At 40.3% G+C, this 114,630-nt stretch overlaps 6 protein-coding genes across 9 annotated transcripts; 3 read left to right on the top strand and 3 right to left on the bottom strand.

The window, feature by feature from the left end:
• The first annotated feature begins 3,185 nt into the window (after positions 1-3,185).
• Positions 3,186-10,685, top strand: rabggta (Rab geranylgeranyltransferase subunit alpha). The gene is made up of 17 exons (XM_061078007.1): positions 3,186-3,255; positions 3,604-3,641; positions 3,759-3,869; positions 4,810-4,934; positions 5,064-5,251; positions 5,673-5,930; positions 6,070-6,153; positions 6,285-6,367; positions 7,103-7,198; positions 8,004-8,109; positions 8,220-8,271; positions 8,346-8,434; positions 8,532-8,620; positions 8,709-8,825; positions 8,906-9,019; positions 9,152-9,239; positions 9,971-10,685. Exons 2-17 carry the CDS (start codon positions 3,639-3,641, stop codon positions 10,117-10,119), a joined length of 1,752 nt encoding a protein of 583 aa, XP_060933990.1. The 5' UTR covers positions 3,186-3,255; positions 3,604-3,638; the 3' UTR covers positions 10,120-10,685.
• Positions 10,686-17,710: 7,025 nt separating this feature from the next.
• LOC133010893 (protein-glutamine gamma-glutamyltransferase K-like) lies at positions 17,711-28,543 on the top strand. Its single transcript, XM_061078546.1, has 13 exons — positions 17,711-17,993; positions 18,090-18,281; positions 23,034-23,285; positions 24,355-24,473; positions 24,568-24,675; positions 25,374-25,551; positions 25,633-25,771; positions 26,351-26,543; positions 26,840-26,993; positions 27,089-27,373; positions 27,905-28,065; positions 28,167-28,303; positions 28,405-28,543. Exons 1-13 carry the CDS (start codon positions 17,711-17,713, stop codon positions 28,541-28,543), a joined length of 2,340 nt encoding a protein of 779 aa, XP_060934529.1.
• Positions 28,544-42,253: 13,710 nt separating this feature from the next.
• On the bottom strand, positions 42,254-47,139 carry LOC133011046 (histamine H3 receptor). Its single transcript, XM_061078727.1, has 3 exons — positions 46,902-47,139; positions 46,202-46,368; positions 42,254-43,408 (listed from the first exon to the last, which is right to left on the bottom strand). The coding sequence occupies exons 1-3, from the start codon at positions 47,137-47,139 to the stop codon at positions 42,560-42,562; spliced, it is 1,254 nt and encodes a 417-aa protein (XP_060934710.1). The 3' UTR covers positions 42,254-42,559.
• A 2,665-nt stretch (positions 47,140-49,804) lies between these two features.
• On the bottom strand, positions 49,805-67,176 carry impact (impact RWD domain protein). Its single transcript, XM_061077809.1, has 11 exons — positions 67,017-67,176; positions 64,672-64,800; positions 64,528-64,580; positions 64,345-64,407; positions 64,115-64,200; positions 59,187-59,309; positions 59,010-59,104; positions 57,083-57,156; positions 56,456-56,546; positions 52,280-52,414; positions 49,805-50,068 (listed from the first exon to the last, which is right to left on the bottom strand). The coding sequence occupies exons 1-11, from the start codon at positions 67,065-67,067 to the stop codon at positions 50,009-50,011; spliced, it is 960 nt and encodes a 319-aa protein (XP_060933792.1). The 5' UTR covers positions 67,068-67,176; the 3' UTR covers positions 49,805-50,008.
• Positions 67,177-67,494: 318 nt separating this feature from the next.
• osbpl1a (oxysterol binding protein-like 1A) lies at positions 67,495-92,685 on the top strand. 4 transcript variants are annotated; one of them, XM_061077739.1, is made up of 29 exons: positions 67,495-67,745; positions 71,534-71,663; positions 71,735-71,820; positions 71,910-71,984; positions 72,138-72,249; positions 72,405-72,490; positions 73,524-73,668; positions 74,210-74,277; positions 74,363-74,407; positions 75,878-75,951; positions 76,198-76,261; positions 76,359-76,460; positions 77,501-77,629; positions 77,781-77,862; positions 78,045-78,151; positions 81,477-81,639; positions 83,043-83,229; positions 83,995-84,070; positions 86,067-86,201; positions 86,328-86,425; positions 86,546-86,728; positions 87,113-87,220; positions 87,423-87,512; positions 88,846-88,960; positions 89,170-89,283; positions 89,592-89,715; positions 89,798-89,888; positions 91,397-91,417; positions 91,817-92,685. In XM_061077739.1, exons 1-29 carry the CDS (start codon positions 67,662-67,664, stop codon positions 91,917-91,919), a joined length of 2,997 nt encoding a protein of 998 aa, XP_060933722.1. In that variant the 5' UTR covers positions 67,495-67,661; the 3' UTR covers positions 91,920-92,685. The 4 variants fall into 4 exon arrangements, with proteins under 4 accessions (XP_060933722.1, XP_060933725.1, XP_060933723.1 ...); XM_061077742.1 differs by having other exon boundaries at positions 67,495-67,750; XM_061077740.1 differs by lacking the exon at positions 91,397-91,417.
• Positions 92,686-111,739: 19,054 nt separating this feature from the next.
• cts12 (cathepsin 12) lies at positions 111,740-114,338 on the bottom strand. Its single transcript, XM_061078212.1, has 8 exons — positions 114,308-114,338; positions 114,014-114,159; positions 113,788-113,907; positions 113,066-113,230; positions 112,762-112,983; positions 112,495-112,663; positions 111,977-112,082; positions 111,740-111,839 (listed from the first exon to the last, which is right to left on the bottom strand). The coding sequence occupies exons 1-8, from the start codon at positions 114,336-114,338 to the stop codon at positions 111,740-111,742; spliced, it is 1,059 nt and encodes a 352-aa protein (XP_060934195.1).
• Positions 114,339-114,630: the final 292 nt, after the last annotated feature.

The following is a 114,630-nucleotide window of genomic DNA, read 5'->3' as shown; positions in this document are numbered from 1 at the left end:
TTTCTTGTACTAAGACATGAGTACATATAATTCCAATGTTGAATAATCCAATGCAAACATACAGATTTTGTGAAACTAAGGAGTATAGCTTCAGATGCTCTGGTTTTGTATTGTTACAAGCATGATCATGCAGAGATATTGGCAAAGACCACAGCAAAGGGCCGTGTCAGAACCAAACCTCCATATATGGGTCGCACGCTCTACAAGGCTGATGCTTTAAGTGAATGAATGTAGTGTTGATAGTATTTTTAGAGGTAGAAGGAATATTATAAGATTTTTTGTTTATAATTAATGAGCCTATTAATTAAGAAATTAGGTAGTTGGCTGTTTTATTTATTACTGAACTATTGGTCTTTTAGTTTTCTCATGACATTTTCTGTTTCAGTTGCACGTTTTTTAATCGCACAGCACAATTGACAGGAGGTGTTCATGAGTCATTCTCAGCTGATGTTGTTTCATCTTCTTTCCCTGTCGCTTCCTTCAATCTGCCTCAAAACTAGTTTGTTGTGGTTCAGGGTCATTCTAAAAATGTTCCAGCTTGCGTCTGCTATTTTTCAGACCATGAATTGCAGATGATTAATAAAGCTTAAAAATAATTTTCCACAAAAAACACTGGAGGACATCAAAAGCACAAGTTTAGAAGTGCTCTCCTCTCATGTCAGTCATCTGAAGCACAGGAGACGTTGGCTGTGAAAACCTTTTTACTTAAGTGTACTGATCTTCTCACCTTAAAAGACAGATTGTATTTTCTGACTGTGAAAGTTTCCACAGCAATGTCGACAAAACAAAATGCGTCATCCTCAAGCCAGGCAACGTCTTTCACAAAGTTACTGAAAACATGACATTTGGGGTAGAGCTGACATTTTTCATTTCTGCAGGTCAAGTTTTCAAATGCTCTTCAGAGAAGAATGAGCTTGTCACGCTGCTGGAGGTCAGACTCATCCTGACTGGTGGAAGGTGGGCCAGCAGGAGTTAGTCTGCAAATCACCAAAAAGAGAAAGAAAAAGTTTGAGAACCAGAAAAGCTCAGTATGTGAAATAGTGGAGGGCAGGATGAAGGATAAGGATGGAGCGCATGCAGGATTTTCTCCTTGTAATGCCTTCAGATACAGTTTTCTCTCCGAGGGCAGAAGTGGAATATGAAGGAGCACGAGAAACTCCTCAGGCAGCAGGTTTGGAGCCATAACATGCTGCTGGTCACCTGTAGCCTTCTCCTCAGGGAAAAGACAATGGAGCGGCACATTGAGATCAAGGTCATGTACTCAGGTGGTTAGCAGAAAGATGCAGGAAGAGGTGATCATCCATCGTCTATAACCCGTAACCTTTCGATATGAGCTACAGCCAATCAGGTGACAATTGGCGAGAAGCGTGGTCCATTCACACCTAAAGTCAATTAAGATTCTGCAATTAACCAAACTCCATTCTTATTGTCTTTTGATTGTGGGGTAAAGCCTGAGTACCTGGAAAAAAAACACATGCTGAAAGGGGACCGGGATTTGAACCTTCTTGCTGTGAGGCAACATTGCTAACCAAGCCTCAGTATTGCTGGAGAAGACAGATGAAATGTTGTGTCACATCATAGAGAGTTAGTGTGAGGTAGATGAATGGACTTTCACCATCAATAAAGAGAAGAAAAACAAGAGGTGGCTGAAAAGGAACAATTCAACAAATAAAACATTGATTCCACTCAATCACAAGCCTCCTATATTGTGTGGTTCTGAATCATTGTCTCAAGGCTTTAGTTTGACATTTTGCCCACCTGCTCTGGATCAGAGTTGAGTCAATCAATCAAATTCAAATCAAATCCAACCCTCAGCCCTTGAACAAACTAGCTTTCTTTGGACCCGGCCTTCCTTCACCCCTTGTGAAACCGCAGACAAGGAACCTTGGAGTAATATAAGACTCTGAATTCAAATGTGAAAAACAGATAAACTCTGTTATTCCATCTTCAAGCCCTATAGCAGAAGGTCTAAACTAAAGTAATGATAAAGTAATCCATGCTTTTATTACTGCCTGTCTTGACTAATTCAACTCCTGTACATGGGAGTCAGTCAGGTTTCCCTCTCACACCTGCAGTATGTGCAGAATGCTGCTGTGAGGCTTCAAAATTGTCCAATCAGATTCATCCTGTTGTCACACACAACGGAGGTATTGAGAGAGTGTTCCTGTCAATCAAAATAATCTTCTATTTCAAATCTTAGCATCTGGTTGCTATGGTGATAGAACCACCTACTGATGAGGACGTTTTGCGATCATTTATTTCAGTAAATACTTTTTTTCTTACTAAGATATTTTGATGACTGTGTTGATTTACATTTGAAATATTAATGTTATGAATGATAACTAAATATTATCTAATGTTTTTTAATGCTATTTAATTATATTATTAAAACTCTCTAAAGCTCACTAAATGATGCAGCTGTTCTCTCCCCACTGGGAAAAGACAAATGCAGCACTCAAACAACTATAATTCAGAAACTATAACTTATATCTGTGAAATAAAGACCCCGTGAGAGTTCCAAGACTTGACGGCCGGACACACAGATCTATTTGAGATTCGTGAGAGTAAAAAAATGGGACCGTGGGAGCGAGTTATGCGAGTTGATGCTCCTTCCAGAAATGTTTCCATGAAATAACCCATGGAGAGGGATTGTTTTTTCCTTAAAGGAGCTACACACCTCATGCAATGTGCTCCTAGCATTAGCTTAAGCTACCGTCAACTGGTCCTAAACACATTAAAACTCCACATTAACCAAAAATAAATCACTAGTAAAAAAATGCATTTTTTTGAATAAATGACTGGGAAAGTTTCCTTCATCAATAACCTTGGCAACCAGACGTTTTGATTTGAATTTGAATCAGAATTTGATTGGCAGTGATGGCAGTCTTTTTTTTTTTTTTACTTTGTCTTAAATACTAAAGTTTAACACCAAGGTTAATCTTTCCAATGTTACAAAAATCACATTGTTTGGTAGAATAAGATGTGAAATGTGAAAATATCCTGGTGCTACAGGTGTTTTTTCCACAATGCCTCGTAATTATTATTTATGTCCACATTGTGTGCAACAAATTAAAAATAAAAACCTTTTTAGTTTTCCTGCTGTAGTTTGTTACCTCCACCACTAGGGGGCTACACGCCTTCGCGTTTAACAGCGGGCGACGCTCAGTGACGTAGATCTCCAGAGCCGGAAAAGGACAATTTGTAGTCGTTATGAATCAGTGTCTGAAAGCAACAACAAGCCACGAAGAGAACCAGGTGCGTGTCTCACCCGATGAGCAGTGCTCCGCTCGGTGTTTACCTGGAACCACACGCGTTGTGTATCTCATGTAATGTGTTGGTTATGTGTTTGTACCTGTTCTCTACCGCTGGTGACTGGTGTGTTTCTGAATGAGCTGTGAATGAGCCCAGCCCTTTGACGCCTGCTGACCACGGAGCTAGTTAGCGAGCTAACTACACTCAGCCTGTGTGCTGGACTGAATTCACACTCATAGGGATGCTGAGCTCATACTGACTTGCCATAACTGCGGCGGCTGTGTGTGTCTGTGTGTGTGTGTGTCATGTTAACAATCCCAGGCCTGACCTTTCATCCACCTGCTTAAACAGATCTCTAAAGAAGTAACTCTCACCAATAAGAGAAGATGGTAAGAACGTGTTTCATGTATTCATTAGCATGTTGTTACACTGTGCACATGGTGTATTGACTGATTTATTCTAGCCTCCCAGCAGCAGACTAACCTGTACCTGCTGTACCCCCCCAGCATGGACGACTGAAGATCAAATCTACAGCCCAGCAGGAGGAGGAGAAGAGAAAGGAGCGAGAGAAGAAGCTGAAGGTTTACGTGGCCGTGCGAGATGCCTGTTTTTCTAAGGTCTGTCTGAAAGATGCACTTTTTAATTCTGGTGATATTTAATCCCTCTTAACAGATTCTTCATGAGAAAATGCAGAAACTGTAGAAGAGACTCGGGTGATATTCTGTTTTTCTCACTGTCAACATTTCAAGTGAAAAGATCAGAAACAGCAGTAAAGCTGCTTTCGGACATGCACTGCACTCTGGGCTGTCTTCTGAATTTATCAGAGGGGGCTGTATATGGAAAACACAGATGTCCGGGTCACTTACACGTAGAAGACGCAGAGGAAGATCATGATGACTTGGAAAGACAATGAGATTCGAGAGCTTTTGGTGATAAGGGCTGATGCCAGTGTCGATGTGGAAAAACAAATGATTTCCACGACATGATTTATATCTCATGTCCTGTCTCCTGTGTGCTCTACCCAGAAACAACCCTGGTATAAATGTCTAATGGCATCTTCCTGTTGTGCACATCTATGAAAATATCAATCTCCTACTCTGTTCTTCTCATGTGAAAGTCCAGAAAATGTTTGGACCAAATTGTCTGAACAGTTAAAGCTTGATATATATTACCACCCTGTGAATAATGTTTGGTTCAGTCCAACAACTGACTGAAACTGAAATTACTCATAAGTTCAGCTTATCTAATCAGCTCAGCTAGGACTACTTAATGCAATATTACTCCTGTTTGAGTAATGTTTGCCAAAAACTACAGTTTTTACACAGCTGTTGCTGAAAGGTACCAAACCTTTTTAGAGTAAAAATTATAACAGTATATATTTGACATCAGAGAACAAGTGAGCTTGGAGCTGATACAGAGTGGGAAGTCATAAACACACACAAAACGAATCTTCATCTTGTAAATAACAGTCTTAAATATGATAGTCAAAGTGTAGTTTCGCAGACTAAGCAGGATCTATTTGTCGGTTTCACATTCTCACTTTCTCCTGTGTGACAGAGGAAGGAGGGGATCTGGGATGATGAAGCTCTCCAGCTGACCCAGCAGCTGCTGTCATCCAACCCAGACTTTGCAACCCTCTGGAACTACAGAAGAGAAATCCTAATGCACCTGGAGACTGTGAAGTAAAGTCAATTGCAGTTATTCCATAACTTGTAGATTTAGACTTAAACATTTGACACTTTTTGAGGGCTAAATATTAATCTCAGATTTTACAGGAGACTAATGGTTTTGTTTCTCGATGTCCTCTCCAGGGACGAGGATGAAGTGCAAAAGACTTACGTGGCGGAGCTGTCGTTTTTAGAGTCTTGTCTGAAGATTAACCCGAAGTCGTACGGCAGCTGGTACCACAGAGAGTGGGTCTCGCTCCGCTTGCCTCAACCGGATTGGGCCAGAGAGCTGAGCCTGTGTGATCGCTGCCTCAGCCTGGACGACCGCAACTGTGAGTAAACGAGAAGAAAAAGTCGGTTTATTCAGATTCAGTTACTTTCCCTTTTTTCACATTGTCAAGTTGCAGTCTTATGCTATAATAGTGTAAAGCTGATCACATGTTACCCTTAAGACTCGTAATCTGCCAAAGGCGTTCAACTAAGTACTGCGGAAAGATACTGAATATTTACATCAATGTGATTTTTCTGTTTTTCCTTTTCAAGAAATTTGCCAACATTTCCAAAACCACATTTTTGCTTTGACATTGTAGGATATTGTGTGAAGATTGATGAGGGGGAAACATGATATAAACACATTTAGTAAAAGGCTGCAACATAACTAAATGTTACACATGTTTGGATACTTAATTAATGCATTTTATGTTACATCCTTTAAATGTTCTCTGTTGCATCATATTCTCTATTTTGGACCAGTCCATTGTTGGGATTATCGCAGGATGGTTGTGAAGATGTCTGCCGTGCCCGTGGATCAGGAGTTGCAGTTCACCGATCGTCTCATCGGCTCTAACTTTTCCAACTACTCCAGCTGGCACTACCGCAGCACCTTGCTGCCGCTCCTCCACCCGGTGTCTCCTGAGCCCTCGTCACCGTGCAGCAAGCCCCCTCACACCTCCCCTCCACCTTCTCCGCAAACCCACTCCCATCGCGTCTGTGAGGAGCAGCTACTCAAAGGTAAGTGTGACCACAATGGCACAAGACGTGGGCAGATTGAGGATTTACAATGACTGTAGATAGCAGCACTTTGTATGTGAGGTCCGATGTGTAATCAAACACATTCAGCATCTAACTGCTTTTAATAAAACAATTTCAGAATATGAACTTGTACAGAACGCTTTCTTCACCGACCCCAATGACCAGAGTGCTTGGTTCTACTATCGGTGGCTGCTAGGCAGAGGTATGTCTGTCTGAGGTCGTGTCTGGTTGTACAAATATGGATTAAAGTACAAACCAGTCTCCCTGTACATACAGTTATGTGCTCTACTTGATCAGGAACCTTTATCAAACAGGTCTCTGTCTCTTTAACAGCCGAACGTGAGGAGATGATAAGCTGCGTGTACGTCAGTCGGGATGAGGAGAGAGTGGCTGTTGCCTTCTCCAGGCCTATTAATGTGAGTCTGTTTATTCATGCAATCGTTATATTTGTTTATGAATGTAAATTGAAGACTTATGTTTTCATTTCATGGGTAGACTTATAGTGAGAGTCATGAAATGATACAAACCTAATGTAGAAATAACTTTCTGAACTGACAGTTTTTTAAGATTTTTTACCTTCGCCAAGGAGGTTGTTTTCACTTATATTACGTTGTGGTATTTTTACTTCAGAGTAGCAGATCTAGTAGGGTATCGTTTTCACACCTGTCTGCAGGAATATTACTTGGAATATATAAAGATATGACTGAAAGCACATATAGATCCGAAAGTAATTAAAGAACATAGATGTGAAATTATCATGACATCACTATAAAATCTGAAAATTACTTTTATTTTTGTAATGCATTCACTTTTTTTCCTGATAATGTTATGAAATGGCTTTATTACAAGGTCACAAAGTCATTATGTCTGATTGAGGTATATATAACACATGGAAAGGGTATGTAGAGGCCCCTTATAGTTTGCGATTGTAATGGTCTCAGGATCACACCTCAGGAACATTTTTTAAAGAATAAAAGTTAAGGGTAAGAAAATGAAAACATCCCTACATGAGGCCTGATATTTGCTGCTGTGCCCTGGGTGCAGAGTTTCTAAAAACACAAACCTGTATTGAGGAGAAATAAACTGGTGTGAAGTGCATGTGGTGCCTCGCGGTGAGTCAGAAACCTTTCTCTCTGCCTTTTGTCTGTCAGGCGCTGTCGGTGGGTCTGCTGCTGGTCCTTGACGGAAAGCCCCAGAGAGTGGAGTGGAGGAGTGTGCACCCCCGCTTTAAACACAGCCCTGTCTGGGTATCCTTTTCTTGTTTGACTCCGAGTTGACAGGTTATCCCCACAGGTGTGACTGCTGACTGTCACTGTGTGCCACTTATTTAACATTCAGTTCTTCTCATTCTACAAATACCATAAACTGAAAACGTGCTGTGTAGGTGCACCACAAGTTTCCTCCTAAAACTTTGATAAAGTGTACAGGTGTGGAATTTGTTGTTGCCTCGAAAGGAGCTCTGGGATTTTTGTTGTGTCTTGTCAGGACACCGTGACACAGACAACACAGTTTATTCAGTGTATACAAACATATTTCTAAAGTTAATATAGGACAGTGGGTTGTAAGTTTAACTGAATCACATCACAGATTGCTAAGTTTTGATGGAAATGGATCTGTGTACATGTGAGCTCAATAGCTGTGATTTCATCCGTTCATTAAGATTTCCTTTCTTTCATAGTTCCACATTAATGTCGGTTTTTCTTCACATTAGACTGTGCCCACACCCTTCAGTCCACCTTAAACTGTTCATACCTTTGCTTCTCTCTGAGGCAAAATCTGATCATGTAATCGAAACATTTGTAATTCTAATAAAACAAAAAAAAGGTTAATTCAGTAGTTTTTCCAAATAGAATAGAAAATGCTTATTGTTCAATTCTGATGCTACTGGTTAAAGGCTACTATTCTGTTTAAGTTTAAATGAATATTTAGCCACTCCATTTACAATGTGATATTATAAATATATTTTTTGACGGTGTAATTTGTTTGGGAATGAAACTCCTTCTATTAACTTCTGCAACAATCGGTTTGTTTTTAACCTTAACACTGGCACAGATTTGTGATTTTCCTCCTGGAACGATGAGTGACATCACTTACGAACATAATCTGACCGTGCACTGGACTGAAAAACCCACTCACAGGGACTGTGCTCTCTACACAGGTCAGACCTATCATTTAAACCTAATGTCTTCCTCCACCAGTGCCTGGATAATACATATATACTGTATTTCCCAAAGCTTTCTTGAAGTCTCCTTATTTTATCTTCCTCAGGACGAACTGAGAGTTATTGTCGGGACTCTGCTACGGATCAGGAACTCTTTAGGTAAAGTCTTAGCAGCTCATTGTGTTTATTTATTTTTTGTAAGAGTAAGAACTGAGTGAGTTGTTTCTTCATAGGAGTGAGCTGTCAGTAGAGAAAACCTCAGTGTTACAGTCAGAGCTAGACTCATGCAAGCAGCTACAAGAACTGGAGCCGCTTAATAAGTGTAAGTGCTTTCAAAACCATTACATCCTCTAGGCTAAATACAAAATTATGTAATTTGCTGTTTTCACGTTGCAATTGAACCGCTCTCTCGCACACAGGGTGCTTACTGACCATTATCCTCCTGATGAGGGCGCTAGACCCTCTGGGATACGAGAAGGAGACGCTTGATCATTTCCAAACACTGAGAGTGAGCACCACCCTTGCACAGCCTGTGGTACTGAGCTGAAAAAAGGTGTAGAGTGACTTATGAATAATGTTTTTGTTTTCTCCTGCAGGACGTTGATACCATGCGCTCTGAGTATTACAGTGACCTGTGCAGCAAGTTCATGATCGAAAACACCATCATGAAAATGGAGTATGCTGAAGTGCGCGTCTTCAGCATCTCGGACAAGGTTGAGAGTAATGACAACAAGTCTAAATCCTGACATGGAGTAATGTTATCCTGACCCTCCTGTATTTTTTATTTGAACAGAGACTGACCACTTTGTGCCATCTGGACCAGTTGTTATTGGTCACCCATATCAATCTGTCCTCGAATCAGCTGCAGCGCTTGCCTCTTGAGTTCGCTATGTTGCAGTGTCTCGAGGTAATAATCCAATTGTCTCTCCTACATGGACAGTGTTTCTTCTTTTGTGTGTCCTACACTTGTAAGATAACAGCAGGAAAGATTCATATTGATTTTTGTTTCTGTAATGACATGACTTCTTCACGCTTGCAGGTCTTAGAGGCTGATAACAACTCTTTAGAAAACCTGGAGGGCCTGTATCACCTTCCTAAACTGGAGGAAGTCTCCTTGAAGAATAACAGTATCCTTTCAAATCCAAGATTCAGATTCTCGAGTCTTTTAGTTGGAGAACGTCCTGTTCTGGATCTGTGTCGATCCTGCAGCACAAGACTCATACGCACAACCTTCAATTGCATGTCTATGCTCCCCTCACAGTGAACTAGTGACTCAAGAAATGTGTGAATCAGCTGCAAAACACCCCCGGTGGACTGCAAGCTCATGACAGCGTAAGGAACACACACTATACACAAGGATGGTGTTTACTGAGATTAGAAAATTGCTGCACCAACCAGCTCAATGCACAAATAATTAGTTTTTAACATGAAACTTTACCTATGGATCGAGTAAAAAAAAAAAAAAAAATCAGCACTGCAATCTCACAAAGCAAACTGCTTAATTAAGACAGGAAGAGACACTTAACAACACATCATCGATGCACAATTCTTCCCCTTCATGCTTCACTTCCCCTAACACACACGAGGAATTAATGAAGCCAGCAGGTTTTGAAACCGACGCTGTTTTTTCTTACTTCTAATGACAGTTCAATCAGTTTCAGTACATTCCTGTCTAAATTTAGGCTTCCATTTTTTGTATTGAGAAAGATTAATTAATATCCCGGTGTCACATTTGACATGTGGCTCTTACTTTTACACATGTTTGAAATATATGACTCATAGTTCCTTCTATTCATTGCTACTGACATTATTCACCCCCAGCACGCAGGAAATCTTTTTCATTAACCCAAATACACAGAAATCTCGACACTGGCAGATCTTCAGCCGCTGGCCTCCTGCCCCAAGCTGAAGTGCCTCGATCTCCGTGGCAACCCTGTCACTCAGATCGCCAACCTCGAGTCAGAGTTGGCCGAGCTGCTGCCTTCAGTCACAGACCTGCTGCTCTGATCAGGCAGAGAGCGGGAATCACTGCCACCGTCGTCCTGTCTTTCAACTGTCCTTCACTTTATCAAGTGTTTGTTTGTGAAAGAGCAAGTGGGTGTTTGTTTTTATTTTTTTCAAGTGTCTCGTGGCTCTGTGTGTTCCTGGTGTTTGGGAGAACGTCAATCACAGTGACCTCGAGGGTCTGAGAGCCTGAAGCTTCACAGCGTGTGTCACAAACACCTGAACTGAATTGTCTAGAATAATGTGTGTGAGTGCTTGATAACCAATGTTGCTTTCTTCAATTGTGTGTGCGTACAGATGTCTCTAACTTAAACAACCCACCTAGATGCATGCAGAAACAGTAATAATGAAACGGCCTGTATGGATTGGCATGCAGCGATGCTGGCTTATTGCTTGATAAGCTTTAAAACTGTTGAGTTAGTGAAAAAAAAGCTATTAACTGATCACCAGAGCACTGCATAGTTGTCAAGCCAATTTGTTTTTGGTTATGTAAAGCATTAATTTATGACAATATACTGTTGCACAGTATGTCACAAATCCACTAATAAAAAAGCACACATTGTGTCACTGCCTTCCATAAGTTTCCTTTGTGGTTTTTATGCCTCAGTGTTTGGCAGCTGTGGATTGAGGCATTTTACTTTTAGGTTGTCGTCCGTTCCTCCTTTGCTCTGGCCGTCCATATCATTCTCAAAAAAAACAGATGCGTCATGGGAAACTGTTTAGATCTTGCACAAATGTTCACTGGGACCTAAAGAACTGATGTTAGTCAAAGGTGGAGGTCGCTGTGACCTTTTTTGTTTAACATTTTTCAAAACATCTGAGGTTTTGCCAGAAATGTTCACATGAAATCAAAGATGAACTGACCAGATTTCAGTGGCCAAAGGTCAATGTCATGTTTATTTATTATGAATCAACTGGAGGTAATTTCATTGTATCCGTCACTTTTGAGATTCTGGTGGTCGAGGTAATACTGATGTTTAAAAACACAATTTTGGCCATAACTAAAGACTGATGGCACTATTTATGACAAAATACCTAATAGTATATAACGATGACGTGATGACATTTTATGCCATAATATATCCCAGAAGTCGCCTTCATCGTGACAATGTTCTACTGAGAAACGTCTCTGGTCGTGATTTAACCCTGAATCTGTTGAACAGAAGGAGAGATTGTGACCAAATCCCCTGCAGCTTGACTGGTTGACAGAGGCAAACAACTGTGAGACGGCAATTCTTGTTCTGTTGTGAAAGAAAAATGAATGATGGATGTAAGAAGGTGTGCCGCCCTACAAGGAGTGTGTCGCCTCAGTAGGCTTTTAGTTACAACACTGTCTTTGTTGAATAGATCTACATAGATTTATATGTGTGTGTTTGAGAGCTATGTATGAATCAGGTGGCTGTTTGATATACCCTGTTGTCATGGCGTAACAAACTCAAAGGAAAAACAAATAAAATGGAATTTGGAAAAATGTCACACCACACAACATTGCACAAAAAGAAAAACATTAATTGAGTTCATTAGAAAAAACTAATTTGCAATTGACAGAACAGCCTGCGATATCAGCAGAGTTTTACTATCACTGACATGTCACGTTGGAGACTGTGTAATTTGGGCTCCGTTTTCCATTTACAATGGCATCACAAAAAAATGTATCTAATTTTCTATTTGTGACATGACACAGGTTTTTTACGCACTGAATTTCTGTATAATTAGTCAGCATTGGTTCAGAACTGACCTGTCACACAGTTGAGAAACTCGGTGACAACCCACTCAACCTGTCTGTGTGGAATGAAATGATTCAGTGATGCAGCTCTTCTCGTATGTATCGATGAGATTTTAGAGAAAGACGGGTTGAAACCCACTCCCTCACAGAGACTCAGACCTTCCCAGGAACAAGGTGTGGATCCTCCCACACACACACACACACACATTGGGTGAAACAACCTGTGACCAAATCTCCACACTCCATTGTCTATAGGCCTTCAAATATTCAACTAACAAAACATTTGGACATGTCACATAAGGAAACGCACAGGGCGTGAACGATAGTTAATTCGTCATGGCAGGATTTCATCTAGCAGTGTCAATGTCCTGATATGTGTGCCTGTTGTCACGCTGCCATGTTTTACTGGGACACTTGAATAGAAAAGATGAAAAAATACATTAATTATTGAACTAGAAGGCACTCAGTAGAGCAAATACCTCTGAAAAGACCAAATGATCCTTCAAACTTATAAAAATGTGTATTATCCTCTAAACATTTAACAACAATTTTGAAAAAATGCCAGATGTTGCAATCTTGAAGAAAGTTAAAACAAAATTCCTGGATCTTTCTCTTTCCCCCTCTGTGGCCCCATCCCTCCACCAAATTTGGAGGAAATTGGTTTAGTAATCCTGCTAAAAATATAAAGCAACAAATACACAAGTAGACACAAGTCAAACTGAGGTCACTCCTCCACTAAGGCCCCACAGTCCCCTTACATACCACATTTGAATTCACTGGATCCAGATTTCTATTTGGATCTGCAGCAACTTGCACTCTCTTAAAAAACAGCCTAGTACACCTGCTTGATGCATGAATTCCTCTGTGGGGAAAAATAATCCTGGATCCACACCCAAATTTAAGAGGTTCTCTCCTAAGTATTACTACACCTTTCCAGCAGGTTTCACGACAATCCATCAAGTGGTTTCTGCACCCGACAAACAAAGACAGACAAAAAGCTCCTTGTCGGGACCTAACTGAAATGGCCCACAGTAGAGCGCATACACACAAATGTTCCCGATTTTTTGCTATCATTCATTATCTGTGAAAATGTTAAAAAACTATCTTACAAAATCTCTGGCTCCATCCCTGGATCTGGATGGGCTCTTCTTTGGCCCATTACCCCCCCCTCCCCTTCCAGCATGTTTCAATAAAATCCGTTCAATAGTTTTTGTGTAATCCTACAAACAGACAGACAATGACAACATAAAATCATTGCTGGAGGGAATCAAGGAGAAGCCTTGATTACAACCTTGGACTTGGACTACAATAATAAAAGTATTAATGATAGTAATTGCTATCATTAAACATTTTACAACTAGTAATCAGACAACTCATGAGAAATAGTTCAGCGATAAAACCTTGATTGACTGGAGCTGGTATCCCAAATATGAGATTTAATATGCACTAGCTGCACTAAAATAAGGTACAGCATACAATACATAGGGAGGAAGTTTGCGTGTGCCCTACCCTTCGATGACTTAAGTTGACCTGCCTTGTGTCTGTGCAGCAGGAAGGCGTGTCCTCTCCGTCTTAGCTCACAAGTATTTAAAGGAGGCCTGAACTTGCAGCAGCGAACAGAAGAATAATTCCTCCAGTCTGCATTGTCGCATTCCGTCTGCCATTCAACCAAGTGAGTTGGAATTAGTTGTTTCACATCTTGTCTATATATTACGATCGTTAAGCATTCGATCAATGTGACTTTAAGTTGTTATATAGAATATCTAGTGACACTATACTGATGTTTGTTTTTTGCGAAAGTAATTTCCTTGATTGATAGGATCAACAAGACTCTCTGTAGCTGTAGCTCTGCAACTATGTCTTACTACAAAGCCAGGATGATGCATTCAATAGTGTTGAGGTCTAACTGTCAATTCCTGCACAATTAAATCGGACTTTGTTTTTAATCGGTTTGAATAGATTTTCAGTCTTCACTCACAAATGCACGACAAAGCGGTACAGTATGCAATCTGTTAGAAATCCCCTGATTTGAGTGGAGGGGATTCCTGAGGGCTTATAAATATCCTATGGGATAACATAACAAAGTCAGCAAATCATAAATGGGACCATGTGAACGCTTTCATTCTGATGTAAACTAGACGTCTGTGAGGGTCCTTTTGTTTCTGTCTTAGTGGAGCAGCCTCAGCGGCCCTGAGGAAAACAGGTCATGAGTGTATCTGTGAGATGTTTACCAGATCATCACCCTGCAGGAGGAAATAACCAACTGTGGTCGACAGCACTTGTGTATATGTGCTGCGGAAGTCATGCAGGCAAACTTAGAATCTGCTTCATCTGACCTCGGACCAAATTCCCTCGGCCTATATTCACATGTATGTAGGATTTAATTGTCCACTGTATATGTGGGCTCACGCTGTGTGTTGGAAGCAATCCCTCAGACTGTGGCACACAGGCCGCGGGGAGTCAGAGAAAGTGTTAGAATGTAACACAGCAGATGATGGAGTGATGAGAGTCTAGTGTCATAGCGGGTTCAGCTGTCAGAAGTCATATCATCTGCAATGTGTCAGAGTCTCACTCTCGCTGCTGTGCACACTTGGTGAGGGTTGTAACTCCTCATATAGTTTACAACGCTTTGCACACTGTTTATGTTTGGAACAGATTATTGGGAGGAGGATTGTTGATCTGTGTGGGCGGCTCGCTTTTGAGATATCCTGCAATCACACTGTAACCTCAACCTTATGGAGAGAAATTCCACGCTTTCTTTCTCTTCAGCCGTTCCTGTCTTTTTGGCACCGGGGCAGGTGTGATGATGGATTTTCATTTTCACTTTAATGTTTTGGGAGGGTCCCACCCTGCAGTCACAGCCCACTGAGGATTCCCAGTTATAATAGTTGTGATGAAGGCTAAAGCAGAAACACATGTTGTCAAACCATTTTATTTGGTGGTGGAGTGGTTTTAAGGACAAATGTTTATCAGTTGGTCCAAACCTTCCTCCCATTGTAAAAAGACATGCAGATTTGGCTTATTGGCCATAGGTATATGAATGTGAGTTTGATTGGTTATTTGGATGTATAATATAAAATAATATGTTGGTCCTGTGATACGCTGGTGATGGTTTCAGGCTGGAACTTGCCTCCAGCCCAATCTCAGCTGGGATAGGCTCCAGCTCCCCCCACGGCCCTCAAAGAATAAGTGCTATAGATAATGAATGGATTACTCACAAAACTATGACATTAAATCAGTCTCAGTTGCAATAACTTGTAATGATGGGTTGATCCACTTGTTTTTTTCTTAACCCTCAACCTAAATCAAAACTATTATTTGTTGTTCGTTTTTCTGACAAACTGTTAAAAGATATTCAGGTTTACATTTTCTTTTAAAACAGACCTAAGTGGAAACTATTTGTATCTATCATATCACCTAACTCATAACTAGAAAAGGGACTTAAGAATGTTTGCTAAAAAATAGCCTTAAACGATCAATCGATTTTTAAGATAGTGTTACAAGTAAATTCATTCACAAAGTCATTGTAGCTGCCAACATTAACATTGCTAAACTCAGAAGTGAACCAGGTGCACCTGCCAAAAACTATTAGCATTTTTACTGGGACCATGTAAGGATGCTAATGTTGTAGGACTCAGCTAACATGCAGCTGCCTCTTTATTTTAGTCAAATCTATACTGTAGACTAGATTATTATTATAAACCCAGTCTTAGCTGCTAAGACACTGAGACAAACTTTAGCACATTGAACTACTCTGTCAGGTCAAAGAAGACCGAAAGAAAGTATATAGAAAACTAAACGATTTGAAGTTAGTGTTTAGTTCACACACAGTAGAGGTTTGCATGTTTATCAGGTTGTTATCTACATATTTTCATTGCACCTGTTTCTGTTCAGCTCTTGTCTGTCAGCAGTCATTACGCACAATCCTGAACTGGGAGGAGGCGCTTCCTCACGACAGTGTCGCACATTGACATTGGCACTTTATGAATAAGTGGTGACCGCACTGGCCCTGTTCAGACACGGCGTTTTCACCCATCATTGTGATCCGATCACGGGTGGATAGCTCACAGTGCAGGCGTGGATGCAGCCAAGAAACACTCCGTCATGGGATCGCTGTTGCTTCATTTAACAGTCACTGGTACTGAGGAATCTGGGAGGGTGCTGACAGTGGTTTGTTAGCATTCCTGAAAGGTGGAAGTGATCGTAGAAAGATTCAAACCAAAGCAAGGATGAATTTGAAGAAACTTGTCGTGCGGCTTTTGCGGAAATCACATGAGAAATGAGACTCTAGCCTCTGGGGTCAAGAGGGGACGAAGCATGGAGCTTTGAGCTTCTACGTAAAGAAATTATAGTTTTATTCATAGCACAGTTGTAAATCAGAGCATGTGTTGACTTCCTGGATGCTCTCAATGACTCATAAATCAGACTAGTAATTCAGCATCGGTGAATCAGCTCCAGATGAGTCCTGATGATATCATAGAGGCGAAGCATCCTTCCTGCTTCCTGCCACCAGGGTTAGCTCTGAATGTGTACAGGATGAGGATGACCAATTCAGAATACATGCAGGACTTGTTCTGTGAAGGATAAAATTTGTATTGATAAATATTCCTGATGCAAGAGAACTCTGCAAGTCATGTGAGGAATATTAATGCAGCACTATACAACCAATTTTCTCTCGTCTTGTCTCTTCATATAAATCAGTGAGGGGTACCTGAGAGTAATTCTAAAATTGTCAGTTTTCATTAACCAACAACATGACAAAATTAGAAATTAGAATTAGAATAAAAAAAGTATATATATATATACATATATCTGTTGCTTGTATAACCAGTCAACATCAGTTGCACTTACAAATTCAGGCTTCTCTTCACTGGCTATTTTTTTCTTTTAGAGTCGTTTCTAAGATTTCTAAGGCTACCTTGTAGATTTGTTGTTGCCTGATGTCCTTCCCTGCTACCTCAGAAGACTCCTGGTTGTCGCTGGACTGATAAACTAAGGGGACAGAGTCTCTGTCAGGGCCCTTATAGACTTTAAAATGACCTGTCTGAGGAGATCACAACTGCAAACTCTATCTCATCTTTTAAAACCCTGTGGAAAACCCTATTTAAATAGCAACTATTGCTATTAAGTAATTTAACCCTGACATTTTAAGTCACTTTGCTTTCACTTTGTTTTATTCTCTATGCTTTTAATCTGATAAAACTGTTTTTTATTATAAAGAACTTTGAAAAGGGCTCTATAAATAAAGTATATTATTATTAGTATTGATGATTAATTATAATTTAGTAAATGATAAATTACAGTTTTAAGTAGCTAAAATGGATATAGTGGAAATAGCTAAATTGATAAGTGTTTGAAATAGAAAAGAAGAAATGGAGGTAAAATAGATTTAGCAGTAGTAAGAAATTCTTTCAGTTTCGCGGATAAAGACGGAATAAAATACTTGTGCTTCTTTTGTGATTTTCATTTTAGCTGATTTGTCAACATATGAAGGACTCACATATAAATTGTCTCACTCTAAATCTAATTCTCAAAAATAAAAATACGATGTTTATGGTCATCTCTGTCTTGTCAGACCACATTTTGAGCATGACTTGATAGGACAGATTTAAAGGGTTGCTACAGTCAGCTCCAACATTTACACAAAGCTTGTATCAAGGGATTGAATTTAGAGATTAGTTTACTGCTTTAGTTTAATAACATGTGACACATATCCAGCCATCAGATGTGTTAAATATTTTAATTAATTTTACAGGCAGCTTGGTCTGCAGCTGCATGTATAAAAATTGTGATAATCTTTTCGGATAACAGTGAATAATCTATGACGAAAACTTTCCATTTCCTAACTGTGACCGTCTGCTTCTCAGGATGCCTGTTGAAACACGCTCAATCCGAGACAGTGGTGTGGTGGGTCGCTTTCCATCTGTCACCCTCGGCTTAGATGACGATAAAGAGGAAGAACAACCCGAGGAAAACAACGTCCAGACAGAGAACGCATGTCGGCAGTGGCTGCGGAAGGTCTGTCCATGCTGCTGTCCAAAACGAAAGGACGATGACATCACTGACACTGTGGTCACAGGGATTGATGAGCCGGACAAGGAGGACGGGGGGGATGACGAGAAGCCCGTGACAGGCGACAGTGAGCTTGATGGTAACTGGCATCTCGGAGGGCTCACAATCATGTTATCACCAGAATAAATGCCAGGCCTACGATAACACTTCCCTCCCCATATCTTTGTTTTCGCAGAACTCCTCCTCGAAGTGCAAGCGATAGAGCTGATGAGAAGCAAATCAGGAGTGATCCGCACAGAGCATCACACAAATCTCTACCAGAGTGATAACTTTATTATCCGCAGAGGGCAGACTTTCCAGATGTGGATTACCCTGTCTCGACCGTTTGACTCCAGCACTGACAAACTTCACCTTGAGCTTAAAACAGGTTAGTTCCTGGCAGAAACTGGGCACTGCCACACCTCACCTCCTCAGTCAGTATCACATCATCATGGACATTAGGATAACATTATAAAGACAGATACTTTCAGAATGTAACAGGTCCAACAGGCCCCTTAAATTCAATCAAGCTGCACCAAATGTCACATACTCATAAGTAGGGTTGCAAAATTCCGGGAATATTCAAAGTTGGAAACTTTCCATGGGAATTAACGGGAATTAACGGGAATATACGGGAATATACGGGAATTAACAGGAATTAACGGGAATAACCGGGAATAAACTGGAAATGTTGTGGGTAATTTATACTAACTGTATTTACCTTGTCATATACAGACATAAATATAAACATTTTGTTTTGTCATAGGCTGATTTGAGCCCTGAGGAAACTTTGGGCACTTGACTATATGCTTCTGCATTGTTGTGTCATTCTTAACATAGGTCTTTGCACAGTATTTGCAAATGTACACAGCCTCTCCTTCTACATTGGATGGGCTGAAATGCCTCCACACATGAGATAGTGCACAGGGCATTGTTCTGTAGAATAAGATAAAAAAAAAGTTTGTAAAAAAACACTAATGCAATGCCAGAGATATAAATAGTTAGCCAAACAATTGGAATAGTCTGTAAAAATATTTTACAATTGATGGATAAATTAATGGAAATAGGCTAGATGAACAGATGAACAATCCTCAATAAGCATGCTAATTTTCCCGAGTAATATCATGGAAACTTACCTGACTAGTCCTGCACTCTACAGCAGGCCTCAATAGCCCTGCTGTAGAGTGAAGGATGCTGGGAATTATCTGTGCATGTGATGGAAGAATGCACAGTGGAGGGTTGAAATTCAACGTGCAGCGTGTGCTGCATTCCATACATCTTCAAAATAGAGTTTTGAATTATGTTTTTATTGCTCAGGGTTTAATTTGCATAGTTTTATTTTTTTCAAAATTCCCAAAATTCCCAAGCTTAATATTCCCGTGGAAAGTCCACCCCTTTGGAACCCTACTCATAAGTATCGTTTCACTTAATGGGCCTGATTTGAGTTTGACCGCATCACGCCACCAAGTGTCTCAGAAAAAAACCTGAACAAAACATAAAATATATAGATATAGATAAACAGCTTGGAGCGAAGAACAAAATAGATGAAGATTATATGGGAAACAGCCATATATTTGAATAATCATACAGTGTATGAACTTCCCACATGACTAGCATCTAATCGTGAGGCCTTGTGTGAAACTGAATGGGCACGATCAAGAGTGACAACAGCACATTCACATGCTTCCCTGACCCTTTAAGAAATCCTCTGCATAGCTGCACATGATAAGTGAGGGCTCCTCTGTCTGGGCAGTGATGGAGGAGGAATAGGTTCAGAGTTGGAACAAACGTTATGTGCCACCAATAAGTTTTTACTCTAATGCTCATGCCGCAAGCTGTTTAGAGGAGACAGATTGATTCAGTGAAATTGGGCAAGAGGTTTCGATGCAATTGCTATGGTAACCCGCTCTGGTTGCTATGCTCCAGGTAGAGTGTTTTATAGATGCCTCTGTCCTGAGCTAACTAAAAAAAAGTCAAATCTATACAGACAATTCACCGTCAACGCCGCCACCACCAACTGTCTGAGCCTCAGTCTGCCAGCTGTTCACTCTCTCTTCAATTCTGCCTCTTCTCCTCCCCTCCGTCCTTTTGTGTCGAGCGCTGTGAGGCAGAGGACCGGGCGATATAGATCCAACAATTACCGCCGTGTGCGATAAAAAGTCAAGCTTTTGGAGGATAATTACAATGTCTATTTGACATAAAAGCTAGACATTACATTATTTATAGGAATGAAAGTGTTACCCTATCTTTATTGCCTACTACTGAGGGGGGAAATGCATAGTTTAATATATGATTCTCAAAGTCGCAAAGATAAACCCTGCCTCCCTTTGCCTCTTTATGGTTTACTTTAGAGAGAAAGAAATGTTGTTTCAGATTGTGACGTGCACAATGTTATGTAATTACAAAAATAAGACCAATCATGAATAATCTTCAGCCATCTGTCATACCAGCAATTAGCAGAAGGACAATAGCAGCTGCAGATAATGAAAGCTTTTATGCTATTGAAAATCACGCCGCTGCTCTGTATGGTGAGTAAATCCTTTCAAAACAAACTGTCAAATAGGAAAGTGCTGTTTTTCTCCTCTCATGTCTCAGTTCAGACCTTGTTTTTCATTTGTACCGACATGGCTCTGAACTCAGTCCAAACAATGCTTTCTGAGAAGTAAGCCCCATGACATGAAACTAATCACAGCTTGATCAGTTTAACTGTTGCAGAGCGACTAATGTTAGGTTGCTTTAGGCGAAAGACCCTGATGTTGAGAGAAACAAAAACCTGACTCAAACACTCCGTTGACATTTGGGCTTTAAGGTGTTCAAGGAGAGTAGTCAAACATCTAGGAGCTAGGCTTGGCTAGGCAATGTGTCAAATTAAGATATTGATATCATACTTACATTTGTGGGCTAAATACACAGATAATTATACAGCCAGCAGCTAGCTTAGCATAACATAACTGGACACAGCTAGCCTTGCTCTGTACAAAGTAACCTACACTGTTAAAGCTCATGCAACATGTTTGTTTGATACGTATGAACACCAAAGGTAAAAAAAAGATACATTCAAACATGCATTGAACTCCAGATAATATCCTGAAATTATCCGGAGGGGCTGTATGTTAGAACGAAAATATCTGAGTTTGATGGTCCAGATAATTGCGGAGTTCCTCCTGCCGGTAAAAACTCCAGGTAATGTCCGAGTGAGCCCATGTGAGAACACAGCAGGAGAGTATCCGGGTGATTCCTTACGAGCTAGTTGGCATGTTAATGACGTTTCAAACAAGTGACAGACTTTTCCAAGGATCATGTCTGAAGGTGCTTGGTTTTATTGGAGGTTGTTTATTTCAGATTTCTTGGCCCGTACTAGGATGCGTCCTGGATGCAGCTAATATTTATCTTCTCATCTAAATCTCAGAAAGCATCATCCTCTGGGGACCATGAATACCTTCAGAAAATATTTAAGAATTAATATTATAAACAAATGCAGTAACAACACAGCTGCTTCACCCTCACCAGATGTCTCAGCCTGCTGCCCTTGAGTCTCCGGTGGATTTTTGTTTTTTTGGTCAGTGTAATCCAATGGCTTATTTGTTTCTCTTCACAATGGCCTTTTCTCTAAATTAAGGAGGGCAGGCTCTGGTTCAACTTGTCACACAAAATCAGCAGTCCGTCTATCAGAATGCATGGTGAAATTGTGACTTCTGTTATTTCTAAACACAACAACAAATAAAGACAAGGTCATACCCACAGAGGATAAATGCCAGGGTGGGTTGCAGTTATCCACATTCACTTAAAGGGCGACAAACGATTTGCCATTGTCTTCTGTCTCCTGGACAGGAGACAATGGCAATTTGTTTGAGACTTTTCTGACACAAATTGCTCAAAACAAAAGGTCTTTAACTTGCAGCCCTGACACTCGGCCTACAAGCTTATTGAAGAAATGTTTTCACTGTGTAGCATCTGAATATTCCACAGTAAATAGTTCTCTTGCGTTGCAATAACCCTGAAGACCATGGTTATGAAACATCTTTTAAATCTAGTTTCAATGGATCATTGGAGACCAGTGAAAAGGTTGTATTTCATTCAATTATTTGTGTGGTGCATCAACAATTTCACTCAGCTCTGCATTCTACATAGTTGACCAAAAGATAAATTTCAAGAAAAACATTGGTGTGATTATAAACTAAATTAAGGATAGGATAGATTTTAAAATCCCTTTACTTTCCTATAAAGCGTTAATGGGTCTCGACTCAGACCAAAGTAAATTTCTGATTTACTTGCATCAAAACCCCTCGGGTCATCTGGTCCATGTCCCAGAATCAAACAAGAGCAGGGTGAAGCCACTTTACATTTTTTAAAGATTCCTGAATATCTGAGATATGTAAACACTGTCAAGCTAATTTAGATCAAGACTTCAAAACACTCTGGTTTGCTGCGACTTAACAAAAATTGCATATTTGTCCTCTTGTCAAATTTTCCGGATTTTTTCTGTTTTATTGTGCTTTAATATAAGTTTAATGTCTTCTTATTGATTTATTTTAAATGTATTTCCATGCCTTTGTGAAACGCTTTGAATAGCTTCATCTCTAAAGGCTCATCTATTAAGAAACTTGTTTTACCTTGCCTTAGAGGGGAATGTTCAGTCGTTTAGCTGCTAAGCAACATTCTCATAATTTTGATACGTTTTGGAAAATTGTGAGTTTCATGAGTATAGAGTGTTTGGTAGTTTCTTTCACACATCCGGATTGTTCACGGCACACAGTGCAGGAACACTGAGGCTGAACTGCTGCCAAAGCAAAGATTCCATTTATAGTATGAGATCAGATGCTGTCATGACCTGTTTTGTGTGTGTGTGTGTGTGTGTGTGTGTGTGTGTGTGTGTGTGTGTGTGTGTGTGTGTGTGTGTTTGAACAGCTTGTCAGGACAGTACCCTCTGGATTCTTTGTATTTGGTTTCTGGTTCTTCAGACTTACATGACAGTGAAGGAGTGCAGCATGGCTTTAATGGAGGGGCTCTGAACTGTTGTGGAATATCAAAATACAGTGATTGAACTGTGAGGTGCTCTGCTTCTATTTGGGAAAATATTTCCACATGCTGCCTATTCTCGTGTGCTGTGTGTCATTAGTGTCTCCTCTCTCCTCCACAGGGCCACTGCCAACAGTGTCAAAGGGAACCCATGTCATCATCCCTTTGGTGGAAGGGTTAGAGGACGGTCGTTGGGAAGCAGCCATTGTAGAACAGGATGACAAGAGGATAAAACTGTCAGTAAATTCTCCACCCACAGCGGTCATTGGCCGGTATCAACTCACAGTGGAAACAACCAATTCACATGGCCAGGCCTTTTCCACACACAACCCTGCTAATGACATTTACATGTTGTTCAACCCCTGGTGTGAAGGTAAACAAATAAAAGAAGATATTTTTGAGCTTCAGATGGATCACTGAAAATCACTTAACAAAATTATATAATACACTTTATATGATCTACTAGGTATGATATACTAAATACTTAAAACAGAAAACATTAAAGGATAAAACATAAAAAACTTAGACATAAAATCATGTTGTATCGTGTTTATTTGATTCATACAAAAACAGAAGTAACTTAGTCGCCGCTATAGTTGACTCGAAACTGCCCAGAACAAAGGAATGGTCCAGTGAAATGTTGTTTTCACTCTTTAATTTAACATTCCAACAAAATATAACATGTTATTCAATTAGCTTAAGAGATGGTTGTAGGTAGATATGTTATTGCTGAATGCCAAGTTAATTGTTTCCTGCAGTTTTTTGTTTTTGTGCTAAGCTGAGATAACAAGCCTTATAATAAATGAGCATGAGCAGGACATGATATCAATCTTTCTAATTGTCTTAAAGATGGACTTGGTAAGTTGTTTCTGAAACATTTTTCTTATTGGTTGAAATCCTCTTCATGTCCTGATAGCCATCAATAGATTAATATGTCTGTGGCCCTCCTATGACTGTAATAAACACGACCAATCAGTTCATTCGGTCTGAATGAATGATGACCAACTCTAGCTTTAATCATTTCCTTTAATAAAATAAACCATTAAAAGGATTATGATATATAGTATATATAAAAAGCTTCATACTCAAGCAACATACTTGTCACTTTCACGTTCTTAACATTGACAATACTAGAACAGTTTTCACAATCACGTGTAGGAGGCAAATACAAGATGAAACAGCATAATAAGACATTAGCCTAATATCTACTTCATAACAATTTAATTACAGTACTCATAGCCACAGACAGACTAAAACAGTTACTTTGCATTGTGACCTGTATTATTTTACCTGGATTTATCACTGTGAAACTACAGGGACATAGTACTGGTAAAAGTTTTGCATCTGACAAAAAGTTCAGAATTTAGACATTTCCCCGACTGCTCAGAATGATATCCTGTTATTTCCATTTTAAAGCTGTTCTTGCTCTCTCTCTCTGTCAGATGACCCAGTGTTCATGGATTCTGAGAAGGAGAAACAGGAGTATGTCCTGAACCAAGACGGACATATCTACTATGGCACAGAGAATCAAATTGGAATGAGGACCTGGAACTATGGGCAGGTGAGTGAGCTGTGTTGTCTCCACAACTGAAGAGCAGGGACTGACTTCCTTTACTCACCTATGCCATGTGTTTGTCTCTCTGTTTTGGGTTCAGTTTGACGATGGGATCCTTGCTGCCTGCCTTTACGTCCTGGAAAAGAGTGGAACGCCTCCATCTGGCTGGGGAGACCCGGTTAATGTTGTGCGGATTATATCAGCCATGGTGAGACTGCGCCGATTCCTTATTCATATACACTTGATCTGTAAAAACCGTAGCAAATAAGCAAAGTAGATCCACAACTAAAAGTCCCTACATGCAAACAGCTCAATGTGGTCAGACCATAGACTGTATATGAAGATGGACGACATGACTGGTCTCCCAAAAATGATCCAAAGCATCCTGATTGCCCCTAAGTGGCTGGCTGCAGTCTAGATCATAAACCCGTGGGTCATGGGTATGTTGGTACAGATTGAAATATCTCAATAACTATGGGATGGATTGGCAAGAACAGACCTTCATGACTCATGGAGTATGAAACCCCATTCATTTTGCTCTTCTTAGTTTCCTCTATTTCCGCAGAAAGGTCCACCTTTCTCTCTGTGCAATGTCTCTGTATCACTGTAGAGGATGAATTTTGAATTGAATTGATCCTCAGACCTTTTCTAGTAACACCAGCTTTCACTAATCCTGTTAAATATCTCAACATCACACACTAAACTTCTGTTACTTTTTTCGTGTTCCTATCAGAAAATAACTTATAGTATTTTGTTGGCGTCTGTTTGCAGACACTGAAGCCCGTTGTTTGTGTAAATAGAGAGTTGCTGAGTATCTACACAAATGGAGCTGTTGTTTATTGATCCATTCTGAGCACTAGACTTGGATATAAGATTTAAAAAAAACTAAAATCTTTATTTATCCAGATTAACTCCCTTGATGACCGTGGTGTCTTGGAGGGAAACTGGTCAGGAGACTATACAGGTGGGAACAGTCCGACGGTGTGGAGTGGAAGTGTGGAGATCCTGAAGGAATACCAGACCAGCAGCGGAACTCCCGTTAAGTTTGGCCAGTGCTGGGTGTTTGCTGGCGTATTCACTACAGGTGAGCTCATTGTCTGGACTTTGATTTTCTTATCATGGGTTAGTCTGACACGTGTTTGACCCTTGTTGTCTTATCACTTAGTGTTACGGTGTTTGGGCATCCCCAGTCGAACTGTGACCAACTACAACTCAGCTCACGACACAGACGTCTCCTTGACGACAGACGTATACTTGGATGAGAACCTGGACCCTTTAGCTCACCTGAATGCCGACTCCATCTGGTGTGTTCTGCCATTGCTACACATGACGAACGTTTACTCAGCATGACACACACAACACTCTGCAAGGTTTCTGCAGGTTTAACATTGTAGATTTTACTTCACTCTTTTAAGAGTTTTTTACTATGAAGAGTGAAATTGAAGGCGATAGTTATGAAGTAATATCCCTCCAATCCTAGGATTACTTACACTTCACCTAATGCAAAGATAAAGTAGCCCTTTGAAATGCTTCATTTTCTCACACACTACAGACATAGCCAGAAAGGATTCCCTAGTCTTTCTCACAGCCAAACTGAGAAATATCCTATCAGTCATCAGGTCCACATTAGTCTTGTTTGTAGTTTTGTTACTGCATGCTAATATCTGTATCATTGAGAAAAAACTACACACACACAGACATTACAAACGGCAAAACATTTCTATTACATGAATTTTAAAGCACAACGAAATTAGTGTTAAATGAAAGATAATTAAGCCTAAAAGAGGCCTAAAAAGTCTGATTATGATATTTTAGACAATTTAGGACTCTGCAGAAACCCTGCTCTGGTTTATCTAGACTTACCTTCAGTTATTTTCCTAAAGGAACTTCCATGTGTGGAACGACTGCTGGATGGCTCGTCCAGACTTGCCTCTGGGCAACGGAGGCTGGCAAGCTGTCGACTCCACGCCTCAGGAGACCAGCCAAGGCACCTTCCGCTGCGGCCCCGCTTCTCTCACTGCTGTGCGCAATGGTCAGGTCTACCTCAAACATGACTGTCCGTTTGTGTTTGCTGAGGTTTGTGGAATATAAAATGTATCTTTAACCAGCACTTCAGAAATTCTGTACTACACTTTCATTAAAAATGAATGCAAAAGAATCAAATATTTTAAAACAGAGTTATTCGTCAGATACAAGACCTGTAATGAGCCACTAGACATGAGGTCTACTAATGTTACTAATATTCTTGATTTGTACACTCTGCGTGTACCGTCTACTAATAATGAGCCATATGGTAGACATCAGAAGATGCCTGACAGTTTTCCATCTGTTATCTAATTATCTCTGTGTTGCTCCCCTCTGTGCACCTTCAGGTAAACAGTGATAAGATCTACTGGCAAAGGAACATCGATGGGACCTTCACTCAAATCTACAGTGAGAAAAAGGCTGTGGGCCACAAGATCAGCACCAAGGCCGTTGGTTCTGATGAACGCAGTGACATCACACACCTTTACAAGCATCCAGAGGGTATCATCCAACACAAATGCACACATTCAAATGTTGTAGTAGCTTGACATGTTCATACTTCATTGCTTTTTGAATCAACTTTTGGTCATTCTCAGGCACAGAGGCGGAACGCATTGCTGTGGAAACTGCCAGTCGCTACGGCTCCAAGGCCCTGGCCTACTCCTCTCCCACAGCAGAGGACGTCTCTATAGAAGTCACCATGGATGGTGAAGGCCCTAAAATGGGGGGAGATGCAGAGCTTAGCATCACGTTGCGAAACAATAGCTCAGAGCAGCGGACGATCCTCCTGCACGGCCAGGTGGCAGTCATGTACTACACCGGCGTCCACAAGGCCACGATCAGGAAGGACGTTACAGAAATAGATGTGCTGCCCAATGAGGGTGAGTGGACGGGTTTCGGTGGCTTTCAGGAAGAACATGGATGTTGTGGCATTAAAGGCTAAAGAGTTCTAAAAACTGTTAATATGTGATTGTATTTACACAGTAGAATTCTTCAAATGTAAAAAACATTGAATCCCTCCATACTGCTCCTGTGATGTCATCCAAGTGTCTGGAAGCCCAGATATTCAAATGTGACTCAAAATAAGGTCATTTACAGCATGTTATAGTCGAAATGTCAGTTGTGATCCACACGTGAACGCAGCTCAAAGAGCATATCAGAGGACATTTAGGCTTAAAACACGATGTAAATGACGCTATCTCGAGTCGAATGTGAATGTTGGGGCTTGCAGACATTTGGATGACACCACCGGAGCAGTATGGAGGCATTTTATATATATTTTCTGTTGTTTTTATACGTTTGATGAAGTGGAAGAGGAAAAATACATTTTGAAAATTCAGAAAAGTACATATACATGTATCATTGCAACATCACTTCAACAATCAACACAATTATTTCCTTCCTGTTTACAGTGAATGTTTTGGAGTGGTCCCTGGAGTACAAAGACTACAAGGACCAGCTGATAGACCAGGCCGCCCTGATGCTGACGCTGTCTGGCCGAGTCAAAGAAACACAGCAGGTCCTGGCCACTCAGTTCAGTTTTCGGCTCAGGACTCCAAACCTCATCATAAAGGTCGGCAAATCAGCTGAACAGGAACCAATTTCCGGTAAAATGACCAAAAATGTCATTTCAAGCCTGACAGTGTTTTCTCTCTGTGTTTTGTTTCCCCTCAGCCGGTAGGGAAGGCTGTGGTAGGGGAGAAGATGGCAGTGACCATTTCATTTACAAACCCACTGCCACAGGTGCTGAAAGCAGTGAAATTCCACCTCGAAGGACAGGGCCTCCTAACTGCTCGGAAGGTTATTTACGGGTGAGGATAAAAATGCACCTTACATTGTTGCTCATTCCCCCAATACCTCGTCTGTCTTTCTTTTTTGTGACTGCCGCTGTCATTTCCTGTCCTACCCTCAGGGATATTGGCAGCCATGCCTCCGTGTCGCTCACCGAGCACTTCGTCCCCACCCTGCCCGGGCCGAGGAAATTACTGGCTTCGTTGGACTGCAGGCAGCTCACTCAGGTTCACGGTGTGACAGTTATCACCGTGGAGTAAAACAGCAATGCTGCTCTATAACGACTTAAAAATCATTGTGGCATTTGTGGGATTTTATCTCAGAAGAGACAGAAGCTCTTATATTATGTGAAGCCCAGTATTAGCCCACATCAACTTGTTTGACATTATAATGTGGACGATCCTGTGACACTGTACTACACTGTGCATGTGCATAAGGGGCACAGTTGCACAGCATGGCAGCTTAAAAGAAAGAAAAACACTGCCTTTATTTTTAGGTCAATTGTTTTATTTATATATATACCATATATTTATTTTGTTTACATTGCCATGTGTGACAGAAGGACAATTTTTTTCTAAATATCCAAATACGGCTGCGAATGTCTGTGCACTATTAAAATGCAAACAATTACAAATGGATCCTAGAGTCAGGTGACTTATTGATCTAAAAAGTTTTTTATTAATTTCCCTGCACCGTTGAATAAGTAGTTTCCAAGGAATCGACAGTGGTTGCGCTGCCATGTTAGAGGGTGAACAGTGAAATATAAGAGTGATTCCCAGTTAAATTGGCCAATTTCTGTGTGGTTGTAAGTAATACGTAGTTTGAACGTTGTAGTGAGTTCAGTCAGATACCAGGACAAAGAGACGAGCATGTTGACTATAAACCTCAGGGCAGAGTGGTTGCAGATGCAAAAGAGGAATAACTTAAAGCTAAAGCAGTACAGCAACCACATATGATCACTTTGTTAAAGGTTCTGTGTGTGAAATTGAGTGGCATCTGTGGTGAGGTTGCAGAATTTCACCAACTGAACACCCCTCTCCTCCCCTTCCCCTTGTGGTCGTCAGGTAACATAGAAATTTGAAAGGCCGTATAGAGAAAATGTCCCTTTGGCCATTCTGGGCTTCTGTAGAAACATGGCAGTGCAACGTGGAAGAGGATCTGCTCTAGATGTAGATATGAAGGGCTCATTCTTTGTTGAGAAATTTGTGATAAATCTGAAATGAGCAGGTAATATATTAAGAAAAACGAGTAATGCAAAAACAAACTAACTAAAAATTAAGGATATAACAATTAATAAAAAAGTATATTCGCTTACCTGCAACCCCTCATCGCAATACACCTCTGCAAGGACACCTCAAACTATACAAATTTGAAAAGAAAGTATGGGGAAATCTGGTCTTTGTTTTTAGCTTTTTTGTTGTTGTTTTTGTTTTTTCTCATTACATTTTTTCTTTCCTTCACGTAGGCTATTTATTTAGGATTTTATTACCTGGCTCCACACATGTGCGCACATACACACACACACACACACACACACACACACACACACACACACACACACACACACACACACACATACACAAACTCTTGTTTATTTCATGTTGCTGTCACTTTGTATATGTAATCTCATGTTTCCCCCTTAGGTTAATTGTACCAGCCAATTTTGTAAGGTCTGTCTTGGCATTTCTCTCCTGTATGTAACATTTCATCAAATGCAAAGGGAAATAAAATCCCAAACGTAAGCAGCAACAAATTGAATGAAACTAGGCAAGTAAACCAAGGTGGCATGAGATTCTGGCCTTTGTCTGAGGGAGCGCCCACAGTCTCTGCAGTAAACCATTGCTTTTTAAAGAGGAAAAACAGTCAGACACAAATTAACGACTGTCCTGGAGTTGTCTCATTCATCCAAAATGGGAGAAAGGGTTGTTTCTTTTGCCCCCAGCCATTCTGCCTCTGCTGCCACCAATAGGTCACTGACAGGTCAAAAGAACTAGTATTTTCATGAAGCCTCCATTCAGTCATTACATGTTTTATTTAAGACTGCTGCATTGCAAGTAGCGGCAAAGAGCCAAAGACATTTGTTTAGACACAGTGATGCTGTTGGAGTTTCAGTCACACAATGTTTCTGTTTCATCTGGTTTAAAACACAGACATACAGACACATGATTGTGTTGGTGTATATTCGTGCGAAAGTGAGATGGTAATCAGTCCATCTAACCACATGACTTGCATAGATGTTCACAACATCGGCCACTCCACCTCCAGTACAGTGTGCTACTGTGTACATTAATTGCAGTGAGATGATGTCAACATTTGAATTCAGAGTAAATTACAAAAGTTTTAATGAAATGCAATGTGCTTTATGGATCCACACCAGAAACTGCTGTGTTGAGCAGTAGTTGAGTAGTTTCTGACACTCCTGAGCGGAGGTGTCACACACTGCTCATGTGGTCGTGTTAAATGATGTGAAGAGTTTGACTTTGGGGTTTTCCATAATGAAGCTCCATTTGAACTGTTGTTTCTGAAACTTAAAGCAGCCCAGTTTTGATGTAATACAAAAAGCTGATGAGAGATGGCTCCCACTGAGCTCAGATGAAGAGTGCTTGCTCTGATTGAATCAGTTTTATGGGGGGGGATCACATTAGCTCCACAGTTAGATGTCAAAGCTCCTAATGATTTTTTTGAAAATAGTTTCTAACCATTTTTTTAATGAAAATATATCAAACCAATATCCAGAGCTTCTTTCAATTACTTTGTTATGTTGCTTCATCTGTTTGTCATCTGTTTTCATCTTTTTGTCTTTGTCCATCAAATCTACATGAAGTGCTCCTGTCCTGCTTATAGTCTTTTTTTTTATAAAAACAAGACAATTATTAACAATACTATCATTGATGATGTCTGGCTTTGAATCAAAGTTAAATAGCTAACAGTATTCAATGAATGACTTAATTGTGCACCTGACGTGTGTGCATGGATGTTGGACAAATAATTGGACCCTATGTAATAATTTGGGTTTCCTGATTTAGAAAAATCATCGATTCGCCAGTGGCACAATGAGATGTATACACAACCCAAAGATATTCAATTTACGACATAAAACAAAGACAATAAATCCAGGAACTTAGGTCATTACTAAAGAGACTATATACATATATATATATATATTAAGGTGCTCTGCAAAAACATCATGCATGCATCTATTAGTGTGTCCCAGATTGTGTGCAGATCTCCTGGGACGGGACGACACAGACTGCATATGAAAAGAAAGATTGCTTGTACTTTGATCAGGTCTGATTTTCATCTTGCCCACTGGCTTATCTTTATGTGTGATGTTTTTCAGGAGTAATACATCAATTTAGTCATGACATTGTTATTTGTTCTGAGTCTATCAGTGGCACTTTGTTTGGCAAATTCCCTCCAAATTATCTTCTTTATTGAACTTCAGCAAAGACTGTTAAACTTGAACCTCTGTGGTGTCTGTACTGTGGTGTCTGTACATCACTGACTGCACAGGGGATTTCAAGTGAAGCTGGAGTCAGAGTCATATGCATTAGATTAAATAGATTGGGTCAGTGTTTTTAAGGAGCCTGATGTCTTTCCTGTGGCTCTGTATCCAACACCCATGGAGTCACTGAAAGGTTTTATCGTTTGGGCTGTAGATATAATTTTTTGTCAAGCCTGTTATTTTGTCATATCAAGCCAGTGTTGCTTTTCTACAACTGTTCACACCCTCAGGCATCATATTTACAAGATCACATGAAAGAAGAGATATTTATCTCACCTCAGTGACTCTTACATAGACAAGCAGAGTAGCAGGCAGTAACCATAGGTTTTGTAAGTCTAATAAATATGAAATACCAAGGTGGTGTTATTATTATTGAGAGGTGGCCCAGTGCATCTGAACCCAGTGTTACTGAGGTGGATCAGTGTGTGTTGTCCTCTGGGTTGAACGATTGAAGGAGTGATTAAATGAGGGAATTACACGGAAACCTATCATCCTGTTGTCATAGGGTTACGGTTATTATTGATAATTGAGAGCAGTTGTTGATGATGGACCAGAATGTGTGAGAGTGATTTAAACCTAAATAACAGAGAACACACAATCCTAAAACATGATTGAAGTGAAACAATGCAGACATTAAACCAAATTTTGTCACCTCCTAACATAACTTGATTTCTGAGCTGTAGTGTGGACATCAACTTTTTATATTTTGTGGACTTTAACCTTTTATATTTTGTTGACTTTAACCTTTTATATTTTGAGGCGTTGACACCTCTAAAGGCCACCGGAAACAAAATAATATGTATAATGCACCAGCAACCTAGGAGAGTCTTCCAGACTCATTTGTTTGTCGTCACAACAAATACATTTGCATTGACTGACACATCAGCAACTTCTAAGGAAAGTAGACCAAGAAGACTTCAAAGACCAAACTGAGTTAGAGCGTCACCAGCCTGTCTCGCTCTTACTGTTGCATCATTTCCTACTTCCAGCTTCTGCACTTACTGCAGTTTATTCACCCATACAGCTTGCACGTTAGCTTCATCACTGGCCCGCAATGAATCCTGGGATAGGTAGAACAGAGAGGGATCCGCCCGTTGGATCCTTCATTGTTTAGGAATGGAAGCATAGGATTTGTCAGCCGTGTTTGAAGTAGCCTTTAAAATGGTACAAGCTAATCCGCTCTGACACCATTGATCTACAAATGCAGCGGAAGGAGGATGTGACCCCTAAATTGGGACACAGCTACGGTGCCGCTCGTAGACAACATGGTTATAAGACACTGATGCACACTCAAGATGCACAGTACGATCTGCAAGTGTCTTACACTTTATATAAATATGTACATAAGCTGGTTTGAGTCTGAATTTTCAATATGTGTTTCAAAATAAAAAAATCATGCCTCTAAAGTATAATACATTTATGCACATTTAAACGCCACTTAAATAAATGACAAGTTTAGCTTCCCCATCCTCTGCATATATAACATGAAATATTTGCATTAGAGGCAGTGACTGCAATTTGCATGAGCCTTTGTAATTTGTCTCTTTCTTCTAGTGATGGATACATCCAGTGACACTTTGTGGTTTAATACCACACTATGATGCCTCAGTCAGTCTCGGAGCACTGACTACAGTGACATTTTCACAACAGAATATGCCGGGAAAAAAAGGTCAAACTGATATTGTAATAGTTTCCTGGGCTCATACAAGAAGTCTGATTCAATTCAGGTTCAGGCCAACATAAATCTGGAGACACATATTGTTTTTGTCCTCAGCCTGATGTTGTTTGTGCCAGAACTCGGCAGTTGAACCCCTGTCAATAATGCAATATGTTCTTCACTGATAAAATTAAATGTTAGCACACACAGCCAAACAGCAACAGTTATGCTTCGATTAGCTGGCTCAGGAATCAATACAGCCCATTCAAGGATGGTGGTTTTCTTCTTCACGCTATTCTAAACAGGTGTTTATTAACAGTGTTGTCCTTGGAAGACCACCTGCTCCGGGAACCAAAGCTTGTGGCGGATGTTGTATTAAAATTCATGTTTGCTCAGCACGCTTAGCTGGTTCCTTCATTTCAATTAGAGCTCATCTCGGAGCAGAGATTTTCTCTCCACAGGCCGAGCCGTGCACTTGACGTACTGTGCTCGCCCTGTCACCTCATACTAAGCAACGAGAAGCTGCAGTGGGTTGTGTTGTAGCGAAGCAGGGGTGTTCTGTATTAATTATGTTTTCTGTTGCACTCCTTCAGGTGTTGCTCCTGCTTCGCGGACAGGAGGCACTTTTTTCTGCAGCGGTTACACGATGACAGCACAGGATATGTTTTTAGGGGTCAAGGCTGTCAGAGCTGCAATACAAAGATGCCCCAAGCTACTGTTTGGCTGTGTGATACATGTTAGAATTCTGCCCGATATGAGGTCCCTGCAGATAACATGTGAAAAGACTGGATCCAGGGTGCACATGTATCAAAGCACTGTTCAGCTGTTTCATCTCAGGAAGACGTGATCTCTGCAGGCTGATGTAAACTTTGCAGACATAAAATGGCTCTGTCAGCATGTCACATCTCACATCATCCTGTAAAATAAAGATAAAAAACTTACTGAATAACTGTGCCCTTGAAGATCAGAATAGTCGCATTGGGAGATCTAAATATTTAATTCCCTGACTGGTGTACAGTGAAGAAAGAGACTGCAGCCTCGAATCATGCCACTAGTAGAGAAAAGAACACACACACACACACACACAAACATAAAACACATACATACACACACACACACATACATACACAAATCAGATATTACAATGAATTAGAGACTTATTCTAACTTTAACGATTGAGTAATAACTGAACCACACAAACACAGGTTTGCGCAAATCATCTTATTGGGACATTGCATTGAATTTCATTCATTTAGGAAAGCCTAAATAAACTCCTTAATCTTAACCTTAACTATGACCAATTCACATCTTACCTCTTACATTATCCAGGAGCTCAGAAATTATGTTTTGTCTCATTAGGACTAAGCTTTGGTCCCTCTGAGATCTACAGGTCCTGACAAGGTCAGTATTTATGCTGGAAAAGGTCCCACAGAGAAAATAAAAATGAGTATGAGAACTCTCTTTCTCACACACAAACACAGACTGCAGACAGCTGCCAATGTGGTCTGAGCACAGATGTCAGTTTATAATGATTCTGAACAAGCTGTGAAACAACACTTCAGGCTCAGAGTTTCTCATCTGACTGAAAAACAACAAACATGAGGAATGCTTCAATATGTCGGAGGTTAAGAGCACTTAAGTATAAAATACAATGCTTCCCTCCTGGTACTTTATTTATAGAAAAAATTACTTTAATAATAATAATGATAATCTTTATTTATAGAGCACATCAAAACATAGTAACAAAGTGCTTCATAAATCAAAGCAATCACATAAAACACAAAGATGAAAGAAACAATAAAATTGAGTAAGAAACAGTAATAGTCAGTTCATGTAGTGCCTTGTAGGTAACTAAAAGCATCTTAAAATCATTTTTAAAACATACTAGTAGCCAGTGTAAAGAGGCTTAAACCAGGGTGATATGTTCAAACCTGTTAGTTCTGGTTAAAAGCCTAGCAGCTGAGTTCTGTAAAGTAGCAGCTATTGTTTTGGTATTCAAGCTTGTAAAAAGACTGTTGCTGTAAACCAGGCATGATGACATAAAAGAGTGTAAAATCATTTCAGTAATGTTTAATGTTATTAAATGTTATGCATCAAGTAATAGTGTCTCATAATGCAAAGTCGTTGGAAGTGATGAAACCACAGACATTTATTGTGGAAATCTGAGGTTGCCCTCGGCTTTACAGAGCTTTATGGTGAGCAGATCACTATTAAGGTGTCCAACTCGCAACATTAAAGTCTTGGTTTCCTCTACCTGCTCAGCACCAAACAGCACGTAGACACAATTAGTGACAACCTGGTGAACATGGAGCAATTCCCAGCTGAGGAGCCGGATCTATTACAAGGAGTTTGAGACCAATAACCGAGTGAACACTGGACTGAACCTGCACCAGATGGTACATGGCTCTAAATGAATGTTGCTCTGTAACTTCTGGATGTGTAAATCAAACTGTTTGCCAACAAACACAGGTCCTTTTAATTTACTAGAGAGCAGAGGAAACAAGCTGTAAACACAACACTGACATAAGTTGAATGTGTTGGCAAACAGTCAGATACATCCAGCAGTCACGTAGCAGTGAGTTTAAAGGTTCAGTGTGTAAACTTTAGGTGAAGGGGATCTATGGACAGAAATTTAAATATATAATAATCATAGTGATGTTTTCAAGTTTGTGTTTTATCTAAATTGTAAGAACTGTTGTTTTCTTTACCCTAGAATGAGCCCTTTATATTTCATTTCATTTAGTTTAGCTGATGCTTTTATCCAAAGCGACTTACAATAGGTGCATTCATCCATGAGGGTACAAACCCAGAACAACAACAATAAGCTATTGAAATTGAAACTTTATATTTATATTTGGAGAGGGTCCTCTCTACAAAGGCCGCCATGTATTTTTACAGTAGCCCAGTCAGGACAAAGTAAACACCCTTTGAGTTTTAACGACAACTGAAGGCACAGGTTCTGTGTCATGTTTGGAAGGGGAGGGTGAAGTGAGGGGTGCTCAGCTGCAATATGCAACCTCACCACTAGATATCACTAAATTCTACCCACTGAACCTTTAAGTAAACTGCAAAGCATCATTGAGCTGAAGTTGAACTTGTGGATAATTCTCTGTGGATTCATCACTATGATCAAACCTTTCGAAAAAAGTGATCATGTAATCAGTTGTTAATTGGTTGACACTATAAAATAATCTTTTCTTCATGTCATCAGTGCATTACTCTTTGCTGCACTAAAAATAACAACACAAATAAACTGTGTGCCATTTTATTTTCATTTGATGATGTATTCATGCAGATGCTTCATTCATCAGTCAACGTAAATGCAGATTTAAAAAACACTTATAAGGCCACTGAGAAAATACATCAATGCTTCGTGCTCAGATGAAACGTGACAATCAGAAGGCTGCATGGGTCGTGATTTTGATCCTGTTGTGTTTGCAGGCGGAGCAGGTGTGTCCTCCTCCTCAGTGTCTGTCTCCTCAGAACAGATGCCAGGTAGTGGGAAGAGAAGTGCCTCAACAACCTTAATGGCATCAGCGTATTCATGCCAGCCAGATTACTTTTCTGTCCACTCAACATGGGTGAGCCGTCTATTTGTTTTGTTTTTTCTGTCACTGCTCAATTCTGTTTGGTGAATTAGCATATACAACAAGGTCAAATGTAATCAGGCTAAATGGAAAAGTTTGTCTTGACAGCGTCTCGGCGAGTGAGAAGTGACAGATGAGTGAAACAAGTGAATGTAGGGCACAGACACATCCTTCTGAGTTCTGAGTCCTGAGCTCACCTCTGGATTGGGAACATCAGAGAGAATGATGCAGTTACTGGCATGACTTTTTGTAATACATTTTCACGATCTTCATATCATTATTATTTTTTGTTGTTGTGGTCTCAAAATGTCTTGGGGTAAGAGACCTTGGACACTCTTGTGTCCACACTCATATCATGTTTACGAGTGAGCGCTGCAGTAGTGGTTTTATATTATTACACAGAGTTAGTTGCTTATACAACATAATCACATGTCAATGTCCAACTTTAGTAGTTCATCAAAACCCCGGCTGTGATACTGTGACGTTTGCTAAAGCTTCAGAATGACCTAGTTTTACTCTTTCAGGTGAACTTTGAATTTAATTATTGAGGACAAAGGTTGTCAGACACAGAACTATGGAACAAACAAAATCATTATATACCTGGATACTAATCAAAATAAGCAAACATTTAAGGTGATCTATTTTTGAATCCAGGCATTTTAAAATTGCTGTCCTCTATGTTTCTCCTAGTTGAGAGATCAGCACTGACTACAAACTGACTAGTACTGGTCTCTACACAGTGTAAAGCTGGGACACAGGAGAGAGCAGCAGGCAGTAATGAGGTGGAACCGGAGGCTCACCCTGCACCAACAGGTTATCAAATCAACATGTCAGATCTCCATGTTCTCTGTCTGAGTAAAAGAAACACAAATGGCAAATCAATAGAACATCAGTTTGTTCTGCAGATGCCAGTTTCACAAAGTCTTATTTGTTCTTGAATGAGCAGGCTCTGGGAAAATGAAATATTAATGCCACACACATCAGCAGTTTATGTTATAGCTTTGGCTTTGTTTAGTCACTGCTTGGCTGATCACACTCATTACTTTACTGTTTGTGTATCCGTGCCCACGGGCAGTTAAGTCCAAATTTAGAAACAGGATCCCTCTGAAACACAGAGCAGGGAGCATTAGGAGCACTACATTAATGGATCACATTGCTTGAGCTCTCAAATCAAAACTCCCGTTGAACCTGATCCATCGTAAATTGTGCTCCATTCAGGAAAAATTACTTTCAGTGAAGAGCGGAGCCAGGTGTCGCACCTGGTTGGGAGATAAAAGTGGCAGAACTCATTTTGTAAGTACTTAGTATGATGGTTCTGCTGATGGTAATGTCTTGGTGAACTTACAACCTAATGGTTCCAGAAGTAAGGGTCAGGACCCCCCGAGGGGGTTACGTGATATGGTAGGCACAGAAAGGTTTCAAAAAAACTGTTACACACTTTAAACACCTCACCCACCCCTCCATCTGCACAGTCCTGAGTAGATAATGAGTGGATCAAATATTTTTGGTGAACTATCCCTTGAAGATTCACGTGATAATTCTCTGTAACTCTGCTTCATTTTCATATAATATCATGGAAACAAGAAAAGTAACCCATCATATGTTGTGGTAATAGTATGTGAACTGAGGTCTGTGCTGGTAAACAATATTTGATGAGATTGACTTTCCACCGATGTCACAGAAAAGACAAGTGGGATGTTTCCTGTCTGTGTCCTCTCAATGGACGTCACTCAGTCTAACATCACCTCACTAATAACAGCAGAGGAAAACAAACCCTGTGCCTGGGAAACTGTCCTGACATTAAACTGTTTACTCAGAAATCTAAAAGGCAAACCTAGAGTAGAAACGCCAAGTATGAGAAATAGACAATTTTACTTCGACAAGGACAAGATGTTGTTGCCCTAATTCGAGAAAAGTGATTTTCAGCAATTTGACTAATTAGACAAAAACAAAAAATACAAAATTGCTTATATTTAAGACTGTCTAGTTGGGAAAATATTCTACAATGCATTTCAATTCTTTTGTTTTGTGTAAATGACTTTTATCACCTTGGAAACATGTGTCGTCTTGTCGAGGGAGCAGCATTTATACTCCAGTTTTTGCCTCTCTATAAAAACAATCTTCTCTTTGACACAAGGATCTCATCTGTGTTTTCTGCTCAACAGAAATTTGGGTCCGTAACAATTATTAACTGTCACTGCATCCCAGGGCAATCCAAATATGAACCAGAAGGATGTGAACTGCTTCCAATTTCCGTTTAGAAAGGCTGCGAATATTGGTTGTCAGGCGTCCCACAGCGCTCACAAACAGTGTCAATACACTGCTGAGCATTTTGTTTTCTATTTGCAAGTCCACCTGCGTCTCTGCCCAGGTCACTTACACCCGGTCTATTCATCTCATCCTCAGCTAACCTTTTCCGAAATGCCTTCAAATGGACTTTTTGGGGGGAGAGGGAGGGTGACACTTGAGCTCCTCAACTGAGAAGTCCATTTTCCATTTGTGTCTCATTTGTCTTACATTTTTTGGAACTGTTTAGGAAAATTATTTTCGGTAGTGAATCAACACCCACAATAACTGCTACATTTAAACCATCGTTATTAAATTGGGTCAGTGGCAGAGCAATACCACCAAATAGACAAAGAAATCAAATTTTTATTCTAAATTTAATCTCAAGAGTTCCTGGAGAGAGAACTGAAAGATGGCTGGAAAGAAAAAATGTCATTCTCTAGATTGTGTTTGAATAGAAGGAACTTTGTTAAAACAAAAGCCACTTAATGTGGTGTGTTATATCCACAGTCAGAAGTGGAGATGGAAAGTTGGATGATGGGAGTGTTTCCAAAGTGTTACCGAGATGCGGCTCACAGATTTCACAAAATGCTTGGAAGGTGCCGATCTTCTGCATTTGTCTCTGTGTTAAAAATGGCTTAACCCATGAACCTGCCATATAAACAATATGCATGCATGCTTTGTATTTCTCTTTCCGTACTGTATTCATCACTGTACTTGACTTTTAAGACATAAGGTTGAGTTGTTGGCAGGATGAAGTCAAAATAATCTCGTAAATATAATTCCTTTCAACACCATAACTTGAGCTTCAGCATGTGTCCCAGGGTTCAACAGTCTCTGTTTTCCCTCAAGTAAATTGTCCCACATTATTCCCACAGTGTCGTTTCCTGGCGGTCTCAAATCCCTGAGGATGCTTTTCCGGACATATTATGACTTTGCTCATCTGTGCTGTAAATATGTACCAAAGGTCAAAGCCCTACAGTTCTGACATGCCTTTCATTTATCTTGAACTAGTTATCAGATAATAAAAAGCTTGACAGTATTCTTAAAAACAAGATCTGCATCGATGAGTCTTTTGTGAAGGCTTGGCCTCTGAAGAAACATCAGCATTCTTAATTCATAAGTTTCTTCTGTGTTCAATAGTAGCAGCTGAGTGTGATACGTACAGTAAAAGATTCCTCTCCACCTACTCAGCTCACGTGAACCATCTCATGTCAATCTTATCCTGTCCGTTCGTATCACAGCAACCAGAACCAATTTACTTCATAAAAAACCCTTAGGCCTTGTTTATACCTGGTATTAAAATCTTTCTCTGGAGACCTGACTACAAGTGGACCGGTCTGAGCACGTCAGTTCACACCTGGTATTAAAGTGCATCTCCACGTGTCTCGAGTGACTACTTGATTGTGTCCTACGTCAGGACTCTATATGCAAATAAACATGCATGTCAATTCTGTTTTTGAAGTCTGAGTAAGACAGACAGGTCCGCCCGCAATGTGTGTAATGTGAGAGACAGAATCAGATAGAAAGAGAGAGAGAGAGGGGGAGAGAGAGAGAGAGAGAGAGAGAGAGAGAGAGAGAGAGAGAGAGAGAGAGAGAGAGAGAGAGAGAGAGAGAGAGAGAGAGAGAGAGCGAGAGCGAGAGCGAGAGCGAGAGCGAGAGCGAGAGAGAGAGAGAGATTTTTCTTTGTGTCTCACCAGGGTAGAGCAATCAGATGACTTGTCCTTGGCCAATATATTGACTGTGCAAACTCTTTTGCTTGTCTCTGCATTTGTTGTTTTTAGTGTCTGCATCACTTTGGGCAAATATGCATCTTATTTTAATTCAGACGCGACACAGCTCAAATGTAGCTGTGTGAACGCAGTTAGACTTTGTTACATTAAGAGAGTCAGGGGGCTGTTCCTCTGTTTCCAGTCATTTCTCTAAGGGAGGATAATGATCTCCTACTTGCAGCTTAAGTTTCAGTTCACAGACATGTTAGCATTTTCCACCTTTCTTTCTTTGGTTTATGTACCAAACTGTCAGACTATATTCAACACTCCCTGAATTCCAAACTCTACCAATAATGCACAGTTACAAAACCTGTGGGCAGTCGTTTTTATTATTTTATTGGCTGCTTACACCGACACATTCATAGCCTTCATACAAAGTAGTAAAGTAGTAGTTCAGTTGGTACAAACCAGTCAAGTCTTTGAATAAATACTAAAGAACACATCCATCTAGCTTGGCACAGACATTATTGTACAAAAGTTTGAATGCTACCCTCATGTAGTAGTGCTGTACATCTTAAACATCAACAAGAAATTAGGTGCAGATACAGTATTGGCAGAAAACAGCTGATTCACCCTTCCACTCACTTGCTTTTCAGATCAAATTATAGAAAACATCACTGTGGTAAAAGTACACTCAGTAATCTGTTCAGCTGCTCTGAACTTCGAGGCCTCCACATTTGTCAATGTATCAAGTTCTATTGCTGCATGATGAAAAACTTGATATGGCAAACAATAAGCAAAGGGCCTTCCTTTTCAAACGAATTGCAATGAATACACATCTCTAAAGTGAAAGGGTTTCATGTGCAGGGGTGTAATGAAACTTTATAAACGAATTAAAGACTATACAATTCCTCCTTCACGTCAAATGAATATGAAGTGGAGTTGAAAGATTTTCTTGCAACAGCAGCACAGTGAAAAACTGGATGTTAGCTATAGCGCTGTTGTCTCCCATTGCTGTTTAATTTCTTGAATTCAGGCAGACTGTAATTTAAGAACCTGGTATGCTCCAGTTTTTGTATAACATCTTAGACTAAATTATGGTAATAACCCTCTGTCGGGCTGTATTATATAAAGCCTTCCGCACATAAAGAGCTCAGTGGTGACAAATCCAAACCTCAACATTCCTTTGAGTCCTGTTTGCAGAGATTGTCTGCGAAGGTTGAAGATGAAAATGTTACATCTGATCATTGACGTACTTTAATCAAGGACAATTCCACTTTTAAACGTGCAACATAGGCCACTGCTTTACCCTTTATAAAGAAAATCCTATCTGCAGTTATATTTTCTCACACAACGTCTTGTCATATTGCTATCACATATTCTCTGACAGTCCTCACTCGAATGTAAACATTTGTCTTTTTTTTGAAAACTGGATTTTTTTCTGATGGAAGAACAGTACATGGATTTTTACAGTGTTTGACCCACAACAGTTAGTGCATTCATTAGACATGGAAGTGTAGTTGAGTCAACTAACAAGACTGAACCTCAATCTGAGGCTGCACTGATTGTCTCTTAGGACACAGGATCTTTGAGAAAGCCCTTCGAAAGCTGCTGTGGCACAGAGGATACAAGAACGGGTTGATGGCTGAGTTCAACCACAGGAGCCAGAATGTTATCTCGTACCAGTGCTTTGCCACACATTCGCCACTACAAGCAGCACGGATAATCATTAGTAGAGTGTAGGGAGCCCAGCAAATCCCAAATATGCAGACTATAATGGCCAAAGATTTGGCAATCTTTTTGTCTCTAGAAAGGCGAGATCCCTGTGTCCTACGACCAGGCGCCAAGCCGGAGGCTGTCTGCTGAAACATCCTGGAGTTTCTCCTGTTTGGAGAGCACTTCTCTCTCTGCGTGAATATCTGACTGGTATTTGGCTCTCCACACGAAAGGACGTCATCGTCCTCGATAACTGCAGAGATGGCAGTGGGCTCGCTGGATGACACCTTTCGAGTTTTGACAAAAAACACAGACCAGGCTCCTCCGTCGCAGGATTTCTTACTGTTCCTCTGAGTCTTGGTGTCGTCCTCGGCACAGGCGCCTCCGTTCTTGTTCCTGCGATGGATGTTTAGGTAAATGCTGAGGTTGAAAAAGGCCACCGACACGAATGGGGTGAAGAACTCGAAGGTTGAAGCACAGAGCAGAAAGTACCAAGTGTGATAAAACTCTGCGTAGCACTCGTGGGGCGAGACAATGCTCTGGCCGAAGATTGCCTCCCAGAAGATGATGGCAGGGCCGTAGATGAGGAAGGCCAACACCCACACCGCCACCATCTTGAGCACAGCCTGGCGGGTCATATTCCGCTGTGCTCTGTATTTAACCTGTGCCAAAAGAGAAGTGTGACTTAAAACGGATACAATATGAACACAATTCTTCTGCTATTTGTTTCATCTCAAAGAGCCTCAGAGGTACAGTTTTATCAATTTGACAAATGCACTTGCTTCTGCTCTGAGTGTCTTGTTCAGATGAAGCCCTGTTTGTATTTTGCTCTGAGTGGCAGGGAGACGCTGTAAGTGAAACCGACACATGAGCCTCATATATATTCGGGCTGAGAGCCACATTGATCAGGAGTGTGAAAGAGACATCTGGTTTCTCCCAATCCACTCCTCCCTCGTCATCACCCGTAGCTCATTCTGTTTTCGCTTACTCTATTTTCACTTCACCTCTCCTCAGTCTTATCTGTCATTGAGCAGGGCTCCTCTATTTTCCACTCTCCCCATTTTGTTGTTGTAGGTTTTCATCTTGCCTTTGCCAGAAACCATCAAATGTCTCTCTGCATTGGCAACAGCTGGGTATGTCAGCGTGAGACAATGAAGTTGCAAATTAGCCTTGAAACCAGACCAATCAGCAAGCTCATGTTTATTCCCGCTCACAGATGGGTCCGTACCACCCCCTTTCTATCTGTCCTGAGACAGGCCAGGCCAATCACAACCATTTATCTAGAATAGGGCGGGTTTGGTCAGTTTGACTGACAGATGAGCTCTGCTAAGGCATTTTCGTTAACATCAAGATGGCTGCTGGTGACATGGGGGGACAGTGATAAACAAAGTGTATGATATATTTTCCTCTAAAACAAGAACAAACCGATGCACTGTCAATGGCTTTTGATATGACCCACAGTAACATTTGTCTGCCATATTACGCAATAGTTCATTAATTTTTCTTTGCATCGCATTATTAATTGCTTCAATTGTTTCTAGTTTTGCTATGTGACTGAGATTTAAGTCATTAAAAATCCAATGGCGCCACTTCATAATAAAATAAAGATTCTGGCCCCAGTCTTGAGAAGTCATTCCAAAAGCACAGCCTCAATTCCATTTTCCATTTTCTTTAAATTACAGAAAGCCCGCTCACTACTGATAAAAGATTATTCCATAAATAAAAATATTTCCTACAAAGCTCCTGAGATTAAAAAGTCAATCAAAAGAGGGCAAAAGTAAAAACAAGTACAGAGATTTATATATCAAGCACTGCTTAGTAAGCAGCCAAATTAGGTTATTCTTCTGTATAAGTGAGCTCGGTCACAATTAGTAAATTAAAGATAACACAGGCTGTGAGACTATAAATATGATCCACATTAAATGAGCTCAAATGATCGTGTTGTCTGGCGGATCTTCAGATTGAATCTCAGGAACAAATTAAAAAGTCATGATCAATACTGTACATACAGTCCATTGGGTCCGATGCAAACAAATTATGATGATGGAATATTAAAGATGGTTTTACAGTAAAAGCGTCATACAAAGCAACAAATATCTAGTTGTTCTTGTTTCTGGTTAGAAAAGGAGCAAAGGAGCATTGCAGCCATTTAGTCTTCCACTTTCACCTAAAGGCAGGAGGGCTCAACAATGAATGATTGAAATCAAAGCAGCAGAGGCTGAGGTATCCCACTTAAATGTTGGTCTGCAGTGTGAGTCAAGCTCCAAAATCCCTACATCCCAAACTCTATTTCCCATAAAACAGCTCAACAGCATATTTCATTTGACAACCCAAATCTCCCACGCCTTACACCTCTTAAAAGATGATAAGGAAAGAAAGCCTCAGTCCTGAACATCACCACTGATGCTTTCAGACACGCAATGAACGCCAGAGTTTCTCCTGAAATCCTCCACAAGGGATGAGACAGTGGCTCCAGACATTCTCCAGACTTTTTCCTGTCAGACCCCAAGTAAAATGTCCAGAGAATGTCCGAGTGAACACGTGAGAATACAGCGGGAAGACGTTACGAAAATTCAAGTGACAGAGAAGATGACGTTTCCGTAACGCAACAGATGCGAAAATTAACAAAACACAGTGAACACATTTCATTGTTCATTCCTTAAAAGACTAAATTGATGTCTTAAAACGCCCTATGACGTTACCAAGGTACATTTAATACAGTTAATAGTTTAACCATCAGCTAGCAGTAAATGCTGATTTTGGAAATGTGTTAATCATCATCATTTCGGTTTATCACTTTTTCTATGACATTTTTTACACTATGCTGTGGACACACACTCAGAATTGGGACAATAAAATAACATGATGGACAGTGAAAGTAATGCACTTTTAGTAAGTGAGTGGTATTCTTACACTCAAATTTGCATGTTAATACAAAGGAGAGCCCCATTAAAATGTTAATGTCCATACGTGTGGACTACTGAGTTAAAAGCTCATGTTTGCATTGACAATATTTACCGACCAGATTAACCACACAATGAAAATTATTGATTGAAGCCACACACTCTTAAAGGGGTAATTCACCCAAAAATGAAAATTCCCTTATTATCTACTCACCACTATGCCGTTGGAAGAAGTGGTCACCATTTACTTCAATTATATTGGATTTGACTGCAACACTGTTTACCCCTACAACTCCAAAAGTGTTTTGTGGACTCAAACACTTCACCCACCCTTCCATCGGTATAGTGGGTGAGTAGATAATGAGGGAGTTTTAATTTTTGGGTGAACTATCCCTTCAGGAGGTATACATCTGGGAATGTAAATGGCAAGGAAACATTTTAGAATTGACTGTGTCAGTATGTCAGTTGCCTGTGTGTGTGTGTGTGTGTGTGTGTGTGTGTGTGTGTGTGTGTGTGTGTGTGGTAATGAGCACTTTCAAAGCCTGTACTTACAGCCCTTGTGACTGACAGGAAGCGGTCATAACTAATGAGGACAATGTTGAAGACTGATGCGGTGCAGAGCAGGTAGTCCATGACCAGCCACACCTTGCAGAGACCCTTACCCAGCATCCATCGACCCGTCAGGTTGTACGGGATGTACACCGGGATACAGAAGGCACCTGGAACACACACAGACACACACACACACACACACAGACACACACACACACACACACACACACACACACACACACAGACACACACTCTGCATGATGATCCAATGCCAGAACGAATCAAGTATGAACAGTCAAACCTCTCCAGACTGAGTGGATGTGATACCTGTGCAATTTGACAAAAAAAATGACAGTGACTGAAGACCAAAGCAGTGTGCATTGATAGTTGCCTTGAAGAGGAGGCTGTAATTCATCCAATGGTGCAGGTTGAATAGCTGCACTCTCCATAGGGGTGTGAGTGGCTGATTCTATATAAAATAGTGGCTATCTGCAAAGGCACTGTAACATAAGGGCGGTAAGGTCATCACGAACAAGCCACACTTGAACAGTGAATCACTATAATTACACGCAGGGAAATGACAATGCGTTGTGGTGGGTGTGCACAATAAGCATGTTAGTGGTGTTTCATTCACAGCCGGGAACAAAAGCAAGAAACTGAGGAGACACAAAGAGGGGAGGAAGATGCACCAAGAACTCACCCACGAGAAAATCAGATATGGCGAGGTTCAGAAAGAAGTAGTTGCTCTGAGTCCTCAGGGTTTTGTCCACGATGAAAGCCATGATGACCAGCGCGTTCCCGGCCACCACCACCACGACCAGCGTCACCATGAGCACCGCCAGCAGCACCAGCAGGTAGCCCGGGAGCGCGGCGCCCGCCTCGGTCACCGCGGGAGCCAAGTTGCCGCTGGAGTTGGACTCCGGCACGTTTGCGCTCATTGTGAATTTAACGTGAAAACCATCACAGAGCTTTTTCATCTCACACACGGAAACAAGTGACAAGTCCGAGTCCAGACCGCGCGCTCCACTTTACCACAGGGTCACTCATGCCTGAGGAGCTGCGGTTCAATGAAGACACTTTTATCCAAATGTCCATTTTCAGTCCATTGGTGAGAGATGCAGAGACACGAGCTGGAGATGAAGCGTGTTGTTTTTTCAATGAGTGATAAAAGGTGCGCTCCTGTTCTCCTCTCAGCTCAGTGCGCGTCACACAGCTGGCAGCTGGATGTGCGGGTACCACCGAGATCACACTTTATTTTGTATAACGTGTCAAGACCGTTGGAGTAGAAAATAAGAGCCATATCCGCTCACATTTTCAAAATAAAACAAATACTATAAAGTCTTTGATGAGAGTGAAGCCTGCAAATTAAAAAAAAAATGCACCAAAGAGGCAATTTATATCTTTTACACAAGGAATGATTTCTGATTCCGATTTCTTTTGAATAACATAAATCGCAGACCCAATAAAACACGTGTTGACTAGGTAAATGCTTGAGCTCGTTCTTTTTCAGCCATAATAGAGTTTCAGGTGGTCATGCATTTGCGAATGACTCAAACCGTCCTAAATCATTTAAAAAATATTTTGCATTTGTTTCCCGAGACAAAGAGATGAGACGATTTCCGGTCTTCCTAAGGTGATTTCTGCACGCTTGACAGTTTTGTGTCTGTGTGCCAGCGCAGCTGAAGTCTGCGATCAGAGCGCATGAAGTGGTCCAGACCTTTTCTATCCAGTCTATGGTCCAGACTATTTCATATACAGTCTATGGTCCAGACATTTTTATATACATGATATGGTCCAGTCCTTTTTATATCCAGCCTATGGTCCAGACATTTTTATATTCAGTCTATCGTCCAGACATTTTTATAAACATTACATGGTCCAGACCTTTTTATATCCAGTCTATGGTCCAGACCTTTTTATATTCAGACTATGGTCCAGGCATTTTTACATACAGTCTATGGTCCAGTCGCAAGAAGCAGACCGGGAGGACAGGACCTGGGCCGCAGGCTGCAGGTGTCTGCAAGCTGAAGGGCATCATCAGCACAAAGAGGTTTCAACTAAGCATCAAGGATTTAGTCAAGTGACCCCGAATTCACAGTCCTGATAAATTCACTTGACAAAACTGGGGGATTACCTTCTCCTTCTTTCTTTGTTTTATATTCCTTCAAAATTATATCAGTCCCCATCATTTAACCCAGTTGTAATGATTAAGTGTTTTCTCAAGAAAGACTTACATCATAATTGTTCCTCTTGCAATTTAAAAAAGTGGCAGTTCCGTCTGAAGATCAGGGTCTTTCAGCCACTTGTGGTTCTGTTCTCCTGTCAGAAATCTATTTTCCTCACAGGGTTGAAATAAAAACTAAAATAGATAAAAAGCATAGTAAAAATAAGATGCAATATTGAGAAAAAATACCCTATAATGAATCTGAATCCCAAAACTATGGATTCATTCTTTTCTCAGTAAAACAGCTTCGGTGAATTTAATTTTGACTTCATAATAAATATTACTTGAATTACCTTTTCTGTTGTTTCCCCTTTGTGACACTTTTCTTTAACGTTTTATTTTATAACGTATCTGTCAGTGACAGTGAAATTCCATGCTATCACAAGCTATTCCACTTAGGTCCTGAGCTGTGACCTCAGAGTCGCATTCAGACTTGTATTTGACAGAGTTCACTTTGTTTAAGTTGCTGCTGCCATTAGCAAAGAGCCTTGAGTAAGAATTTGGCTGAATGAGTTCTTCACAAGCCTGAAATAAATATGATTAAGGGTTTAGATGATTGGTTCAGTGATGACAGGTTGTCAGGGAGAAACAACTCTGCTGAGCGTATTAACTGTAATTATTCTGAATCGTTGAAATGAGCAGGCAGCTTTATATATGGACATGCAGGAAATTTAAGGACCTACTATGTTGTCATTCAGATAAATGGTCCTTCTTAAATCATGTTCTCGAAATATACTAAACGCAGATAAAAGTCAAACAGTTTTTTACATCACAACATAATACAAAACAGTCTGGCTGTGGCGGAATAAATCAAAATGCCAATTGCACGACGAACCCTGGTTATTTTTAGAGCCGTCCTCTGCTGCCTAAAGCCAACCCTGGAGTGGTTGATATGCAGATTTTGTCTTTCCAGTGACACCAATATGCAGTGCTGAGGCAAACTGTGATTTTTTTTTGTTTGCAAGCTTTAGGTTGATGTTTAAAGCTCAAGAGAAAGCGGTGTGTGTGACTCTGTGTCAATATTATTCAAAGAGGCTCATTTGGTTGAACTGCTGTGTCTGATCATATTTCTTGGAAATGCTAAATGATTGTGTTTGACTTTCATTAAGATGTACATTCAGCTGAAGGGCAGGGATGGAATCAACACCATGACCAAACACAGACTTTGAATCTGAAATGGATGTAGAAAAAATAATAATTTGTTTTCTCCTGAGCATAGTAATTCACTCAGGTGTGTGATGGTTTTATTGTTTCTAATAATCGAGTGTGAGGATAATGGATGTGAAGAAACAGCAAGATCTGCTTACATTAGTTTGTGTAGAATCCCCATGGTTTGATTGTTTTAATTAAAAAATGTACTGTAAACATTTCATTCAAGGTTTGCTTGTCAAAAAGGCTTTAATTTAAATACCACAGTTAGTGCACCTGAGATACAGTTTGACGTCTTATACCTTGAATAAATAAGTTGTATTGGCAAAGGATTGCGGTTTGTTTATCCATCAAGACGCACGTGAGCTAAATTAATGTAAAACTTTGTACAAATGTGTTTGAGTAAAAGTCTTTCTTCTTTTTTCTTTGTAAATTCATTTCGTCTTCTTGCTTTTTGGCTTTTTGGTCTTGGCTCCTGATCTGGTGGATTCATCCTGTGAAACAAGAGGAAAACATAAGCCATTGAACAGATTCATAATTATCTTAAATTAGCACCCCGTTTAAAGTCAGCAAAGCTTTTCCACGCGTAATATTTCTATGGTGTTTTAAGCCTGTGACTCAATTTTGAAGAGACACATTTTTGCATGAACTCCTGCTGTGTTTCCCAATCTTACAGAAATGACAGGGTAATGTAATTTGCTACGTACTGATTGGCAAGCACCATACTGTTTTAATGTTTTCAAAAGATTGCAGCAAACACTGCATTAAGTACTCTTGTAAATTATTCTCTTGTAATTATTACTGACAATACAGACTGCCAACTTGGAGAGCTCTCAACACATTAACAGCTGGTCTGGACAGAAAACAAGCATTAATGATAATCCTCTGACATACAGCAGGGTGACAAATATTGAATGACGTGAAAAACATTCATGCAGCCTCTTCAATAATTACATGGTTTGAATGTTTGAAGTCTTGCCACAGTTTTAGTTAATAGGAGGTATCCTTGTTACTGCATCTAACAGACAAGTAAATTAACAGACAGCAACTTTTCCTTTTGTGAGGTCCTTTGTAAAACTGGTTCAGTTAGTTTTCTCTTCCACAGAATGATTGTACTGTTTGAAAATTAACCTTTATCTTGAATTGGCTGTTTTACAGTTTAATACAACAACTGTTGTGTACAGTAATGACTGGCAGGTTGAGACAGAATAGCAGCAACTCAAATGAATACGAGTTTTATATGAAAGTTCCATGTTTCCCTCAGCAACATGTATTCATAGAAAAATATTTACATAAAATAAGATTCAATTATGGGTCCTATTTTGTTTCCCTGTATATACATCCTCTTTTCAAAAGTCTTGGATAGCGGCATTACTTTAAAGATGGCAATGTTGGTCTGTCAATTACCAAGGTCCATGAAGACAAATCTTTAGGATAGATTTTAGCACCTAGTAGCCAAGAGTTTCAGGAAGGGAGCATGAACTGCATGGACAGGTTATGTATCCAGCTGCACACTTATCATCAATAGTGACATAAAAATACCTAAAACAATTAATTCTCAAGAAGTATCGAATGGAGAATTATTTTCCCCAATGGATGACTCATGACTTTGGTGATCCCCTGAATTTACCTCTACTGCCACCAACAGGTTTTTTTTAAGACATCTAAACAAGGATTGAATGGATTGCCATGACATCCAGTTGACCTCACAATAAGATTTGATCTAAAGTTAACCTTTTAGATATCAGATCAAGTGTTTAACCTTCTTAGGAGCACAGCAGAGAGATTCAGCCTGTCATTTTAACGGAGCTGTAATTGCATGCTTTCATTAATCACATCTTTTGTATATATTTATCATGTCTGAATGATTGTACACTGTTTTTGACCTGTCAATCAAAAAGATTCAGACCATCTTTTGTCAGCTTAGGCCAAAATAAATGATCTGTTTGTTTTAGAATAACATCATACCCTCACTACTAATTTTATAGCAGTTCATGAACCTGACACAAGCCAATCTGCAGTGGATGTGAGTCCCTCCATCCACAGGCAGTGGTGTCTAATTAGCTCTCACAGAGTCCAGGCTCGACATCCAGAAAAAACCGAGCCATGGCTGTCAGGATGGGGATGAAATCAAGTGTCGGTAGGGTTTTGAAGTTGGACACTCTTAGGAGTAGCTTTGCAGTACCTTTAATCTATCTGTGGCTGCGGCTCAGAGGTCCATCATGTTATCAATGGAATAACTTTGCAGAGCACAGACACGACTTCAAAGCAGACTAGACCTAACTTCAGGCTGGTGAAAGCCAGGAGTCAGTGTTTGATCTCGAGAACATGTGGCAACCAGTCACTTCAAATGAACCAATATTCCTAATATGGCAGCTACTGGAAAGCTACTGTGAAAAAAAGTAAGACACTCTTTATTATCGTAGTAATATGTCTGTATATCCTGGAAATATGTACAGACTGACAGGGTTGAGATAACTTTTGACTTTCTCATACTGCTTAAGATGTCAGAAAAGCTGGGAAAAAACATTAATTTGCTGTCAGATATCTGGAGCAACATCCGTGTGTAATTCCATTAAATTACAAGATACCAGATGGTTTTTAGCCTCAGCTTCAGAAAATTGAGGGAAAGTCAAAATTGACTGATGATGTGTCAGAGGAAGATGACAGAGTAATATGTAAGAGAGGCCCAGAGAGTGTCTCACCATGGAGGCAGTGAATCCCTCCTCCACCAGGATGTCTCTAGCACAGTTGTTGATGTGTTTGAAGCGGTCAGGACCCAACAAAATGCCTCCATACCACCGAGACACGACCACCAAGACATTACGCACATCCAGAATCTGTGGTGAGAAACACGTGGTACATGTGAAATGAGTGTGAAATTGAGGGAGCCAGAAAAGACACACATACAATAAATTGTGACACAACACCATTCCCTGACAGTCATTTTCAAGCACCCAAATATTTCACACCAGATGCGATGTGGTGGATGAGCCTTCATTACACGTGTCTGACTCAGCTGCCAACAAGATACAGTCAAAAACGTATAAATATAATACTCCAACCAATACCAAATGTTAAAATAGGGAACCCAAAAAATACAATTCAAATAAAAGTTTAAAATATTTAAGCTTTAGCTGCAACAAAAGGAAGTTTAAGCTTGTTTAACCTGTGAACCAGTTATGGACAGGCAGTCAGAAATATTGCAAACAGACCAGGCCAAGCACTGAGCCCTGGGGGCCCCCCTGTGGGGAGGAAAATGGATAAGGATGTTAGGCCTTGCCATAACACATTGAAGGAGAGGTGAGAGATGAGACAGGATTCGAACCAAAGTCAAACAAGAGAGCATTTTGCCAGATATACCTAAAGTTGAAGAGAAGAGAGTGTAGGATGCAGTGGTTGACAATATCAAAGGCTGCTGATAGGTCCAGAATGATTAGAACTGAAGACTGAGCTGTAGCTTTTGCTGCCTCTAGGGCTTCTAGATTTGTTTAGGATTATCCTTTCTGTCGAACATGTGAAGATTAAATTTACTTCATTTCATCAAAGTCCTGGGAAACAGAAAGTAGCCTGATTCACCAGACTACTCCTTTAACATAAAAAGAAGAACTCGGTTCTGCACTGCAGCAACACACAAAAAGAGCAATCTGTCATTTTACAGGGGAACTCATCCACATCTGGCAGCTGACACTCTTAATCAGATCCTACTTTTATTCATCATCTACGAGCAGAAAGCGCAAAATCTAAATGAGGAAATGGGGAAAAAGCCTCACGGAGAAGAATAAGATTAAGGAGAAAATTGGATGTAAATTGCTCAGTATGCTGAGTGTCACAAGTACAGGATTAATCAGTGTGTTGCTCGAGGGAGGAGCAGGAAGACAGCGGACCTGATGCTATCACTCCAGTGACAGTTGATCAGTCAGCTGCAGAAAGTTACCTGATTAAACTACTGCTATATCTATATGTTTAAAAAAACGTTTGTCATAGGAAGTTGCTCAGTCTGAAGTTATCTTTCTTGGCTAATGCGTCACATTGGTTTTTCTTATTTTTTTGAGAATCACCAGTTTTCAAATGGAAAGAAATTGCTAAAATACTGATTCAAACCTGTTATTTTGAGTGTAACGCAACAAGCTATAAACACAACATTATGTGAGTTGATTCAGCTTCATTAGCAAACCGGTCGGTCAAATGTAAGTCCGATCTTTACCCTCTTTTAGCTCTGTAGTTGCGTATTCCTCTGCAAGTTTCCAAACAGAGTATGTACTTTCAAATTTTCCACATAAGTTTGTTGCCATTTTCCTCATTCATCAAAAATGTAATTTCTCAAAAATGAGTCAAGACTGTGCAGTGTTTTTTAAGTTGCTGACTGTTTTGGAAGGGGACACTGTATAAGTCAAAGACAGCTTGAGACATCTGAATTCAGTGCAGCTCATCACAGCTTCTGACATCCTCACCAAAAACTCCAAGGCTCTATTTCACACTGGTTTATTTCTCTAAAGTGGTCACACGGCTATAGATGGCCGCCGTCATCTTATGAATGAGTATGAACTTTAACTCCAGTCGCGAATCACGTCGGGAAAAGCTCTGACACGACTCCGCACTGCCGAGCTCTGATTACAGCAAGCTTTTTTTTTTTTTTGAGTCACAAACTTTCAAACAATATAAGAATGTGGACAATTGCACATTTTAGTGTGATGTGGGTGTGTGCGTGTGTATGTGTGTGAATCATAGTGCCATCTGACAGCACAAGCCAGTTACAAGTGAGTCTTTGAAATGTGAAATGAAAAGATTAGTAACTGTGTGAAATTATCATTGTGGCACAAAATTTCTCTGGAGAGGAACAGAGTGGCAGTTCACAGATTATGTTAATATTAGTGGTGTGAGCTTTACTAGTGTGGTTATTTCCCTGTGTAAAACCATAAAGAATAAATCTCTGTGTGGCTCTCTCTCTAGAGAACCTCTCTACATGAATCAATGTTTGTTTGTGGAACACGGAATAACCAAAAAATAATAAAAAATATATATAAGAGGTTTAATTATTAATCATGAAATGTGCCTTTTCATTTATGACAACATATGGAATAAAAATGAGACTGTTGTAGCCTGCTGATATGATATGATATGTCATATGTTTTACACAGCGACGGTATTTAACGATGATCCCTTCAACCTTCCAGGTTCCTCTACACCACTGCGGCTCAGCGAGTTGTTCTGACCTCTGGTTCCAGCTCTGTTTGCCTTGTTGGGATTTCATTATCATCCCCGCTTTCACACAGCAAGAATTTTTCATAAAGCTCACAAACGATTCAGAGTTGGAGCAGGGGAGGGCCACAGTACAGTTTATGATATTTTCCCTTTAAAACATTAAGTAGAAAAGTCATAACTTTTTACATTTGTGCAATGAATATACAAATGTCAATAAGAGGGTTATCTGCATGATAAGTGAAGTAAACAAGGATCTGTTTATAATAAACATGTACTTATCTATAGTGATCAATTTGTCAAATGTGATCACTGTAAGTGGTTTCCACTTAAGCACTCAGTCATGCAAAACATAATAAACAGCTATTAGCCTTATTCATTTTCCCACACATGTACTGCTGTTTTTCTGTCTGCGTTATATCAGTAGGGATTTCATTTCAAATCTGCAAAGCTAAAGGTTTTCTCATCTATCGCAGCAATTTAGTGCTAATTAGTGAATGTTAGCTTGCTATTATGTTACTCTAAGCTAGTGAACTTGGTTACAGCTGCTAAACATGAGCATGATGGTATTGCTGTTGCGTGACATTGCGAGCATTTAACTCCAGACACCAATGTATATACATATTCCTAATATTCAGAGTTTGTTGAAACGGTTGCAATCATTTTGTAGCCTGCAGTTAGTCCGCAGTTGAACTGTTATCATTCCTGATATCAGCACCTCCACTGATATAAAAGAGCTGAACAAGACTTTAGAAACACCCGACAGTACAATGCAAGAGAGTCCAACAGGAAGGATTCATTGCAGAGCTGTTGTACTGCAATATATTATAGTCATACCCAATAAACTACAGTGTTTACAGCAAATCTTTTTATCTACAGATTATTCAAGAAGTCAAGGGACATTGTCATTTTATACTGAAAATAATTAATATAATATAAAGTACAACTTCAAAAGTTTTACCACCAAAAATTGACAAAATAGTTTTTGGAAAATTATAAAATTTCCAATTAAAAAATTGCTTAATTAAAGAAAAGATCGGTTTAACTACATTTGATAATGACTTCAATATTTTCAATGTGAACAAACTATTTATATTCAAAACCTGCTTAGAATTACCATGTAGAATGGATCTGAGAAAGTAATTTCTGTTCACTTGTATTCACCCACATCTGCTGCTATTTTATAATCTAAACATTTTGAAAATGAACCAAACAGTAATGACTTGTTTAATTAATATGAAAAATAATCATTAGTGACCCATGAGATGTTATTTCATATTTTTGTTGCTTTGTCAGCAGTAGCTTTGTCATTTTTAAGACCAACATTTGATGTGTATGTGTAAAATGTACTATATATATATATATGTATGTGATTTATATATATATATTTATAAATACAAAAAATTACTTTGTGTTTCAAGAACAAGTATTAAATTGTAGATGGAACTACCCCAGACATCATGACATTTAAGTTTACTGCTGTGAAATGGTCCTTCCTCGAAACGATGAGTATGTTTAAAATGCCAAATTATACAGACTATGAAAATGAACAAGGCAGCTCGAAAACCTACAATTAAGGAGGCAGAAGCCAAAGTAAAGTTGGATGCAGGGAGGAAATTTAACATCATGGTGGTAGTATTAACTTTGGGGGAAAAGCTTTGTGAGTGACAAATGATAACCTGCAGCAAGTGGAGCAATCTCCCCCCCGCGTTTGTCTCGCCGTCGTCCTCGCAGTCCTGCAGGAAGCTGTTCTTGTCCTCGCCGAAAATCCTACAGCAAAGAGAATCACCAGGTCGGCATTAGAGGGGAGAGCACTAAAACATTCCGGTCAGACTACTGACACTACTGGCACTGTGACACCGGCAGCCTCTTCATCAGAAAAGTTTTATTTAAGTGGTGGACTAAATGTCAACATCCACCTCCTATGAGTAATGACCACCCAGACAGTGCATCTCGCCTCGACATCGACCTCATTAGACAGCACTAAGAAACCTCTCATGGGCGAGAAGGACAATACACACACGCAGCCACACACAGAAAGACATGCAGGACACACATCTGTCCACATAATACACAATACTGTCAGAAAGCCTTCATTTTCTCTAGTGCTTTTTTGACGTTTATCTGCAGTAGTAATATGGCCTTTAGAGAAGACAGCCAGGGCGGGAATCTCTACTTATCTCACTTTTTCCTCCTTTAATGAGACATGCTGTTAAACTAACCTGCAGATGTTAGCAAGATTTGCATTATAAAGCCATGGCATAAACTTCACATAAAAATATATATACATATCTGACATTACTGACCTGTATGCATGAATGTTATGAGTGGCACTAGCAATCTTCTTGTTTTCATTCAGCTTTTCCAGGACCATTTTAACCTGCAATACACAGAACAATAAATACAATCACTTAATTTCACAGTCACATGTTTCTTCATCCATAGCGTGGATAAAAAAACAGCTGATTAAACAATTTTACCCAATGATCTACCTCAACAGTGTTAAACATAAAACCATGTCTTACTGAAACCGAAACTGAACATGAGGCTTTGTCTGTGCAGATGACCTTTGAGGTCAATGTGTTGTCTGACCTCAAACATCATGAGTCAAAGGTTTTTGTGGGAATATCCCATTTCCTGGAAATAAGAAGGAGTATGAAAAGCTGAAAAAACATCTCGGTTTGTTTGTCTGTTAGTCAACAGGACTACACAAAATCGTATATTACTTCGAAACTTGATGTAAGGATATGGTATGGGTCAAAAAAGAAGCCTTTAGATTTTGGTGCCGATTCGGATCAGGGGGCAGATCCCGGAACCTTCTTTACATTCTTTGACCTTGTGAGGTATTTTTCTGTTTTTCTTGATTTCTCAGAGAATAATTCATGGATCTTGATGAAATATGTCGGGCAGGTTGAGAAGAGTGATATTTAGAATTTGAACTGTTAGGCCTTGGTAGAGGTATCACTGTGAGTCCCTTTCTCGTTTAAAAAGGTTTTGACAGTTTAAAACTCTTTCCTCATTTGCCTTTCCAATCTTTTACAGTTGACTCAGTACATTTTTGTGCCACTACAACAAGATTATTCAACTGAACATGTTGCATCTGCCACACGTAGAACCAGAGGAGCACCTAGAGAGAGCCATACCTCTGCCAAGGCCCTCGTAGATTTGTCGGTTTATTTGTATCCATTCCAAACTGAAAGAGTTATTCCTCGGTTCAATAATCTTACTAAAGAACTGGATGGTATTTTCCTCTTCAATCACCACCCATGTACACACAGATTTGAATGTCATATATACATGAAGCTCTTCCTTAAAGCTTGTTTCATTCACTCAATTAAAAGTCTCAATATGATGCAGTATATTCATGTATTTCACATTTACAGTGTTCCTTTATAGAAATACCTCACAATATTTTCCATGTTTTTGTGACCCAAATGAAGACATTATGAGTTAAGACATTTAGTTACACTGATCAACCACAAACCAGTGACTGGTCCTAATGCTTTGGTGGACTGATAGTCAAATATGTAAATCCTGGACGGGTCTCCGTTTCCTCACGGCATCTGCCCTGTTGTTGAGGACGACGATGAAAATAATGTGAACATTTTAGTGCAAATAGCACTTCACAGCAGGTGGAAGCTTTCAAGAAGAGCTGGTGTGTTAGCGGAGAGCCAGAGGGGGAATAGCGTGCAGGAAGCAGCCAGATTATGTTTCAGTTTGGAAGATTGCAGAGGAAATTAACACATACGTATATATTATATAATTCTCCTCTACGAGAGCCTAGGTTCGGCCGAGGACTTTCTCTATGGAATTTTAAGGTTAATTGGAAATTAAAATTTAACTGGAAGGGATATTTGTCAGCCCTGCAATATACGGGCCACCTGCCCAAGGTATACCCACCTGTCACCCTATGTCAGCTGGGATTTGCTCTGGGCCCCACCCCCTGCGATCCTCAAGATAAGCGTGATGGAGAAATTGATGGATGGAAGGACGGAAAGAAGGAAGGAAGGAAGGAAGGAAGGAAGGAAGGAAGGAAGGAAGGAAGGAAGGAAGGAAGGAAGGAAGGAAGGAAGGAAGGAAGGAAGGAAGGAAGGAAGGAAGGAAGGAAGGAAGGAAGGAAGGAAGGAAGGAAGGAAGGAAGGAAGGAAGGAAGGAAGGAAGGAAGGAAGGAAGGAAGGATAAATGGTTGGATGAAAAGAAGGAAGGAAGGATGGATGGATCAATGGACTTTACCTGTCTGGGAGTCACCACAGGTGCTAAGTGCGGCTGGAAGGTGCTGCGTCGGTCTGTGATGATATTTCCATGTTTGATTGGAGGAACCTCTTCATCTAAATGATCAAATTTAAAACATCATACCTGAGCTCTGTTTAATTTAGATCAATGAGTCCAAATAAACTAAATGAGTTGTACCGTTTGAATGATCTAGGAAGAGATGTGCATTTTCTGTGTTCAGTTTGAGAGTCCTGAAGTCAGGTAGGTCTTCATCCACCACGTCCTCTTCAGCCGTCACGTTCACCCGCTCTGGTTGATCCACTGGAGGAGATCAAGTAAAAATGTCAAGTTGTGTTAAAGTAGTGTTTCTTTTAAACCCCCAACCTGGTGCCTGTTTTCCCTGAGTTGTCTGCAGGCCAGACAGCTTGTCATTAAAATAACTCCTACTCTGCAAATTATTACCAAATTACCATTACATGACCTTAACACTGATAGTAAAGTGACTCTGACTGTGTGGAGAAGGATGGAAATTTAATAGCTGCAGTCGCTACACAGTTTGGTGAAACACAAAATATTCAGAATTCAGCATCATCAAGGTCTCAAGGTTTTCTTACAAAACTTAAAATGATATGGTCAACTTGTTAGGAAAAGGATATGAAAGTGTTTAAACTGTCATTTCCCTTGGCCACTAGGTGGCAATGTGATGGAGACCTAATATTATCATGTAGATGTTTTCAGACTAAGACCTCATGATAAGTTTGGTACAGATTTGACCAAGTAGCCCATTTATGGAGTACTTCCTATTTCATTAAAAAACACTGAAATTCACAGCCATGGACCTGCCAGAATGGACTTTTGTTCCAGTTTGCAATTCCTGAGGGCACTATGTAGTGAACACTTCATGTATACACGCAATATAATGGTCTTATAAATGTGATTTCAGATATCTCAAATAACAGCCGGACACTGTGCTTCTAAGCAAATGCTACTAAAACGGCAAATGCTACTAAAACGGGGTGAAATACTGATCAGTGACTCTGCTGTTTTGTGTTGTGGCAGCAGGCAGCAGGATTGTTTACAGTGTGTAAGTCAGAATACTGAGCCCACGTTTCTCTTTATACTGGATGTTACCAGGGGCAAAAGTGCGGCACATTGATTTTAGTTCTTAAAGGTTTTTGGATAACAAGGGTATAATTCTTGCTCGTGATGGAGACATGTCCTCCTCATTCTAATTGTTTTCAAATCTTAACTTTCTCTGAATATTGTTGTCTCTGTCCAATCAGCTCAGTCTAGACTAGACAAGATCTGACTGGATAAAGATTCACTCGTCGGCTGTGAATGCAGTTATTACTTTGCAGGGGAAGCAATACGATTAAGGCAAAGTGAGGAATCCATTGCAGATGTTAATTCAGCCCAAATTTTTACCTGTCAGGGGACAAAGTAATGGTTGGTCTTGTATGCAGCATAAAAGGAACAACACACAGAGCTCTATGTATGAAGGAAAATAACACATCAATATCTATTATTAATAAACAGTGTATATACCACTGCTCAATCAAATTAAGGGAACACATACTCGTCACAGTATAACACCAAGTCAGTTAAACTTCAGGGATGTCAATCTGTCCATTAAGGAAGCACAAGTAATTGTGAACCAATTGCACCTACTTTGGTGCAAATGAGAGTGACAACAGGTGCAATGGAGAGGAAAAGCAAAACAACTGCCAAAAAGGGGATGGTTTTGCATGTGGCAGCCACAGACGACTGCTCTCTCCTTATCCTTCCTGACTGATTCTTCCCCAGTTTTGTGTTCTGCTGAGTCCTTGTCACTACTGGTAGCATGAGGCAGTACCTGGTCGCAAGGAGGTTTGCTGTGTCTCCCAGCACAGTCTCAAGAATATGGAGGAGTTATCAGTTATAAGAGGACAGCTGGATAGGGCCATAAAGAGAATCAACCCAGCAGAAAGACCAGTATCTGCTCCTTTGTGCGAGGAGGAACAGGAGGAGCACTGCCAGAGCCCAACAAAATGACCTCCAGCAGGCTACTGGTGTGCTTGTTTCTAACCAAAATGTCAGAAACAGACTCCATGAGGGTGGCATCAGGGCCCGACATCCTCTAGTGAGACCTATCCTCACAGCCCAGCACCGGGCAGAGAACACTAGAATCTACCGGTCGGCCCCTGGTGTCCTGTTTTCTTTACAGATGAGAGAAGGTTCACACTGAGTTCACAAGTGACCGGCGTCAATTAGTCTAGTGGCGCTGTGGTAGACCTTACGCTGCCTTAGTAATCATCCTGCATGACTGGTTTGGTGGTGGGTCAGTAATGGTCTGGGAAGGCATATTTTTGTAGGGTCGCAGAGACCTCCATGTCCTAGCCAATGATTGTCCGACCTTAAAGCTGGTGTACCGGGCCTGGGTTCTTCCTGGTGCAGGGCAATGCCAGGCCTCATGTGGCCAGAGTGTATAGACAGTTCCTGGATGATGAAAGCATTAATGCAATTGACTGGCCCACACATTTTCCTGACCTAAATCCAATTGAGCACCTATGGGACGTTATGTATCGTGTGTCCGGCGCCGCCAAGTACCACACAGACTGTACACTGGTGCCCTGGTCAGGTCTTGGAGGAGATCCCCAAGGACACCATCTGGTCCGGACAGATGTGCATACAGGCACATGGAGGCCATACAAACTACTGGGTCACATCATGAGTTGCCGTGATGAAAGTCACACAAGTTGGAACAACCTGCGATTTCAATTGTTGACTTTGATTTTCTTTGTGGTTTTGAATCCAGCCATCAGTGGGTTGATGATATGGTTTTCCATTGACCTTTATTGTGATATTATTATCACCAGACTTATTAATACATGTTCTTCACAACAAGGTTGTGAGATTTATTTGGAAAAGATCAAGCTTATACTTAGATGACTCTTAGAATAAGAAATGACATGATCAAAGTTGAACTGCTGAGAACTCATATAAATAGATATGCTGATATTGTTTACGTAGACATGTAAAGACAAAAAAAAAGTTTTTGGGGGTGTTTCTTTCAGTTCAAATAAAAGTGACCCTTCATATTTAGTTGAATATATATTTAGCCTCGCCGATGTTTTTTGTTTACTTCGGTTTACTCCTTCCTGTTTACTCCTTTTCGTTTCTTTCTCTGTGAAATGTGCATCTTCAGCCTCATCACTTCCAACTCACCACCTCTCTTTCTCCCTCTCTCCACCATTTCCCAGTAATCTAAAAGGGAATAAGCCGTCAGACCCTCGCTGATCGAACGAGCTGCGACTCGTCATATGTATTATCACATGAATTGCAGCAAGAGAAGGATTCATATCTCACAACAATGGGGAGGATAGTTAATCATTTTCAGTCTTGTTGTTCAAACGAGACCATCTGCCTCAATAGCGGACACTGCTGGGCTTGGATACAGAAAACCCAGACAGACCACCCACCCACCAACAGATCCCAGAAGACCTGATTCACGCTGAGATTTGGGAAGAATATTTACTCTGGGTGTCTTTTACTCTTTATAAACTATAAAAGCTGCGCTACCAGAATGCATTACATAGATATCGATCTTAATTAGGACCAGTCACTCAAAGTCACAAACAGATGGGTTTTTAAAATGTCCTTGAAAGGACCTTGTGTTCATCTTTCCAGAGCTTAAAGCACATCAGACAGTTGGATCACTAATGGAGGAGTATCTTAGCAGAAGATGGAGCGCACGAGGAGGGGAAGTAGATTCATCTGGGCAAGCCTTTATCTAATAATTGACTAGACGATGAACAGTGATTTTTATCAGAACCAAGTTGTAAACATGTATTGAAGTCATTGTGTAGTCTAGCACGTTGGAACGCACGCCACTGACAAGTCGCTAAACCCCGCCCCTGACCAGAGACTGTCAAATCACAGCTTAACAACCATGACTCAATGAAGCAGGCATATCAGGATTTAGATCTCTCCAAATCCTGTGTTACCGGCTATACTTTGCATTTACAAGAAGTGTGCTACAATAAACTAAATACAACAGGAAAAAATGCATAAAGAATGCAATAAAAAGTGTGTGTGTGTGTCTGCTACGCCGCAAGCGGCAAGTGTTAGCATACATGGCTAACTAGCCACCTAACTTGAGTCCCAATGACAGTTTATTAGTTTATCAACTACTTTCAGACTTGTACTCATCAGATATTGATCATCCTAAAACACTCTCTTTAAATGGATGACATACTGTATATACCTAAAACATAAAAACAGCCACAACATTGCTATCACAATCCAACCTATTAAATTATATTTTTCAAAACAAATGTTTGTTACATTTAATTGTTTTTATTCTAATTAAATATTGATTTCTAATACCGTACTATAATACTAGGATGAGTCTTACTGCACCTTCATTTCCATGTCTAAATTGATAACTGCACATGCTTACTATGTAAGCAACAATATTTATCCCTCCAGAGTTTCATAATAGTACTGAAAGACAATATAAAGATTTCTAACTTCCATTTCCTCTAACAATGTCCTCTTCTGTGTTTTCGTTGGCTCTGCCATGATGTACATACAGACAACAGGAAACTTACATTTCTTACAGTTAGCTACATTCTGGAAGTTTGTGGAAATGGCAGTGATGCAGTTCTCCTTATAATTAGTTTGTGTCCTATCAAAAAATATTTTTGAAGCTGTTATTTTAAGGTTCAAAAACGACATTGTGGTGCTTTAAAATTAGCTCATGCTGGCTAGCTACAGCTGATAAAATTAGCTAAAGACATACTCTTGCGATTTCATGGCTGAAAAAAAATATGGCTTTTATTAACTCTCATTTGTATAGCCCTTATCTATCCAAGGTTACAAAGTGCTTCGATCAATATCTATAAATATCATCATTATGCTGAGGTGTCCTTGGGCAAGATACTGAACCCCAAATGGCCCCCTCTCATAGAGAAAAGGGCTGCACATAGATGCTCTGTATGAATATGTGTGTGAATGGGTGAGACTAGAAAAGCGCTATATAAATACAGACCATTTACATTTACCTTATCATAATACACCACATATATGTTGTGCGTTAGCAACAGTCACTAAGGGAGGCCTAAAGCATACATTTCATTTGTCATCACCTGTTTCAGAGCCCTTGGGTTTCTTCAGCAGGAATTCTCTAATGTTATCCACCCACAGGAAGAGGATGCTCTCCCCCAAATTCTCCCTGTTGAAAATTCAAACATCCATGTTCCATATTACAGAGACTGAAGAAAGACGGCACCGCAAGCAATAATGGAAAGCTTTTGTTGTGGCTAATATCACTCCACAGCACCTCCTCTTGAAGTCAGAAATTATGGGAAGCACTCACACATAGAGGTCTTCCAGGCTATTTGCCAATTTGGCCCTCTCAGGGCCTCGCAACCACGCCGCACTACAAAAGACCAGAACAAACAGACGATTATTAAACAGGACAAGGAGTGGGTTTTTGAGTGGGATGTTGTTCTGTCACTTGAGCAGATCAAGATTACATTTCAAAGGCAAATTGACTTACTTGATCTGGTAGATTGGGGGTGCTGCGCTCGGATAATCAGGTGGGAGAATTATCTGATCAATAAGAAAAGATCCATTACCTGGATTACAAATGAGCTACAAGGACTCACACTTGTGACTGTTAGGCAGGGTTTATTTACGCTACCTGCAAACATGCTGTCAGCTTTGGCTCCTCTAAGCCGTTGGATATTTTGATGCAAAATATTCTGGCCGCTTCATCTATAACACACCAATCATCACCATATATGGACGACAGAGCCTCAACCTCCTCGATCTACAAGGGAGGGAGAAAAAACACAGAACACACATCAACGTGAGTAAGTAGACTTTGAATAGGAATTAATCCATGATGTAATTTCAGCATTTGGACCAAAACGTTTTTTTTCCCCTTTTTTTAACATTGTGAGATAAGCAATAATTTTATATATGTCAATCAAATTGTATTTGTATAGCCCATACTCACAAATTACAATTTGTCTCATAGGGCTTATAAGTATATTTGTGTAAATTTCCCAAGAAATAATGCAGAGATCCTTATTAAAAACAATCAGGCCTGTGCTGAGGGTTAATATCTATGGACAGTTGAAATTGATGATGTTTGCAGAAAATGTCTGTATACATGATGGATTATATCTGATTTCAATACATGTATATAAGTGGCCAATCAGAAGTATACACTCTCTGAGTCTCCATCTACTGTATATTTTCATTACAAAATAGCATGTTGATATTATTCTTTTTTTCAAACAAAATTAGCAGAGACATTTCTAATTTCCTATAACTAAATGTATTAATATCAATCAAAGCATTGAAGGCTCCTCTACTGTGCAAAGTTATATTTTTGCATCCAAAGTGTGAGAAGAGTCTTTTCACAGTGGTAAAAAACTTTTGTCTTTTAAAGACCACAGGTTAATCACTTTTTAGGAAAATCTGATGTGGTGACCTGAATGTCATGTCAGTACATGAGAGGGACAAGCTGTCGCTAAGAACTACAACAAATACTCAGTGTAGAAACACAGGTTAATTATGTGTCTGCGTGTGATGGTGTTAATCCCTGTCGATATTATATGACCTCTGCGAACCTGCACAGCATCACATGCATATGTGATAATTAATCCAGGCAACTTGGGAGGGACCTGCAGGGTGGGTGGGGGGTGTGTGTGTGTGTGTGTGTGTGTGTGTGTGTGTGTGTGTGTGTGTGTGTGTGTGTGTGTGTGTGTGTGTGTGTGTGTGTGTGTGTGTGTGTGTGTGTGTGTGTGTGTCTAAGCGGGCGTTAGCCTTTTTGACTGTCCATGTATGCACCTTGTCAGAAGAAATCAGGGGACATTTAGGCTAAAAACATGATGTAAATGACACTGTTTTAAGTTGAATATGAATGTCGGAGATTGCGCATTTTCTGTTGTTTTATTTCATCTGAAGAAGGACTCACCTCCAGTTTTGTGGACTCAAACATCCCTCCATGGGCATAGTGATGAGTAGATAATGAGTGACATTTCCTTTTTGGATGAACTATCCCTTTAACTTTACTAAATTCACTGTATTTAAATATCTTCTCACTCTTTCTTACTTTATATTATCTATAACACTGCTCTTGCTGTCCTTCTCTTCCAACACTTGTTATCGTACCTTTGACCCTGTGTTAACTTACAATTTCAAAATAAAACTTGAAACTTGAACTAATGCAAAGCTCTTACAAAGATAGCTTTACAAATGTCTGTGTGTGTGATTGTCTTCATGATCTGTGCACAGTTGCTCGTGCATGTGCACTTTAAGTAGAACATCACTCTGACTATAATACAGATAGTGAACAGATCTATTAGTGCAGTTGATTTCTAGAGTGTTTGTCAGTGAGCTGGAACATTAAAGGTCCAGTGTGTAAGATTTAAGTGAAATGGATTTGGAAGTGACGAGCAGCCGCTCCCAGCCTCGCTCCACCTTGTGGGTCTGTGTTGTTGTTCATTGGAGTAAAGAATATTGTGTTCCTGCGCTATCGGCTGTATGTTCTGTTTGTGTGAACATTCACATCCTCCAAACTAAACAACACCTTTCTATCTGCCCTCCTGAAGCTGGGGCAGCTGCTTGAACTCTGTGTGATGTTGAATGAAGCTAAGGGAGTTATGCTTTAATATAAAAAAGTTAGAAATGAGAACAAGTTAAAGTACAGTTGTATAGTATACGACAGATTCCCAGTCTCACAACAGGCAGTGGCTCTTATCAGACCTCTTATCGAGACTGACCAGCGATGTGACGCACACACTTACTAACTAACTTCAAGATTAACATTAAGCAGCAATGGTTATTATGAGTCATTGTGTGAAAACCATATATCTGGCCCAAGCTACTCCTGCCCCCACTATCCTGCAATTGTTTAAGAGTAGGCTACAGTTCTATTGCCATCTTCAAACAAAACTAAAATTTAAAAACCCCAACACAACCTGTCAGTTTGTTTCTAATTTTATCACAGAGGTTGTCAAAGTAAAGGCAGCTTACTTGAGACTGTAGATCTGCGCCATTCTCTGGATCTATGACGTCATCAGCCATTACTTTACATTACGGGTATCAGCTGTTTAAAAATGAAGGCTCCGTTATAAACAGAGCAGATGAAACTTGGAGCACATGAGCTTCAGGCTGAGGTCCAGTCTCTCTGTGTTAAAACTGTAGACTGCTTCCAGGGCGGAAGAGGATTGGCTGCGTGTGCGTTTTGACTTCCGGGTTCTGTGGGGTTTTCATGCAACAAAGCACTTTGGCACACATTTTAACATCAAAATGAACAAATCCATCTCCAGTTTTCAGGTTTATTTTAAAAATCCAGGTAGTTCATATGAGTAAGTATGACTTGGATTCGATGAAAACCTTATTAGCGTTTGAAATATCTCTCTTGGTTTTTATTTTGAAAGGTACGGACGATCAGCCCGGGCGACTTCCGTTCCGCGGAGATCAGCTGATGTTAGTGTAAACAGACCAGAGAGAGAGTGTGTGTGTGAGTGTGTGAGACTGAGACAGCTGTAAGTGTGAGTTACACACGGTGCGTGTACATGTAGATGTGTGCGTGTGTGTGCGCGTGCGCGTAAGTGTGTGTGATGAGTCGTGTTCCAGCAGCAGGAAGCAGCTCAGAGTCACTGCGCCCATCATCACATGAGACCAGGCTCCTCTGGATTCCACCTCACACACACACACACACACAGGACTGGACGAGCTGAAGCAGTAGGGGAGAGCGGGGTAATGTGAGACACTTTTTACATTTGCTCCCCTCTGGGCGAGCTGAAATGATATATCAGTAAAATGTACACATTTCCCATTAATTCAGGATGTTTCCTAGCAATGGAAATGATCAGAATGACTTCAGGACAAAGGGCAGTGAAAATATGATTGTTTTAAAAAAAGTGGTCTTGTGTCTCACTTTACCCCAGCTAAGGGGTAAAGTGAGACAGACCAGAGAAATCAAGGGGGTAAAGTGATCCACCTACTTTTTCCACTTTAAAACTACCATAACAACACATGTTGTAATAATTAAAATCCTGACAGCTCGATTGACAACCACACATTCCAAAACTAATATCGGACTAGTAACCGAATCATGGGGATTGGTCAATTAAGCGCATCTATGATTATTATGATTCATGTGATCTCTTGCACACCCCAGCTTACCTGCACATTGTTTCTCTGTCCAATTGGCAGGGACAGGGATATTGTTTTTCTCTGCGTTCACGGCACTTAACTGGAGCGAGGCCATGGAACTGGTCAGCTAGTGGTTTTAAGTGTTTGGCAAGCTCCTCCTCCATCTCATCTGTGAATATTCTTTTTGCCTCAGCTACTGAACCCCATGCTACTGATTTTACTTCCCCTTTCTCTTTTTTCTTTATGAATCTTTTGAGGGTTGTCTTGTCAATATTTCTATCCCTTCCAGCTTTTCTTAAGGACTTCTTTCCTTGCATGACCTCAGCCGCTGCACTCTCCATCTATGCAAGAGGTGTTTGGCCCCAGGTTGTCTTCCTGGTGTAGTTTCTTGGCATGATGGCTTTTCTACAATGTTTATGACATTAAAAAGTAAAACATATGTAATGTAATATAAAACTAAAATATGTTTAAGACCAACCTTAACTTGTGCTTCATGGTGGGACACTGTCTCACTTTATCCCACAGCATTTGTCTCACTTTACCCCACAGCCACCATTTTAGTAAAAACAACATCTCTTAGCAATTCAGGGTAATCTTTAGCTAGCATCAAACACATAGTTTTATATGTTGGAAGTTCCCCAACATGTATGATATAAGTTTTTCTACCTGAATCAATTTGTTTTGACACAACAGTTGATTAAGTTCAGAGCAAGAAAATTTACTTTTACATGCAAAAAACACATTTTTGTGAAAAAATATCCTTTCCACAGCACCAGCACCAACTTCTCCTTCATGGCAAGGGGGGAATGGGAGGGGCTTGAAAACATAATGGTCAAATAACCACAAATGTGTTCCGTTTCCTCGATACAGGGGGTGTCTCACATTACCCGATGTCTGACATTACCCCGCTCTCCCCTAAGTGTGTGTGTGTCTGTGTCTGTCAATCGATCATATCAGTCTGCTTCGTGTCACCAAGTAACCGCTGCTTTATGCAAAAGCCTGTTTGTATTGAAACGCACGCAGAAGACATACTAAACAATCATAGAGAGCTCATGCACATTAACAAAGACAATACAAATGTCAAAGAGGGGGATATAACTAAACACACACGCACACACACACAAAGTCAATAGCAAATATTCATAGGTTCAGTGTGTATTGAGGTGATTCTACACCGATACAAAGACTTAAGATTATTTCAAACCAGAAACCCTGGATCTCCTAAACTAAAGGAAGGAATAAAAAATAACAACAATCTGCACATATCATTATAAAACGTCCTTGCTTTACACAATGCATTCTCTGAAGTGATGATCATTAATAAACCATTCAAAGCTTGGGATTTCTCCATGTACTGCAATAAATAGAGTATTCATCCATATGGATTATCTCAATATCCATGTCAGGAACAGTTCAATTTAGATTATCCAAATAAAAAAAGACTGAGGGGAATGTTGTTTACTTTGAGTGTTAACAAATCTCTATTATCCGGCCAAAATATGTCACAAACGGGGCATGAGTAAACAAACATGTTGATACGCCTGTCACGTTACTTCTATGCAAAAACCTGTATTTACTGCAAGATGAGTTTATATCTCTTTTGCTGTGAGGAACTATTTTAGATGAGACTGTTGTTCCTGCTCATGTCTGTTCTGCATAATCTAGAAAAGCCAATATTAAAGTCGAGGGTGGAAGAAGTATTATATTTTAGAGCCTTTGCTGAAGTGCTCAAAGTATCAGAGATAAAAATATTCAGCAAACAATGCCTGAGACTGATGTGTTATTATATCTGTTAATACAGATGTGACAGTGTATATAGCCTGTTATTGTTGCAGCTGTTTTATATATAGATTGATAGTTTATACCAGTGTTTTCCAGCCGAGAGATCGGGCCTCTCCAAATGGCTCAGTTGAAATTTGGGGGCTTTTTGATGGGAGGGGCGGAAAAAAATTCTCCATCAATTTTTAAAAAAAAATCTTTGTTTTCTTAATCTTAACTTTTTCTTGTTTGAATTGGATGCTAGGTTTACAAGAAAAACTACAAAACAATGAATTGATGAGAAAAATCTTCTCCTTTAATGGTCTGTCTGTCAGTTAATTAATTGATTGTTTCTAATACTGGCATACGAAGTTCAGCATTTGAAATATAGCATGAACAAGCATTAATGAAATAAACCCTTACATACGGTTATAAAAAGTGTGGGACATTTTGAGGCTGAAAATAAAACGATCAGAAATCAAGCAGGAGTCTAATAAGAGATGTGAGTAAACACTGTGATAAATTAATAAAAACTCATTTTAAATACTGATGATAGAAACATGAAAGAAAATGTTCCAACTTTACTGAGAGTATGGCAACTGCATGTCTCAGGATTTCTAGATTTTTACCACTAAAGTGATCAGCAGAGAGACAGGTTGGGTAACTGTTAGTGTCACATGCTTTTCTACACAACCTGTTTCTGAGTCTGTCTATGTGTTTCTTCTCACAACATAATGGCAGTTTGTGAGTTTTCATGTCTTGACATTTCCCCTCCCTAATGGCCACGTGATGAACTGACACACTGCTTAAAGACGGCTTTCTCTCTTGTCTCTGCACGCCACAGTTTTGATTGCAAATACACAGCGTCATGTTGACTCAGGGTGTATGAGGGGGAGAGGGAGGGAGGACCTGTTCCTCTAAGTCAGTTCTGGTGACTGTCATCTTTTATATGAACTCTCATTTAAACGTTTCCTCTTTTCCTCACCATGTGACAAAAGAAACCCTTGTGATTTTTCCCTCATGTGTCCTACACAACAGAGGATGATGACTTCTTAACAAGCTTCTCCAGACTGAACACCAGGGAAGGTTTTTGGAGTGGCACACCTCTGATTTGACACATCACTTCAGTTTGTTTATTGCACTAAAGCTGTGATACATTGACTGAGAGAATAACCCTGCTGACGTCATGGTGATTTGAGGTCGTCAGCATCACTTACCCTTGTGACTACACATCTTTAGCTGAAATCCTGAGTTAGATACAACTAGGGTGGGGGTTTGAATGACATAGATGTTCGCAAGACAGGGAGGGTCTGATGAAAGACGTTATACAGGTGCATTGTGTGCATTGCATAATCCTTATAGTTTTTGTAAAGTGTTTTTTCTTGTAATTGTGTAATAATAATATAAAGTGCTTAAATGTTTGAAGATTACTTTCCTGCTACTAATAAGCCCACCAGCCCTAACAGCTTTCTCACCAGTGAGCTCCCACTGATTAAGCTTAAACCTTAAATAGCTCCTGTGTTTCTTCTCAGAGACTCTGAGCGTGGGTCTTGTGCACTGGATCTTTTGGGATTATAGCTGACTCATGAATAAGAAGCATCTTGTTGTACCATTTCCTGTTTCCTCTGCAGGGGTACATGGAGGAGCTGGAGCCTGAGGAGCGGTTCCTGCGCTGTGCCCGTAATGGAGACTTGCCGGGGATTCAGAAGCTCTTCATGTCCACGATCATGGAGGAGACGCGGATCGACATCAACTGCAAAGGTACGTGTACCACTTGAAAATGATACCAGTCACAGTCTGCTGGTATGATGCAGCATGTCGTGTTTTCTCAGGTAAGAGTAAGTCCAACCTGGGATGGACGCCTCTTCACTTGGCTTGTTACTTCGGACACAAAGATGTAGTGGAGGAACTGCTTAAGGTAGAGACGTGGAGGTTTTAAATCCTATCACATCATGCTGTGGGTTTTAATCAATGCATGGCTAACAAGTGTGTTGCTACACTCTGCAGGCGGGGGCAGATGTTAACTTGCCCAATAATATCGGAGACACGCCGCTGCACAAAGCCGCCTTCACAGGAAGAAAGGTATCTCAACATGTTCCATTTGCATTCAGATTCTGAGTTACCATATAATCTTTGCATGTCTTTGTTGATAGTGTGATTTTGTGGATGCATGTCTTCATCTAATCAATTGAGAAAACAATCCATCAATCATTCAATCAATCACGTATTGATCAGGAGGTTGTCATGCTGCTGCTGCACTATGATGCATGCGCTACTGTCATCAATGGGACAGCACAGATTCCCAAAGATGTCACGCAGAATGCAGAGATCCGAGGCATGTTGGAAGGTGAGAGAGACCGTTTGTTTTATAAGAAAATTTCACTGAAGCACTTTGTTTGAAATCTCCATAATGGATATTTCTAAAACAAGTTCTTTGCATAACTTATAAATTATGATGTTGTACTATTTTTCTTGTGCGCCTCGTGCTTGCACCGACACCAGCGGCTGAACGAACAGAAGAGAGGAAACTGGAGGAGAAACTTTTGGATGCTGCCCGAGAAGGAGACCTGAACGCTCTAACTCAGCTGGTTAGTGCCAGACACTGACCCCGTTCAGACATTGTATTAACATCTGTCCTGAGTGATCCCATCACAAGTGGGCAGCATTCAGTTTAGGCCTGAACGCACCCAAATGTGTCCTCAACACATTCAGATGTGCTCTGAGAAGCATGTGGCCACATTCTTTTCGCTGTGTAAACATGAATGTTGCCAGGGTCAAATATGAAGGACCAACATCCTTTGACCTGCTTCAGTTTAAACATTTATCTACGCCTCTCAGTGTTCATAAGTTGGTTTTGTTTGTGGCAACAAATCAACTCTTTTTCAAAGTAGTTCTCAACATCATTTGGTGTTTGGTAACAGAAATGCCGGATGTGATTATTTGCATACACAGCGGGGAAGCGAGATCTTTTGGATCGTAAGTGGTCGCAGGAGACACATTTGATCAAGTGTGAACACATGAACTTAACGCTGGTCATTTGTGATCAGGTCTCTCAAGACGTATTGTAATACAAGGTCTGAACAGGGTCAGTGATCTGATCTAAAACTCCCAGAGATAGGAAGTTATTGTCTCAAACATGCCCATTTATCTTACATTTTGATCCAGTAATCAATTTGGGATCATTTCTGTGGTTTAAGAGTTGAGGAAAAGGGAATATTATTTTAGGGTTTTTTTGCCAAAATGACAGTTATATTCTTAAATATCTGTGCATTTTCAGAAATGATGACAATTGTGTGTGCTTAGTGTCTCTGTGGGTAGTCCTGCCTTCTCCCACAGTCCAGCACAAGACATGTAGCCCGGGTGAGTTGGAGACTCCAACGACTACACCCTTTGAACACCAGTGACAACAGCAGAATTGGCAATAAAACCTCATTAGGGAAAGCTCTTACAGGAAGGCTCACAAAATGAACAATGGGGGTACAGTGTTGGAAAGACAGCTTGTGATCACAGTGTCAGAAATGTAAAAGTCGTGCTCAGTTCTTCAGCAGAGTAATAAATACCTGCAGGACACTTGGGTCCAGACAACACATCTGTTTTCTCTTTCCTGTGTGATCATTGCAGCTCAGCCAGAAGAAGCCTCCGGACATTAACTGCACTGATCTGCTGGGTAACACGCCGCTGCACTGTGCCGCCTATCGAGGCCAGAGGCAGTGCGCCCTGAAGCTGCTCAAGAACGGAGCTGGGCCCACCACCAGGAACAAGAAAGGTAAGAGCCATCACTCAGAGTTGTCAGTTATTAATGACCCCTGTCTGTAAAGGATACGACTATATTTTTTCCATTCAAAGAACAAAACCAAAAAGAAATTGATTCTAATAACAAGTATTGTTTGTGTAGCCAACACCTGACACGTCTATTCTTCAGTGCTAGCGTTCTTGTTGTACAAACATTATTAAAGGAAAACACATCAGTTAGCTGCACTGTTACACTGGGTTACCTGCTCTGCTGTTACTATGACATAGAGACTTCATGTTTAGTCAATCACACATACATTCACCAGTGCATGGTCATCTACAGTATAAAATTGTCCTCAACAGATGCATTATTTATTGATATTCCAGGAAATCCATAATCCTGCCTGTTTTATCAGTGTAAGAGAAATGTACTAACACTGAGTATGTCAAAGGAACAAACTGTGAAGTTTTTCTTTGTATATGTCCTCCCCAGCCTTTTAAATATTGTTCAATCAAGCAGCACTTTTCCCATATCTGCTAAACTCCAGCTTGTCTGTTATGTCCATAACTTGCAGGCCAGACAGTGTTTGACCTGGCCAGCGATACAGCAATGAAACAGGTCCTCAAGAGCAGTGTCCATCGAGTAAGTGCTCAGCTGATAGTCGACTCCCTCAAATGACTCTGATTTGCTCTTTACTTCCCTTGTGTGTCTGCTTTGTGCCTTGCAGGACATGACCCGCCATGTGAAGAAATACGAAGGACTCCTGTGGAAGGTAAGTCAGGGAATCAGGATCTCTAGAGGTTTGAAATGATCCGGCAAAATTGAGCTATTACACTTAACTATTTAACTGCTTCTACAGACACCATAAGCAGTTTTGAAGGTCAATCAGTGTGTTTGTAATTAGAATTATCACATCAAATACTAAAAATAATGTGTATGTGAAAGTATAGAGTAAAACTCCTCATACATGATGACATATAACGGTGGATGGATGTTGAGAAGTCATGAAAATGAACGAATGGCCTGTAGAATTGTTAAACATGCTGCATGTAGTGTGATATAACTAGTATTAATAGTTATATTGTAAGTAGTAATAGAAATAGATGGTAATAGTTACAATTATTCCTAATGAAGCCATTATCAGAGTCATGACTGAAACCTGTGCATCTCCTACTATTATATGTCAGAATATCTGCTGTTGAAGAGTTTTAAAACTGAAGAAGTTAACTAAAAGCGAGTTATCTTCAAAAAGTGGTGGCTGGTTAATGCAAGTGGCATGGACACCACACTCTTCAAATTATTGACGGAAGGAACACGTCATATTTTAATTTACTGGGTAAAAGCAAGTCCAATGTCTTTGGTCTTTTGTCTAACTTTGTGAGTCTGTTGTTTGCTGCTGTGAAGGTAGTCTTCACTCAGCTTCACAAGGTTTTCTCCCGAAAACAGCTGCCTGCTGCGACACCGTGTTGAGAATGAATCATAACCGTTATGTCCAAAGATGGAAAACCAAAACATTAAGCAAAAAAATGCTAAAACACTCAGAAGAGGTGAAGGGAACTGCAGTGTAGCAACCATATATAGGTAGACAAGTATTGAATCGAAGCATATTGATTATTAAAAACCACGATGAACTTATCCTGTATCCTGTTAGCAAGTGTTATTTAAAAGTATATCCCTCTGTGCCACAGTGCTCAGCTGTTGTTTAAAGACTATTAAAAACACATCAGTGAGCCACACTGTTACACTGGGGGACTTTCCCTCATTACAATGAAACACAGCCAGTTCATTTAGACTCATCCCACTCACTGTGTCCTGCTGAAATATCAGCGCAGTGAATCCACTGCTGAAAGTAGTCTCAGTTGTAATTACCACTTGGATGTTGACGTGCGTGCTATTTAACAGTCAGAAACAGCCAATTATAGCGGCTTCCAAATGACTTGACGAGGGAATTGGGGACCCCTAAAAGTCGACTCCAATTTCACTGCCTGCTGAGCCAATCAGTGCAAATCTAGATCTAGCTTCCTTGTGTTTGTGTGTGTGTGTGTGTGTGTGTGTGTGTGTGTGTGTGTCAGCTTTGTATGTTTCAATATTTGCAATGTTTCTGAAGGCAGCATGTTGTGAACATACTGGATGCCCTTTAACGTGTTTTCTCACGTTCCTGTGCTCTCAGCCACTAGTGAAATCAATAGTAGAAATCAGTGAAAATCAATCAATGATTTTTCTCCTCTGTGTCCTCCTGCAGAGCTCCAGGTTTTTTGGCTGGCGCTCCTACTGGGTCGTCCTTCAGGATGGCGTTTTGTCCTGGTACTCAAAACAGTAGGTGTCATCTCTCCCCTTGTTTGTAATCCTTAAAACAGGAAACTTCTCTGCAGTAGATAAATGGAGTGCTGTGCCCTTTTGTTTTGAACGGTGCTGGAGGTGACACATAAATGGGTTCAAAATAAAAGGCTTTTCTCTTTTATACTCCTGTTGAAAATATGTCGGCTGTCAACACAAAAAGTTTCCAGACAGCAAAAGAAAAGAACTCAGCAAAGCAGCTCTTTTTATTCCTCTCATATAAAGGTCAGACGCAGCTTCTAACGTCAGAAGGCAAGGCTGTAAGGCCCTCACACACGCCCACTGTTTGGTGAGTCAGCAATTACAAACTGCATAATTCAACGTGTTGAAATTTGTGTTTGTGTAACTTTTCCACAACTATTTTTTTTTCTGATCCTCATTACCAGATCAGAGACAAAGATAACTGCTTTTTTACCCTCAAGTGCTTCGATGACAGCGTGCATCACTTCAAGGTGTCGCCTAAAAACGACCCGGAGGCAACGAGAAAAGTATGTTTTATTTCTACTCTTGTGGGTTGCTCTTATTATAACTTATTGATGGCTCAGAGATATGAGAAAAGTAAAGACTCCAGATTAATTCTATAAACTTTCTTCTGGAAGATTCCATCTGTGAAGCATCAATCACAGCTCCGTGTAAACAAATACAATCAGGTTTCAATTCTTCACCGTGTTATCTAGCTCAGTGCCAAAGCATCAAATCAGCTGAAACAACATTTTTGAAATCTCAAACAAAACAAAAGTATAAGTGTTATTGATAAAAATGTCAAGAAAGTTATGAGTCACTTTATCATCCCTGAACATGGTGAAACGCAAACTTTTCACTATCATAGTATATCAAGATGGAAGACATGACTGCTCCCCATAAGTGAAGTGTAACTATCACCACTTGATGGTGATTTATAGCAAAGTTTATAAACCCTGCCTCCCCCATGTTAGTGGATGGGACATGGACCAAACTAAAAAACTTTAAGAACACGTCATATACATTTTTCTCAAAGGCTTCTGTTATTTGATGTAGTTCTGATTACATAGATGTTTGTGCAAGTATTTTTTTCCAGTAATTTTGGTTTTAATTACCTATTTGATGCAAAAAAAATGCAATGGAACATCCTGATTGACAGCTGAGACTGACTTTTGAACGGTCAAACATGTGTGTTGGCGGTACTCCAATATCGTAGGATAGATAACGTGGCTCCAAACAACTTTCGTTTTCAAAATTAGTTTGCTTCATTTCTGGATAGTGGGAGGGAGTGTAGACGCATTGTCCATGTTTATATGCAGTCTATGATTCAAATAGACAGCTGATGCTTAAGGTCGTTTCCAAAGAATTGTTAATAACTGTGACCACTGTAGAGATAACAGCAACAATTTGTAATCTGAGAAAACCTGACAAATATTGGAGAATTTGTGTAAGTTTAGTTTTATATGATACATCTCAAAACCACTCTTTACGTTGCCAGGGTCACAGTCTGTAGACTTTGTCACTTATGTATTTAGTTTTCAGGAGAAAATGTGTAACTGTTTTCCAGGACTGGCTGGATGCAATGGAGGAGCACTCGGCTTACAGCACACACTACTGCTCCCAGGAGCAGGGCAGCGAGGAGGAGGAGGAGGAGGAGCAAGTGATCTCACTCGCAGCGTTAACAGACTCACTACAGGTGGCTGCGACCAAAAGTCCATAATTAACATGTCATAACATCGAATAGCATGAAGTTCCATTGTCACTGAAATAGAACCTCCCCTCCCTCGATCCTGCCACCCTTCACTACTTTAGTTAATTTGCATATCTCCTCTCGTCACTATAACCAGGCAGCGGAGAGTAGCCAGAAGAGGCTGGAGAAGGAGGTGGCAGCTTTCCTGTCCATGGTGAAAAATGAGGCGCTGGCAGAAAGTAAAACCGGATATTTCATTGTCAATTACATTTTCTTTTGCACACAGAAGCACACACTGAAATAGTCTGCCCCATGTGCTTGTGGTTTGTAGCTTCTCTGAGAGTATTACAAATACAACAAAATATAAACATTTGCTTTAGTTTGCCTTGAAAATCTTTAATTTCTGTGTTTATCCCATCAGGCTTTCCACTTGCTGTTCTGCAGAAAATGCAAGAAATCTGTGAGGTGTCTAGTGAGACCAGTTCCAGTTTCAGCGTGTGTCTCAGCCTCTACTCCAGACAGGAAGGAGTAAGTGTCAGTTTCCTATTGACAGATTTTTGTCTGGGGGTTTTCGGCATAGAGAATTGTGAGGCCTCAGGCTCCATCACATTTCAAAAACGTGCATTAAAAGACCTAGGCAGACTTATTGGAGCTGTGCATGGCTCCCATGGTGTCTGCCCAGGAGACCTGGTTGAAGGTCAAAGGTCAAGGTCACTGTGTGTGACTTCATAAAGTAGATTTCTTTGACTCAAGAATGCCTCGAGAGAATCCTCACGAAGTTACCAGACATATTCACTCAAATATTTACTTATAGATTTGGGTGGTCAAAGGTCAATGTTATGGGGGCTTCATTAAAACACCAAGGTCACAGTGACCTCATATGAGGTCATATGCTATATATTCTAGGGTGTAGGGTGGTAATTCTCGTTTAATTTTATGTTCTGATCTTTTAAAATATTCAGCCCTAAGTCTTTTGCTGCCAACACAGTGAAAATTAAGGTAAAATGAGTTTTCAGGTTTAAAAATATGTGATTCAACTGAACTGACCTTTGACTGTATATATAAATACTGTAATCAACAGGATCAGTATTGTCTTTAACCCCCAGATTTATATTCATATATTTGAAACAATAAGATGTAAAGAATAAAATAAGTTTTGTTAGAAAGCATCAGCACATTCACTGATGAAAGTGGTTCATCTCAGTGCAGGGATGAAGCTGCAGTTCTTTGTGTGTGATTCAATAGATTTGATTGTAATTGATAGGCTCATAGTGGATTCATACATACCTCCAGAAAAAGTTGACATTAATTTGGTGCTACTGTACAACTTCATTTATGAAACACTTAATATATTGTTTACATGGTTATTCAACACTTGAATGGCTTTACATAATAAGATGCATTTCCATTTATGTGCTGATGTGTGTAAATTTATGAGTGGTTTTAAACCTAAAGTTCAAAGTTATTCATTGGATACTTGAAATTCTTTCAGGCATTATGTTGTGAAATTGCAGGACTTCTGTGCTCTATATGTGTTTATGGAGGTAAACACCGCTGTGGCAGCAGGGTTTTACTACACTGGGCTCGAGCCCAGCAGCACTCTGACTCACTTACTGTCACACACTGAAACACAAAACATGCTCAATAGGAAAGAGAAAACTTGCCAAAACGCCCGTATTATCATATAGGAAATGTTGCGTTATGATATTGACAATGTTGTGGTATAGTAAATTTGTTTATTCATAGTAAATAGTGTTTATAAATGACATTAATGGACAGGAATATAGATAATCAAGATTTTCATTATAATGATGATATAAATATTACGAATTTCTTACAGCCATGTTAGCAGCTCTGTGAGGTCAGATTTTTATTTGGATACATACGACTCAGTCTCGGCCGTTAAACATTATGTTTAATAGTAATGTTTTTTTTAAAACATCAAATAACTAAATAAAACCAAATTTATAAGAAAACTGAACAAACATCTGACTGACTATCTTTGAGAAAAAATTATTTAACATTTACTTTGACTTTTTAGTGCTTATTATATCAAAAAAGTCTCAGTGTTACTTTAACAATTATACTGAGTGATCTTTAGTGATGTGTGTATGTGCATGCAAGTGTACTGATGATGAATGCAATCTAGTGTGTATATCAAAGCGGGTGTAATTAATTTTCATCATAATCTTCATATATTATCTCAATTTTTGAAGGCTGTTGCACAAAACTTATTTTCACAACACTAAAGATCTAAGAGTGAGACGGTCACTTTTCTGAACCAGATGTTTATCTTATCAGAATGAGAATTAGTCACTGTCTCCTCCCTGTTTAAACTGATCGGTGGTGCAGCTGCTGCCTTTGATGCACCGTGGCAATTGAGTGCAGCAATAAATTCGCCCTTGAATTGCTGGATGTGTGAATCGAGGATTTGCTTTTCTGCCTGCCTCAAGCTTGTCACTTTCTGCATCTAAAACTGGAAATTACCATAATATTATAGACTATACTAATACCAATACCACAGCCCCATTTTGTCAAATCACAAGGTGTTAAAAAAAACAACCCATCCCAGTCATGATGTTTACACGGACCAACTCGTTTTCCCTTCACAATCTCCCAACGCGACCTCATCTCAGAAACAAGAGAGCTGAATTTTCTCTGGGATCTTTAGAGGAGCCGGCGCTGCTGGTGTGCACGGAGGCTGCCAGAAAGCCACTTGAGTGTTTGCGGTTTAACACAGTCCAGTGCTTTCAGGGTTTACACCTGGGCAGCCGCCTCAGTCGCTCAGCTGTGCAGCCTTTTGAACTGAGATCCACAGATGCACAGCACCCGATAAAAGACACACAGACTCACCAAGCTCGCTATGAATAGGCCGGGACTCAAAGGGAATAACTCAAACTTATACAGTATACATCTCAGTCTGCAGAAGATGCTCAGCAGTCTGAATCAAGCCGGGGGGATGTTCTCTTTTCCCCCTGTGAGTCACTTGAAGCTCCCGCAGTGCTGCTTTGCACTTCAGGACCCCCTGTGGAGCGGTCAAGCAGCAGGAAGTTTCTCTTCAAAGTTCAGTTTAGTGCAACGATGGCCACCCTCTGTTATTTTTTTTGGAAGTCCAGAGCAAAACGCTGCCTCATTAATGTTCTTAAACTGATATTTTCACATCAAGGTGAATATTTTTCTGACAGGTGCAACTGAAAAATGAGCACATCTTCATAGTATCAACATTGATGCCTCTTTTGTAATTAGAAGGTTTGCTTAATGGTTTATATCTGAGTCCATTACGTGTCATTTGATCCTCTTTCCTCCATGGGAATCATGTTCTCTGGCAGGCCATTTGAGATGTCAGCGTCATGGCAGCTGTACCCCATTACAGATAAACATGGCTTATCCCTCTCTGCTCAATCTCTCTCTCTCTCTCTCTCTCTCTCTCTCTCTCTCTCTCTCTCTCTCTCTCTCTCTCTCTCTCTCTCTCTCTCTCTCTCTCTCTCTCTCTCTCTCTCTCTCTCTCTCCCTCTCTCTCTCTCTACTGTCTGTCTCGCTCTGTGGGTCTGATAATGAGAGGACAGTGCAGACAGGAGGATCAGTCAGTCAACATGATGTGTATTTGCACACCCACTGACACGGCAGCTCGTCCAAGTCAGCAATATTCCTCTTCTGTTTAAAAAAAGAGTCGGAATAAGGATTTTAATTGCATTAAATTTGGTTTGAAATGATAAAAGAAAAAAAGATAAAGTGATGGAAGTTCATTGTGGTTTATGTAACTATGAGTAATTAGTGTCTTTCTTTGTGTTACTGCGTGTGTGTCTGTGTGTGTGTCTGTATGTGTGTGTGCGTGTGTGTGTGGGGAGCTCAGGTGCGCAGTGTGAAATTGGAGCATGAGGTGGAGAAGAATAAGATCCTCTCTGAAGCGCTGCAGACTCTGGCCACGGAGCACCACGAACTTGAGCAATCCGTCGTCAAAGGATCTTCGCCACGGAGTGCCCTCAGCGAGGATGAGTTCCACGACGCCGTGTCTGGTGAGTTGACAAGTGATCAAACGTACTCGGGGGGGGGACAGAGGAGATTCTGTGACAAGCCCCCGCTCACACTCACTGCTCTGTCATTCACCTGTAGGACACTGGAATACTTTTTCCTGCCGGGGAATGTCTTTGGTATGTTTTCCACTCGTGACGTAAGCTCCAGTGTTGTAGCACGGTGTCGGAAAAAATCATTTTCACATGAATGCTTTGTTTTTGTTTTTGTGGTGATAAAACCTGCATGGTGTAAACAAAGGGCCTGACTGATGCTCGAGGATTTTTTTCTGAATGACTAGAAAACAGAAATGGTTGCACTTGCTCGACTTGATGCTTGTGTTTTGTTCTACATTCAAAACTCACTGGTAAAGACAAAAACTTTAATCTAATTCACTACTAATTACTCGACACTTTCTCTTGCAACTGCTGCAGATGTAAGGAAGGGAACATGAAGATGTAAAGGCTGAAACAAAGCAGGATCTAGTTGAAACAGCAATTCTCTATGTAGGATATTCATGAGGAGTCATAGTTTTATTCATACCTGTGTCAGCAGGTTTTAGCCTCTTTATCTCTTACTCCTGCTCTTCTCTGTTTTAACATAAACGGCATTTTGATGCAGCCAAATTCCCCAAATACTAGTTTTCATTTACATTTGTTTTGTTTATGTCAGAAAACACAATCTGAACCAGTGAGTTAAATGCTTCCCCTTAGGACTCCATGTTAACCAGCAGTCATTTCCAAGATGTTTGTAAGCTGCGGCTCCGCACAGCTAAGATCCTGATGTTGTTAGGACTTTGTCCGACACACAACTCAAGACAAGAGCTCTGTTGTGATTTCAACCATACCTTCAAGTATGGTGGTCGAGCAAAAGATAATTTTATTATATTTTATCTTAATTTCACATTGTGTGCAGCGTCCATCTGAGTAACAAGCTACCTTTGCTCCACCTCTGTGCCACTCACAGAACAGAGTAATAGAAAAGACTAGGTAGAAATACTAATGCCAATTCATTTTGAAACATAGCAGCCAATGAGGGAACTTGTAACGCTTGGTTGGCTGACGAATGGTGGAACTTCAGATAGTCACATGACATCCAGCTGACTGCTAGCAAAACAACATATTCCACTGACACTCCAAAAAGAAAATGGTGCCTTGAACATGTGATCACCAACTTTTTCAAACCTATTTTATATATGTATTAACCTTCTAAAAATGTCTGTCATGTTTGTGTTGACACTGGTTTTATTATCAAACTGTAAAAGTTACCCACAGATAAAGCAATTCCCTCTTCCAAAAGGTAACTTTTTCTGAGATTCTGAAATTGTCTGCCCTCACTTCCTTCTATGTCAAATGTCATTAAATTTTGTTTTCTCACTGAATCACCTCTGTGTGTTCACCTCTGTCAGAATCAGACTCGGAGATCTCCCTGAGCGGCTTTGAGACGGTGGCCAGTCGTTCCTTTGACGAGGACGAAGAGGAGGACGAAGGCTCTGTCATGTTAAGCAGCCCGTGCTGCAGCCCCACCATCATGTTGCAGGAGGATCACCATGGCGACAAAGACGAGACTCAGCCCAATGGTATCACAAAGTACAGGTCAGATTTGCTGTATGTTTGCCCACACAGTTTCCTATGGACTGCTGAACCCCTGTGTTTTCATATACCTCTCATCAGAAGATCAGCAAAGGGCCTGACTGGTCATATTACACTGTTGTTGTTGTTGTTGGTGGTGTTGTATATTTTTATTGCTGTTTTGTGTGTATTGGTGGTATCAGGATGTTCTATTTCCCAAACTGTTGTTCTGTTTTCTCACTGATCTTTTACATGCTCAGGTTTTTTCCACATCACACTGTGAATAATTTAGAGTTAGGTAAGGTTAGGAACCGAGTAGAGGCAGGAGAAAAGTTGTATTGAAAGAGCGGAGCTGTGTGTTGGAGCTGTTAAATATTGATGAGGTCACAGTGTAATGCAGTAATCAGTCTGTAGTATGATCCCACGTCGGCAAATCCCTTCAGCAGATTTGGAGTGACATTGAATTTAAGTCGCTATGTTGTTGTTTGTTTCTTTTTACATTACTCTTATGTTTTCTGTTTGCATTTCTCAGAATATTAGAGTAAATCAAACCTATAGGTCAACCTCTGAATCTGTCCCAGTCAGGTGATACCTGTGCTGAATGCAGCTTTGTTCCAGTATCTACACACAAAACATGTTGATGACATTCACTTTAATAAGAAATGTCACTTGAACCCATTCTGTGTCGGGAACATTTACTCCCATGAAAATACGTTTTAAGAGCAGTAGCACAGAGTCACTGCATTATAGAGGTAATACACCTGTGTGTTAACGTGTGTGTTCTTTTAGGACCAGCTTACCAGCACCAATGTTTTCAAGAAATGACTTCAGCATTTGGAGTATTCTGAGGAACTGCATTGGAATGGTGAGAATCATTTTTTTATTTGTTTTAATGTTGTTTATAGGCACAGAAATACATTTGCGTCAGGAAAAAATCTGCTTTGTTTTCGGAACTAACAAGATAGCTTTCTGCAAAAAAGAAGAACTTTTGGAGTGTTGACGCAAACATGTCTTTGGCGATATTGTGTCTCTATGTAAAATAGATGACAAATATGATTAGATTGTTGGTTTTGTGCAGGCACCTAAGGATTTTGGGATTGTTCAGAATTAAAGTACGAGGAATATTAGCTAAAATGCACAAAAACAGAAATGTTTTTCCTCCAGTGAATGCATTATGCTTCCATAGAGGCATATCTCAGCATATCTCTGACCAAAAACCGACCTTAAAGAGAGGGAATTTTGTTCTGAAATTGATCAACTGGTCAGAAACACTACTACAGATGAATGATAATGTTTCTCCATCACAAAATGTGGAGATAGTTCCCCAAACTATGTAAAAGGTGATGATGCATCAGGGTTCGTACGGTCATGGAAAACCTGGAAAAGTCATGGAATTTTAAAATGTGTTTTTCCAGGCCTGGAAAAGTCATGGAAAAAAATAATTTCCCAAAAGTTTTGGAAAAGTCATGGAAATTTGTTATATTCTTATTTTCATGTCGTTCGTTTTTAGGGATGGGCATAAATACTCCACTATTGATTAATTGATCATTAAGAATTTCATTGACGACATGTTTTCATCGATAAACTATTGCATGTTCGCTATGTGGCAGGAGGTCGGAATATCCGAGTTGCCCTGAACGCAGCACAGCGTGTCTGTTAGCAGCTGGAGGAAGCAGCCCGGAGCTAAGCCTCTGCTGCCCGGCTTCATGTCCGCACACGGACCCTCAGTCCACGCGGAGGGTAACCCGGACAGACCCGGGTCTGGGTGAGGGGTTCCGGGAGTGAGGGCGTTACAACGAACGGACTGAGAGGTCGAGAGCCGTCAGATGGAGCTAGCTCTCAGCGGCTAGCTGCTCTCTCAGCGGGGCTTAGGAGGACAGCAGCGCTTATTTACAAGTGTAACATTGAACGGATCCTGTTTAACTGCAACAAGAGTTGTTAATCTTGTAATAAAGATCTCAATGAGGAAACACGCTGTTTTTTCTATTTTCACTGCATTTTAATATAGGCTATAAATAGTGAATTTTAATATAAAAATATGAATGATTAATCGAAAAATCGATCGTTAATTCTTCCGACGATCGATTAAGACAATTTAATCGAATGCCCATCCCTAGTTCATTTACGCTGAGTTTTAAATAATTCATAAATTTTTAAAGAAATATGCTCAAAATATAAGCAGGCATACTTTGGTTTGTGTCATTTAAGGTGTGCTGTATGCCTTGGAATTCTCATTGTTAGTTTGAATACTACATTTTGTCACTTTTTCGCGTATACAGCGAGATTTCACGCAATGTTCGGTCATGGAAATTTGGTTTAAAGTCATGGAAAAGTCATGGAAATCCATTGGTCAAAATGTGTATGAACCCTGGATCACAAAATGAGGTTTCAATTTGGAACATATCATTACATCTGCCTGACAACAACATGTTAGCATTGTAACTGTAGGCATGTTGTCATGCCAGAATTAACTATCTCAATACAGCCCAGTGGGGCCACCAGCATTAGCTGCAGTGTGAGCAGTATGTAGAGTTCCTGTAATTCCAGATAAGGTGTTAAAAGAGTTCAGGCACAGTAATCCTATTATGTTCATTAATCCTTTATGTTAATATTATATTTCCAAAGCTTTAGTTTGTTACTTTTTACACCGGAGAAAAAACCAATAGATTCAACTCTACATTTACATTTATTCAGCCAGCAGAGGTCCAACGTGACACTAATGATGCGCCTTTTGAAGTCCACAATTCCCTTGAGCCTTTTCAACATTCAGCATGAATATTCAAAGGATTTCTTTGTGAAGGGACTTAATATTCCCTTTTTAGTGAAACTCTGTCACTCCGTTCCTCTGACGTGTATTTCAGGAACTCTCCAAGATCACAATGCCGGTGATTTTCAACGAGCCGCTCAGCTTTCTGCAGCGTCTGACAGAGTACATGGAGCACACGTACCTCATCCACCAGGCCAACGCCGCCTCCGACTCGATTGAGAGGATGAAGGTTGTCCACTCTGTGACATCCTGGAAATATCATGTGCAAATCCCTGTAATTGTGTCAAATCCACTTTGCTGGTGAGTTCATGAATATGAGGGTGTGTGTGATAGTGTGTTTCTCTGCTGTCGGCAGTGTGTGGCTTCGTTTGCAGTGTCCGCTGTGGCCTCGCAGTGGGAGCGGACAGGTAAACCTTTCAACCCCCTGCTGGGAGAAACGTATGAACTGGTCAGGTAAGAGGAATTATACAGCTCATGTTACAGCACTGATTGAATAGCTTCTTATATAATAAAATACATAAAATTAACTTACCAGACATAAAACTGTCGTCGTCTGTCTCCCTGATCTCCTAGAGAGGATCTGGGCTTCAGGCTCATTTCGGAGCAGGTCAGCCACCACCCACCGGTCAGTGCCTTCCACGCTGAGGGTCTGAAACAAGACTTTGTGTTCCATGGATCCATCTACCCCAAACTCAAGTTCTGGGGCAAGAGTGTGGAAGCTGAACCCAAAGGGATCATCACGCTGGAGCTGCCCAAGTAAGAACCTGTGGCTGAGTCAGAAAATCCTGAGCTTCATCATTTATCTTCTGTATGTAGTATGTATGGATGTCTGTAGACTTAAGGCTTATTCTGAATTAATTTTGACCTTATTATGTTTTAAAAACTATTAACTGAGCTTACAGCAGCAAAATTCCTTGATACTCGCTCTCAATAAATGTCAGAAACCATTTACAATGATGTTGTATAAGAGTTGGCGGCATGGCTAAGTGTCCGTGTTTTTTTTAATTTATTATTATCATTATTATCATTTGTATAATGTTTGTGTAGTTATTAGAATTTTCAAATTTCTGAACTAGATGAAATGAACTGATCACAAAAAAGATATTTGAACAAGTGGAAGTTAAGTTGTTTTCTCTCTAGTCACAATGAAGCCTACACATGGACAAATCCTACATGTTGTGTTCACAACATCATCGTGGGTCAGCTGTGGATCGAGCAGTACGGGAACGTAGAGGTGATCAACCACAGGTACGACAACACAAATACAATGTTTGTCTTGAATGGGGACTATTTTCTTCTAAAGATCATACGTTTGGAACAAATTGAGAAAAAGCTGGATGAAGCAGATAAAAATATTTTGAGGAAGTCAAGGGCGAGAACAGATCCGTGTCATGACTCAGCAGAAAGTGAGAAATGTTGTAACAAGTTGTTTTTCTTTCTATTCACCCAGAACTGGAGAAAAGTGCTTCTTGAATTTCAAACCATGTGGCCTTTTCGGCAAAGAACTGCACAAGGTTGAAGGATATATTGTGGATAAAAGGTAAAGCTTGCACTGATGCATCATGTTCAGAAATTATTATGTATACAAACTACGACTGTGGATAATCATAATGATATGACAACATTGTTGACGTAACTTGTGCCCTGACTGAGCTTTGGTCAGATTTCACAACACACTGTTCCACATTGGAACAAAAAAGAGGAAGCCATGAGCGACAGAAAAGACATGTTCTCCAGAGGACTTTTGAAGGACTGACAGTCTGTGTCATACTGCTAATCTGTCTCAATGTTTAATAAACTTAATTTGTAATCCAGGACTTACTCAGTTGAGTAGGTTGACTGAGGTCACCATAGTGAGATCATTTATAACTTCATAAGTGTAACAGCAGAGCCCATTATACAATTAAATCATCGATTAACAATATAAACCCATTAAAATGTACTAGTTTCCATCAAACCATCTCAGGAAGGACATGGGCTTCAGGGCAAAATGAAAACAACCGAGGCAGCTGAAGAACATTCAGCTCAGTAGAGCTCAAACCTCCACCAGGGCCCAACAGTCTCCTTATGAAACCACATTTAAATTCACTAGATCCAGACTTTTATTTTGATCTGAACCCTATTTCACACACTCATAAATGCCAGTGCCTTAAACATGCCAGATTTATTTCTTCAATATTCATGAATTATTCTCTGAGAAATCAAGGAAATTAAAAAAAAAAAGAAACCCTGGCTCACAATGTTAAAAAAATAATTCCTGGATATATGTATGTATGTTTTATATGTAAATGACTTTGTGTTATTTTACATATAGTTTGGTTATTCGTTTCGTGCTAATCCATCCAGTAGCTTTTGCATAATCGTGCCAACAAACAAACCAACATATGAACAAACAGGGGGAAAACATAACCTCCTTGGTTCAGGTAAAAACAGAGAGGAGCAGATGGTTCAGTCAATCAACAAGCAGTTTCTGCCACGACGGAGCCAATGACTCAACATGAATGACTGGACACAAGCGGCGTGCGTAACCACGAGAGGACGACACAACATGGCAGTGACGGGGAGCCACGTAACAACAACAGACCATGATTACAAGCCAAGAGAAAGAAAATCATGTGTGTTTACTCAGCATGGGGTCTAAAATCACCCGAGCCTGTGAAGTGCGGCTTTTGAACTTCTACTTAAATGGGATTTTCAGGAACATCACCAGTGTGAAGCCACACATCAAAGTGCTCATTTAGCTTTTCGGAGCTTTTAAATGCCCGAGAGTTTTTGTCCCTTGAATTTCTGAGGCTAAAGCCGACTGATATTATTTTATCTAGTGTTTGTTCTCTGAGGTGATTTGTTTGAATATGTATTTTTTTTCACCACAGCAAAAAGAAGCTCTGTGCTCTGTATGGAAAATGGACAGAGTGTCTGTACGTTGTCGACCCTGCTGCCTTGAAAAATGACAAGAAGGGGGCGGAGGAGAAAAAAGGCAGCAAAGCGGTATAAACCAACTGTTCTTCATTTTGTGATTATTATTATGATTCATTGTGTGAGTTATGTAGTTGGATGACTTTGTTAGTGGGACAATGTACTTACTAACATCCATATTTCACATCAGTTCATCAGCAATATAGTATTGCGCTGTAATAACTTAATTAATTAGTTAAAGAGCTTAAGACTTTTCAGGGCATCATTCATTCTGTTTGCAGGGTTGCAGTGAGGATCAGGAGGAGACTCCTTCACGTGCTACCGACACTGTGGAAGTGATTCCTGGCAGCAAGCTGCTGTGGAGAATCGCACCCAGACCAACCAACTCTGTCCAGGTCGGACTCAGTCATGTGCACAAATGCAAAGTTTTGACTTGTCTAATCAAGTGCTTTACATGTACATATTTAAAACAACATCTATTAAACAGTTTAAACTTAAAAATATATTTAAAGACATTGCTGTATGATTTTAGCAATGATTTATAATCTCCTCAGCCAAATATGTTCTTGGGGCCCTGATGTCCAAGACCTGGTCACACTTATTAACCACTCTTTAACCATAAGCAAGTGTTGGTTGGAAGATCTTAGATTATCCATATTACTACGTATAATGTTTTAACATGCAGCATTTTATCTAATGCCAGATGTACAGCTTTACGACCTTCGCCATGCAGCTGAATGAGCTGCGTAAGGAGATGGAGGGAGTCATTCCTCAGACAGACTGCAGGCTCAGACCTGACGTACGAGCCATGGAGAACGGCGACATCGGTAATAACTGCTGCTTGGACATAACATAAAATAATTCTCTTACAGCAGTCTGAATATTATTATCTTTAATTATTCCACATAGATGTCGCCAGTGGGGAGAAGAAGAGGCTCGAGGAGAAACAGAGATCTGCTCGTAAAAGCCGCTCCAAGTCTGACGAGGAGTCGAAAACAAAGTGAGTCTGAGAGAGGAATGGGACAGATCAAGGGTTTCCTCGTAGTAGCTTCAGTAAACAAGATATTATTCAATCAGTTAATGAATGCAGTTCGATGTCATGGTGATATAAGTTCAGTAAATTCAGTCTTTGGCTGCTACCTTAAACAGACATATATGAGAGTGATATCAATATCCTGGTCTCACTCTCAGCAAGATACCTAATATCTATATTTCTTACAAATGTCATATAAAAGTCTAAATGTTGTCTCTTCACAACAAATAGTGTCAATGTTTCAGCTCTGATTATCCTCTGTTTGAACTGCTGAGCTCATCTGGCATTCATGAAATGTTCTTTATCTGCATTTTTGCACTGCAGCTGAATGTAGTGTCTGTCATTAGAGGAGACATATAATGCTCAGCTTTTCTTTCCTCTAGTGGGTTATTGGTATTTTGTGAATGTAAAAGGTCTGGAAAGTTACAAGGGCCAGAGTCAGTGTTTAAGGGAGCTTCTCTCCCCCACAGAAAACACTGCCACTGAAACGCCTAAAACACCTCGTCAGAAGTGGGAATCTGGACATCGCAATGTCCTGAATTTGCACATCTAGCGGCTAGTCTGGCATGCCCACTAACAAAGCCAGATAAAAGCTATGTCTCAGTTCAGTAGCTGCTTCCTTTGGAGGCTGCATTTGAAGACTGATCCGTCACAACTAGACTGCCCCATTTTGAACACTACTTCAATTGTGGCATCCTTCCATCCCTAGTATACAAAGGCTCAAGAAGGTGAATCCCTACCGCGGCACCAACTTTTCCCTGGATTAAATATGCTTCAGTGACAAACTGTTGTTCAAAGAGGTACTGGCACCAGAAAACTCTCTATCTTGATATCCTGAGTATCACGCTTCAACTCAACTGAACAGCCAACGATACACATGTTAAAAAACAAAGAGGCGTTCAAACTATCTTGTTGTGTCCAACTGCAGCTCTGTTGCTTGGCAACAGCAGTAAGGGCGGAGGTGAGCTGGTGACACGGATCACAGAAATCCTCTGTAGATTAGAGCATTTCAGTTTGGCCTTCACTGTCTGCGCGGCCCACGAAGAAGGCGGTCTTCGTGGGCTTGGTAGGCCACATCCTCGGTAGGATGCAGTCCCTGAAATGAGAGCAAAGCAACAGCGACAACCGACATTTCCTACACAAGCTTGAAACAGCTGGCCAATCAGAGCAAACTGGGCTTTATCAAGGCCAGAGCCTTAAAGAGACAGGAGCTAAATCCAACTGTTTCAGACAGAGACTGAAAAGAGGAGCTGCAGCATTGAACCCTGCGAGGACAGTGATGTGTTTTCTGAACATTAACCCAAGTTAAAATGATGAACCTGAATATGAGCATATTGTTTCTCATTAAACGGAGCATTTTATCATCATTTTGTGCACTGTTACATTCTTAATTGCTTTGAAAGGTTCAAGCTTAATCTCCATTTTCTCTCCACTTGTCTTGTTTTTCCGTTGCATCCTCTCTCTGATGATTCTAGGACTCCTGCCCTGGGCCCGAGGTTAGAGCTGCTTGTGGTTTCACTGATGTGTCTGACATGTTTGAAGTGATTGTGTGTTTTTCCCAGGTCTTATTCCTGTCTTCATTCTTTCTGTTAAGATAGAACAGAGAATCACAGATTTAGAGACTCACAGTTTGGAGACAGTTGTGATTCATCTGGTCTCCCCTCCACCAGCATGGCAGCTCCACTTACTGGCACTATATGGAATTACTCAAACACCACAGGATTCCTCCTCCTAAATAATTACCCTCCCTGCTTTAATGCACTAGATATATAACAACCCAACAAATCATTTTAGTTAAAATAAAAACCTGCATGACTGACCTCCCTCACTGTGTGTTATTTGTTGAATTATGGCTGCGGTCACTGAATGTCAGTGTTCTTCTTCTGTGTTTTCAGGTGGTTTCAACAAGGTCAAAACCCTCACATCAGCTCCCAGGACTGGCTCTTTTCTGGTGGATACTGGGACAGGAAATACAGCCAGCTCCCAGACATTTACTAATGGACCTTTCCTGCACACTGCACAGTGTCCTCTGTACAGAGCAGCATTAACTGTTTTTGAAAGACCTATAATAACTGCAAGTAATATGCAAAAAATCTACTTAAACTGTGTGGCCTTAATCTGCTTTCTAATAATGAAACTGCATTAAATGTTAATAATCAATATTTAGACTTTCTTAAAGGTAAGTTTGACAGTGTAGCATTTGTATTTATACTGAGGGAAGATAATGGACTCGCAGTGGAGAGGTGCTGATGCACACGTGTTTTAATGTCAGCTGTTGTCTTTTAAAATGTTTAGACTCTAAATGTGTATTTGTGTATATACGTCACACAAACCGTCAGTTACCTCATTCATATTTCCTCTCACAAGACCATTTACAGTTCATTTAATGTGATGTTAAAGGTGTCAGTCATCTCTCCTCGTCTATTACCTTATCAAACAATTAGGTGTATAAAAAAATACGTAAGAAAAACTACAGTATAATTTCTATATCATTACTACACATGTATTATGACTTTAAGAATTGACTGGCACATGTTTTGGTTGTTTTTATCATTTTGTCCACTGAGGCCTTCAACTGTGATGCTCCATACAACTTTCACACATGAAAGAATTGACTTTTATAAAGAGGTCTATTATAATGTTTTGCTGTAATGTAAAATCTGTGTATCATACAATCTTTCAGACAGACTGAAACAAAGTTGGTTGGGGGTGATTAGGTCAAATGATGAAAAATCATCAATCATCAATAAATCATCTCAGTGTACTCATGTATGTTTTTACTTTTTATGTTAGGTTTGACAGGAGCGCAGGAAATTTCAGGAATCTGAAAATAAAGTGTGATCTGATCAAAAGCTTTCTGCAACAACAATATTTATTTTTTTTAAGCTGAGCTCAGACCTGCATCTTGCTATTCACATGGACACTAGACAGAAATGGTGTAATGCAGTGGAAGACTTTGTCCCTCACTATTCAGTTTTTCAAAATGTGTAATGCAACAAGTGAAATAAATATGTAGCGTATAGGAGAATGCTCAATTACATCAACATTTTCATGCTTTCATGAGCAGTTAGAAGCAACATGTGGCTTCTGATAAGGCAACCATAATTAAATAATAATATTAATGAATAAAACAAATGGTCCAGCATTAAAGGGGCAGTTTACTTCTTAATATTTAGTAAAGGCAGTTTACCTTTGCTTTTTGCTGTTAGAGATGGAGCCTATGAATATCAGCCTGAGGAAGCTACTACTGAAGCTGCTGAGCATAAGGATTTTAGTGTCAGGTTAATATTTGCAAATCCCACTGCATTAGGATTAAGTGTTTTTAATCACTTGCAGTAACGGTAAGTGAAGAGTCAAGTGCTTTTTGTGGTGAAAAGAGAAGCAAGTGCAGCTGTTGTCGTCCTAGTGAAGTGAAGTGCAGACACTAAGTGGATCGTGTTATTGTTTGAACATGATCTCTTTTTTTTCTCTGTACAGAATGGACGGCCCATATTGTTAATATTTCTTCTAAAGGAGTCAAATTATACAGATCTCTAAATCTGTATACATAAGAAACACAAAAAAAAAAAGACGTCAAATTATGACAAAGAAACTAAATGAGCACAAACAATGCCAAATAACAACAAGGATACACAAAACTATCCCCAAGAAAATAAATCAAGAAAGACACGAGGACATGAGAAAACATGATGAACAAAGAGATGTGCAAAACATCATAACAAAATAAAACAAACACAAAGTTAACGTGGTGCTGAGGAGACTATATATTTAAACTATTTTGTTATTTGTGAAACCTATAATAAACTAAAACCTAACAAGATGCTCCATATTCTTCATTGTGACGCAGGTGACAGATGTATCTTCTGATATTCCCCATTTAAAATGAAACGTAGCCTAATATTACGACTTTTTTCTCATAATATTAGAGCTTTTTATCTCCTAAGAGTACGACTTTATTCTCGAAATGATGATTTTTTTCCCTCTAATGGTTTTTCGGCAAAGCTTGTTGTATGACTTTAATGACAAGGGACACACCCATAATTACTTTGATCATGTCATTAGTCTTTAGGGCACCGATTGATGCTCACAGGATCATACACCCTGGACTCTTCTTCATATACAACAGGCTTTCCATTGATCTTCACATTTCGTAAGCAACCCAAAAATGGTGAGGACACGGGCACTCTGCTGTACTTTGTCGTCCCTGAATGGAGAAAAGAAAAGATTCAGGTCAAGGAGATAAGGTAACAGCTAATATTTGATGAAAGACATGCTTTGAAATGTTTAACGGATTTACCCCCAATGGAAAGTGAATCCAGTGTTGTTGAGTACGACGTGGATGTGATGGCGACGGCTTTCTCCTCAGACATTGAGTCCACCACTAGTCTGACAACTTCACGCTGTTTGGACACTGATGAACAATAACCAAATTTTAAATTTAGAGCCCCTCAGATATGACCTGGTTTGTGTAATGTTGTCATCATGTGAAGTCGTACCTGTTACCATGTGGAACTTTCCATCACAGAGACTTTCAGGAGGAGTCACAGACACAGTGACAGCTCCGTTTCCATCATTCACTCTGACCCCCACCTGTTAATAGACTGCAGTCAGTCAATGCAGTTTTGTTTTTCATCTCTGCCTGATCAACTGCCATTATACATTCTAAGAGTGGAGGTTTCACCTTGTTGTTCATTAAGAACACATTGAAGCTGGCCTCGTCACTTTGTACGTAGAAAAGAAGACCTGTCAGGTATTGAGGACGCAGCTCGAAGGACAACACAAAGTGGGAGCCAACATTCAGGTAATTATCTAAAACAGAAATATTATTTTTTAGATTTGGGTGTTGGATGTAAATTGCAATGAATCAGATTCATTAAATACTACAAACCTAAGACGATGTGCCCACCGCCAAAGTACGCCCCCGTTTCCATTGGCCCCTCAAAGCAGGGTAATGTTTTATGTCTTCCCCCGGGTTCTCCGATCGCGACATCATTCATTTTGAAATCCCGTATACAGCCAATAACACTGTTCATGGGAATGTTGTGTCCCTGTGGGCGGAGAGGACATGGTCGTGTGTAAGTACATGTGGGAAAATATGTGATCGAACAGTTACTGAGGTTTGATACAGACTTTTGTGGTTCTTCCTTTCAGATCACCTCCCAGGTACACAGGGTTGTGCAGGTCTAAAGACGATCCTTCATTGTTCGGTAGGCGACCATCGGTCACACGGACTCCATCAACCAGCAGATGAAAGGTGCTCTTCTCCACACTGAACTCAACCTACACAAACACAGACACACAAAGCTAAGCTTATAGACACCTGAAACATCAAAAAAGGTCATATATTACTCTTTGTTCAATTAATTTTAAATTTTTAAAGGGTTCCCATATCCTAGATGTTCGGTCTTGACCAAACAAAACGAGTTATAGCAACTTCCTTGTGTAAGGAATGGATATAGCTGTGTGTTTTTTTACTGTCTCTGACATAAACTTCCAGCACTTGCATAGCCATTCACCACTACAGTACTAGCCCTGTGGCTTCTGATCAGGGAACAATAATTAAATTATAATATTAATGAATAAAACAAATGCTCCAGCATTAAAGGGGAGGTTTACTACTTAATATTTAGTAAATGCAGTTTACCTTTGCTTTTTGCTGTTAGAGATGGAGCCTACGGAGATCAGCCTGAGGAAGATACTACTTAAGCTGCTGAGCACAAGGATTTTAGTGTCGGGTTAATATTTGCATATCCCACTGCATGAGGATTAAGTGTTTTTAATCACTTGCAGTAATGGTAAGTGAATAGTCAAGTGCTTTTGGTGTTTTGTAGTGAAAAGAGAAGCAAGTGCAGTTGTTGTAGTGAAGTGCAGACACTAAGTGGATCATGTTATTCTTTGAACATGATCTATTTTTTCTCCTCTCTGTACAGCATGGACGGCCCATATCGTTAATATTTATTCTAAAGGAAGCAAATTATACAGATCTTTAAAATGACCACAAAGAAACACAAAAAAAAAAAAAATGTAAAATGATGACAAAGAAATTAAATGACCACCACAAACAATGCCAAATTGTTCTACCTTGTAAATAAGGCAGTAAGCTAACTAATTGCTTGTTTTTCTGACCAATCTGGTGCGGGTTGGGTCAGGAGAATATCATTAGTAGATCATGTAACCAAGCCAGACACAGCAATATTAGACGATATACGTATAATAGCGACTCTGTTCCGTTCTTCCTTTACAAAATAGGGAAGTTTACACTGCAGCGACACAAGCTTAACTCACACCACTGTGCATTACGTTCACCAAATGTATTGTGCATGACAATCCTTTTGTAGAGCTTTCATTTTAAATAAATGTATTGACTTCACCCCTGTCCTTTTGTTTGTGAGTTTGTTTGTTTGATTGGATGCAAGGTTGCACACAAACTAATCATTCGAATACTTCAAATTAGTGTTAGGGTTTTGGGTTTTCTGGTGAAAGGAATGTGGTATGAGTCAGGGAAGAACACTTTTTTTTCCCTTTATTTAACATTGCGAGATTTGACATTTTCTCTGATTTCCCTGGGAATAATTATTGGAAAAAATGCTAATTTATGGGAGTTCGATAAGTGCATGCAAAGTGGGAAAGATAGAATTTAAGAGCCTTTGGCGGAGGTATGCACTTTTCTGAGTGCCATTCTAGTCTAGAAATGTTAAATAATCATCTGGAGACAGACTGTTATCAACGTCTAGTTTCTTAGTAACTGTTACTAAGGGGGGAGGGGCTAGCGAAAGGTCAGTTACCCTGTGCCAGTTCCCGTCGTTGCTCTTCTGCTTGTGTTGGATGATGCTGTTTTGACCCAGTGACACCTTGATCTTGCCGTTGGCCATGTACAGAGCCAGCAGAGACACGACTCCTCTCCCTGCCACGTGGAGGATTAGACCTTTGGACGACTTGGTCTTCATATCAAGAGAGAAGTGAGGCCTGAGACACAAGTGGAGCACAACAGGGAGGTCTCTCTCTCTCTTTACTGTTCATATGAATGAATAGATTGATGATGTTATGAAACCCCAGTCAACAGTACCTGTGGTTAAGGTCCTGTTGTGGCAGAGTGTAACTCAGCCAGCTGTGATCATCATAGAGCTGGTATTCACCACGCTGTGCACCTTGGTGGAAACACTGACTGCCTGCAGGAGCCTGAATCTGACAGGAAGTGGAGAAATAGCCTGCGTCACTATTTTGTACAGAAAGTTACATTAGTGTGGTGCTGTAAAAATGGTGCCTTGTTTTGCTCACAGGTTTGTATATTTCGTGCTTCTTCAGAGCTGTTGCTGGTAAATGCTCGGGATTTGGTGATCTATGGAGACTGCACCGGCCAAGAGCAATATCTCCCATGTGTGAAAATGAGCTTAGATCCGCGGGTATAAAGCTCTGCTCAGGCCTGGTTCAAATGACAGATTTCTATAAAACATTACTCAAAGGGGAATTCTGGTGTTTGTCAAACCTGGGCCCTTTTTTTATAAATGTTGGTGTGTAAATAAATGGTACTTTACAGTATTATAATCGGTGGTAGCTGATTGCTCACTTTATTAGTGTTTGGGAACAATATCTGCAGTAACGCTCACTCAGGCAGGTCACACGGCCCCGAACAACAGCGATAACCAAACTGTCTTCACTTCCTCCCAGCTTACGTATTCCATACGCCGCAGCTTTTATACTGACGACAATGCATGCACTCTCCTGATTGGTCGAGAGCAAAAGGGGCTTGACTGGACATTACACTACATACTAAAGCTGAGAGAGGAAGAAACTAAATTTATGTCAAATATAGAAACTATACTAATTCCCTTGCAACTGGGTAGTGCAGCATGCAGTACTAATATTACAGGTTTATAATGTTGAGGGTGGACATTTCTTGGAATGTCACAGTTTCCCCATCAGAATTCATTGTAGCCACTGCCACTGTGGCGTAGCTGCTTCCAGAGTTGATCTACTCGACTGGTTCCAAAAGTGTTTGTGGGTATCATTCATTTAGACGTTCACATTTATAAACTTAGAGCCGAGGTTGAAAATTATCGGAATTCTCCTCCGTTGCTGTCATAAGACAAAATGACACCACACAGTATAACGTCTATATTACAACTGTGCCATTAAAACATTGGTAAAATATTTCGAATGTGTCCAAACCTCCTTGTGTAAAGATTAGCAATGCAGACTTTGAATTTCTTTCCTTGTGATTTTTTATCCACCGGCCTGGCGTGGTGATTCACATTTACATTATCGATGCTGAGCTCCAACCTGAGAAAATCATGACAACTTCGGTAATGTGCTTTTTTATTTATTTAAATGAAGAAAAGGTTTACAAAAGGGAGGACACATCTTACCTTGTTGGTCTGCTCACTGTGGACAAGTAGTGCCAGTTTCCATCACTGTATCTTTCATCAGACTTCAGTGTGTAATTATTGCTGGTAAATATTACATAGCCATCATCCAGGGACAGCTGAAGGTCCTGGGCAGAGGTGGAGGCCTGTTGAAGATGAGAGAAGGCTAATAGAGTCATGTTGATCAGTTGATCCTCATTTAAATCAGACACTTGTGGGGAGAGCTGACCTGAGAGCTGCTCCAGAGAAGAGCAGCATGTCTGTGTTTGGTCCTGAAGCCCAGAGAGACCCTGACAGGCTGCTCGTCCCACACAGCTAGAGAATCCATGGACAGAGCTGAGTTCAGTGTTGCTGCACGGACACCCTGCACCAGCCAGAAACACACATATTACGTTAATTTGTCCAAATCCTGCTCACTTAAAGGGACTCTTACCTTTGTTGCATTTTTACACTTTTTGTGGATAAGGTTAAATTGGTATTAATAAGGTAATGACACTCTAAAATGCAAGACAGACCCACCAGGAGTTAAAGCAAACAATTATTTCACTCTCGTAATATTTAGTGAAAACTTCAACCAATAAAATTCTTCGGACCGAAGGACCTTATTGGCCGACAGACCTGTCTGTTTGCTGCATGGAAACAGACAGGAAGCCCGTCTGCTTCTTGTGGCGCATTCGGGCCCGCGTCATCAAGGCGCGTCCTCAACTATAGGGTTTGTTTTGATTCCACGGCAGACAGTAGCGAGTAGCGACCGTATCGACCGTAGCGACTGACGATGGCAGACCAAAGTGGTCCACGGCGTACTGAAACAGCCGCTCCCAGGGGGAAAAACAAAAGAAAAAACACCGCGGATGGGAACGAGGGGGTGGGGCATTGGAGGAAGGCGGGATGATTCGAATGTGCTGTAATTCTCAAATGCAACAAAGGTAAGAGTCCCTTTAAGTACAAAAAAAGATGTGGAAAAAATTCAATTAAATGTCTTTTTCTATTTCATTTAATCTCTTTTTTTTCACATTTCACTTTAAACATTGTATTTGCTTTTACCTTTGAGCTTTCTGATTTCCCGCTTCAAGATTCTTATTGTCACTACTGATCTCGATTCTGTGATAGAGGCTTTATTTTAAAGGAGGTTTTTTTCAGTTTTTCTTAACTCTTTTGTCTTCTTCCTCTGTTTTTTGTGAATGTAACAGTTCTTAAAAGTTAGTCAGTCTGCAGTGAAAGGAGCTAGTTAGTCCAGCTGATACTTCTGGGGTATTGTGATGTCACTTGAAATCCCAACGCCATAAAATGCACGCATAGCTGCTAGTCTGGCTCTCGGACTGTGCAGGGGCGTCTTAAGGGAAAGGGAGCTAGTGTTTCAGACAGTGGCTGAAAAGAGAAGTTGCAGCAATGAACAGAATGAGGAAAATTATGTGTTTTCTGAACATTAGAGCCCTTTCTATCCTTTTTCAAGTGATAACACAAATTACAATTATGAACCTGAATATAAGCATAATATGTCTCCTTTAAGACAATGTTTATTCAAATGCATTCAGCCGTGTAAAGGCCAATTTATGCCTCTCCGTTTTTTCTATTACGGACAGATAAGACCGCCCTATCCGTCGTGGAACGCCCTCTCCGAGCGCCTCGGACAGCTTTTCGTACACGTCTGATTTTTCTAACTGTACGTGTTTATTTCGGAGACCCCACGGACCGCTCTTGGCTGTGATTGGTCCGCGAACGACATCATTTCCGTATGACGTCATTTCCGTATTTCCGGACCTCAAACTTCCTGTTTACTTGTAGCCACAAACACGAACACAACTATGATTCTACGATAAATGTGACGTGTGTGTTAAGCCAGCGGAGTTGTCCGGCTGACGGTGGCTTGTTAGAGGACTGACGGCATGTGTGCACGGTCACATACGGTTAGAACGAGCTTTCAAAACGGCGCTAGCAGGCTAGGCTAGCGGGCTAGGCTAGCCACCATGCTAACTGCGGTGGTAACAGTGCAAGAACCCGCCGTCACGACTTTAATTCCACTTCTATCATGACACTGTTTCTATAATACCGTCAGGTTAGAAGCAAACACTGGGTAGCAGTAAGTGCCGGGAGTCCCTGCTGACTGTGTGTGGAAGCTGGGGGGGAGCTAGGTCCGTGTAGCTTCTAGCTACATGTAGCCTCAATCAGATTCAAGCTGTGGAATCAGCAACACAGTTCGGAAACAAGACCGGGGAACCGCTGCGCTAAGAAACGATTACATCAGCATTTTGACCCACTGGGTGTCACTTTATTTAATTCTGTTAGTTGCCATGGTTCAGTGTGTGGGAGGCAGGCTAACATGTAAACAGAGACACGTGGACTTCTTCTTCCCAAATGGGGTAGGCTTCTCTGAGCTCGTCTTCCGTTGCGCCACCTATGGGTTTGGCGATGAATTTTTTTCCGACGTACTGTGTCGGAGAAGTAAATATCAAAAAGACTCTTCGCCCACAGCTGAGACCTCTCCGAGAAACGGAAACGTAGTAGTATATAAGAGCCTTAAGGCGATCATCGCTTTTTGTCAGATTACCAGTAGTGAGACTGGACATCCATCGGTGACACCCATCGTCCTGTTGTACTCGACAATGTCACCGTCTGCTGTCAGGTGATCCACACATCCTCTCAGTGGTGGAGCTGTGATGTTGTGCCTGAAATTCAGACACATAAAGGACAGAAACCAGTGTAAAGGGCTAATCTGATGAGCTCAAGCTGTAAACACTGCATGTACAGCATCTGTTGTGTTACCTCAGCCTGACCTGTGCGGGTAGACCCCCGACATAATAAGTCATGTAGTTTGTGCGAATGTGATCTGTGGAGATCTGCTGTCGTCCGTAGTGCACAATAAATCGTTCTGCGGTAGTGATTGTAAAGAGTTGGTCCTGAGACAGGAGACATGTCTTTAAGTAGAACATTTTATAAATAGAACAAATACATGCATTCAGAAAGTTTGCTTTGCTTTGTGTTCATTCCGGTGAGTAACTATTTTGAGATCCTCTTACAAAGAGAGACACTTTTTCAGCGCTCTGAGCTCTGAGCTGTTGACCTGCTTGTTGTCCTTGAAGCACCAGGAAGCCTCTCTCCACAAACACACAGAAGAAAGACTCCTGCAACATAAAAGACAAGATCAGTCTTTTTATAGACACTGAGCGTCGGAGCTGTGCAGCTGCAAATCTGTGAAATTCCATCATAGAGATCATACTTCATTTCCAGTGTAGAATAACAAGGCGTCTGTCTCTTTGCTGTTTGTGTGAAACCTCAACAACCTTTTCTTCTTCTTTCCCGGTTCCTTTATGAATGCCATGCGGTAACCTGTTCCGTCATAGTAGTCTGACACCTCCGACTGTGGAATCCTATACCAATCAAAAATGACTTTCCTCATCATTGTGACTTTAACAACTAACCTCTATAAACACAGTACATATTTGAACCTTACTTAATATGAGGCTGCTTTGCCTCCATGTTGACTGCATGTTTGTAGTTGAACAGAGAGACAGGATGATCGTTGATGTAGGAGAGTTTCATGGCTCCTCTGTATCTGGAGTACCGCAGCTGCAGTGGAGGCTGGAGGAGTCAGAGCAACAGGGACCGAACATTTCAACATGACACTTCAATGAGAAGGATTTCATGACCCTGGATAATTTTCTGTCAAGGGTAGGTTAATGATTGGTCAGTTTTTAGGCTAATTTGTCAAAACTTATATCTGGACCATTGCTCACAGGAATTTCAGTCTCATTATTCTCCCACTGAACTGTTTTCTCCCAAAGGCCAGTGAGGGACTTCTGTATTTCTGTGTTTTAATCGTATTATTTACTTATCATGTCAATACTTTCAGGTACATAGTCATCATTTTTTGATACTAAATCAAAATTATAGGAGAGAATAATCTCATTCTGACATACCAGGTCAAATATAAATGACATACTGAATCCAATCCTGATTTATTAAATAAAAATGATATACTGTACTAACCTAAATTGCATCTTAAAACAAATTAACATGAAGTGATGTCAATATATCTTAACTTAAAGTTGCCTGATTCAGAATTTCTACCTAGTGTGGGAAAGAAATGTATTTAGTTTTCAAAAATAAGACTAATGCTGTCAAAATTATGAGATAGTGAGTCAAAATGTTCAGACTTATTTCTTTCTAGAAAGACGTTTCACATGTATAAATAAGGCTCTTTGATTCGATGAGTGCACAGGCTTGTTTACTGTGTTTATTGTGTATATGAGATTTTCCAGTTCTTACTGGTTGTCAGTTCAGTTTGATAAAGTCTTATGATTGTCCTTCTTCTGTTTCTGCCTGTGTAAGAAGTCAATCCATGCAGACATAATGAATTAACAGCTGTGTTATTACCGTAAAGTCGTCAGGATATCCACCCACGTAGAAAGCCACACTGTCTGGGTCTATGTTGAGGACACCGCTAATCTTGTTTGGAAGGTTATGATAAGGAGCAAGGCTGACGGGCTTCTGTGATGTGAAGTTCTTTATGATGTTGACTTCAGCGTCTTGGTAAACTCTGCAGGGATTGTAAATACGGAGAAAACCACAAAACTGATCACATGTCGAAGAAACTAAAGTGTTAGTTACTTTCCTCTCTTTCTCAAAGTCCTTCACGTACCTGTAGAAGATAATCCTGTCAAAGTCTGACACGTTCACATTTGTGGTCGATGTTATTTTGTGCTTGGTTTCCACCTCGTGGACGACTCCACCCAACTTATAGACACAAATCAACATGTTGTTTCTGATCGCCATCCCGATGTAGTCTCCAGAGGCCTGTAAATAAAATGAGACAAATAATGATATAGATATTCTTAAAAAGATCCAGACTTCCTGTGAAACACAAGGAGACACGCTCACGTTCTTGTTGCCTAAGTAGAGAACAAAGAGGTTGACATCTCCTTGTTTGTCCTGTCGTAGCTTTCGTCTGCGCTCGGGCTTTGATGGATTGGTTTGATGATGATTGAGAAGCAGGTCGACAGCTGTAAATGCTTTTATGTCTTCAAGGTTTCTCGGAGGATGAAGCTCAACGTGGGCTTTTCCATTAAAGGTCGTGGTAATGGAGAGCTGTAAGAAGATCCATGTAAATTACAGTAATGTATAAAGAAAATAAATGCATAAAATATTCTGTTTGTTTTTTGACCAGAAATAAGTCAAAAGACACTTGTGAGCTCCAAAAAGCTGATGGAAAAGAATCAGGTGATATTTGCCATCAGTTCATATTCATTCACACACTTAGTGATTTGTTCCATCGTCAATGTAAAAAATATTGATTATTGATTTAAATCAAAGCTGACAGGTATGAACATCAGATTCAAGGCGAAACTTCACCCTGTTAACAAAGTTTCTTGTCTCTTTAATCACGTCCTTGATTTTCAAGATGCTTTCTGTCATGTTGCCGCTTGGAGGCGATTTCCCTTTGAGAGCCTCAACTTGTCTGAGGTTATTCGTCAACACAGGGAGAGTGATTTTCAATTTCTTCACTGAAAGAGATAGAAAATAAATCAAACTAATAATATAATTAAAAGGAAAGGGGTTCTGTTAGATTCTATTATTCCTGTTAAATACTCACATGATTGTTCTACATCAACTATCATATTGTCCATATTGACACTGTTGCTGCTCAGAGTTATTCTTTCTACCTCCCGGCTGATGTTTCTCAGTCTATCTGTTAAATTTCTGACTGTGGAGTCACACTCAGAGGCCGCTGTTTTCGCCGAGTCTATCAATAGTTTGGTGTCACCTGAAATTTAAAACAACATGATGATCTACTGTGCTGCAGATGCAGTGAATAACCTGCTCATTTCAAATGATCCACTGACCTCCTCTTATTGTTTTAAGGTCATCAGTGACAACTGAGATACTCATTCTCAGTGATCTTCTTTTCTCCTTTTCCTTCCTCACACGGTCTCTACATGAGCTCACTGGAGGTGAAAGCTCTGTCCAAAAGAAATCAAACAGCATTTGTTTTTTGTGTTTTCAAATTAATATAACTCCTGTGACTTGTAGCAAATTATGCTTTTTACACACTTTTCAGGTCATTCTGAGAGTTGTCGACTTCTGTTTGTAAATTATTTGAAGACTTTTTCAATCCTTCTGCCCTGTCGACCAGACTTGCCTCCTTCACATCCTAGTTTACAATAAGAGAGTCATATTAATATGAATTTCAATGAACATTATACAACTAAACATTTATTAAAGACATCATGCAGGATTAATAACAACAGAGTTACCTTTAAAGCCTCGTCAGCAGCCTCTCTGGACTGATTAGCTGCTATTTCTGCCTTTGGTGTGGTCTTTATGAAACCTCCTTCACTCAGCACTTCGAGCGGTTCATTGCTGTTAGTAGCATTTTTAAGCACTCTGCAATGTCTTATAATACATAATTTCAACATAAACACATTGTCTTTATGTTAATTATATCTATGCTCCTTTTTGGTCTTCCTTTATAAACTCACTGTTGAAGTTCTGCTTCATCTCTGTTAAGCTGCTCTGCCTGGTCCTCGGCCTTGTTGACAATATCCACTTTGGTCTTAATTTGGAAGATGTTCTTAAACTTCTTAACAAGTTCCCTCCTTGCACCATCCAGTTGACCTGCATGGTTCTCACATTCCTGCAATTTACACAATAAATTCAGTTCCTACAGTAAAAAAAAAAAACTTGTCTTGTGTCATCATGGTGATAAAACATGGCAGCTTACTTTTTTTATTTCCTCAAGCAATAAGAAGACATCTGTGATGTTTTTCAGCAGTTCTTTAGTCGTTTCAGTCACAGGAAGATGGGAGTTCTGTTCTCTTTCCGACTGAGATTAAAGACGAAATGATGAACAGAGACAGGTGAAGAAATACATAACGTTGTTGTGTACAACTGAAATAAATGCTACTATAATCGAGAATTGCGTTTCACCTTCAGATGTTGGAGCGTAGAGTGACTCCTCAGGTTCAGGCTCCGCGTCCTGTTGACTCCGTCCTCTGCCTCTGACAGCAGCTCAGCCAGTTCCCTGAGAGACGAGGCGGAGACCAGCAGAGAGTCTGACGTCCGACTCAATGCAGGAGTTGTGAAGTTGTCGTGGATTAAGTTCAACACTAAGGAGAACATACAGATTTGGGGATATATAATGATTGGATATCACCGGGTTTGGATAAGATGGAGAACAGATTGTTCTCCTTTGATTGTATCCTTACACAAACAGTTTCCGGAAATAGTCGTATTGGTTTTCTTGCTGAAAGTTTGATGCTAAGTTGAGCATGAAAAGTGCAGCAGCTAACACAATCAATCTATTAGCACCTTTACAGTTCACTATTTAGCAATGAAGTTTCTTCTCAGTCCAGAGTCTCCGCTTATCGCCCTGCAGCAACCAAAGAGTTATTACATGGTGATATTTCATAGTGTAGCCTGCACCTTTTAGCTTTTCCAGGATTTCCAACCCTAGCTTTAAAGAAGTCATTGCAACTGGCCAAAAAATAGTCCAGGGCCTTAAAGGGACTCTTACCTTTGTTGCATTTGAGAATTACAGCACATTCAAATCATCCCGCCTTCCTCCAATGCCCCACCCCCTCGTTCCCATCCGCGGTGTTTTTTTGAAGAAACTTTATTTACAAGCAGACTTACCACCTACTGCCTCCGCGCACGCACGTGAGTTTTTGTTTACCAAAGCAATGGATTCGGATTCAGAAGCACCGGTAAGTTATATACATTTACATTCACATATGATGTCGGGCCCGGATGCGCCACAAGAAGCAGACGGAAAACCTGCATGTCCATGCAGCAAACAGACAGGTCTGTCGGCCAATAAGGTCCTTCGGTCCGAAGAATTTTATTGGTTGAAGTTTTCACTAAATATTATGAGAGTGAAATAATTGTTTGTTTTTACTCCTGGTGGGTCTGTCTAGCATTTTAGAGTGTCATTACCTTATTAATACCAATTTAACCTTATCCAAAAAAAGTGTAAAAATGCAACAAAGGTAAGAGTCCCTTTAAGTTGTCATGCTCGCTACATCCCTCGACTTCTCGTCTTTATGCTAAACTGGGCTAACCTGTTGCTGACTGTTGCTTCAAATTCACCATGTGTGATGTCATTCTCATCCTCTAACTCTCAACATTTTCCCTAATAAATTCATACAGATCTTGACCTTTAAATGAAAGTAGCTGGAATATTTAATCCCTGGAACTTTTTCTTAAAGGTTACTTCAGGCTGTGGATTAGTTGTGTTTCCAAAGTCTAAAGACTATATAGAACGACTTCCTAATCAGTGCAACTGTCATGTGCTTTTCTCTGTAACTCTCCTTTTAAAAGCACAAAGAAAAGTGTATATTCAGCTAAAGATTTTTTTTTTCAAATGGTGGCTTGAATAAAATGAAGAAGCAATTAACCAATCAGAAATGTTAAGAGCTGCAAACCCCATCCCAGCAGTTCCTCTACTGTAGGCAATCAGAGACTTCTCTCTGGGGTAAAAAAGGAAAATGACCAGTACTTTAATTTAGACCCTGACTAAGTTTCTCCAAAGGTTTGTAGTTCCTGGGGAAAGTAAATGCAATGGAAATCGTTATGAAAAACAGAGCATGTACTTGTTTAAGGGTTTCCAGCTTGAAAAGTTGCAGAATATACATTAACTGTTCAGAGTGGGCTGACCTTTGTATAGTGCCCTCTACTTTACATCATAGTGAAGGGGAGTCGAGTGAAGGCAGACGTATTACACAAGTCTGTTTGCAAATGTCCCTGACACCAGTGGAGCATGAATCACACGTGTCTGACACACCTCTGCACCATTTTACTAATGAACTGAACGCAATTTCACTGCATTTGAACATCAGAGGAAAATCATAAGTGAGAAAATGTTTTACGTTTGTGTGCCTCCTCCTGCTCCCGGCCGGCGCTGCAGCCTCTCTGTCTCATTTCCTGCACCATGTGCTGAGCATCCACAGTCGTCCTGACTTTGTCGTTCTCAGAGAGAGTGATGGATCCTCCGGGCTTCACCTCAGACAGCAATTTGATGAAATCTGACAAACCACAATAACACAGATAACGGTGTTGATGATACATCACTTTGACATAACCAATAATTCAGTTTCCTGAATAAGTCTCACAAAGACCTGGACACAAGTGACAGGGAAGATCCGACTGAATTACATCTTTATATTTGAGTGATGTACAGTACCTTGTATTACTGTGAGGAGAGATTCAGCTTCAGGGAGAAGATCATCGTCCTTAAGCTTGGTTTGATTCACATTCAGCAAAACCTTTTCCAGATCGGATTCAGGTCGAAGAATCTGTAAGTCAATGACAGATCATTTTCACTCTGCATGAAAAAGAAGTTTTATGAACTCTGACTTTTATTGTTTTTCGCTGAGATATCTCTGACATGCGATGTAATAAAAATACCTCCTGCAGTATTCAAACAATAATTTTAATTCACAAAATGATTTATCAAAGTTTAAATCCTAGTAGAGTTTTAATCTGTTTAACTGAGGAAAAATGTTTTCATGCACCTTGTCAATCAGTTGACTCAAGTCATCCCCGATAACATTCACATCTGCCTCCAGCTGTTCAACCTCTGGTTCCAGGTGTCTCACAGCAGTGTCTGGGCTCCCAAACTGTATCTGGAAAACAGAGCAGAAATACTCAACATGGATTATGTGACTAAATAGATGTTTTAAAGGACAGCTCATTAAGCATAAAGATTCCCAATGGCTGCATTTACGAGTACCTTGGTTTCAGAGATGTTAGTCTCCAGGTTATTCAGCATCGAGTGTGAACCAGAGACAAGACTGTTGTTCCTGAGCTGCTGTTCCAGCCAAGTCAGACCATTGGCCATTTTCTCCAAGTCGGCCAATAAAGAATAAGTGCAACTGTCACAGTCTGTCGGTAAATATAAATATTCTTAGTTTAGTTTGTTTTGAGTGATTGTCTTTACAACATCCCTGTGGCATTGATCACAGCAGCTGGGACCAGATGTTGTGTGTTGTATCAAAATAACCAGTTGTATAATGTCTTCTATGGCTTTTACCAAAAAGAAAAACAAAATCTAAATAATTGCATTATGGGAAATGAAGAATCCACAGTTTTTGAGTTGGATCCATACTTGAGTGAAAAAATGTCAAGATATCTCAGCCGGTAACTTAAATTTGACAATTTCATCTCTATTCTGTCACATGAGCTCCCTGACCTTAATACAACATCAAATCACGTACCCTGTAAACAAAATAACTTTATTTGTATTTGTAAATGAAAATGTATATTAACCTGCATTTGGAGGATAACAAAGGTCGATGCCATCCCCTCTGTTGCATGGCTTGCAGCTCTTTCCTGGCACCAATGGATTGCCATAGTAACCATGTGCACATCTTAAAGAGAGGAAAAAACAAGAAGAAAAATACTGTGCATTTTTCTACTTTTAGTTGCAGACCTGCATATTAAAATAATGTATTGCAGTGGACAATAGGGGTTAAGATGCAGGTTTTGTCGCACCCAGGATCATAATGTTGAGTTATAAACAGCGTTTGTGTTTGGTTGACCAGCAGACAAACCTCTCACATCTGAATCCACTGTAACCACGTTTACACAAGCAGTCCACCACACCTGAGCCGATGTCCAGACAGGCCAATGCAAAGCTAAGACAGAATAAATAAGTTCTCCATATTGATCCAGTAAAAACAATCAGCTGAGGTTTGTGTTGATGAAGGTAATAAAAAGAGACTGACTTGTTCCATGTAAAGGGACATGGACAGACACGGCAGGTCCTGTGGGATGGGTTTCCATAGTAACCCTCTTTACAACTTTCACAGCGGGCCCCAGTGGTGTTGGACTGACAGTTCTGGAGGTGCATTAGATAAAACGCAACTTGAGCAACATGCGTTGGCAATGTGCCTGCAACTCCCACAACAAGTGTGCTGTAAATTTAAATTATTCACAGCTTGTGTGTGCTTGCGTACGTGCGTGAGGTTGTGGGCGTTTGTGTGTGTGTGTGTGTGTGTGTGTGTGTGTGTGTGTGTGTGTGTGTGTGTGTGTGTGTGTGTGTGTGTGTGTGTGTGTGTGTGTGTGTGTGTGTGTGTGTGTGTGTGTGTGTGTGTGTGAACACCTACCACACAGTTCCCTGTACTCTCATCACACTCTTTGGAGAGTCCACTGCAGCTGCAAGCCACACACTGACCCCTGTTGGGCCCGGTCCATTCTCTGTAGAAGCCAGGGCCGCACTTCTGTACGGACACAGAGAGCTGAGCAGTCAACAGTGTGGGGACAGTTAACACAAGACAACACCCCACCTGCACTCACCTGGTCTGCAGAAAACAGGGTGAGGCATGGAGACGGAGAGAAACAGAAGTAGAAGTAGAAAACCTGCTTAAACCACCATGATCAACAAAGATTTGTTTTACCTGAGTAATAGCTCCTGCTGTTTGGTTGCTGAAGGAAGGATCGCAAAACTTTCTTGTGCCCTGTGTCCTCCGAAGGCCGGGAGTGCGTCTGTCATGCCAACATTTTGCTTGTTTCTGAGCCAAGAGATGAACCGGGGCAAAGCAAAGCAAAACCAAGCACACTGCACCACAACGTACAGATCTTTTCCAATGCATTGTTGTGTTTATCCAGTGATCCATGTGAGTCTAACACAGTCTGTCTTTTAAAAGTCCTCCTCCTCCTCTTCTGGTAAACTCTTTATGTGAGATGCATGGAGAGAAGTTGGGCTGTTAGAAACATAGAGTGTGATCAACTGTATTCACACAGGCAGGTTCAAAGTTCACCGAGGTGTGGTTGCACTGACATTAAGCAGCAGTGAACTGGTTGAACAATAAAGCGCTGACAGGCAACAGATTAAAGTGGTTATCACTTTATTGTCAGTCCATGAGTTAAAACATTCCAGTTCATCCAGTAAATAACAGATAGAAAATACAGTTCATATTGGTTGAAAAAAACATTGAGTTGCATTAAAATGAAAATAAAGACACATTATTTTGTCCCCAACAGATTCAAGTTGAGGCCTAGATTTAAAATTTAACTTTTTTTAATCATCCACTATACCCTCCATCTCCTGCCCTCTCTATATATATCATTTCTAAAAATACAAGAGTTACTGTAAATAAAAAATAAAGTTTAGCAGTCTGAAGATGTGGGTACCCACATTCATTTGATTTAGTACCGTCTCTTAAATCCGTTGTTAAAACAAGACCATGTGACTTGTGTATCAGCCACTGACAGCAGTTAAAACCTGGTAAGAACAGAAAGTGTAATAAATGCACATGTGGTCACAGAATCGGGAAGTTTGGTGAACTTGCTGACTTAAGCACTAATATCATCTAGTTCATGATAGGAATGAGGCTTTAGGAGCTTCTTCCTATTTTCTCACTTTTGTGCTTTATGCTCTTTTGTTACATTTTGTCAGGATTGATCTTCATTTCATTAAGCAAAGAGTTTTTAACATGCTGTGCCTTTTTCTCTTACTTGAATATATTAATATTTTAAATTATATTTTCAACACATTGGAGATAAAAACCTAACCAAACTTAAAATATGTTCATTCAGTTTGTACCATTGACTCCTGTTCAGCCTCGGCTCCTCACTGGAGCAATTTATTCAATGGAGGAGGTCAAATAAAAGTGGACGGGGCATCGCAGCTAATAACCCATGATGGATTCCTCCATTTTGTATTCCCCAGCGCTCCTCTCCCTCCACAACCCTCAGAGTTCAGCACTGTGCAAGATTCCTCGTTAAACATTTAGGTGAACTAAACAAACCTTTGGGTCAAATCTGAATAAAGTTACTTGCTTTTAAAAAACGGGCAACTTCAATATTTCTATTAAATATGTTTTATGTAATCCATTATTTTGCATTATTCACACATAAATTGATTGATTTCCCAAATTCTAACGGGACTGGACCTTTGTTGGTTGATGCTAAATGTATTGTACTTAATTGTACTTAGCTAAAATGCTAAAACTTCTGTAAAAGTAGCACACACAGATAGGTCACTGAAGTGTGCGATCTCACTAATGTCTGACACAAATATAGGTTCACTAACATTAACAAAAATTAGCCACCATGCAGGTCAAAGAAAGTTTGTAGCTGTAAGATCCCATTGTAAATTGAATAATTTTTTATTTAACTTTTCCCTTGTAAGTGTCGGAATGTGTAGTTACTTGTGACGACAGTTTCTTCTGTCCAAAGATGGCCATAGTTTTGTTTTAAAATTTAAATCAATTTTCCATATTTTGGTGAGTTTGACCTATTAAAAACATTTCAAAGACATATTGAATCTTGTGTTCGTCCCTGAGAGAAATTATGTGTTCACTGTACAAGGCTGATGTGGGTCTTTCCACAAAACAAGGTTCAGCAGAGAGTTTAGAAAGTATGGATGACTTTACACATGATATTAGCAGTATGAGCAAAATGTGTCTGACAGACCAGACACATTCTGTTAAATCTCGACTCTGAAGCATCTTATCAGAATCATATAATAGGGTACAGGGCATAACTTGCAATGCCACATGTGTTACTGCCGTCCCGGACGATTCGCATGTAGCCACCTTCACCCCAGCTGCTGCCCCAACTGTAAACATATGACCAAAAATAATATTAGAACAGCGACAGGAAATACTTTTAGGGTAAGGGTAAGACATTTCTTTAAAATTTGTATTAAAAATTATCCTGTGTTACTCTGCTGTCAATGCATAGAGTTGTTCTGACCTGTTTTTTATGATCCAGTAGTCTTGTCCTCCGTCAGAGCCGTAACCCACCAGAAGAACAGCGTGACTCAGATTATTAGGGTTACAGGTCGGCTCATCGTATATTCCTAGGAGTTCAATTTAAACACATATTATCAGATTGTTTGACCAGTAAGTGGCAGTAAAGATAAACGGCAAAGATGACATTTACATATCAATTTGATCAATATGGGGAACTCAGAATATCTTGTTTGAAACATTCTGTGTTAACAAAAAACCTTTAGCTTTCATTGGAATTGGGTTTCTGTTTATGATGGGTTCAAATGTTCCCTCCCCTTTTACCAAGTCTTAGGAAAGCATCCACCAGTACAACAGTGAGGCTGCGTACCCTAACAACGAGAGGGAAGATGCTAGCAGAGAGATAACAGAGCTGGGTGGTTTTGCTACTATGAACAACATGCACGTATTTTACTATGTACATATTTAATCAATTAAATATCATTGATATATGACATTATGATTGTATATAAGAGAATTTACCTGAGCTGTAGAACAGGAAGCTTGCATGATCCGCATCAATGGCCACTGTGATTGGACCAATGGTTGCCACAGCGTCAGCCAGGGCCTGCTCGTCTCCTTTGGGTATGAACCTGTAGTCTTTGATATGAGCGACCGCACGTCTGCTGTCGTAATAACAGGCCTGAGTATCCTGTGGAGAGAAAATCAGAGCTGTATGTTAACAATGTGCTGGAAACAGACAGATTTACTTTTCCGCTGTTCTGATGTAGACGCAGGCTGCAGCCTCACCACTGAGGTGTACGGGTAGGTGCTTGTCGACTGAAGCCCGTTGTTCACCACGTAGTCGTAGGCGTTGGCCATCCAGGCACCGTTGCAGCCAAAGGTGCCGTATGCTTTGGAGCAGTCCACCAAGTTTTGCTCACTCAAGGAGACAAGCTGACCGGTTTTCTTGTAGATTTGTCCCTCTATAGCTCCTGTGGTGCTGAAGGCCCAGCAGGAGCCACAGTAACCCTGACAAGAGAATTCAAAATCACTTCCTGATTCGGTCTGGATGAAAAAACTCTTTCTGTACGTGAATGTACGAGTATCTCACCTGATCTTTCACCTCAGTGACATAACCCATGTTCCTGTAGTCGACAACCCAAGCATCTAACTGCCGAGCATTGATGCGCAGCCGTCGAGCAGAGACCGTCTTCCCTCTGTGCACAAACTGGGCGTTTATCGTGGCACCTTGCAACACCTGGAATTCTTGTTGTGTCTATGTACAGAGAACATATAGATGATTACTTTTCCAATTATTCATGTTCAGATATCAGATAATCAAAACAACATATCTAAAATGCAAAAGGAACATGTACATGTGACAGTGTGTCTGCGTGCAGCTCTGTCATACAATCAGTGCCTTGTACAAGGAAACTTCAGCATGCATAGTGGGGGAGACTGGGACCAACCGTCAACCCTGTAGTTAGTTGACAACCCACTCAACCTCCACAGCCACCCTCAACAGTGGGGAAATGCACTTTGTTTCCAAGAATTTGATGAAAAGACAGAAACCACTCTTACAGACTTCAACAAGTTAGATACAGGCTGCTTTAACATGCAGGCTTGAAACTGGGGTAAATGGCCAGCCTGGCCTTGCCCATATGTCTAGATTAAACATACGAGATATATGTTCATTAGCTTTGCTACTATGTGAATTTTGTTACTTTTGAATACACACAAATTTTGTCTGTAATTTAATTTCTCTCTGTGACTTTGATTCGTTTGTTTGAGCAGAAATTATTTTAACAAAGTGTGTAAAATACCAGTCCGTACCAGGTCTCCATATTTATTCATAGCCATAGCGAACGGCCTGATCCCCATCATAAAACCCTGATTATTGTCATTGATCTTCTGCTTGTTCTCCTCCCAGATCGCCCTCCTCTGCATTTCATCCTGCGTGATAACACAAAAAACACAAATCAAGAAAGAAATCCTGTGATTCGCAATACATGTGAAGTCACGTCTTTCCTTGTGCTTTAAGATGAGGGGTCAGTCTCACCAGATCATCGTAGGTTATGCCGTTGCTGCTCTTCCAGATCTCCCAGTCCGTCAGGATCCCCTCATCCGAGTCGGTTGCCACATGCCTCAGGCTGCACAACAGGACAGAGAGCAGGGCTGCCCTCAGCAAGAAGCCAGACTGATGAGCTGAAAGGACAACAGATTTGTTGTTGTCAGGTTGTCTGTAAATTGTCCTGTCATTCATATTACCCTCAGTGGGAAAACTGATGACTGGTTTCAGATGTTGGTTTCCCTTATTTTCCATATAAGATTATAAAAGTCCTTAGCATATTACCTGCATCGATGTGAGTCTGTTTTGTCCCCATGGTCCCGGAGAAACTCTGGACAGTGAAGCAGCCACAGCTTGGCTGTCGTCCGACCTTATAAAGCTTTACAATAAGTACAGTACATGCTTCCCCTATACTTTTAGGGAATCCCTAAATCAACACCTGTGACTGCACCTGAGAAGGATATTAGTCAACAAAAATAAGATGCTTTCCCTGCTCCACCTCTGTAATACCTCATTATCATTTACAGATGGTCAAAGGTGCAATCTTGAAAATCCCTCAAATACCGGTTTATAATTGAACACAACACCTGACATATTACTTTCCAAAA

The sequence above is a fragment of the Limanda limanda genome, chromosome 9 (assembly GCF_963576545.1).
Source record: "Limanda limanda chromosome 9, fLimLim1.1, whole genome shotgun sequence".
Lineage (NCBI taxonomy): Eukaryota > Metazoa > Chordata > Actinopteri > Pleuronectiformes > Pleuronectidae > Limanda > Limanda limanda.
Note: the sequence above shows the minus strand (reverse complement) of the source record. Positions and strands in the feature narration are given on the sequence as shown.

Bases quoted from the DNA above. Each gene is read 5' to 3' on its own strand.
- rabggta (XM_061078007.1), top strand. The intron at 4,935-5,063 runs GTAAAGTCAATT...TGTCCTCTCCAG, and splicing joins ATGCACCTGGAGACTGTGAA to GGACGAGGATGAAGTGCAAA. The intron at 8,110-8,219 runs GTCAGACCTATC...TATCTTCCTCAG, and splicing joins GGACTGTGCTCTCTACACAG to GACGAACTGAGAGTTATTGT.
- LOC133010893 (XM_061078546.1), top strand. From the start codon at position 17,711: ATGCCTGTTGAAACACGCTCAATCCGAGACAGTGGTGTGGTGGGTCGC. The intron at 24,676-25,373 runs GTGAGACTGCGC...TTATTTATCCAG, and splicing joins TGCGGATTATATCAGCCATG to ATTAACTCCCTTGATGACCG. The intron at 28,066-28,166 runs GTCGGCAAATCA...GTTTCCCCTCAG, and splicing joins CTCCAAACCTCATCATAAAG to CCGGTAGGGAAGGCTGTGGT.
- LOC133011046 (XM_061078727.1), bottom strand. From the start codon at position 47,139: ATGAGCGCAAACGTGCCGGAGTCCAACTCCAGCGGCAACTTGGCTCCC. The intron at 46,369-46,901 runs GTGAGTTCTTGG...TGTGTGTTCCAG, and splicing joins CATATCTGATTTTCTCGTGG to GTGCCTTCTGTATCCCGGTG. The intron at 43,409-46,201 runs GTAAGTACAGGC...CTTTTGGCACAG, and splicing joins TCCTGTCAGTCACAAGGGCT to GTTAAATACAGAGCACAGCG.
- impact (XM_061077809.1), bottom strand. From the start codon at position 67,067: ATGGCTGATGACGTCATAGATCCAGAGAATGGCGCAGATCTACAGTCT. The intron at 64,801-67,016 runs GTAAGCTGCCTT...CCTCCCTTGTAG, and splicing joins GCGCAGATCTACAGTCTCAA to ATCGAGGAGGTTGAGGCTCT. The intron at 50,069-52,279 runs GTGAGACACTCT...CTTGTTTCACAG, and splicing joins AGGGATTCACTGCCTCCATG to GATGAATCCACCAGATCAGG.
- osbpl1a (XM_061077739.1), top strand. From the start codon at position 67,662: ATGAGACCAGGCTCCTCTGGATTCCACCTCACACACACACACACACAC. The intron at 76,461-77,500 runs GTATGTTTTATT...ACTGTTTTCCAG, and splicing joins ACCCGGAGGCAACGAGAAAA to GACTGGCTGGATGCAATGGA. The intron at 87,221-87,422 runs GTACGACAACAC...CTATTCACCCAG, and splicing joins GTAGAGGTGATCAACCACAG to AACTGGAGAAAAGTGCTTCT.
- cts12 (XM_061078212.1), bottom strand. From the start codon at position 114,338: ATGGGGACAAAACAGACTCACATCGATGCAG. The intron at 113,908-114,013 runs GTGAGACTGACC...GTTATCACGCAG, and splicing joins GCATAACCTACGATGATCTG to GATGAAATGCAGAGGAGGGC. The intron at 112,664-112,761 runs GTGAGGCTGCAG...TTCTCTCCACAG, and splicing joins CCTACCCGTACACCTCAGTG to GATACTCAGGCCTGTTATTA.